This window comes from Gracilinanus agilis, chromosome 2 (genome assembly GCF_016433145.1).
Source record: "Gracilinanus agilis isolate LMUSP501 chromosome 2, AgileGrace, whole genome shotgun sequence".
In the NCBI taxonomy this organism is placed as follows: Eukaryota; Metazoa; Chordata; class Mammalia; order Didelphimorphia; family Didelphidae; genus Gracilinanus; species Gracilinanus agilis.
In genome coordinates, this window is record NC_058131.1 from 232,020,403 (window position 1) to 232,150,050 (window position 129,648).

At 43.7% G+C, this 129,648-nt stretch overlaps 6 protein-coding genes, 1 non-coding gene and 1 pseudogene across 9 annotated transcripts; 4 read left to right on the plus strand and 4 right to left on the minus strand.

Annotated features, from left to right (window-relative positions):
- Positions 1–7,254: 7,254 nt before the first annotated feature.
- On the minus strand, positions 7,255–8,458 carry LOC123233515 (annotated as a pseudogene).
- Positions 8,459–8,463: 5 nt separating this feature from the next.
- Positions 8,464–8,571, minus strand: LOC123238332. Its single transcript, XR_006505533.1, has one exon. It is a non-coding gene; the product is annotated as a U6 spliceosomal RNA (small nuclear RNA).
- Positions 8,572–24,833: 16,262 nt separating this feature from the next.
- Positions 24,834–36,286, plus strand: GTF3C2 (general transcription factor IIIC subunit 2). Its single transcript, XM_044660995.1, has 19 exons — positions 24,834–24,913; positions 25,626–25,909; positions 26,118–26,475; positions 27,027–27,315; positions 27,784–27,878; positions 28,078–28,155; positions 28,280–28,378; positions 29,504–29,731; positions 29,931–30,042; positions 30,297–30,405; positions 31,155–31,180; positions 31,358–31,487; positions 32,283–32,427; positions 32,530–32,691; positions 32,865–32,952; positions 33,316–33,444; positions 33,877–34,029; positions 34,152–34,259; positions 34,583–36,286. The coding sequence occupies exons 2-19, from the start codon at positions 25,645–25,647 to the stop codon at positions 34,799–34,801; spliced, it is 2,793 nt and encodes a 930-aa protein (XP_044516930.1). The 5' UTR covers positions 24,834–24,913; positions 25,626–25,644; the 3' UTR covers positions 34,802–36,286.
- A 2,413-nt stretch (positions 36,287–38,699) lies between these two features.
- On the plus strand, positions 38,700–49,810 carry MPV17 (mitochondrial inner membrane protein MPV17). The gene is made up of 8 exons (XM_044660996.1): positions 38,700–38,769; positions 39,606–39,680; positions 46,750–46,865; positions 47,104–47,196; positions 47,337–47,432; positions 47,840–47,872; positions 48,100–48,152; positions 49,527–49,810. The coding sequence occupies exons 2-8, from the start codon at positions 39,611–39,613 to the stop codon at positions 49,594–49,596; spliced, it is 531 nt and encodes a 176-aa protein (XP_044516931.1). The 5' UTR covers positions 38,700–38,769; positions 39,606–39,610; the 3' UTR covers positions 49,597–49,810.
- A 679-nt stretch (positions 49,811–50,489) lies between these two features.
- On the minus strand, positions 50,490–86,356 carry TRIM54 (tripartite motif containing 54). Of its 3 annotated transcripts, none has more exons than XM_044663722.1 (9): positions 85,872–86,356; positions 61,713–61,885; positions 55,641–55,812; positions 55,212–55,307; positions 54,270–54,503; positions 54,103–54,125; positions 53,761–53,885; positions 53,128–53,223; positions 52,614–52,725 (listed from the first exon to the last, which is right to left on the minus strand). In XM_044663722.1, the coding sequence occupies exons 1-8, from the start codon at positions 86,037–86,039 to the stop codon at positions 53,132–53,134; spliced, it is 1,083 nt and encodes a 360-aa protein (XP_044519657.1). In that variant the 5' UTR covers positions 86,040–86,356; the 3' UTR covers positions 52,614–52,725; positions 53,128–53,131. The 3 variants fall into 3 exon arrangements, with proteins under 3 accessions (XP_044519659.1, XP_044519657.1, XP_044519658.1); XM_044663723.1 differs by having other exon boundaries at positions 52,614–52,872; XM_044663724.1 differs by lacking the exons at positions 52,614–52,725; positions 53,128–53,223 and adding an exon at positions 50,490–50,512.
- Positions 51,537–51,929, plus strand: UCN (urocortin). The gene has a single exon (XM_044663725.1). The coding sequence runs from the start codon at positions 51,537–51,539 to the stop codon at positions 51,927–51,929; it is 393 nt and encodes a 130-aa protein (XP_044519660.1).
- A 2,527-nt stretch (positions 86,357–88,883) lies between the features above and the next one.
- DNAJC5G (DnaJ heat shock protein family (Hsp40) member C5 gamma) lies at positions 88,884–91,036 on the minus strand. The gene is made up of 4 exons (XM_044659599.1): positions 90,930–91,036; positions 90,375–90,588; positions 90,063–90,207; positions 88,884–89,011 (listed from the first exon to the last, which is right to left on the minus strand). The coding sequence occupies exons 1-4, from the start codon at positions 91,034–91,036 to the stop codon at positions 88,884–88,886; spliced, it is 594 nt and encodes a 197-aa protein (XP_044515534.1).
- A 30,606-nt stretch (positions 91,037–121,642) lies between these two features.
- SLC30A3 (solute carrier family 30 member 3) lies at positions 121,643–129,099 on the plus strand. The gene is made up of 8 exons (XM_044660998.1): positions 121,643–121,737; positions 124,798–124,982; positions 125,502–125,648; positions 126,048–126,201; positions 126,625–126,823; positions 127,083–127,188; positions 128,311–128,445; positions 128,905–129,099. The coding sequence occupies exons 1-8, from the start codon at positions 121,643–121,645 to the stop codon at positions 129,051–129,053; spliced, it is 1,170 nt and encodes a 389-aa protein (XP_044516933.1). The 3' UTR covers positions 129,054–129,099.
- The last annotated feature ends 549 nt before the right edge of the window (positions 129,100–129,648 follow it).

The following is a 129,648-nucleotide window of genomic DNA, read 5'->3' on the forward strand; positions in this document are numbered from 1 at the left end:
GAATAAAGGAAATTATTAGAAGCTATTTTGTATGATCCCAATAAAACTGACAATTAATGAAAGAACCAATTTAATAGAACCAAAAATATAAAGTATAAATAACTGAATCTCAGAAAAATAAATAAAATTAACCAGAAATAAATTCCTGAGGAAGAATTAAATCTCTTTATTTTGTCCTGTAAATAGTTTAACTTTTTCTTTGAGTATTTAGAGATTATCTCCTAGGGTCAAAGCTCTGCAATTGCAAAATCATCTGTGAGTCTTAGGGATGTATTTGAGAGGTATTTTCTTTTTAAGCATCCTAGGTGTAGCAATGGTAGACAGAGATATAAAGCTGTTGGTTAGCAGAACTCCAGGACTGAGAGTGGGGCTTGCACACTATGTGTATAGCGCTACCATTCTTTTAATGGTTTTCCCCCCTTGACTGATGTTATTGAAAAATTGAAATGTTAATATTTACAAAGCCCCATCAATGATACTGGTACTGAAGAACAGGAATACAATTTTAACTCTTTGCAAAAAAATATATGGAGTGTATATATTAAGTACTGATATTAACTCCTTGTCTGTAGTGCCTAGCATAATACAGTTTCTCTATTGGTTTCTTTTAATCATCTATTTTTACCATTGAGTTTTCTGAGAACATGATCACTCTGCTTACTTTCTTGAGTTCATTTGAAACAGATTTTCCTCCAACTCCTTATTTTAACTACATGTGAATCTTTGTTTCAGGTGTATTTCTTGTGAACTATGTTTTTGGATTCTGTTTTCCAATCCATTGTGCTATCTTTTTCCATTCTTCAAGTGAGTACATCTTCTTCATACTTGCTGTTATGATTATTTGTGTAATCTCTATCCTATCCTCATACTTTCTCTCCTTGCCTCCTTCCTCCTTTTTTCTAAGAGGAATATGCTCAGCAAGTGATCTGTCTTTGATGCAATATGCTTCTGCTTCTTGCTCTCCTTTTTTCTACACTGACAGAGACCACAGTTTCTTACCCTTCCTTTCCTTTTTTTAAAATTTTTTTAAATTTTAAATTTTTATTTTTTTTTAGGCAACGGGGGTTAAGTGACTTGCCCAGGGTCACAAAGCTAGGAAGTGTCTGAGGCCACATTTGAACCTAGGACCTCCTATGTCTAGGCCTGGCTCTCCATCCACTGAGCCACCCACCTGCCCCCACTTCCTTTCCTTTTAATCCTCCTCTGCACTTCATTATTTACCCGAGGACCTTGAAGCTCATTTTATTTGTGATTAATTTCTTCCAGAACTATCTTCTTTGTTCCCTCTCCTCTTCCAGTTGTCTACTGTTTCTCCATTGAACTAATGTATTTCTACACATTTTACTCTCCTTTATATAATTTAGATGAAACATGAGATTCAAGTGATGACTACTGCCTCACCCTCCCAACCTCATCTCTTCCTCATATTTTTAGTCTTCTTACATATCCTGGTTATATAAGATAGCAAGTTCCACTCCCTTCTTCCTTCTTTTCTTCCCTAGTGTATTCCTATTTTCCTCCCTTATTATCTTAAGATTTTCTTAAGACCATACCAAAACTATTCAAGCTCTTTGACTTAACTCCTTTTATAACCCCTTGATGATAGTAGAATTCTGGGGGGACATTGGTTTTTTTCTCCCCCTATTAGAATATAGACTCTTCATCCTTGTATAGTCCCTTCTAGTTGGTCAAATGTATTTAACTTTTAAGTTTCTCTTGAATATTGTGTTTGCATTACAAAATTTCTATTCAGCTCTGGGCTTTTTAGCAAGGGTTTAGAAGTCATCTGTTTCATTAGAGTCCTCTTTACTTCCGTAGGACCACATCCACCTTTTTCTGGATGTTATTTTTGGTTACAAGCCTTTTGTTAAATATATCTTGAAACTCAGTATCTTTTCATCTCTGCTTTGTTGTTGGTAAGGGTCAGCTGTCTTTCAGTTGAAATTGTTATGAGCTGAGAAGAGTAGTTGAGCTTGGGCTTAGGCCTGTGTAATAGGATTGGGTCAAGTAAAACTGACTGACACTAACAAGTCTTGGAGACAGATATAAACTAAAACTCTATTTAATAAACTTTAAATTTTAAAAGGTATAAGGATAGGTAAAAGATTTAGCAAGAAAAGCCCCTAATGCTAAAGAGGTACTAACAATCCACTCCCAACTCAAGACTTCTCACAAAGTCACTTCTGCCTGGTTCCCAGGCCTGCACTCTCTCCTTAACTATTCTAAACCTCAAAGATTGATTCTACATATGCTATTTCTAATATCCTTATCAATACATATATAATTCTTAAAGTACTGTCTCCAAGTATCTTTCTAGTTCACCACTCCAATGCCAGCCTAGTCAGGGTTGGGCCTGGTTAGCCAGAGATGGTTTCCCGGTCTAGGTAGCCCAAAAGCCTTGTCTTCCTTCTGTAGGCTCACAGAAATAAAAGAAAAGGTCCTTTTTCTTCTTTCTGTTAATCTTCTCCTCCAGTCACTGCTAAACTGTCACTTTCTCTTTTTCCAAACTGTCAATCTGGTATTCCTAAGGTTTCAAAGGAAATTCCCAGAAAGCCAGAAAACCAACAGCCTCCAGAGTTCAGCTCCCAGAGACCTTGATAGTTGGTGAGTCCAACCCTTATAAGTACCTCAGAATTCCAGCAGGAACTCTGGCTCCAAGTTTTAAGCTGGGCCTAAGACCCTGAGACAGTATCCCTCATTCTATCCTTAGGCACTAATCTCTTTTAATTAACCCCAAATCTATAATATTCCCAACACTTTACTTTTAGTCTTTTGGGAATATCATATTCCAAACTCTCCTTTCCTGTTAATGGAAACTGCTAAATCTTCCATGATTTTGACTATAACTTTTTAGTTCTTGAACTCTTTCTTTTTTTGGGGGGTGGGGGGTGTCTTTTTTTTTTAAAACCCTTAACTTCTGTGTGGAAGAGTGGTAAGGGTGGGCAGTGGGGGAAGGGGGGTCAAGTGACTTGCCCAGGGTCACACAGCTGGGAAGTGTCTGAGGCTGGATTTGAACCTAGGACCTCCTGTCTCTAGGCCTGACTCTCAATCCACTGAGCTACCCAGCTGCCCTTGAACTCTTTCTTTACAAATGTTAAGAATATTTTTTCTTTGATCTGGAAACTCTAGATTTTGGTATATCCTTCCTGGGTTTTTCTTTGATGAGTTGGTTATTTGTTTCTTTATCATCTTGATCTATGGCTCAAATAGATCTGGGCAGTTTTTATTCATGGTTCCTTAAAATATGGTATCCCCGCTTCCTTCTTTGTTGTGCCTTTTCGGTAGTCCAGTGATTCTTAGATTTTCTCTCTGTCATCTAGTTTCTGGGTCAGTTACTTTTTTTTTTTTAAACCCTTAACTTCTGTGCATTGACTCATAGGTGGAAGAGTGGTAGGGGTAGGCAATGGGGGTCAAGTGACTTGCCCAGGGTCACACAGCTGGGACGTGTCTGAGGCCGGATTTGAACCTAGGACCTCCCGTCTTTAGGCCTGGCTCTCAATCCACTGAGCTACCCAGCTGCCCCCCTCAGTTACTTTTTATAACAAATACCTTACATTTTCTTCTTTTTATAAAAGTCTTTTGAATTTGGTGCAGTATTTCTTGTTCTCTCATGCTGTCACTGGTTTTTGTTTGGTTCGTTTTCATCTTCTTGAAGTCTATGTGTTGTAAGGTTTTTCTCCTCCTATATTAGTTTTTATTTACCTTCTTAGTCTTTCCTTTAGTGTTCTCATTTGCTCCTGTTCTGTTTGTATTATTATCTTTAAACTCTTGCTTTATTTTTTTTTCCAGGAACTCTAGCTGACCTTGTGGCGAAGCCATTTTTGTTTGACATTTTGTTTGTAGAAGCTGTGGTGTTCTTTACTTCAGGATTTGTGTCTCGGGGAATCCCTGGACTCATTATGATTTATCATTGTGTGAAGAGTGAATCAAACTTTGTCTTATCAATTAGCAATTTTTAAATTAATCAGTTAAAAACTTGAACACCCCTACTTACACTAAGTAAGAGAGTTAGAAAAGTCACTTACTAAAGTAGGTGACAACTCCAGAGGCCACTGCCCTGCCCCTGGGCAGTGCTAGGCAAATTGAAAGACTATGATTGGTTCCCGTAAAGTGGAGGAAGATACAGGAAGTGACATGGAAAAAGGACTATAAAAAGCCCTGAACTTCCTATCGAGGGAGCTTAGACTTTTGGACTTTGGTTTTTGAACGGCTTTTTGGAGTACTGCCCCTGGATTCTGCTTGGGATTTTGGTGTTGGAGGACTTTGCTCTTTTGCCTTGGAACTGATACTTAGTATTGATTCTAAAACAAAAGAGGTTTTTAAAAAAAATCTATGGCACCTATCTCTCAGAGTGTTATGAATAAAAATTAATCTTGGAGATTTTTATACTAAATTTATTAGTATCTATTAGTAAAGAGAAAGAAAGAGAAAAATAAGGTTTCTAGCCTTTTTAACTTGAAGTAAGATCTGGGTAGGATTCTAGCCCTGTGCTATCTCGGAGAATGACCAAGGGAGTGAGACCAGGGAGCTAAGAGCCAGAAGAGAGGCAAGCTTTCCTTGATGGCTTTTCAAACTTAGTCTAAGCCCTCCCCCAGATCTTTCTATTGGCCCCAGGCTTCCATATGGCAGATCTCCTGGCCTCTTGCCCACCCCCTCCACCCCTCCCACCCCCGCCCTGTGCCTAAGCATCACACTGCCAGCTGGCAGACCCAGACACATGACTCCTCTTCTATCCCTCCACTGGAGAGAGTCTTTCCAGGATTGGATTGGGTTAGAGGTCCCCCAGATATTTAATTCACCCAAGAGTTGTTGTGAGGCTAAAATGAGATATTTGTAAAGTGCTTTGCAAAACTTAAAGCACTATATAACCACTAGTTATTATTATTATTAGTAGTAGTAGTAGTATAACACTAAGAACCAATAGCTGCCCAATGGATATCTTGGACCTATAGAATGATGTATTGTCCCACTCTGCTGCTTTTACTCAAAGTCCATTAGTCTACATAATTCAGTTTTCCTATTTTTCTTCCATACCACAACAACAGATGAAACATACAGGCTGCTGGACTCTGATGATGGTCTTGAGCAGCAGGTCTTTGAAATTATCTCTGAGTTGTAATAGGTTGGGTTTGATTAAAGTCAGTTCCCTGGTAGTTTAAACTTGATATAAGAATGAGACATTTGTAGGTCATTCAAATGGTTAACAAAGAGAGAATTACTTAGCCATAGAATAAAATGATACTCAACAAGCATATATCACTTAGTTCTGGTAGGCTTGGCTCCTCTCAACTCCATAGAAATGCAGGAGGACAAATTGGGGTGACTTAGTAGAGCTTTGAAACAATTGTCAGGTTTAAAAGACCCCAGTTTCACATGATAGATCTTTTTTTATGGTATAATATAATAAAGAATATAAATACACATAACCTGAGGCTCTCATCAAGCTTTTTAACTTCAATATGGCTTTATCCTTGAAGTCCTGGAAACATCATCCTTGACTTTAAGAGACAGAACCAGCTTAACTTACATTGGGGGCAAGTTGGAAGAGGATTTCAGTAGATATTGTTCCTATCTCAGAGGTCATTCATCATAGATAAAGGAATCTTTCCAGATTATTTCTGAAATGGCCAGGAATCAAGGAGTTGAATCTTATGGGTTGCTCTGCTTCTTAGGCACTTTCCACAAACCAGTTATGTAATGAGAACACATTTGTCCTATTGTCGAACTCCTAATTCAACTGATCTCTTATACTGGAGAATAACGGAGTCAAATTTCTTGTAATCCACAATGAAAAAGTAAGCAGTTTTGTGATATTCTGTGTCAACACTGGACCCTATTCTCCTGTAGGTTTCTGCACAAACTCTATGGAGGGTCAAAGTACTCAGGAACTGAATTCTAGCTTATTATTTGCAGTATCTTGCTAATATCTTGAACTGATTGGAATTTGATCTAATCAGTGATTCTACTCCATTGTTAGGATGCCAGGGCATCCATTGTCTTATTAACACAACTTCCTTGGAAAATTTCAAACTCACTTTCCTATATGCCAGATTTGGGCAGTTTTTGTAGCTCAGTTCTCAAAATCCAAGCCCTTCCAAAGTCTGTAATAGTCATTCTTATCAAGTGTTTTTTGTTTTTAATAGAGTGAATGGAGTATAATGGTCACTTGCATTTCATTATTGAGGACAGTAGTGCATTTCAGAACCTCTGTCTTTCCTATCACTTCTCTTGGAAATGGAGGTGCTTGTTGTCCTTTGAGTTCAGGAGTAATAGACTCATAAAGAATAAATAATGGCAGGCTTACTACTTCTGGAGCAACCTCTTTCCTTGGCACAATTTCCTTTTCCCAGTACTGATCATGCAGATCTCAACACCCACACTATCAAAGCTGCATTCTCCTAATGGGTTTATCCAACTTGCATATGGCCATCTTCTATTCAGTTGTGGCAAGATAGTTCTGCCTTTTTAGTAGTCTCTTGATGGACAATATCTGAATATCATATTATCACGATATCTATTCCTTTGTCCCAATATCTTTACAAATAGAATGATTTTGTTCAATGTTCTATTTGTCACTGGATTGCTTTCTTTTCCCCCCAAGTTTTTGAAAGGAAGATTTATTTAACGAATTTTACTTAGCACAATACACTCAAAAGAAAATCACAACACAATGAAATATTTAAATTAAATTAAATTTCAGAATTTACTATAGACAGCAAGACCAAAATCCTAAAGTATTTGCATTGCATCTCAAAATTATCCCTGTTAACTTAAAAGCTTAAGTGGATCTGCCTTACAGGATAGTAAACAAAAGTAAACAAAAAAGTAAAAAAAAAGAACAAAGGAGCCAAATATTTCATTTTGGAGTCTCAAAAACAGCTCCAATATTTGTGTCACAGAAAAAGTATGTCTCCCAAACATGCATGTCAAACAGTGTTCCATGTAATGTGGTTATAAGAGCAACATTTAGCATAACTGAAATTTTTTTTCACTTAAATACACCTACTCTTTAAGTAAACTTCTACAACATAAATACCTTATGAAAAACTGGAATTAAGTTATTACATCCTAGATGAATGCTTTTCTGTGTTCAAAAATATTGAAATTGAAATTTAATAAACAATCCTGATTTCACTTACAGTAAGCATAAACCATAACGTCGTATTGCAAAACTATGAAATTTTGTTTTTGTTTTTTCCTTTTAAAAATGTCAATCAAGAGTCAGTGATCAAGATTATATTCTATATCCACCCCTTATACTGGACATGTTAGACATCCTACCCATTCCCTTCTCTCCCATAGCTGCACAGCTCCCACTACTGTAGAAATTGATGTTCGTTGCTCCTTGGTTCCCAATGCAATATTTGGTTGAAAATCATTGGAATTTTCCTGTAAAACTTAGTCATACCTGCTCACAACCTTTGACCACTGTAGCTTCCTCTATAACCCCCCAACTCAAGTGCTGGCTAGCTGGACTAGTGTAACTGGAGTGGTTTGATAAACCCATGCCTCCTAGTATTTGGTTACCATAAGTACCACCACTTACTCTAGCTAAAGATTTCAATAAGAGTTCTACCTACCTGTGCTGCATATTTGCTTTATTTTTATTGACATAGCTTCCATAGCATCTTTATGAATATTATATTCAACATCTGCTTTTCCAATCATTCTGCTAGAAGGTTCTATTTCAATGTACATTTAAACAGGGTTCTATAAGATAATCCTCTCATGTGCACACAATGACTTGCCAGTACTCTGGAAAGTAGATCCACCATCTTTGTATCAATGATTGGACATTCCTGAAAAGCAGGAATTCAGTTGACTCAAAGCCATCGCCATCATTATATCCACTGTTGTCATCATAATCTCTATACCCTCCACTAAAGGTACCACACCTCATTCTTTCAAACCTAGCTCCTCTACAAATGTAATCATAGCTTCTGCCAGCAGCAAAACCATTAGCTTTCGAGGAGGATCATAACCAATAAAAACTTCTACCTAGTTGCTCTTGAAGATTTCAATGGACCTATGCCTTGTTCTTTCCTTGTGTTTTTTTTTAGAGCCATTTCCTATTAAGCAAACTGCATGAAGACCTCCCTCATATTCTTTTCCTGGAAGTACACTGACAACATTATCAAACTTGGTATGATTACTGAAAAAAAAAAAAAACAAAACAAAACCCCAAACTAAACAATTTCTTCCTTGCTACAGCCAAATAGGAGTCCTCTAAGGAAAGAAAATCTTCATTGGCAGTGTCAGGACTATTTGGATCAATGTGTTTCAACATATAATTCATTTCAATGTTCCTTGACATGAATACTTCAACATATCTGAATTGCAAAATTTTTCTATCTTTTTTCAGTGCCAATTTGACTTCATCTTCTGATTGAAGTTCAACAAATGCTTCTCCACTTGGTATGCCTGATGTACCATTTTGAATTTTGCATTCAAGAAGCATTAGACAAAAAAATGAAATGCCTCATGAATTTGAATTTCATCCTTTGTATAGGGGCCATGCTAATCTTCTCTATATTGTTCTAATTTTGGTATATATACTGCTGAAGTGAGTACTGTCATTAGATTTCTCATAAGCACTTGATGTTGAATTTATAGTATAATACTCTTGCCTTACTTCTGTGTCCTATCTACAAAAAGATGGTCCTGAGCAAGGCTGTATTTCCAAGGCAAATGTCATTAACTTTATGCTTATGTTGTATTTTTAGTTTTAAAAAATCTTAATTGGTCTGTTGCTCAAGAAAATCTAACTAGCCATGGACTCCCTCTAGTCCAAAACAGACTCCATAGAACTGGCAGCTTGATGAGAAGCCCACAAGGCTAACAGAAAGCTGGGCTGAACTTGAGCACTTGAATCTATGCTTCCAGGAGAGAAAGAGCCTTCCTGTTACATATGCCAATACATACCCCTTCTGACTTCATCATATATGTAGTCTCTTTTCAGACATCCTAAGAAGTTTCTCATTGGAACTCAAGAGATTTCCTCCCAGGAAGTATTAGTTCTTGGGGATGTCAAAACAACTCTCTTCCTTCCTACCATGTGGCTGCACAGCATATACTTCCCCTCAACACTGCAGGTACCTAGTTGATCTTAACATCTAATCAAGTCTTAGTGTATAGATAAATAGGGAGCAAGCCTCCACTCTCCAGTTTTTACATCTAGACAAAAGAAGGACCCAATCCAGTTTTATAGCTTGGGACAGAGATGGTCTTGTAGTTTTTTTAAAATTAGACTGTTCTTGGGGGCCAAAAAGGAAAAAATTTCTCAAAAATATTATGATTCTATATTAATTTTTCACAGTACTTTATTATTGTTACTATGTACAACATTCTCCTAATTCTGGTCACTTCACTTTGCATCACTTCATATAAGTCTTTTCAGGTTTTTTTGTGATCATCTTACTTGTCAGTTCTTATGGCACAATAGTATTCCATTACAATAAGTCAGATCATAATTGCCACCCCTGATTTTTTAAATTTTGGCTGAAGCATAACAGATTCTGTTCCAGCCCTTTGCCTTTACTCTGTGTGTGTCTCCATACTTTAAATGTGTTTCTTGTAGACAACATATTGTGAGTTTCTGGTTTTTTAATCCACTCTGCTATCCTCTTCCATTTTATGGGTGAGTTCATCCCATTTATATTCAGTTATGATTGCTATATGTTTCCCTCTAAGATATTCTCCTCCCTCCCCCCCCCCACTTATCTTTCTCTTCCTCTCTTTTCAGTCTTTTTTTGACTCTGAAAAATTTTTTTTCTTTCTGACTACCACCTCCCAGAGTTTACCCTGTTGAAATTGCACATATACATTCTCATCAGAATGTATGCTTGATGCAAACAATTAGCAACACTGAAACAGGTACTTTTAATTTATAAGTAGTTTATAAACATATTTGATTGCTTACTGGAAGACCACCAAATGATGTACTTAAAAGAAAAAACTATAGCAAAACTAAACTTAAAATGGCAAAACCAAAATTAAAAATAGAAACTAATTTCTTTGAAAAAATTCAGAACCAAAAAAAATTCAATGCATAAACATTTTGATGCTGAAAAATAAGAGCATCAGAGAAAAAGTTTGCCAAGTGAAGTATATTCAGTGTCACCATTACAAACTCCTCCATAAAATTAAACAAACCCATTAAAAAAAAAAAAAAACAAAAAAACAGGTTCTCAATCATAGCTCCAAAGACTAACCACCAGATGGCACTGGCGAACAAGGCAAGGGACCTATCTTTGCACATTAAAGGCATCCCTTTGCATGGGCAGGGCTGCCCAACCAATTTACTCCCCAACTTTTAAACTGACAAATTGTTTTGTTTTTTTTTTTAAACCCTTACTTTCCATCTTGGAATCAATACTGTGTATTGGTTCCAAGGCAGAAGAGTAGTAAGGGCTAGTGACTTGCCCAGGGTCACACAGCTAGGAAGTACCTAAGGCCAGATTTGAACCCTGGACCTTCCATCTCTAGGCCTGGCTCTCAATCCACTGAGTCACCTAGCTGCCCCCAGACAAATTGCTTTAAGAAATCCTCAAATTTATCTTTGTCTCTTGGGAACTTGCCTTCAAGGAACTCTCAGACAGTCCCTTATTCTAAACTGAACAATAAACCTTCAAAATTTAGCAGATATTGTTAGGGTCCTTTTTGGGTGAGCCAAAGGAAACAAGACAGATGATGCAAAATACACAGAGAGTAGAGCTTTCTTAAGCTACACAAGTACATACGCGGGGGAAGAGACCGAAAGGAGTGGTCTCCCCCCGAGTAGATTCGCAACACCCTTTATATAGTTCATAACACAGCTAGAGCAAAAGTGTTTATCTATCGGCTCGCACAGGGGCCCACTGGGTGGGTTGTATACAAGGTCTTATCTAGGATACACACTTCAGCTTGCAAGGGGTCTTATCTAACATACACACACAGCCTGTAGGTTTGGGCAAGGGTCAGTTTGGCCATCCACTACATTCCACACTTTTTTTTTTTTTTTGGTCTAGGGGTCAGGGGGAATCGCCTGGTGCTGGCGCTGAAGAACTAGTACCTGTATGGTATTTAGGCGGTTCTTCACAAATCTAACTAGGGCATTTAGGATGCAGGGTCCAAAGGCTAGAAGGAGGATTATAATAGCTAAGGGTCCTAGCAAAGACGCAATCAGGCTGGTTAGCCAGGGGGAGGAATGGAATAATTGGGCATACCAAGGGCTGGCCTTTTCTCTCTCCCTCTTCTGGGCTTCCAGGCCCTCTCAAAGCTTGCTTAGAGAGTCCCTGATAAATCCAGAATGATTAGCATAGAAGCCGCACTCTTCACCCAGGGCCACACAGGGGCCTCCCTTCCTTAAGGAAGAGGACATCCAGGCCTCATCGGTTTTGAAGGGCTACCTCGGAGAGGGAGGCGAGGGACTTGTCGAGAAGGGCAATAGAGGATTCCAGCCTGGCTAGGTCCCCGTTAACTGCCTGGCGGAGCTGGTGGAACCCGTGAGCCTGTGCTATGAGGGAGGCAATGCCTGCCCCTGAAAGCCCTAGGAGGGTGGCTAGGGTGAGGGTAAGGGTCTGGCAGTCAGTCAGAGGGGGCATCAGGGACAGGGAATCAGGAAGTATCTGACAGCCATCCATCAAGGGGGAAAGAGGAGGGTGTTAGGGTCAGGGGTCAGAAAGCCTCTGGTATTTTAGGCCTGTCAGGGGAAGATAAGAAAGACTGTACTGGGTTAAGAATAGGGGAAAGGTACATAGTGGAAGCAAAGGGATTTTCCTGAAACTTTTTCACTATGGGGGTACAATGTTCTATGCTGTCTCTGGGGTACAATGTCCCACAAGGTCCCATGCCATCTCCCCTCCCCTCCTCCAAATGTCTAAGGGAAGAGGGCCGATGGTTTCAATCTTCTGTAGCTTCTTCAAGCTGAGAAGGGGCGTAGAATCTCTGAGAGGGGGAGCAGGAGGAGGAGCTGTGGGCACAGGGTCTTCAGGGGCACCTCTGCAGCGAATGCCAGGGTCCTGAAGGCTTGGAGACCAGAGACTGTTTCCCCAGACTGACAGACAGGTCACAAGAGGAGAGCATCCATCCCTAAGGCAGAAGGATAGAACCTAGGACTGGGGCAAAAACTAGAACACCAGATACAAAAGGAGAAAATTAGCACAATAGAAACTGATATTAACATTAACATTTGGATATGTTAGCCAACAAATTTCATTCCCAGAAGTCATCCTCTGACAGGAATTGAACCTTTTAGGAAATTCGATCCCTAAGTTGTTTGCAGAGTTGGCGTGTGATGTTTCTGTTAAAAAATATCCTTTTGCAAAGCCCACATTAATATGGCATCTATAAGTACTTGAATAACAACACTTTACAGATAATTTCTTTATCCCAAATCCTGGAGGAAATCCAGAAATCCCTGAGTTATTTCCAGGGTCAAGATCCAAACTTCAGTTGTGGTAAATTAAGGCTGCAAGCTATAAGTCATCTATCACTAAACTTCACCTACTCCTCAAGGTGTGTTCCCTAACAATTTGATAATTTTCAATTATTAACCTAATAGGTTGTTTGGGGAGATGGAAATATTAATTTACAACTTGCATTAAGTGCTGATTATGGGAACTTTCTCCAAAAAAAGAAAGAAGGCAGAAGGGAAAAGCATTTCCTCATGTCCCAAGGGACACATAGTGAGGGGCTCCATGTACAAGCCAAAGCTGACACTGGTTCATGCCATCCTTGTGTCACTCAAGCATTAGTAGCTTAGATGGTCAGAAGAGGTCCAGTCCAGGTTGAGCCCTAGAATTGCCTCTCTAACCATCACAGAACATTCTCTGTCTTTTGCAATATATCATCATTGGATCTCAGAAGCCTTCTCCTTCCTTAAAGACAAGTCTTTTCCATTACAGCTCAGAGAAATTCTGCTAAGCAGCAGACTTGAAACAGTTTCCATACCCTCAAACAAGCCTTTCACATCCCTACCAGGCTGATCACTTAGTTATTCTTCCATATTTTGGCAATAACTAACATATCACACTCCAGTCACAAAACCTGAATTAAGGAACAGGAGTGCTGGATTGAGTAGCTCCACAGTAAATATAAATCAGGGCTGTTATCGTCTCCTGTACCTGGGCCATCTGAAAGACTAAGACAAGCCAGACAGGAATCTCTTCAGTATAACTTTTCAAGAGAGTTCCAGAATCATTTGTGTTTTCCCCAACACCATATACATTATCTTTAGAAATTATCCCCAAGGTCAAGGATCCAATTATAAGAGTCGAACATCTATCTATTCTCTTTCACCTCACTATCTGTTCTCTTTCATCTCTCCTCTCTCCTTCTTCCTCTCTCTTTTTCCCTCAAACCCTCTGCTTAAAAAGCAGAACACAATTTCCATTTACCCATCAGGAATGAATCTGCATACTCAGGACATTCAAGTCTCTCTTTCTTCTGTATTCAAACACAACACACCTTACCTCTTCACCTTCTCTGACTCTCTATTACCATCACAAAAATAAACATACCATTTGGTATCCCTTCAAATGCTAATCAATAACTCCCAAGAATTGAGACACTGTACCTTTAGCATAGTGCTCATTATAAGATTCAGTTCATAGTACAAATTGGTAAACTGTGGTAACCACTAAATATTGAACAAAACCGATGGTACAGTCAGGTTTACAATAAGCTTTTGCTTACATTCAAACAATACTTAAAGCACATGTTTTAGCAACAATTTACATAAAAGTCACATTTAGAGAAATATAATAAAGCATGTAGTATTTCCAATTACAAGATTTGAAACCTTTTAAGCACTACAAACCTTAAAGCAAGCCTTTTGGCAAGCAGGCTGCTTATAATACAACCCCAAAAAACATTTTCGATCAATTTAAACACTTAACCCTATTATATATATTTTTAACCCACTTATGACGGAAAGATAAACAAGGAGGAAAACAGTCTTCTTGAGACTAACCTGGGTATTGTGCACAATTAAAATATACTCATCTTTAAACTCTTTAAGATCTTATTTATGTACTGTGCTGCTATATCAGTTCCTAAATATCAAAGTGGAACAATTAAAAGTATTTCTTCCTTTCCCTTCCTGTTTGCAAGGAAGAGTTAAAATAACTTGATTTAGGTTTTTATGACTTAACAACCTTGTCTCTTATCTCTCTTTACCAAGTGAGATCACTTGCAATTTAAAATTTAGCAAGTACCAAAATCTTCATAATAAATTATTCTCTATAAATTTTAGTTTGAACTCCACAACTTCTAAATAACTTCAAGTCCTTTAGTAATATTTCAGTATATAAACAACTGAATTGCAAAGTATTTGCTCTTATTCCTTTTAAACCTCTATTTAAAACAGGATAGAACCTCCAGTTTAGTTTCTTTTACCTCAAAGTATCGCTTACATAACTGATTGAATTCCATCAATATTATTCTGATTTACCATTTGTTCTAGAATTCACACCTATTATTTCTTTACCAATTACTCTTATTTCCTCTGGCTTCTCCTCCTTTACCATTATTGTAAAAAGAGAAAAAGGTACTATATTTAATTGCATGTAATCCTTATATCAAACCCTATTAAATCCTGGGCTGGTCAAATTTCCCTTGTTAATTTCATACAGTTTGCACATCATATATCCTTAACCTATTCAGGTGGAAAACTTAATTCTCTTTATAGTCTAAATGCATACATATTTTGTATTCATTCATCTTACTTTCTAGCAATTTGAGTCTAAATACATATTAATCTCTAGATCACAATTTCCTAAAAACAGTTCATACAACCCTAGTCAAATATAACACTGTTTAGAAATTCCACCTTTTCCAAATTTTAGTACTTTTATTATTAGATCCCATGTACAGATTAGCCACTTTAAAAACTTCTTGTGTGTCATATGATTACTTGTTGTTAGTTCTGACAGCACATACATTAAAAGAACATCTCATTTTGAAAAATCCCAAGTTTAAATTCTAGAACGAGTTCTCAATAATAACATTCAACTTTTTTTCTGAATGACTTTTACATTTACAAAGTAACCAGCACAATTTCTGACCTTATAGAAAAAACATTCCCTCTCTGTGTCAGACTGGTTATTAACCATTTAGACAATTCTCAATTCACTGGAACCAAGGCTTAACAAACGTCTAACCATGAGTTTTTATGTTCAATAAATATTTCACATTTGACTGACAACAGTTACCACAAAAATAAAATTACATTGTACCATATCAACATTATTAGCCATCCCCAACCATTAAAGTCAAATCTTAAGTGAAAATGCTTCCAATTGTGGAGTAAAATCTTCCTTTTCTGCTCTGAATCCTTCTCTTTTTCACTCCTTTGGGGGCCCATCCAAAGGGAGAAAGAGGAAAAATCATTGAACAGATATTTGCTCTTGTCCTCTACTGAGGATCTCTGACTGTGGGAAGTTCAATCTTTCAACTCCCCCTCTTTTTTGTAATGTCCAATTTAAGAATACATAGAGATGAGACTGTGACAAAGACAATAAACAAAAACATACAACCTTATGACAAGCATGCTTTGAAAGGAAAAAAAAAATCAGTTCTTTAGGATCCATGGTTAAAAAAGAAATGTTTGCTGTGAGAAAGCTCATTAAAACAGTTGCGGCACACTGTCCCCTTCAACTGAGGGTACTCAGGTACAGCAATCAGCCATCTGATTGGCTGAACTGACTTCCTTGTCCCCTAACTCTCCTGAGAAGGGGGGATTTTGATGTTTCCAATTATATAAATCAGAGGAGGTGAACGGCCAGTATTGATGAACCATTAGCCCACCAGGGACCATGGGTCCCACGGTCCGGACAGAGAGGGCCACAGTGGAGGAAGGTAACTGGCTCATTTCGGGAGCAAGAGGGCTGCGGCCCCTTGTCCAATGGGGCAGGGGAGGTGAAGGTAAAACAGGGGGAACTGCCTGGGCAGGATAGAGAAGAATAACAGAGGAAAGAAAGATCAAGAAGAAGAGACCGTGTAGTGTCAAAAAAATTCTGTGGGGAGCAACCTCTGGTTGAGCCTTCTGAAGGGAACGGGGAACCCCAAAAGGCCAGGGCCAGCCAGGCCAGAGGTCCCTCATCCACCCAGGACTGAGTAAGGTGTCCCTCAGTCAGCCCTCAGTGTCTAATCTTACAAACCCACAATTTCTCCACAGGACTCAAACCTCTTTCTACTTCAGTGGTTTCAGCGCTTTTCCGCCCACAGGACTCGAACCTGCGCACCACAGGACTTGAACCTGTAGTCTCACGAGGCTTCCACCCGCAGAAAAACTCCTGCGCACTCCAGGCCGGCAGGTGGGGCCAACTCAAAGGACTTGAACCTCTTTACCCCTAAGACCCTTCGGCCAGGGAGCAAAGGAAGCAACTTGTGACTCACGGGACTCGAACCCGTGACACAGTTAAATTTGGCCAGAACAGAACCTGAGCAGGAAGGGGGGAAGGGGAGGAGGGGAGAAGGAGGAGGGGTAGGGAAAAGATATAGGCACTCGCTTCCCCGATTTCTCAGCCGTTTTCCTCTTGGAGAAATGGAGACATGATAATTTTGGGTCCGGACTCAGAAACAGGTCAAGGAAAACAGCCAGCATCAACCACCCCCTCTCGGGTTAGGTATTCACCTCTTGCCAGAGATGGACCACGGTGCGTAGGCATAGGCGGGCCGTATAATCCCTGGCCAGGCGGACACCCTGCTACCCATATGCACAACGTGGGCTGTTTTTCCTTGCCATCAAGGCACCCAGTCACTCAGCAGACACACATCCAGTCACACAGGTAATCCTCACCTCCAGATACCGGTTCCGGGATTTCAGCCAATCGAGTTCCCAGGCTCACTCAGGGTGGCTTCCACTCTCCGTCTGCTGTTCCTAGGGCGTATTCCCAAGAGGATGAGCCCCCATATGTTAGGGTCCTTTTTGGGTGAGCCAAAGGAAACAAGACAGACGATGCAAAATACACAGAGAGTAGAGCTTTATTAAGCTACACAGGTACATACGCGGGGGAAGAGACCGAAAGGAGTGGTCTCCCCCCCTGAGTAGATTCGCAACACCCCCCACAGGGGCCTATTGGGTGGATTGTATACAAGGTCTTATCTAGGATACACACTTTAGCTTGCAAGGGGTCTTATCTAACATACACACACAGCCTGTAGGTTTGGGCAAGGGTCAGTTTGGCCATCCACTACAATATAATCTAATCTTAAATACCCTTTGGTCTTAGAAGTTTTTCCCATTGTATAGAGGCCTCTCCCATGGAGTCCTCTCCCTGCTTGGAATCCTCCTCTCCCCTCCATGCAATCCAATTAGTGGTCCATCCTTTCCTTTATTCCCGTCAATGTGGAATCTAGAGAACCCAAACTTGTGGCCTGGTAGGATCCTGTTTCTGAGTCCGGACCCAAGTTCTAGGAATAGCTTGTAAATTGGAGACTCCAAAGCTTATGCTGGTTCCCTGTTCCCATGAGAATCCACCCTGAAGGGAATCTCAGGCTAGCAGTTGCAGACTGAATAATGGACTCTAGGGTAAATGCTAAATATTCTTTTGTCTTAGGTGGTCTTCTCCATTGTATCAGAGACCCTTTCCCAGGAAGACACACCTGGACAGGGATCATCCTTAAGTATCCATTGTAAGTAGCCCCTTCCGTTACACCCTAGCCTCTGGCTATTTTTTCCTTTCCCCAAGATTAATGTATCCTGTCCCTATGATAAAGCCAATCATATTTCCCAGCCCCTGGATCTTCCCAAATGGTATATAGGTTTCCTAATTTCTTTTGTTCCTAGGAGTCATCATCTAGCACAGTGGCACTCCCAGAGGGTCAGGGACCAGAGCAAGCACAGTCCTCAGACTCGGCATAGAGTGTGTGGCGCACAGCTTTGAGTGGAGGCCTAATCAGCCCTGTCCCCCTTTTCCTTAATTAAAGAGTGGCTTTTCTGACTATTTAATAGTTCTGTGTTTTTTCAAAGTTAACACCCCAAAGGATATATAAAACCCCCAAGTACCTGGAAAATCCCCAGAGACATTGTTCCCAGAGTCCCAGAGTTTGGCTCAATGTGCTATTGTACTTGATTCTGTGTGGTGGCCATTGGAACTCTGTCTCCCTTGTCTGTTGTGTGCAGATGCAAAGCATGGAATCCCTGCAAAGGTACAGGGAGAGCCTCACCCAGAATTCCAGGGGATCCCCCTGGAGAACTTTGGGTGAGGGGCAGTTGAGAAGGGTTGGAGATAGACAGTTAATTTGTGGGAATGGATGTGAGCAGACTCTCTGCTTGATTCTCCGGACTTGGGGTTTCTCCTGAGAAACCATTGTAGCTTAAGCTAGTGATTTCTACTCATAGGGTTAGCCTATTTGTTATTACTATTCTTCATTAATATAATTATGTAATTACTTAGTAAATAGAGAGTAAGATATTTATCTATAGCAAGAGAGCCAGTTTTAGTTAAGTGCTTCCTCTCCTCCAGTGAGGAGGGGGAAGGGGGCATCAATTTAACAGTTCAGGGTCACCTTTCCTTTATCCTAAACCCTTCATTAATTTCTCTAATTTTCCTTGTTAATTCCTAATATAACTTTTTACCTTCAAAGCTGTGCCTGATAATTATTTGGAAGATACTTACAATTCAGTCTGTATAATTAGTTTGAATCCTGTTGGCTCCCAGTTTAAGATCTCCTCTGTCCTCAACAGTTAGATAACTAGCTGTTATATCTCCTCTAACTGACCTGAGAGGAATATAATTAATGAAAAGGAACATTATTGGGGTTTCAGCCATAAGAGAAACTTACCAGAAGAATCCTATTCCTGTCTTCATTATCAACTGAAGGAGAAACAGTTAGAGGGGGAGGGGTTTGAGAGCCAGGAGTATTTTACCCCCTCCTTTCCTCACTGTAGCCTGTCAATCTCTGGCTCTTAACTTAAAGTGCTATTTGGCCCTGAAAACATTTATCTGCTTCTCCAAACTATCTGTTATTATAATCATAATAGTTTTGGCCAGCCAGCCTAGGATTTGTACTATAGGACCTAGTGGAGAAGAGATAAGATGGCTAACATGTTAAACAGAGCAATTGTTATCTTGGGGTGCTCTGCTGTTTTAATTTATGGGATTTGGCAAACCTGTGCTACAATTTGGTTTGTCACTGTTCCCCAATTTTTTAGATCAATAATAGAATTTTATGACACTTATCTATGGCTAACAATTACAGTTGGAGAGGCATTGGCTTATGTACCAACAAACATAGCCATGACTGCCACTGGATATGGAGCCCTAATGATTTTAAGAAAGATACTGGCTTTTACTTTCGGAAACAATAAGGATACTGACCCGGCTATGGAAAAAATGTTAGAATATATGAAAACACTAATAGAAATCAACAAACAAATAAGGGAGGGAAATAACTTGATGCTAGGACAATTATGCAGCTGGAAATTATAGAAAGCACGGTCACAACTAAGAAAGGGGGTGAAAAACAACAAGAGATTAAAAAGGACAACCCAGAAAAGCAAGAAGTTGCAGGGGCAGAGGCAGCTCCTGTAACAATACTTCCTATTACAGACAGAACAATAATAGTACAACCGGATGCTGGGATTATACATGTTAAAGGATATAAACCATTTACTGGAGGGGATCTAGAGATTTTAAAAAGGAGGTTCCCCCAGTTCTTCGAAAATCCACATAAGGCGATAAAAGAATTCAAACGGGCAGTCAGGCTGTATAATCCTAATTTTGAAGACGTGGAACTCTTATTAACAGAACTATTTACCCCAAGTGAAAAAGCTAAATTTCTTGCAGAGACAAGGAACAACCCCAACCTAGCATCATGGCCTGAGCAACATCAAGATCTAGAGCTGTCATCTCATGCAAACATGACATATCTTAGGAGATGCAGGGAGGACTTGGCAGAGGCGATGAGACTCCATGCCAAACGATCAAATGCATGGGGCTCATTTGAAAAGTTAAAGCAGGGGGAGGAGGAACATCCAAGCTTATACCTAGACAGACTGCTGGAAGCTGGAGAAACTATTCTAGGGTTCAGGGACATGACTGCTGAAGACAACATTCAGCATATCAGGAGGCAATTTGTAAAAGGGAGTCAAAATTACATTCAAACCTATTTTAGACTGCATTGCCCACAATGGGAGACCATGCCCATTGAAGAATTGAGAAAGACAGAAGCTTATGTCCATGACTCAAAGGATAGTGACTCTAAAACATCTAGAAACTCTGAAAAAGATCGAGAGATTGCTGAGCTTAAAAAGCAATTGAGGGAAGCTCAGAAGGCCAGGGAGGTGGAAGAAATAAAAAATATGGCTCTGATGTCCACCAATCAGAGGAGCCAAAGCAGGCCTAGACAATCTAGTGGCAGTGCTAACAACAAAATTAAGAGATGTTTCCTTTGTTCAAAAATTGGCCACGTGGTACGGGATTGTAGATATAAGTCTCAGATTAACTTTGGAAACAGGAATAATAACAATAACAACAGGAGGAATACATACTACAATTCCGGATACAATAGTAACACCAACAATAATAACAACAAGAACAATAGTAGATACAGTGATAAGGTTAAGGCTAGATGTTGTGACCATGACTGTACAAAGTTTAGCAGGTCCCCAAGCTTGTCAAAAATGGAAGAATACCTGTCCCAAGGTGCTAGACCTCGTACATTATGAACCAAGGAAGCAGCCTTAGAGAAAGCAGTTGTTGCAAGAAAAGAGAAAGGCAGTGATAATGATGTAGCAAAGGAATGTGAGAAGAATAAAATAGGTGCAGAAGATATTATGAATTATGGGTTGGAGGAGGTAACACAAAGTTACAAAGATATGACTGAGGAGGAATTGCAAATGGAGGAGGATATAATAGCAATTAAGGAGAGAATTTATGGGAAAGGAAACAGTGATATGGGGTACACTGACAGAAAACCAGGCACATCTGCACAAGTTCTTGATAAAAGCTTGAAGAAGGTAGCATTCCTTGATTCTCACTATTATTCTCACTGTTATTATAATCATAACGTGTCCTGATTAAAGACTCTTTAGTGATTCTGTGTTTTGCCAGATTGACAAAACCCTCCAGTTTTTGTGGGGAAAGTGATAGGCCTGGGAAGCCAATTGAGCCCCAAATAATAAGAGCTGACACAAACAAGCAGCATCTGCAGAATAACAGGAAAACCCAAAAACAGCAACACCTACTGAATGGTAGGAAAACCCCCAACCGGTAACATCTGTTAAATGATGGGAAGACCCCAACCAGTAACATTTGTTGAATAAGCATCCAACTCCCCTCCCCCTGCCCAGTTCCTGGTACTCAAACTATATATAAGCTGGCTATTGCCTTGGAGGCTGTGGGACCCAAGCTCGAGCTTGCAATAAAACAGTACCTCTTGCTTTTACATTATCTGGTGTGCCTCCTAATTTGGGAAATCAGAACCAGGCCGAAACAAAAGCAAATGGCTCTCCACCATACTCTCTTGCTTCTTGTTTCTGTCTACCTGGGGTATTTTCCTAGAGATGGTTCCCTCTAATTCTGGGGGAGCAAGACTCATTCAAATAACTAATAAATGCTTATCTCTTAAATATGTAGCATTAAACTCCCAGTTTGTATTTGCAAACTCTTAAACTGACTTTACAAAACCATAGTAATTTTAGCTCACCCTCCCTTCCAAGTTATGCTTAATTAAGCAGCTTAGAATTTGAGGACAGTGCACTGTCTGAGGTATTTTGTCTAAAAATTTTAAATCAGACATAATAAGAAGGGACAAACCAAGTTTGTAAGGCTACTTTTCACTGGTGTCAGGAAAGAAGACAGGTGGTTAAGGGATTATAGACTCAAGACAACTTGAAATCTGGAGGCCCCAATTCTGTCCTTGTCCCCAGAGATTTCACCCCTAGGGGAAGACCCAGACTTACCCATTTCAGACTGAATGATGGTCCTAACTGGGTGGAACTAGTAGATCTAAATAAAATGCTAAATACCCTTTAGTCCTGGCAGTCATTGGCTGAATCTTTCCCTTTTAGTATCTATTGTAAGTAGACCACTCCCTGATACCCCAGCCTCTAGGGTTTCTTTCCCAAGTCTGTTTGTATCCTGTCAGTGTTGTTTAGACCTCTCTTTTCCTTGTAGCCATGCTAATGTCAATCAATCATACTTCCCTGTTTTTAGTTCCCCAAATGGTATAAAAGTTCCCCAAATTCTGTTGTTCTTTGGGGAATCATCTATCCTGGTGATCCTCTCAGAGATACCGTTGCCATTGTGCCAGAGCCTTTGGCTCTGTGTGGTTTTTAGGCCTTTTGACTCTGTGTGGTGGGGAATATTGAACACTATCTCTTTCCTGATTAAAGACTTGTTTTTTCTAATTACTTTAGTAATTCTCTGTTTTTCCCAAGTTAACAACTCCCAGGAGAGAGGCTGGAGAAGGAACCAGATACTATTAACGCATGGGAATGTTTTTCTCATTACCCCAAGACTGTTGACCCTGGGTGCTCCCCTTTTCGCTGGCCCCGCCCTCACATGCAGCCAAGGCTGGACCGTCTGGTCCTCAGCATGGGCATAGGCGTTCTGGAGATCTGCTTCTCCTCCTCCTCCTTCTCCTCCTCCTCCTCCCTGCCTGCTCCGAGTCCTGCTGGCCAGACCCTTCAGCAGGCAGGGAGGTCCTCAAAACTTATCTTCTACCAGCTGCTCCTGCTTACAAAGGCTTTCTCTGGCTTCCCTCCAAATCTGACCTGGAGCCCTCTTCTGTGCAACCTTCTTCTTCTTCCTGCACCAGCTCTGGCAGCAACAACCGCCACTCACTAGACCCCACAGTCCGAACAGAAGATACATTATTGTCACTTTCACTTATGAGAGATTTGCTCTAGCTAAGTAAAGGGGAAACACAGCATGCACTCAGTACTGAAGAACGCAGGAAGGCTGAGGACAGTGCGCATGTGCAATGTTCTCCGTCCACACAGCCCCGTAGTTCCCAGATGAACTTTCCAAACTACAGTTCCCAGACGACCTTTCCAAAGAAAGTTAAGATGTAGTCAATGGACGTAACCATAAAAGCTTAGCTGCAATGGAATAGGTAGAAGTCCAGGATACAAGTCACGCCCCTAACAGCCAATCAGATATCGGTGCGCCGGGAGTTTACGGCGTACCCCGAGGAGTCCCAAGGTATTTGTAGTAACGAGACGTGGCCGCATTTTTCTACGTCATCCGTCCGCGACCGAGGTGGTCCAGGCCGCGCCATCTTCGAACTTGGACTTCCGGTCGGGCTTCGGTGGTTGGTGAGTGTACGGCATCACCCTCCGCGCGGCCCGAGGACAGCACCTCATGCTCCCTGCCTCCCCACTATAGCGGGGAAATGACGGCTCCCCCACTCCGCCTTGCTCCGCTTGGCAGGAATAACCCCTCTCCCCGCCTCCGCGGCTGCCGCCAATCCCGCCCCCTGGTCCTTCCGCGGTTACGACGCCGCGGGGAGCCTCGGCGCGCGCATCCCCACCCTTGGCCCTGGGCGGCGCGCGCCCGGTCTTCGGGAGCCGCCCAGTGCGGCCCCTGACCCCTGACCCCTGACGTGCCTCCCTTCCTGTACCCCACGGAGCCTGGTCGCATCCGAGCGGTGGCTGGCAGGCCTCGCTCCTCCCTCGGAGCCTGCCAGAACTAACGGGGCTCTAGGATCTATGCCTTCTAACCAGCCCTTTTGACAAATGGGGTGTCCGAGGCCCAGGGAAGGGCAAAACGGCACAGGATCCTAGATTGAGCCCTTCAAGGGCCCTAAAAGGTCATCTGGCCAACTATTTCGTTTTATAGAGGAGGAAACTAAGGCACAGAAAGGGGAAGTGACGTCGTTGGGTATCCACAGCAGGTTTGCTGTTGGCCTGGCCTTTAACTTAACTTTCCTCACTCCTCAGGATGGGGTACTTGAGAGTCTATTCCTGCCCATCATCTTATTGAACAAATCCATCAGTAGGAATTTTTCAAGTGCCTATGATGTAATAATAATAGCTAGAATGTATGTAGCACTGAAATGGATTTTACAGATACCTTCTATTATCCTCACAACAACTTTGCCAAGTAGGTGCCTCCATTTTACGGATGAATAAACTGAGGTAGCTGGTGATATCCAGTCCAGTGCACAACCTAGCTGCATGGTGCTGGATACAAAGACAAAAATAATAATACTAACAGGTAACATTCATATAATGTTTACTATATGCTAGCAGCTTTACAGATACTGAATTTGATTCTCAAAGCAACTCTTGAGAGGTAGGTGCTATTCCCATTTTACTATGAGGAAACTGAGGCAAATGGGTTAGGTGTCTTGGCCAAGGTCATACAACTAGTAAGCTGCTAAAGCCAAATTTGAACTCAAGATCCAGCATTTTTGGTCAACTGAGCTACCTAGCTGCTTTAATGAAACAGTCCCTGCCCTCAAGGAGCTTACAATCTACTGGGAGATACAGGATGTACTTACAAATATAGAATAGGTATCAAATAAAGACAATAATTGAGAGAGGAGTCAGGAAAGTTTTTCTGAAGAAAGTGACAGCTGAAATTTAAAGGAAGCTAAGGTTCCAAGAAGTAGAAGGTGGAGGGAGAGGAATCCAAGTATGAAAGATAGCCTTTTTACAGGTTTGAAGATGGTACATGAATTGGCATATTTGGGGAACAGCAGGTAGCCCAGTTTGGCTAAAATGTACAGCTTATAAGGAGAAGTAATATATAATCAGCCTTAAATGATAAGCTGGAACCAGGTTGTGAGTATCTTTAAATGCCAACAAAAGAATTTGTGTTTATCCCAGAAGCAATAGGGAGCCACTGAAGCTTCTTGAAGAGGGAAGTAATGTGATGTGGTCAGATTTGTGCTTTATGAATATCAGTTTGGTGACTGGAAGATGGATTCAAGTGGAGAAAGGCTGGATGCAGGGAGACCATTTAGGTTATCCATAGTCCAGGTGAGGTAATGAGGGCCAGAATTAGGGTGATTGTGATATGAGTGGAGAGGAGTTGGCTGTGAGGGAGATAACTATTTTGTATATATTTGGGGTTTGCTTATCTATGTAATAATCTCCCCCCAAAGTGCATATTTCTTGAGGACAGAGACTGTCTCCTTTTTAAGTCTTTGTATCCCCAGACCTTAACCCAATGCTTGGCACATAGTAGGTGCTATATTTTCTGGTCTGGGCTCCCTGAATACCTACCTAGTGGACAAGTACATTCTGAGTATATGCTCAGAAAGGGCTTATGGGGTTCTCTAACACAACTGCTGAACAGCCATGAATTGATAGCACCTTCACTCAAGACCCTTAAATTCCCATATTGCAGGTGGTGGGGTATTAGACCTGACATAAATGCCTTCTAAATTCAGTGTCTAGGTAGGTAATAGACATAGGTAGAAATGCCAACTATATCTTACTGCATTCATTCCGGAGTAAAATGTTATCTCACAAGGGTTTTCATAATCAGATTCTAGCTATTTGGTATTAGTCCCTGGAAGAATGAACATGACCATTTCAGTCTCCTGAAAATGGTGATAAATGAAGAAGCTTGGCTGGGGGTAGGAAATGAATGAGGTGCAGAAGCAGAGTTAGGGTATCAAAGCCAATAGCAGAGCAAACAAGGAGTTGTCTCCTTTAGTTGACTTATTAGACACATCTATATATGCAGGTGTAACCACTGAAGAGTAATGCTGATGGATGCCCTAGGAGTTGGCTGTGTTACACGAGGAGGGGCCAGCCCGATGGGGGAAACTACTGTGACGGAGTCTCCTAGAAAAGAAGTAACAGACCAAGTTGTCTCTGAGACCCCAACATTTGGGCCTAAGACAACATGTGATGATAATTCCATAATGATGCCTTCAATCTCTCTTGGACTTGAGGATCCCTCTGATAAACAAAGCCTCTTAGATTCTCATCCAGAGCAGGAAAACATCTCCAAACCAGAATGGCAAGGTATGGAGCCTGTCCCTCCATTTTCTCAACCCAGGGTAAAAAAGATAACTAAATCTAAGACCTGGGATATGTTTTTTGTTGTTGTTGTTTTGTTTTTTTTATCCCCTCTTTATATCTCAGGGAAAGTCTATCAGATTGAGGCCTAGGCATGGGTGGAGTGGCTTTGAGGACTGGCACCTTGCCCATAGCCTCTCCTCTTTTTCTGTAGACGTTCCTTCAGAGACTCCAGAGATCTCAAAGGCAAAGACCCCAAAGACTGGCCGGAAAAAGGGTGTTCGAATTCGAAGAGGCCCAAAGAAGGGTGGAGTGGGGGCTAAGGGTGGCTGCCCATCTACTTTACCGCAACCCAACCCTCCATCAGGGACCCTGGGACATGGTCCCCTAGATCAATCTGGCCCTCCACCTACTACTATCCCTAAGAAGCGGGGTCGAAAGTCAAAAGCTGAGCTGCTGTTGATGAAATTGTCGAAGGGGCTAGAGCAGCCTGAACCCCCACCTCCACAAAGCCCTCCTGAAGATCCTGAGGCCCAACCAGGAGCACGACCCCGACGTCGAGCTGCTAGAGTGTGAGAATTGTGGGGCTGAATTGGGGGGGAATGATGGTTATAGTAGCAGTAATTTGCCTGATGTGGGAAGGAATAATAGCTAAAATTTACATAGCATTTACTATGTGCCAGGCACTCTGCTAAGCACTTTACAATTATTATCTCATTTGAAATAGGCTGTTTCTGAGTAATACCAGAAGACCAAAAAAAGAATTGGGTAAGCTTCTGAGTTAGAGAGAAGGTCTTAGTCTCTATGAGGATTAAAGGTGGGGGTTTCAGATTAAGATTCCCTTTGTTCAAGTATATGGTTACCCCCTTATTGGTTTCTTGTTCTTTAACTGTAGGCTAGGTAGTTCCTTTTCTATAATTTCCACCCTACCTACATTCCACTAATGTTCTCCCATGTCTTGGTCTGGGTGGGAACACAGTATAGATTCAAGAGATTTTCCCTTGCCCATACCTTTTTTTTAGCTCTTATCCCCATCCCTACTTTTCTCCCTTCTTGTGGCTTCTTTGTTCCCTTGTGACTTCTCATTCCCTTCTGTGGCCCCTGACCTGATCTTATTCCACAGGGCACTTCTGTACCTTCAGGAACTGGCTGAAGAACTCTCATCAGCATTGCCTGCCCCAGTCTCTTGTCCTGAGAACCCTGAAATGGGTGGCCAACCTAAAAGAAGCCAAGGCCGTCGGCGGACAGCCTGGCATGGAGAAGAAGAAGGAGATGATTCAGCAAGGGATGCTGACTTTGTACTTCAGGCTGAGATTGAAGAAGGGGAAGAAAGTGAAGTACCTAGTGAGAGCTCCTCTGACTTGGATCTTACAGCACTTCGAGGGACTGGTCTTCGTGGGTCTGCCTCAGGGGTAACCTAAAAGGGCAATGGGGGATTAGGGCAGCTGTCAGGATGACCAGGGGGCAGCAGGGTGCCAGAAGGATTAATTTCACAAAAAAAGAGGGGATTGGGAGCAGCTAGATAGTTCAGTGAATTGAGAGCCAGGCATGGAGATGGGAGGTCCTGGGTTCAAATTTGGCCACAGATACTTGTAGCTGTATGACTCTAAGCAAGACACTTAATCCCCATTGCCTAGCCCTTACCTCTCTTCTGCCTTGGAACCAATACACACTATTGATCCTAAGGCAGGAGGTAAGGGTTGTTTTTTTTTTTTGTTGTTGTTGTTTTTAATCAAGTTAAGCAAACAAAGAAGAAGTAACAGGACAGATAAATAGGTACCTGTGTGGTTGACAGGCAGGAAGCTGAGTGGACCTAATGGGAAAAGAGGCAACTAGGAAATTGAGGCATATAAAATTTTCTCCTTTCTTTTATCTTTCAGAAACAGAAACAACAGTGTCGGGGAATGGCTCCCAATGGGCTTCCGAATTCTATCATGGCTCCTGTCTGGAAAAGCCTCAACCTCACCAAGAGCCTGTGAGACCCTGGGGATGATGGGGAAACAGCAGGTGGTAAAGGGAGTATTTTAGAGTGGAAAGTTAAGAGGTTTAAAATAGAAAATGGATTTTGAGGAAATAAAGAAGAGCTAACACTTCAGTGAGGCTATAATGATAGTAATGACTGAAGGGGACAACTCTGGACCTTGGTTCTACCCTTTCTTCTCTTGTCCCTTTAGCCGAGAACAGAACCATTCACATTGGGAATTTCCTGAATGGATCCCTTCAGCCTTGAAGTGGCACTTACTGTCTGAAAGGTAAGCTTGAGTGGTGTCCTTTAAATTAACCAATTCACAGAGAGAAAATTATAGGAGGGAAATGGGAGTTTGAATCAGTGAGGATATAAGGAGGACTCATTGTTCCCCCTTTGCCCTCCTCTAGTGAAGCAGCATCCTACTTGCCCCAGGAGCTGAGGTCTCCTCTTTTCTCTGTACAACGGGAAGGCCTTCCTGAGGACAGCACTCTCTATAGAATAAATAGGTAAGATGGATTAGCTTTAGTGTCATCTGTTTCTTCTACATGCCTGTGGGATAAAGGCAGAAAAAGTAGCAAATAGAAATATGATGATAATTTGCTATCCTCTTCTTCCCTAGGAAAGGACTAGTTATTCTAGTTCTAATGGTGTGAGTTCTAGGACCACAGTGGTCATAGGTCAGTGATAGCAAACCTTTTAGAAATGGAGTGCCAGCCCCCCCAATAGGATGGCATGCCCCTCCCCCCCATCAATGTTGGGTGTGCCCCATCCTTACCCCACACAGGGGAAGGAGGAAGTGTTCCCATTGGGCTGCTGGGCAGAGGAGTGGGTGAAGCAAGGAATGTTCTCAGTCCTGTAAAGATGGGGAAGAGAATGGCCTGAGAGCTCTGCTCCCCTCCAGCTCTGCTCCCACTCCAGCTCTGCTGCCTGTGAGCCACCCACCTTACCCCTTGTATGTTTCCATTGGGCTGCTAAGCAAAGGGTCAGGGATGTGAAAAAATGTCATCAGGCAAGGTGGAGAAGGGGAGGGGTTCAGCTCTGCCCAAGTTCATCTGCTTTTCTATGACTCTTGGGGAGGGAGGGTGGGAGGAGGAGGTCCACTGAGTGCTGATAGTGAGTGCTCTGTGTGCCATCTTTGGCACCTATGCCATAGGTTCACCATCACTGTCATAGTTGCTCCCAAGGTTATGATAAGAGTGGTGGCTTTCAGGCCAACACAGCAGTTAAGTTTTGTTCTGTGATATGCTTGGAACAAACAAATACTGAGTGCATAAGGCACAAGTTGGTTCAGAAATCTAGGAATCAGGCCATATCATCTAAGTCTAGTCTAGGCTTAAGATTCATTATTGATGATAGATTAGAACATGTAAGAACAAGTAAGGTGTTGGATCAATGAATTTATTTGCTTTAAGTTTTTATTCTTATGCTTTAAATTATTAGTTTTTATTTAAGTTAATATACATTAAATATAATTTATGAGGAAAGTGTTAGATTTTCCTCATTTCATAACTAATAATCCCAGTTCAGGGATCTCATTTTGAATCAAAACTAACATATATCCATCCCTTCCTTAACCCTTTCAATCCAGTTATATCCTACCTAAAGTCTCAATATTATGTTTTTTTCTGTAGGTTTAGCTCACTGGCACCACATCCAGAGCGATGGGATGTGTCCTTCTTCACAGGGGGACCACTATGGGCACTAGAATGGTGCCCAGTACCCGAAGGTGCAGTCGTTTCCCAATATGTGGCACTATTCTGCAGCCCCAGCATGAATGAAACCCATTCCCTGAGCCGGCCTTATGAAGGCCCTGGGCTTCTACAGCTCTGGAACCTTGGGACATTGCAGCAAGAAAGCTGGTGAGGTGGGGTTGGGAATCCTGCAAGGGGAGAGCAGACTGGAGAGGGGATGGAGAATAGTGGGGCTGGGAAAGCTACAAAAAACTGTTATAGGAATGGGGGAAGACACCTTCCTTACAAATCAAGTTTCTGCTTCATTGAATGTGATATATTGGCAAGAATACTTTCCATACATTCTCCCTATTTCATCTTCTTCCAGCCCAAGCAGTAAGGCTTACCTTGCCTATGGCATCGCTTGTGATCATGGGTGCATCTGGGACCTCAAATTCTGCCCTAGTGGAGGCTGGGAGCTGCCCAGCACTTCTCGAAAGGTGCTTTCTGTATTGTGGAGAAAATGAGGATAGAATTTAGACTAGAGGGGAGTTTAGACTCAAGAAGATCCCTGAGAGCTCCTGGAGTTGGGTAGTAGTGGGTGGTAAAAGTGAAAGAAAGATAGTTTGAGAGAATTGGGATATCTGGATTCTATGGGAGGCAAACTAAGAAATTTTCTAAGAGGAAAATAAAATCAGGGATGATTAAAGTAGGAGTCTGAAGATTTGGCTCTTGCCCTAACCTTATCCAATAGGCTCCTTTCCTGCCACGGCTGGGTCTCCTGGCTCTGGCCTGTTCAGATGGAAAAGTACTACTGCTTAGTCTGCCCCACCCTGAGGAACTTCTGGCCCTACAGCCTCAAGGTAAGGGGGACAATAAGGATTCCAAGCCCCTTGGGGGAGGTATCAGTCAAAGCACAGGGAAACCATGGATCTTGGTAAGGGTTCACTTACCTGCAGTATTCTTTATACAATTCTGTCTAGCCACATACACTAATTCTCTTCTACTCTTTTAGAAACTGGCTGCACAGTATAATTGTAATACACTATCTTACTTTCACATTTTTTTCTCCTCTCACTTTTGTGGTTAATCAATTGTGTAAATTGTGTACTGGGGTTAGATGGCCTCAGTCAGGAAGACCTGGATTCATGTCCTGCCTCTATCATACACTGGCTATGTGACCCTGGTCAAATCACTTTTGACCACTAGCCCCTCTAGTGCTGTTCCACTATCACTGGTCCACTAGCTCAAACTAAAATAGCAGAACAGTTGTCAGTCTGGTGGAAAGAGCCCTCAATTAAGGGAAATCATGAGTTTGGACAAAAAAAAATCTTCTAGGCTTGCTACTGACAAATGGGGAGAATCGGGCTTCTGTCCCACATTTCCTGTAATTTTCCCCCCTTCCTCTCAAATCCTGTGTCCCTTCTTCCCATTGTTTTCCTCCTGCTTTGCCATTTTACCTTCCCATCAGAGGAGAGGAAGGTAGAGGGAAGAAGAGCTAAAGCAGCTGTAAAGAAATAAGAAATTAAAAATAGGAAACCATAGGCTATAGAGGACTCCAAGAAGGCCTGTGTCTCCCATTCCTTACCATGTCATCTCTCTTTCCTCACAGATGCTCTCAAACCAGCCATCTATAAGGTGAGTATAGGAATCTGTTTCTCTTTAGTTGAGACTCTACCTAACCTCTAACTTTCCTTCAAGTTGCCTTCATGCCAGCTGCTGCCAATTTTTTGGATATTACCTCCTGACTAAAGTATGCCCTGAGTCTTTTCCAAAATAGATGTTACTAAGTTTCACTTTTCTTTAACCATACAGGTTCAGTGCATAGCCTCTCTTCAGGTGGGCTCAGTACAAGCAGGAGAACCCTCTGAGTGTGGCCAGTGTTTCAGCCTTGCCTGGATGCCAACTCGTCCCCATCAGCATCTGGCAGCTGGGTTCTATGATGGTGAGTGGACATAGAAACAACTTGTAAAAAATTTTTATTTTCATATCTGCATTTTCTTACTTGCACTCCCTTCCTCCCCACCCCCCAAAAAGGAAAAAAAAGTATTCCAAAAACTGTTTCATCTGTACACTAAGTCCATCACCTCTTCTAGGGGGTGGGAAGAATGTTTCATCTTGAGTCCTTTGGTTGTTGGGTTGATCAAAGTTGTCTTTACAATAATGGTGTTATGGTATAAATTGTTCTCTTGCTTCTACTCCCTTCATCTGTGTCTTCCCAGATTTATTTGAAAGCATCCCCTTTATAATTTCTTATCACACAATAGTTTCCAATTCACTGACATTACAAAAAAGTTGCTATGACCATTTTTGTACATATGGGTCCTTTTCCTCTTTCTTTGATCTCTTTGGGTCATAAACTTAATAATAATATCACTGGGTCAAAGGATATATGCAGTTTAATAGTTTTGGGGTCATTTCAAAACTTTTTTTCCAGAATAGCTAGACCATTTCATAGCTCCATCAGCAGTGCATTAATGTACCTATTTTCCCAGTCTTTAGCATTTGTCAATTTCCTTTTTTGCCAACTTTGCCCATCTAGTGGGTAAGGTGAAACCTTAGAGTAGAACGTTGTTTTTTTGAGGATGGAGGTGGAGAGGCTGAATTGATTGTAGCTGTAGTGGGTGGCTCAAGTGTGGCTACTCAGGATGTCTCACTTATTCCCACAGGATGGGAGGCAATAGTGAGAGATGGGGCCCTGGCCTGTTGGGTTCATAACTAGTACCTGTCTCTACTTTAGGCACGATAGCAATCTGGAACCTACCCACTACATCACTGTTGCAGCGTGTTCGACTTCCAGATGGCTCTTTGAAACTCTATCCCTTTCACTGCCTCTCAGCCCATGACCAGGCCGTGCGCTGCCTTCAGTGGTGCAAAGCTAATAGGTACAGAACAGAGGGATCAGAGGAAATGGAAGATGAAGGATGGGACTGGTCAACATTTAGAGGATCTGTTGAGTAATGTGCTGTTCTTCCATCTTTTCCTAGTAACTTTATAGTCTCTGCTGGAAGTGACCGGAAAATCAAATTCTGGGATTTAAGGCGACCTTACGAGCCTATCAACTGTATCAAACGCTTCTTAAGCACAGAGCTGGCGTGGCTGCTCCCTTACAGTGGAGTTACTGTGGCTCAGGACAACTGTTATGCCTCGTATGTAGGGCAGGGAAAAAGGAAGGAGTTGGGAATAGAGGGGCAGGTTCAGTGGGTGTGGGTGGTTGAGGTTGCTAAGGGTGTTGGGTGTTTTTGCCTGATGTGAGTGGGATTCTGAGGGCTGAATTTGGTCTCAAGCTATGTAAGGATTGACACCCTTCTCTCTCTCAAAGCTATGGGCTTTGTGGGATTCACTACATCGATGCTGGTTTCCTTGGTTTCAAGGCTTATTTCACTGCCCCTAGAAAAGGCACTGTCTGGGTGAGTCTTTCCTTACCCTTTAATCCTCTTAGGTGGGGGTTCTTAACCTGGTGTCCATGACCCTGCTTTTTAGGATATTTTTATTGTATTTTAATTGATTTTCTTTATAATATTGTGTATTTTATACATTTTAAAACATTATTCTGAATAGATTTTACTAAACTGAAAAAAGGGATCTATCTAAAAAAAAAGGTTAAGAACTCTTGCTTTCAAAGAACTCATTTTATTGCTATACAGAGCAAGGAAAGGGACAAGCAGCTATCTGCGAAAGGGAGAAAGGAGTATGTTGTGTATAGAACACTCATAGCACTGTCAAACAGGAAGATGGTTAGGACTCTGACAAATACCCCTGTCTGATTGTAGAGTCTGTCAGGGTCAGACTGGCTTGGGGCAGTGGCTGCTGGGGACATGTCAGGGGAACTCATCGCTGCTGTGCTACCCGACATGGCCCTCAACCCGATGAATGTCAAACGTCCAGCTGAGCGCCGATTTGTGAGTATCTTAGTTAGCATCTGATGGAAACACCATCCACTGGTTCCCCCTAGCCCAATCTGCCCTTCTAGTCTGGCTGAATAGAAATTAATGTAGGCGTTCTTCCAGCTAGAGTTGTTCAGTGGAAAGAGCATTGGATTGTTGGTTGAGAGCCCTAGATGAATACCTCTCTGTCTTTGGGCAAATCATTTACCTGCAGCATGATGCAGTAGGAATGAACTGAATTGGGAGGTTTGAATCCCAGCTCTTACTACCAACTGTTTGGTGTGGCTTTGGGCAAATTACATGATTATGACCTAAATTTATTTCTTTCTCCCATAACTTGCCTTTCCTGCCCTAACCTCAAAGGGCCATGAATCTTATTAGAGCTATAGTTTCTCTCATCCTATCTCTAATGTTTTGGGACTCCAATCCTATGACCTCTCCCTATAGCCCATATACAAGGCAGATTTACTGCCTTATTGGGAAGGATCTGAAGACCAAGATCATCATGCTGCCTCACCTTTGGTTCCTGGTCCTCCTAAGGCCAGAACTTATGCTGAAACAGTCGAACATCACTACCTACTCTTCAGAGACACAGACCTGGTAAGCTGGGTCCAGAGGGTAGCCAAAGAATTGGGTAGAAGAGGGAGTAATAGTTTCTGTGGTATAGGTCCTTAGTACACAGGCAGTATAATATACTAAGTCTTAACACTGCTTAATTACAGCGTGGATTCCAAGATTTGCTTCAGAGGGGACCAGTACTTCGAATGCAAGAAGGAGAGGGACGCTCTCAACTCTGTCTTGACAGGCTACAGCTAGAGGCCGTACACAAGGTATGCTCATAGGATCAACAGTTTAGAGATAGAAGGGAATTTAGAGATCATTTAGTCCAAACTCATTTTATGGATGAGAAAACAAACAGGCTCAGAGGGGATTCACCTTCCCCCACATCACACACTTATTTTCTCTGTCTCTTTCACTCACTCACATGTATACTCTTCTATACAACTTTGGGGGTCAGTATCAGGAACAGGTTAAGTGTTTAAATAAGTTATTCTTTCCAGATTCTTTTGCCCATAATGGTCTGTTCTCTACTAATTCACTTCTGAGTATCTCTAGAGCATGAATCCTTTGTATGTCTCTCTCTCACACACAGGTTCGTTTCAGCCCAAACTTGGACTCTTATGGTTGGTTGGTTTCTGGGGGCCAATCAGGACTGGTGAGAGTACATTGTGTTCGTGGCCTTACCTCCCCCTTGGGCCACCGGATTCAGCTTGAAAGCAGAGCCCACTTCAGCGCCATGTTCCAGCCACCTTCCCCACCTCAGGGGCCCAGTTTTCCTCCAACCAACTTCCGCCTGCTGTCTGACCCATAGTTTATTGAACACGCAGCCCTGGGGATTCAGGTTTCCTTGGTCCTGATGCTACATAGTAGCCATATGACATTTCCACCTCTGAATCAAGCAAAATGGAAACTTCCCAAAATTGAAAACCTGCCCAAGTCTTACAACTTCAGAATGATACAGTAGAATTTGTCGTCCGAGGACCTAGGGATGAATCCTGGTTCAGCCAGTTATGATGTATTTGACCTTGAGCAAGGACCTCAGTTTTTTTATCCATAAAATGAAGAAGTTGGACTAGACCTCGGAGGTTCCTTCCAGCTATAAATCTACCATCCTGTTAAGCTATAAGGACTACATTCCCAGGACTCTGGACTGAACCTGTTCTCTTGTAATCACTTCCCCCTGCTGGCAGGGGGCGTCCAGACATGAACTCTATAGTCTCCTCAGCAAATAAGACAGAAGCAACCCTGTGCCAGACATAGGGTTGGAGGTCAAGCTGCTCATATTGAGCCTGTTGTACTTGTAGGCAGAACTTAGTAAAGGTGCTGAGTGTTTTTGACACACGTGTACTTGTGGTTTGGGAAGAAAGGGGTAGAGCAGCTATAGTAAGACTTTGCCAAGGGTCCTTCACATCTGGACCTGCACCCAGAGCTATGAGGAATGCAGTTCCAACATTTTATTGGAATGAAGCTTCTATGATGGCAAATCAACAGGATAACCACATTGATGTTTCAGACTCACAGAGACCAAAACATCGCCACACATACTTCAGCTATACAGTGTGGACTGTGGGATCCCCCAGATTACAGAGGGTTATGTAGAGATGAGGATGTCCACCTTTGGAAGTACCAACACCCATGATCACAATTGTAGTCATAGCACAGAAACAAATGACCCAAGTGACAACAAAATGACTACAGTTTCCTTAGGGAGAAGGAGTAATATTGATTGATCTGGGTCTGTTCTTTTCAACCATATGTCGGCATCTTTGGCTGGTTTTTCCTCTGCTCCCTTGCCACCACTTTAGTGGTGCTGAAAAAGAATTAAGAGAGTGGCAGGAGAAGAGAGTTTAAGGTTCTCATGCCATAAGAAAGTGCCATCACTTAAATGGGGACTAATGTCTTGTGAAAACATCCATGGGGGCTTCTCTTTGCATGGGTTTTCTAATCAGTCCTTTCCAATACCCAGATTCCCAGAAAATTAACCTCTACCTTAATGTTCCTCTCAGATGGATTTAGAACCTGAGGACCATTGTCCCTTCTCTCTCCCTTTGCTGAAGGAAAGATAAAATTTTCATTATCAATAATCTACTTTCTCTGAAAGACTTAAGAACTCTATAATCAAGTTATTGACTAATCATGACTTCAGAAAAAATGATTTCATGCTTTCCACTTCTTGGCAGAGGTGCATAACGAAAAATACATTTTCAGATAGGGCTTATGTATGAAGTTTTTGGTTCACAATATTTATTTGTTAAAAAGGAAGGCTACTACTGTGGGTGATAGGTTGGTAGGTATAGTAGTGATGGGGAAAAAAAAACAGTACAAAAAGAAATCTGCTATGGCTTCCCAAAGTCATCCTCCTTGCTCAAGAAATTTAGTATCTGACTCACCATTTTTCTCTACTCCATCTTCTACACTAATACTAGAAGATATCAACATCTATATTGCATATTGCCCTCCCCATCCAACACCATAATCACGAAAATCCCATTACCTCCTTCACCTCAGCCACATATAGTAATGATCAATCACACCCTGAACCTTGCCATCCCACAAGTGTTCAACTAAAAGCAAAAATGAGCATTTCTTTGACCATTACCTATCATTCCTTGTATGCCTGCCTATACCTTCTAATTGTTCATCCTTATGATCTCCAATCCTTCCCTCTCTCCCTATCTTCTCAGGCTGTTATCCCTATTTTGACCTCTCCTTTTCTAATCTTGACCCAATATAACCATTTCAGTTCCATACTGTTCTCTACTTTCTTAGTTCCTTGCTCCCCTGGTCCTATTTTTTCATGTTTTGTCAAATCCAAATCTTGGATTGGTTCCATTATTGTCTCTGCTGCCCCTAATTTATTATCCCACTTCCCAGAGTTCCCCTTTTTTCTCTCCTCAAACTTCTCACACTTTTCTCATCTGCTGCTCTTTAGTTAAAGGCTTCAATTTTTTTAAAGAAAAAAAATTCCATTTGCTGTGAACTCTTCTCTTCCCTTCATCTCAAAATTTCATCCATCAACCCCCAACAATTTTCTTTAGTCTGATAATGAAGTGGTTCTTCTCAGTGCCAGCCCTTCTGTATGTACTTGATCCCAGAATTTCATTTAATCCATCAAACTGCCCCTTCAATCATCCCCTCTGTTTAATCTTTCCTTATCCACTGGATTCTTCCTCCCACCAACAAAATACCCATGTCTCATCTTAAAAAAACCTTTATTAGACTAATCTCAGATTGTCATGTTAAATATCTCTCTTGCCTTTTCAGCCAAACTATTCTCAGTTGCTTCCATCTCTCAAGTCTCATGCAACCTGATTTTTGACATCATTTATTTAAAACTACTCTTTTCAAAGACACTAAAGCTGCCTTAAATGCCAATTTTAATGGCCTTTTCTCAATCCTCATCCTGTATCTATCTCTAGATGTTTGACACTGTTAACTCTTCTCCGAGGTACTCACTTCTTTGGGTTTTTGATACTACTTTCTCCTTGTCCTGTCTGACTACTCAGACTCCTTCAATGATTCATTGTTGATAATGTCCTGGATTGTGGTGTTTGATGGCAGCTTACCCACAGGAATAGAAAAGAAAATTTGGGGGGAGGGGTCTTCACTTTCACTTATCATCTGAGCACCTCTGATTCTTGAGAGATTGGTATGTAACCAGTTCTAGGGATCTATTGTATTGGCTACAATAATAAGGCATCTGGGAAACTTGTTGCAGAGACCAGGGTAGCAGTAACAATGTTACCTCCCACAAAAACCATTCCTCTTCAGTCTTCCTCATGATCTCTTATAAATCTTTTGAAAGGGAAGCTTTTTATTGTTCAGTTGTAGCTGACTCTTCATGAACCTGTTTGAAGTTTTTTTGGCAAAGCAACTGAAGTAGTTTGCCATTTCCTTCTCCAGCTCATTTTACAGATGAGGAAACTGAGACAAACGGGGTTTAAATGATTTGCCCAGGGTCACACAGCTACTAAGTGTCTGAGGCCAGATTTGAATTCAGGAAGATGAGTCTTCCTGATGGCCAGGCCAGCCACTCAATCCTAGGGGGGCCTTACCTAGGGTAAGAAAAGGGGACAGCTTCTTAGGGCAAAATGAGGGGGTACTTTCCACTTTCTCCTTTCCAAGACTATTGCATTGCAGCTTCCCCTCAGAAAATCCTAGCTTTAAGAAACCCCAAAATTTGCAGTGGTCCAGAGGGAGAGGCACAAGAGCTTAGTTTTTAGGTGACCAGTAGAGTCCTTCAAGGTCATTAACAGGAAAGGTCATTGAATCTGAAGTCTAAAAGGTGTGCAAAGGTTCCAATTGAGTAGCAGTGTGACCTAGGGCAGGTCTCTTCTTTCTGGACCCTGGTTCTTCTACAAAATAGGGCCAAGATTAAGTCCCTAGTGACCTAGGACAGATTCATTCCTCACCCTGGCATGTTATGTCTAAAAATGGGTCCTCTAATTTGCTCAGTACTTAGGGCAAATCCAGTCCCCTCTCCGGTCTCAGTTTCCTCTTCTACAAAATAGGGCCAGGGTTGGACCAGGAGGCTTCTGACCTGATCCACTTCAGGTAGGGTCAAAGTCCATTGGGAAAGGATGCGCCTTAAGAGCAAGGGGTGTGGCTTCGTGGGGCTCAGGGCCGGACGGCTGCCCCCGACCCATCCCACTCCCCAGGGCGGGAAAAGGTATGTGGCTCTAGGGCGGAGCTTTCCCCAGGCGGATGGGGCGGGCCTTGCGTCGGAAGTCACTTGTGACTGAGCAGCTAAGGGTCTACCGGAGAGGGGATTTAGCTCAGGTGAGTCGTTTCGGACTGCATTCATCCGCTTCTCGGTGACGCATCCCGTGCGCACGCGCAGCGCACCCTCCCAGGCGCATGACGTCACCCCCATGATCCACGAGGACGTGGAATTCCGCCCCTCTTAATCCGCTGCACCTCCCTTTCTCCCCCCACCCCTACCCCGAGAGCTTGTTTAAGGGTGGAAACCCCTAGACAGCGAGCATTCGGTCCAGGCACCCGCAGTGTCGACGTAAAGAACTAGGGACCAAATCTCACCTCTGCTCGTTGTGTGACCTCGTGCAAATCCCTTAACCTCCCTGGGCCCCAGTTTCCCCGTATGTAAAATGAAGATCAACTCCATGAATCATGAGGGTCTATCAGCCCTAAAGCTTAGCCCATTAAGGACCCTTCCAGGACAGCCTCATCCCATCCATCACTTAGTGGGAGGTGAGCTCCTTGAAGGCAGGGGCTCTTCCTTTCCCATCACTCAGAGCCTAGCTTGGGCCTGGTACTAGCAGGTGCATGCATGCTTGCTGACGGACCCCTAACCGACCCCCAGACCCAGCAGGCACTGGGAGGCACAGCCGTACTCCCTACTTTGGGGCATCCACTAGGAGCCTCTTTTAGCTCAAGTGAGAGTGCTGGGAGAGGAGGCCTGGGTTTTATGTGGTTGGTCACAGGAAAGGCAACATGTTTCCATAGAAAGAATGTTGGATTTGGAGTCAATGGACCCAGCCCTCCGGCTTACTAGCTGGACAAGTCACTCTCTGGGACTTAGTTTTCTCACCTATAAAATGAAAGGGAGATTCATCCCAACGCTAAAACTGTGCTCCCTGGACCCCCTGTTCCCATAGGAGGCATGATTCTCTGGCGGGCATACCAGCAAGCACTGGCTGCTCACCCATGGAAGGTACAGGTTATCACAGCTGGTGAGTATTTTCCTGGAACTGGGAGGGACTACAGCAGGCTGTGCCTTTGGGGCGAAACTGGATTCCCTTCTCACCTCCCTCAATCCTGTTTACCAACTAGCAGAGGGGCATCAACAGCAGAGATTCTCCTTAGTCCTACCCACCAGGATGAGGTGGTTCAATAAGTATAATCTAAACAAGATTTTCCCTGAGGTCCTTTTAGGGTTTATTCTCCCCATAATCAATCTACCTTGGTGCTGAGGTCATCCTTAATGGATTGAAAGGCAGTCCCTGTTGGTCCCCAAGCACCTGCTCCTTCCTTCCCCAAGGTTCTCTTTCTCTTTATGCTTTTCTTATCACAATCTTCATTCCTCACGACCAGAAGTCCAGGTTGTGGCTCTTTTTAAAAGAGGTGATGGTACAAGGAAAAGCCATTCATGAGATGTGATTTGAGGACTTAAAGTTTAGCTCACCCAAGAAAACCTCCTCTGGAGACCTACTGTGGGGACCCACGATTTCCTATAGAGTCAGTCCTTTGTGTGAAGAGACTGGGGAAAGTAACCCACTAGAGACTATGAATACTTTCCTTTAACAGATGAGCTATCCTTGGAGATTGGGGCATAGGGCCCTGAAGGGATGATAGATACATAAGTAAGTTTTGTTAGATGAAAGGGTCTTGACCATAGCCCAGACCATGGGGGTTTGCCTTGGGATAGGATTCTGGGACATTTAAGATAAGGAGCTTAGAAAGGGTCCAGGTGTTGTTGAAAGAGGAGAGTAGGAGTTGGTGCTAAAGACCTTTTCCTATTTACTGCCACATCAACCCCAGAGTCTAAAATAAGTGGCTGTGAGTATCTGAGTTCTTCCCATTTTTCTCCCCTGCTTCAGACTCCCCTGGGTCCTTACCCAGCCCACTGTGTCTGACCACCCCATGTCTTGTCCTCGGTGTGCCCGCCAGGGCAGTGACTCACCTGGGCTGCGTGTGTGTGGTGACTCATGCTGCACTATGTGGCCATGATGGGAACTGACACGCTGGGCTCTGTGCCCGGCCAGCTTCTACATTTGTCCAGAGTTGGCAGCTGCCAGGAGGAAGATCTGAGGGTGGACTTGAGGAGAAAAGAGGGATGACCCCTTTGCCTTTTCTTTTCACATCCTGGTAGTGAACCTGGAAAGTGTCTTCTGGCCATGCAAAAGAAGCTTGAGATTTTGTGGATTGTTTTTGAGAATCCTACCATGAGGAGAGTGTAGTGGAATGAGTAGCCCATACTTGGGGGTCCCCGGTTCCTGGACATCTGACCAGGATAGGATTGAGAACCAAAGCTTTCTCCAAGTCATTTCCTTTGCAGAAGCCAGTTAAGTTCCAGGTTCTGTCTTGAAGGTTTTGTTCTGGGCCAGGCTACAAACTGAACCAAAGGTATACCTAGACTCTCTAGATCTCCAAAATACCCTGTTTCCCAGAAAGTCTCTCATATTTCCACATTCTGCGAACACTGCTCGAAATGGACCAAACTGCAGACATGGGAGACCAAACTGCAGTCCTCTATACCCTTTTCTGGACATTAATGACCCATTATTCGTATTGTTATTAATAATAGATTAAATCTACATAGTGTTTGTGTGGCTTACAAATTATTTTAAATATATTCTCTCATTTCATCCTTATAACAAAACTCTGTAAGGTTGGATGCCACAACATTATTACTCTTATTTGTAAATGAGAAAACTGAGATGGAGAGATTTGATGGTTTGATCAAAGTTATACAGCTACTAAATGTCAGAAGTGGAATTTGAACCGTAATCTCCCTCACCCATTGTGCTGCCCCACAGAACATACCAGGAGTGAATTCTACCCCTGGGTAGTGTCTGGTCCAATCTCACAAGCTCTTTGTATGGCATTGGGTTTGACTTTTGCCATGTCTGAGAATGATCTTGTTCTGATCAGACCTCAGGGGAGTTTCAGGGTAGACCAGGAGAGCCTGGGGAGGGGGAATGGAATCTCCTTCTGGCTCAGCAGTTATTATATCACCCCTGTGGATCCTGGAGAAACTGAGTCAGCCTTGTTCTTCCCTTTTGTGGAGGCTGTATCTGGCACCGTTCCAGGCATTCTGGGCTTGCCAGAAATAGGAATTAAATTCCCCTGGGAATACTGGAACTAACTCACATTCCCTGGGAAGTGAAGCAAAGTAATGGGAAGAGCCTTTGCCTTGGACTCTACAGAACCAGATTCTAGTCTCAGTTCTTTCATTGACTGGTTGTATAAAAGCCTTCACTTGTCTGAAAGTCAGTTTCTTCATGTGTAAACTGAGAGGCCCCACTGATCTAATCTATTGTTCCTTCCACCTTTCCATTCTGTGATTCTTAGGGATAGGTTCTTTCTGATAGTAGAAAGTGTACAGGATGTAGACTCAAGGAGAACCTGGGTTCTCAAAATCTCCAGTCTCAAAGTTGAAAGGTTCTTGAAAGACCTTTTCAATATCTGAATATTAATCTCCTCTACAATGTCCCTAGCAAATGGTCATTCAAGTCAGATCCTAGTGGTTGCTGCCTATTGCCTGTGTATCCTTGGGCAAGTCACTTCTGTAAATGAAGGGGCTGTAAATTTTTAAAATCTCTTTCATTTCTTAATCCTAAGATTCTTAAGAATCCTCCCAACCTCCCAAGACTGTTTCAGAACCCAAATCCTAGGATTTAGCTTCTGCTGGTCTAGACTGGACACCACAACTTACAAAACTATGTTTTCCACTGCCCTAGAGACCCTTCTTTCCTTTTCAGAAGGGCAATAGGTGGCTGTGTGTAGGCAAAATGTGACTCAATAGCCAGGGCAGGAAGCTGTAGACCCCAGGGCTCTCAGGGTACCCTTCTTCCTGAAGCATGAAAAATAAGCCCCATCTTATTCCTTTCCTCCCCTCCCTGGTCATTTTTGTCCTGTGCTTCCAGCTCATCCTGGGCTTCTTGCCAGACTGAGCCCCTACCTTGACACTGTTTAATCTCCTGAGAGGCCCCTGGGGAGAAGAAGGGGGAGCTGGTGAGTTGGCAGCACTGGTGGCTCTGTCCCACCCAGGGCTCCTGCTTTTCAAGGACACGTTTCCTATTTTCAGTCCTCGGAGGAGATTTGTACCCTTCTTTCTTTTTCTCATTTACCTCTATCTTTGCTCCTCTCCCAACCCACTATTAAGATTTCCCTTTTCTGCCTCTAGAATCCCTTTTGACCTCTGAATTGTGGTCAGTCCTAGAGAGGCAGAGAGGGCTCCCCCTGATTACAAGATCCCCTGACTTGATCTTCTAGAGGGGGGACATAGGACTGCTGCTGGGGGTCCTGAATGGACCAGCCCCCTAGGATTGGTTCTCCTTTTTTCCCTTTCTCTTCTTCCTCCCCACTCCCATACTGGCTCCTCTGGGGAGTGACAGCATCAGAACCTGGCCCCAGCCCAGAAAGATGACGTCATTGCCTGCACCAGCTATCTGCCCAGTGGGCTCTGTGCCCAGCGGTGCTTAGGGGCTTCACAGCCTAGCTGCCCTGTTGCTTTATGAAGAGTCATCAGGTTAGATGCTCAGATTAGTGGTGTCACCCTCCACCTCTCCATTCCCTAGACCTCTAGAAAGAATGAGACTGGATCCGGATATCAGAATGGTCCTAGGTCCTGCACCCAAACACATCCTGAAGGATCTCCAAGAAGCTGGGGCAGTTTGGGAGTTTGTATCTTCAGTTCAAGTCAGCTCACATTTTTTGAGCACCCATTAAATAGTTCTACTTTCAAGGAGTTTCCCAGGGTAAAAGAATGTGTGCACAGATCACTAAATACATATTGGAGTAAGGACTGGATCTGTGTCTTCATTGGCATGTGTGGAGATTAGCACTTTCTCCCACAACTTATAGGTTCAGAGAATTGCCTAGAACAGAGAGGCCGAATGACTCGTTACCCAGGCAGTCTACAGATGGGTCTTGATCCCACGTCTTCCCAGATTTAAGACCTGTTCTCTGTTCATTACAATATGCTGCCTCTAGTACAAAAGCAAAATACATGCGAAAGAAATAGGAAATAGTTTCCAGAAAGGTCCTGCCCTAGGAAGTGACACCTGAGCTGTGCTTTGGAGAAAGTGAGGGGGGGTGTTAAGAGGTGGAAGAGAAGAAGGGAAGCGTTATAGGCCTGGGGACAAAGCTTGGAGGTCAGAAATGGGCGATTGTGTGTCCAGAGAAGAATCTATCAGCCATTTGGGCTGAAATAGTGGGAAAGGGAGAACAATATGTGATCAAGCTGGAAAGACATTTTGGAGCTAGATTATAGAGGGCTTTAAACATCACATGAAGTTTGTATTTTATAATAGGAAATTGCTGCAGGGGAATATTGCTAGAGGATATAGTTGGCTGGGAGGGGAGCTAGTGGGGTACCAGACCCTGGACTGAATGAATGCTGAGGCTATGGCATAGAGAAATTCCCGAGTCTCCCTCTTCTCTCAGCCTAAGGCAAGGCTTGGACCTCTTCACCAGGGCCCTCAGGACAACTGGCCCAAGGTAAAGTCCTTGCTTACCTCATCCTCTGCACATCCCTGCCTTTCAGTTATCATAAAACTAATCCAAATTGGGAGTTAGATCCAGAGTGGTGGTAGCTTCAGAAACCCATCCCACACCCCAACATGAAAAGGAAGTCTGGGACCCACTTCAGTCTGGAGTGAAACAAAATTATTAGCTCTGTGAGGACAAAGAATGTGACTTGCCCAAGCTTTATGTCTCCTTGTTACCAGTGTCTCACAGGTTTTCTATATTCAATACTTAATAAATATTTGTTAAAATTGTCCCAGCTGGGCATACTAGACAAAGCACCATCTTCCACCTCTGCAACTTGCTGGCCCATCATTTACCAAGAACACAGGGCTGGAGGAGCAGCTAGGTAGCACAGTGGAGAGCACCAGGCCTGGAGTCTAGAGGACTAGGTTTCAAATTTGACCTCAAACACTTTCTGAAATTGGTATGGGCTTACCTCTTCTTCCCTTCCCAATCATTTGCCTCCTGGTAGGTGCTGCTTTATTTTTTCTTCTGTTCCTTTTTTATAAAATTATTTTGTTTCCAATTAACAAAAATTTATTTTAATCCTAATTCTCCTCATTAAAAGAAAAACAAAACTCTTGTAACAAATAGGTGTAGCTAAAAACAAATTCCTTCATGGGCTATATCCAGAAAAATATGTCTTATTCTGCACCCTGAGGCCATCACCTCTCTCAGCTGGGTAATGGGTTCTCTTCTTTCTTTCCTGTATATTCATAGCTCCAACCACTCTGAGTGGATTCAGGAAGGAACAGGCAGGTGATAGGATGGAGGACTAGAGGGTCAGGATAACAAATAAACAAGCTTCTAGGGCCCCTCTTCTTCCTGTACCATGGCCCACTGTTAGAATCTTCCGCTTCCATTCTTAGGTCTGATTGAGTCCCAGTTTGAATGTGTAAATGGGGAGGATGTTGTTGGGGGGGGGGGGGAAGAAAGCTCCTGTAAGAAGAAATGTTAATTTAATTCTCTTTGCCCTTGCTATGGGGAGAATAACTCCACCCTTTTGGAACTTATACGAATAAGATAATAGCCAGGCTGCCTGTGCAGGGCTCCCCTGGAAGAAGTCCTGGGGCTGCTTCATGGGTAAGAGTGCCAGCAGGGCTGACTAACCTCTTCCAGCTCCTAGCCTCACCCAATTGGCTATTGGCTATGGCTTGTCCACTTCTTAGGGCACGGCGTGGGAGTTGGGAAAAGAGCTGAGTGCACCGGGTATGTGAGCCAGAATGGTGATCATGCAGCCAGCCTGGACGTCAGAGCCAGCCAGGATACACGTTGGGGTGGAGGGATGTGTTTGCCCAGTTCTAATTGAGGGCACAGGGACACTAGTTGTTGAGGGGCTCCAGGCGGGTGCTTTCATTACTCAGCAAGACACATAAGAAAGCTGGAGATTATGCTTTACACAGAGGCCTCTCTGTTTGTGCATGCACACACATACACATTCGAATTAGAGCCCCTCATAGCCCACACACTCACTAGGCATTCAGTCAGTGTTAATGATGTCTGTCTCAGGACCTGTGTGGGGGCATCTGACTGCAGGAGCCTATGGATTCCTGGGCATCACAGGGACCCTTTTCCACTGGCTTCTGTCACTGCTTCTGGATTCTCTCTTCAAAGCCTCTGAGGAAATGTTTCTTTCCAAACCCAGTTGGGGCTGCGAGGTGAGGAGGCATCCATAGTATGTGGCTATCTGAAAGCCAGAGGGAGGCAAGGTCTGTTTCATCTAACTCCCTTAGGGCTGCTCTTTTTGCAGTAGCCCTAGAGTGTTTCTGGAAATGACCCATTTGTTCTGTTCCCTATAGATCATAGGTCATAGATCTAGGACTGATGGGATCTTAAAAGTCCATCAAGTTCAATCTCCCAATTTTTAAAGCTGGGAAAAATGAGCCCAAGGAAATTGAGTGACTTGTCAGAGGTCATACAGATAGCAAGTGAAAGAGATAGAATTTGAACCAGGTCCCTTTATTCTACAGCTAGGGTTTTTTACACTGTACCCTGCTACCTTCATGTAGACTATGAAACCTAGAGAAAGGACAGATTCTGATTGGAGCCAAATTGGGATTTGTGTCAGAGCCAGGAATCAAACTCGGGCTTCATGGTCCTACTTGTGCCCTATCTACAGCACTTTGCCTCAAATCCCAACTGCATTTGAAGTTCTCTCTCAGATATATCTGTAGCTGGTGAGTCCTTTACATACTTTCAGGATCACCTCAGAGCTCTTCAAGTAGAAAGGATTTCCTCCTTCAAGTAGAAAGAATGACCTCAAGGAACCCTACTTACAGTCTCCTCATCCCAATGGTTAACTGGCAAAGACATAGCTACCCTTGGTGACAATCCTTTGAGGTAGGGAACCAAGAAACCAAGGAGGGACCCTCAGTCTAGAACAGTGCCTAAAAAATAGGATGTCTTCCCCAAGACCCTTGGAAGAAGGAAGTGAAGGCAGTAATTGCCAGAACCTTATGCTCAATAGGTTTCACACCATCTTTTAGAAAACTCAGCTTTCCCTTGGATTCCCCATGAAATAGCCTGACAGTATCTTCTAACCCCCAGGGTCCCTGATGGGTGTAGGTGACATCATCTCTCAGCAGCTAATAGAGAAACGTGGTTTAGAGAAGCACCAGGCCCACAGGACCCTGACCATGGCTTTTATAGGCTGCAGCTTTGTGGTGAGTCACACCTGTGGTGGACAGGTTGGTCATTTGGACAGTGGACCCAGATCTCCATCTTCCCTTGTACTCTCCAGGCTCTTGACCTCCATCTCTTCGTGCCTATAAACCCCGTCTCTCCTTTTCCTCAGCTGTTTCCCCTGTGGTGTGATTGCATTTTTTTTTTTGAGGAAAACAATATTACTATTTACTAACTAAAGTTTCCCTTTTTTGTTTGTTTTCCTGAGTTTGCTTTCAGGGCCCTGTGGTAGGTGGCTGGTATCGGGTTTTGGATCGACTCATCCGTGGCAATACCAAGATGGATGCACTGAAGAAGATGGTAATAGATCAGGTGAGCAGAGGGATAGAAGTGGGGTGATTCAGAAGGGGCAGTGACTATATGGATCTGTGTAGAAGGAATGTAATTACTCTTTGGCAGATGACCATCAGAGCTTTCACATGTTCTCTTCTTCCTATTCTCTTTTCTTTCAGGGGGGCTTTGCCCCATGTTTTTTGGCATGCTTGCTCCCAATAATTGGTACATTTGATGGACTGTCAGTCAAGGACAACTGGGTCCGACTGAAGCGGGTAAGCATGGAACCTGAACTAGATTGATAGGGGATTTTGTTGAGCATCTGGCTAGATCTGTGATATCCCCACTGGAATATAGGAGAATTAAAACAATTTAGGAATATTAGAAGTTCAGAGAGTTAACAGGTAAGTTTTAAACCAGTGATAGGGGGGAAAGGCAGTTGTGGTATAAGACTGTTCATGGCCACTGAATACCAAGAGGTCTCATTCATTGAAAACCACTCAGTTATTAAGTGAAGTAGGAAATAAAGTGTAATAGAACACTGTGGTTGGTCCTGGGGGAGGGTCACAGATAATTAAGACTGATCCCTGCTCTCATGGGGTTCATAGAAGAGAATGTAATAGGGCATGGTGCCAAGTGGAGGGAGTGAAAGACTTAACCTTTTCTTTACTTGCTTCTTCAGGATTACCCTGATGCCCTCATCACCAATTACTATGTAAGAGACAATTATTCTCCTTAAGGCTATGGAAAGACCTGGGCTTGGGCCTTCTCTGGATTGAATTTTAGCTGGGGATGACTTGATAGGCCTGAGCAGGTTACCTCTTGGACTGGGTTTACATGCCCAGGGGTTGGGATGAGTCTGGCAAAGGCTCCTTCACCAGAATGGGGGCTAAAAAATACCATTCACAGAGAAATAACTTCTTCTTTATGTTTCTTTTACAGATCTGGCCTACTGTGCAGTTGGCCAATTTCTACCTTATTCCCCTTGCCTACAGGTAGGGAAAAATTCCATCTCTACACCACCCTTCAAGACAACTCCAACTTCCAGCTCCCCAAATCTTCCATGATATTTCAGGGGCAGAAATAAAAGTCTGAAAGTTACTTCATTCTCATTCTATCCTTAACCTCCCCCCCAATCCCAAACTGAAATCTTCTGCCCACCAGTCAGGGCTCTTCATATTCCTTTGTGTTTTAGTCAGAACCTCTTACTCCTCCCAGAACTCTCTACAGTCTGCCCTCTGAATTTCATACAGAACACTAAAAAATATTCTCCTTCCACAGTCCTTTTTCCTGGCCCATCTGAGTCCCTCACCTCTGATGCCATTGCTGGAAGGACAGAGTACAGGCTGTTGCATCCTAGGTTAGGCAGATAGGTAGGGCAGGAGGCCAGGTAGGCTATGCCAGTCTCATCAGTGAGAGAAAATATTTTATCACTCTTAAGTAAAACTGGTGGGTAGCATACAATTTGGTTGCCAACCCTCAAGAAGACAACTGGAGAAATGCAAAAAAAATAATAATAATTGGAGGGGAGGTGATCTTGTGATTGGATCTCTAGTCTGGAAAGGGGGAAGTTAAGAGGAAAAAACTTAAATGCATAAAAACCATGTGCACCAGGGATACAGTGAACATGGACCCCCAAATCCTGAAATGTTGGGATGAAGGGAAGCCTATTGAAATGCCAATTTGGGAAACTTATAGCAAATAAAAGGAAATACCATCACATGAAGCAGGTCGTAAACTTATGAAAGTCACTACCCCAAGAGTCGGTATGGGGAGGAAATAGAAATACTCAAAAAGCATTTGGATAAGTGCATGAACTATAAGCCATAAAATGGTTATTAAAAGGAGCAAATTTCTACTCTATCTTTAAAAAGTAATGTTGGGCAGGGGCAACTAGGCTCAGCCAGGCTTAGAGGCAAAAGGTCCTGGGTTCAAATCTGGTATCAGACACTTCTTAGCTGTTTGACCCTGGGTAAGACACTTGTCCCTAACTGCCTAGCCCTTGCCATTCCCCTGTCTTAGAATTGATACTAAGATAGAAGGTAAGGGTTAAAAAAAGTAATATTAGGGAGGCAGGTGTGCTTTCCCATGGTACAGCCCTTGGTGCCTCTGTTGGCTCCAGAACACTGTCTTGGATAAACCATGGTTCTGAGCTGGTACTATTTTAAGGGGGTAAAGAGTAGGGGAGGACTCGGGTAATAAGATGAGGTTCTAAGTTCTGCCAGTTTTCCATGAGAGAAAATCTATCCCTTTGCTTTTTTCTCTCTCTTTTCTCTTTCTTTCCCCCCATTGCCCTTCTCCTTTGTCTTTCTCATCCCTGTCCCTGCCCCCTTTATTATGTTTTCAGAAATGCTTTTCCTGTTCTTCAGGTTGGCTTTTGTCCAGTGTGTTGCTGTTATCTGGAACACCTACCTATCCTGGAAGTCACATCAGTCCTGAGTCTACCTGTCCTCATGCCCCCTCCTTGAAACTATACCTCTTGACCCTGGGATGGGTTCAGATGACTTCAGCGCAGTCCCAACAGTTTTCAGGATTCCAGGCCACTGGACAGAAAGGAATTCTGGGATGGAACACTGAAATGAATCCCCACCCCCACCCCCATGTAAATAGTACAACCTTGCAGGTAGTTTGAGAAAATAAAAACTTATGAGTATCTCTTGCTTCTTTTGCTTCCGTTATGTGGTCTTTGCCCAGTTCTCTGCTCATCTCTTCCTAACCCATTCCCCTGCAAGTTGAGCCAGACCCTTAATTCCCCCTAGATCTTCACAGACACCTCTTCCTTAACTAAATGGTAGCAATAATTGCTGTGGTTTGTGGCTCTAGACAGAACACAGTCCCAAACGAAAGTTAATCAAGGTCCGGTGATGTTTCTTGTTGGTATCCTACCCTAACCTTTCCTCTTCCCTGAGTCAGGGAGAAATTCAGTCAGGCTGAAGCAGAACTTGGCACTTATCCCTCTTCCCCCACCCCTGCTTCCCTGACTTAAGAATAAAGGAATCAACTAGACCACTGGGTGTTTCTTCTTTGGATAAAGCAAAACTCTCATCTGCTCAGGATATTGGAGATCCCCTTTTGGTACGGGAATCTCCTAGGGACCGGAGACTATCTGCTTGGAAATCCTCAATTAAAAGGCCCTGGCCATTTAAATTTGAGATCTAGAGAGAAGTGCAAGATGGTGGGGATTCTTTAGGAAGAGAGGCTCTAGCTCAGTGGATTCATTTAGTCCCTAGCCACCAGGAGGACTTTGGACCCAGGCTCTGGTCACAGACCTGGAAGAGCAGGCTATGAAGGCTCAGTGCCAACTGTATAAAGAACCCCCTTTCCTCCTCGATCTAGAATTCAGATTCCTCTTCTGCTGAAACAGTTTGAACAGTTGTGATCAGAACCACGGACAGCTCCACTCTTCTGCTATTGGTCTGTTTGACTTTTCCTTCTAGGCTAGAAACATTTTCGCCCAGAAGAGTTGAGGTTTTCCCTCAAGGAGGAGGGCTCAGGAAAGGGAAGACGCTGTGGACCCAATTGAAAACGGTGTGAGGTCCTCCTGAGTTCTTGGGACCAAGCCTGATCTTCCCAAGTCGAAGCCTATCTGGAACTAATGCTGTCCATAACGACTCCTGAGCCCCATCCTCGGAGTTTGCCCCTAGAGGTAGCAGGCGGTATTCCATTGGGGTGGTCTCGTCCCTAGGGAAGTCCAGCTCCTGGGCCGGCAGGTCTCAGAGCTGCGGTCCTGTCAGTTCATCTACAATCACTGCATGTCCTTCGCTGACGTCAATTGGAGCTGCCCCGTCCCTATATAAATCTGGCAGCAGCCCCGGGACACTCCCCGCGTTCCCCAGGCACTGGCAACCGGCCCCGTGCTCCCAGACTCCGGTTCGATTGGGACAGTTACCGAAGCTCTGATACCGCCCCCCGCGGCAACGCGCTCGGAGAAACCCGTGAGTGGCTCGTTCTGAGCGCACCCGCGCCCCTAGCTCTGCGCCCTCCCGGACCAGCCCTTTATCGCTTGTTCCCGCAGCTGCTTTGCTGGGTAGCCTACTCCCCATCCCCTCAGGTCCGTCAGTACAGGCCCGGGTGGGCTGGGAGGAGGGACGGCTCTGCCACGAGACGTGTCCCAGACCTCTGGGCTCTGGGCGAGGAAAAAAGGGTGGCTGGGGAGTGCGCCTGGACTCAGTGCCTGTTGGGGCACGTGGTGGATGTGATCTCTGAGAAGCACATGGTATCCGGGGTTAGAGTGGGAGGGAATACACTGGGGGAGAAGTGGCCCACGGCTCGGGGCAGCTCTGAACATCCCCCCCCCGCCCCGCCCCCAGCCCGTCTTCCCTGCGCCCTACCCATTGTGTGTATGCATCTCAGGAAGCGGCAGCGGAGATACCAATACCATGAGGCGGCCAGGGCGCACGGCATTGTTGGCGGCACTGCTGCTCATCTTGGTCCAACTGTGCCCGGGCAGCTGCGGCTGGGGAACTCTGGAGGCTGTACCCCCCCTGGACAAGGGTCTGGATCGGAGTTTGCGGGGGAGCCCCAGGAACCGGGCCGGGGGAGCCAGTGCCCTGCTCCTCCTCCTGACCGAGCGTTTCCCTCGTCTGGCAGCTGGGACTGGTACCCTGACTGCGCCCCTGGGCGATCGGCCCAAGCCCAAACGGGACGAACCTTCTCTCTCCATTGACTTGACCTTCCACCTGCTGCGGACCCTGCTGGAGCTGGCACGGACGCAGAGTCAGCGGGAGCGCGCGGAGCAGAACCGGCTCATCTTCGATTCGGTGGGCAAATGAGTCCGGGCTGGCCAGCTCCGCTCCGCCGTCTGGGACCGGAGAGGCGGCGTCTGGGGGCTAGTCCTAAAAGCCCCCGGAACTGTGCGGAGGCGCGGCCGGCTTCAGCTTCCTACCGCGGACCGTGTTTTTGTTTTCTAATAAAAGTGATGAAGAGTTGCTGTCTCCCGCTTCAGTGCGGGTGCGGGCGCTGGTGCGGGGCCGGGAACGGGGGTGGAGGGGAACACAGTGGTGGGACCCTGGACCCGGCCATTCTGCTGGGTCGGACCCAACCCCTTTCTGGGGAACCCCAGCGGACTACATAGAGGAAGGAGAGAGAGGGGGATAGATCTTGCCCAGCGCGCTCAGAAAACACCTATGAAACCTCTGCCCACTCCTAGATCTTTCCGAAAGCCGAACGCTCAAGGATGTTCCACAAACTCCTCCGCGACGCTCTAATTGCTACCCAAGCCCAACCTGAGTAGACAAGAACCCCAACTCGCATCTCCTGCTAAGGTCTGGGCTCTGTAGAGCTTTCTTCTTCCTTGAGTGAAGGACCCTAACTTGAGCAGGGACAGTGAGGGGATGGGACCACGGGTAACCGCTGGGGATGGGGAGAAGAGGAAGCAACAGGGACTCGGATTGGGGGGGTGGTGTCCCAGGGCCATGGGGTCACGGGGGCAGAAGGAGAGAATTCGGAGCACAGAGGGTAGTCGCATCCTTTATTGAACCGCAGGGCAGTAGAGACTCGTTCTCTCTCGGTGTCTTCTGAAGTTATTCTTCTCTTCCTGCAGGAACCTCATCCAGGGTCAGTGCAGGCCTGTTCCCAGGAAAAGCCTTAGTGGGTGGGCAAATTAAAAGGGTACGGAGAGGCCCCCACAGGGTGCTGCTTGCAGCTCCACTTAGACCAGGAACTACTGAGCCTCCCTCTGGCTCAGGCCTTGAACAGCATCTCCCATAACCAGCCCTTTGGAAAAGGCAGAGACAGGGAAATGATAGGGCCCAAGGCTCTGGAGGAAACCCAAGAGCTCAAGAGAGGTGCTTGAGCTGGGTACCTGGGTAGTACCTTAGCTCCCCTGGTTACCTTGGCTTTGGGGCTGCTGGGAATCAGGAGAGAGGGATCAACCCCCCCCCCCCCATCTGCTCTAGACCTCACCCTCTGCTATTTTCACCACCTCAACCTTCTGAAAGGCCTCCTCATACCCTGTCAGGGCTCACTTACCCTCCTAAGCCTCCAGTCTCTCTTCCTCAGCCCCAGCAGCACTGCCATCTTCCCCTTCCAACACCAATTCATCTTCTTCTTCCTCCCCAGAACCCCCTGGGGCAAATATAAAAACTTGATTACACAGGCCTGGACCCTTACACATCCTGAACCCTTAGCTCCTTCATGTCCTTTAAATAGGTCCAAACCCAAGACACCATATGATTGATACAGAAGGTGCAGGACCACCTCTAGCTATAAGGCAATATGATGCATTGGTCACAGAACCTGGGTTCCAATCCTATATCTGAAGCTTACTTCTTGGGCAACTCACTTCCCCTTCCTGGGACTCAGTTTCCTTACCTGTAAAATGAGGGAAGGGGTCGAACTAGATGACCTTTAAGGTCCCTTCTAGTTCTAGAGTTTTGATCCTATGATCCTGGTTCTGCCACCTGTGGGACTTTGGATGACTCACAATCTCTCTGGGCTTCAATTTCCTGAACTGAAAATAAGGGAGTGGGAGTAGATGACCCAGAAAGTCCTTTCTCTCTCTAAATCTATGATCATATTGCAGTAAATTGCTTCCAATTCGCCCCCCCCCATTTCCTTTAATTCAAGCATTTCAGTCTACCCATCTTTCCCCACATCTCTTACCAGTCTGGAAGTCAATCGTCCGAAGCATCTCAGCCACGTGCTCCACATTCACTGAGAACTGTTCCATGCTTTCATAGCCTGGCTCTGGCCGCCCAGCCAACTCCACCTTTGCCATGTCCCCAACCCTACAACATGGGCTCAACTCAACCCTGAAAAGCCCTTCAAGAGGTCCCCTTCATTGAGACGCCTAAATCTTCTCTGATTCTCAAGCTCCTTCCTGCTCAATGAGCACAGTCCTCTCAGACATGGGTCACCACATACACATTTATCCTCTCCTCCCTCTTCCCCTTTTAACAGCCTCCCCAGCCCCAGCCTAAGGGAAGCCCAGCACACCAGACTCACTTTTTAATCAGCTCCTTGGCCTGCTACAGGGGGGAAAGAGAGGGTAAAAGTGAGGCCAGGATAGCCAGCTACAACCCAGCCTTCCCTACACATACCTCTGAGGAGTATCCCCAGCCCACTCCCTCTCCAACAGTCCTGAAAGCCCATTAGCCCTGTAGTTGCCCCACCTGGAGGTAAAGGGCCATCTGTGGCTCCTCCATAGACTGAATGGCAGACTCCACAAGCTTGGATGAAGCCTCCAAGTGGTCTCCGTATTGACGAATGAGTCCTCGAACCCGCTGAAGCTTTTCTTCCTGCTCCCGAGCCAGGGCTTGAAGCAGCTCAGCCTTCCTCTCCTCCAACACTGCACACAATGTCTCAAACCTCTGTCCCAGGAGTTGCTTCTGCCTGCGGCTGTTGTCCTGAGGTTGGGATAGAGATGTTAGGAGGAGAGTTCTTCAGAGGACCAGTGGTCTCAAGCACCCAGAAAAAGCCCAGAGAGCACCTGAAACCTGTGCTGTCAGGGTTCTGCCATGTTACCACAGATGGACACAGAGCTGAGAGATGTCACTGTCATACTCACAGGCACTCAAATGCAAGCACACTCACACAGGATTTGTATGGTCCCGTTCAATGTCCTACCTCCAAAGGAGAGAGGAAGGAAGGGTTGGGAAGACCAGAAGATATTCTGATCTGATAGGGGCCAAGGAAAGGCACAACTATATGATTCATCAATACACACTGGAACAGGATAGCATGGCACAGTGGAAAGAGTACCAGGCCTGGAGATGGGAGTTCCTTGGTTGAAATCTGGTCTCAGACACTTCCTAGTTGTGTGACCCTGGGCAAGTCAATTACCCCTCATTGCCTAGCCTAGCACACTATTGACTTAGAATTATCACTAGGACAGGAAATAAGTTTTTTTTTAATTAAAAAAAATACACACAGGAATTCCTAGTCCTAACTCTGTATCTTGGATAGAGCTCCAAATAAATGCTTTGCTTTGCCCCTCTCCACATCAGGTTCTACACTTCATTTTCCTTGAGTTTTAGCAGTTTCCCACCCCTCCTAGTCCCACCTCTCCAGGAGGCTCCTGCCCATCACTTCCCCAGAAGATGCCCCAAACTTACTTCAATAGTCTGGCACACCTCTTCCATCTGAGTAATGACTGCCTGGACCCGATCGTTTCCAGCCACCAGCATGGCAATGCCATCGCTCAGCTCACTCTGCCATATATGTCAGGCACAAAATCATTCTCTGTCTAGGTATCTTCTCACTTCTAGATATTCCCCCTCCCTTCAAACACAGAGCCAGGATGGACCACAACAGGAGGAACTAAGGAATTCTTGCCCAAGGAAGGTATCCTTAAGAACCTATTTCAAAATATCTAATCCCAGGGAAGCTAAGTCTTCAACGGCTAGAGAGGAGGGATGTGGATTTCAGGGAATCCTGAAACAAATGTGTGGGCATTATGGGAAGTGGGGTAGAGGATGGATCCCAAAGGACCTCACAGTTTGGACAGGAGAGACTTCAAGACCCCCTACACTTGAGTGTGTTACCTTCTGGCGTTTGTAGATGTTGGGCAGTGGTGCCACTTCACAGTCCTTATGAGCTCCAAATACCTTGCAGAGGGAACAGGTGGGCACTTCACAACTCAGGCAATAGATGTTAATCTTCTCTTCCTCATGCTCCTCACACATTAGGTGCTGCTCTGCCTTAGAATGCAAGGGCCTGGGCAGTAGTAGCACAGGGATCATCAGGAGAACAACCAGAGTTAGTGAAGTCAGTTTTATTGATCCACAATTAGGTATGGGAAGAAGTAAGGGCAGAGATTGAAACACAAATTTATTCTCTTCATGAACTAGTTGTATCTACTTAGTTTTAAGGTCCAAGATCACCTCCTAAATCCAGTTAGCTTTCTAACCAATATACACCTTTGGACACAAAACTAACCTTCTAGGTGCACAATATTTTAAAAAACCCTTACCTTCAGTCTTAGGATCAAGAATTGCATTGCTACCGACGAAATGTGAGGAGCATCTTTTCTTATCCTTTTCTCTCATCACATCAAGTCTGCTTTCTTTTCTATCCTTTCATCTCTCTAATAATATCCACCATACCCTTCTCTTGTTTAGTTCTGGGGTGGTAATGTGTTATATCTATCAGTGCTCCTCTCCATGGCATCCTTTGAGTAACCCTCAATTCTGTGACTTATAGCTGTGAAGATTACCCAAAGGAATATTGGAATTGAGGCAGCTAGGTAGCACAGTGGACAGAGTGCCAGGCCTGGATTTAGGAGGATCTGGGTTCAAATCTGACCTCAGACATTTCCTAATTGTATGACCTTGGGCAGGTCACCTAACCCCAACTGCCAAGCTCCTGTCATTTTTCTGTCTAAGAATAGATGCTTAATATCAATTCTAAGACAGAAGGTAAGGGCTTTCTTCTTATTTAATTTTATTTTTTCTCCAATTACATGTAAAAATAGTTTCCAACATTTTTCAAAGAATTTCAAGTTTCAAATTTTCTCCCTCCCTCTCTCCCTCCCCTCCTACTCCCATTGAAGTAGCAAGCAATTTCATACAGATTTTACATGTGCAATCATGTAAAACATTTTTCCATATTAATCCTTTTGTGAAAGAAAACTCAAAACAAAAAAATTAAGAAAGCGAAAAAAATTGTTTTGGTCTGGATTCAGACTCCATTAGTTCTTTCTCTGGAAGCAAATGGCATTTTAGTATGGAGTCCAAATTTCTATTAATTTCTGCCGTTTCAGGAAGAACAATGATTCTCAAATTGTCTCTTCTAGACCTGTTATCTTGATCTGTCAGTTTTTCATTGAGATATTTCATGATTCCTTCTATTTTATCAACCTTTTGACTTTGTTTTATTTGTTCTTGCTGTCTTGAGAGATCCTTGGCTTCTACTTGCCCAATTCTTGTCTTTAGAGACTGGTTTTCTGCTATAATCTTCTGATTTTCCTTTTCAATTTGGTCTATCCTGTTTTCCAGCTGTTTGATTTTGGTCTCCAATTTGCTTATCAATTCTTTTGATTTGGGGGCATCTTTTTCGAATTGCCCAATCCTAGCCTTTAGAGACTGGTTTTCCTTTTCAATCTGGTCATTTCTGGTCTTCAATTTACTTGCCTCACTTTCCAATTGCGAAATTCTGCCTTTTAAACTGTTATTTTCTTGCCAGATCTCTTCCGTCTTTCTCATAATCTCAGATTTGAACTCTTCAAGACCTTGTGACCAGTTTTCATTTTTGGGGGGAAGGTTTGGATATGGTTACTTGTTTGTTCTCCTCTGCTGTTTGCTCTGTTGTCTAAAGGTTTCTTCTTGATCTTTCTCTTCTGGGGTTCCTGTGGATGGCTTGCCATTGTGAGCTGCGTGCCCTCTCAGCTTTATCCTCATACCCAGGGTCTGTCTGAGCTCTTTAGGCTCCTGAGGTCTCAGGTCTAGTTGTTCTCAGGGTCAAGCCTCCTGGTGGTCCCCTTGCTTGTTCTTCTGCCTGAAGCTCCTTTAACAGTCTCAGGGCACTGCTTCCACAGTCATGCATCCCTCTGCACTGGGTCCCCACTCAAGGTCCACACCTGCGCTCAGGGTCTGTGTTCAAAGTCCGTGTGTTCTTTAGCCTCTTGGGGTCTTAAGTCTTGCTGCTTTCAGGAGCAGGCCCTGGTGATGCCAGGTAGCTGCCAATGACTTAATGGGTGCCCCCCCCCAAAAAAAAACATGCTCTAACTCTTTTTTGCTGGCTTTGGCACTATGGGTGGTATGGGGGGGAGGGGGTTGCTCAGCTCTCTTTTTAGTGAAAGCTGTTTCACTCCTTTATAGCATGGAAATGTCCCAATCCCATTTACCTTCAATGCTGCGCCCTGTTGTGGGGTCCCTTCGTTCATCTGGATTTGTTTTTATGTTTTCTTGAGGAGTCCTACATGAGTGAGTTAGGAGAGGTCAAGCAGCTGCTTTTTACTTTGCCACCATCTTAACCCAGAAGTCCCTCAGCAAATGGGATTTTAAAAAAATCATGAGTCCTTTAGGATTGTTTTGGATCATTGTGTTGCTAAGAATAACCAAGTTATTCACAGTTATTCCTATCACTGTGAACAATATTCTTCTGGTTCAGCTTATTCTGCTTCAGTTCATGTAAGTTTTCCCAGGGTTTTCTAAGCTCCTTCTCCTCATCATTTCTTAGAGCACAATAGTCCTCCATTCGAATCATATACTATAACTTACTCGACTGTTCCACAATTGATGGGTATCCCTCCACTTTTTTTTAACTCCACCAAAAAACAAACAAACAACCTGCTTAAATATTTTTGTACATAGAGGTCCTTCTCCTTTTTTTTTTTTTTATCTCTTTGTGATACAAACCTAGTAATGGTATTGCTGGATGAAAGGATATGTACTGTTTTATAGCCTTTGGGGCATAGGTCCAAATTATTGAATCAGTTCACATCTCCCTCAACAGTGCAACAGAGCATCTGGATTTTCCTACATTGTCTTCAAGTTTTGTCATTTTTCCTTTTCTGTCATAATAGCCAAATTGATAGGTATGGGGTAGTGTTTAGTGTGCATTTCTCTAATTAATAGTGATTTGGAGCATTTTTTTGCATGACTATTGAAAGCTTTAATTACTTTGCCAATTTATCAATTTTAACCTTTGACCATTTATCAATTGGGGAATGACTTGTATTCTTATACATTTGACTCATTTCTCTATGTATTTGAGAAAGGAGGCTTTTATTAAAGACATAAAAAATTATGGATCATTATGATTACTGTGTATTACTTTCCATCCCATTTCTCCCTGTCTAGTTTCTGACCATCAACCTCTCTCAATTTGTTCCCTTTTTTATCAGCCCCACTTCATTTTATTTTTCCCTTCCCTTCCTACTTTCCTGTAAGGTAAAACAGATTTCTGTACCCAATTGATTGTGTATATTCTTCCCTCATTGAGCTGATTCCAAGGAGAGTAAAATTCACATGATCCCCACCCCACCCCATCTCCTCCATTTCACCCTCCACTATAAAAGCTTTTTCATGCCTCTTTTATGTATGATAATTTGCCCCGTTCTATTTTTCCCTCTCCCCTCTTCCTAATGCATTCTTCTTTCTCATGCCTTAATTTTTTTTTATATCATCCCATCATATTCAACTCATGTTCTTGCTTTCTATGTATACTCCTTCTAACTGCCCTAAAATGATCAAGTTCTTAGGAGTTTTAAGAATCATCTTCCCATGTAGAAATATAAATAGTTTAACTTTATTGAATGTCTTTTGATTTCTCTTTTCTGTTTACCCTTTTACGATTCTCTTGAGTCTTGTACTTCAGCTCTGGTCTTTTCTATTCAGCTCTGGTCTTTTCATAAGGAATGTTTGAAGATCCTCTATTTTATTGAATACCCATTTTCCCCCTGAAGGATTATGCTCAGTTTTGCTGGGCAAAGTGATTCTTGGTTGAAATCTTAATTCCTTTGTCCTCTGGAATATTATATTCCACACCCTCTAATCCTTTAATGTAGAAATTGCTAAGTCTTGTGTTATTCTGACTGTGGTTCCACAATATTGGGATTGTTTCTTTCTGGCTACTTGCAATATTTTCTCCTTGACCTGGGAGTTCTGGAAATTGGTTATAATATTCCTGGGAGTTATCCTTTTGGGATCTCTTTCAAGAGGTGATCAGTGGATTCTTTCAATTTCTGTTTTACCCTCTGGTTCTAGAATATCAAGGCACTTTCCCTTGATAATTTCTTGAAAAATTATGCCTGAGCTCTTTTTTTTTTTTATCATGGCTTTCAGGTAGTCCAATAATTCTTAGATCATCTCTCCTGGACTTATTTTCCAGGTCAATTGTTTTTCCCATGAGGTATTTCACATTTTCTCCTATTTTTTTATTCTTTTGACTTTAATTGTTTCTTGATGTCTCATGGAGTCATTAGCTTCCACTTGCTCAGCTCTAATTTTTAAGATATGATTTTCTGGAGTCCATCCAACTGCCCATCATAGTATAATATTCTTCATCAATTTGGATGTTTGGAAAATTACATACCTTCTAACTTTAGGTGTCCCTCAAGGTCCAGTTCTGGGCCTTCATTTCTTTTCCCTGACTACTATCTTACTCTGATCTCATCGGTTCTGATGGATTTCATTTCCATCTCTATGATGATGATTCTCAAATATGCCTATTTTACTCCTGTCTCTCCACTGACCTCCAAACTCAAATCTTCAACTGTCTTTCAGACATTTTGAACTAGATATCCAAAAAACATCTTAAACTCAATATATCTGAAACCAAACTCTTTATCTTTCCCTCAAAACCCTCTCTCCCTTCTTCCTCCCTGTTTACTGTAGAAGACAATATCATCCCCCCACCCCCACCCCGGGGTCCATTAGTCTTGAAACCTAGGAGTCATCCTGGATGCCACACTATCCCTCACCACCCCCATATCTAAAACATTACAAATTTCACCTTTGCAACATTTCTTAAATATTCCCCCTTTTCTCCTCTGGCACAGAGGCACCCTGGTACAAGTCCTCATCATCTCATAACTGGATTATTACAATAGCTTGCTTCAAGTGTCTCCTCCCCCTAATCCATTCAGCCACTAAAATGATTTTCCTAAAACTCAGGTCCGTTCATGGCACTCTACCCGAAACCCCAATTCGATAAACTCCAGTGGCTTCAGATTACCTCTCAGATCAAATATAAAGTGCTTTGTTTAGTATCTAAAGCCCTTCCTAACCTAGACCCCTCCCTTCCAATCTTCTTACCCATTATTCTCTGACACTCTTCAACCCAGTGACACTGGTCTCCTGGCTATTCCTTAAATAAGACACCCCTATATCTTGGCTCCAGACATTTTCTCTGGCTGTCCCTCATGGCTGGAACTCTCTCCCTCCTCCACTATGATTACTGACCTCCCTGGCTTCTTTGAAGTCTCAACTACAATCTCACCTTCTACCCTTTTAATTCCAGAGCTTTCTCTCTGTTGATTATTTCCTATTTATTGTATATCTGCTTGTTTTATAAATGTATTTATAAATACATTTATACAAACACATAAATAAATTATTTATGTATTTGTTTACATATTCTCTCCCTTATTGGATTGTATATTCCTTGAAGGCAGGGACTGTCTTTTGTCTTTTTTTGATTCTTTTACAGTTCCTGACACATAATAGGTGCTTGTGGTAGTTCAGTTGTTTCAGTCATGTCTGAATCCATTTGAGATTCTCTTGGCAAAGACACTTGGCTGATTTGCCATTTCCTTCTCCAGGATTTGGCAGATGAGGAAACTGAGGCAAATGGGGATAAGTGACTTTCCTAGGGTCACTCAGGTAGGTAAGTAGGTCAGATTTGAGCTCAAGAGGATGAATCTTTCTGACTTCAGGCCAAGGGCTCTATCCATTGCACCACCAGTAGGTGTTTAATAAATGTTTATTGAGTGAATAAATGATATCTATGTTTGTGGCTAACCTCCCATTAGACTAGGTTCTATGAAGTCTCTACCAGGACTTATAGAAACATTGTATTTTCTCCAAGACCTAGTATATATGTTAGCATACAGTAGGTGCTTTATAGATGCTAAATGTGAATCTATAGAAGAGGAAGAGAGAATTTGGTCTCACCTTGAAGATTCTTGTTTGTAAATGTCAATGATATTTTCCACCAGCAGGTTGCGCTGCAGTCCATAGACACCATGTCTGTCGAGAACCACCTCATGCCTACAGGATGGGCAGCGGAACCGTCCCCCTGAGGACACTGTGGTGGAACCCCGGGATTGCCACAGAGGATTTGAGGCCTGAAGAGGGAGGAAGGGAATTGGGAGCAGTGAGGACCAAGCGTAAACACACATCAGCCCACAGTGAAACACGGAAGGGTCTAAGGGAGCAGAGATGATTGTAGGACCCTAAAAAGTCAGGGCTAGAAATGATAATAATTTAGGAAGGTGGTATTCCTTTATTCCTTCAGCAATCATGTATTAAGCGCCTACTGTGTGCCAAGCACTGTCCTAGGTGCTAGAAGAGATTTAGAGATAAGTCAAGAGCCTTGTCCTCGTGGAATTACCAACCAATCCATGAGCAATTGAACACTTGTGAAATATGGGAATTATAGACATCAACTCTGTTACACAGGAATGAAATCATGAATCCATATTCCTCAAATAAAGATTAGAATATCCTCTTCTATAATGGCCAATGTCCTGAAGAAAAAACCGGGCCAGGTAGATCACAGAATATTCCTACTCTTTTCCCCTGATCAAAAACAAACAGGGAGGGGCAGCTGAGTAGTTCAGTGGATTGAGAGTCAGGCCTAGAGACAGGAGGTCCTGGGTTCAGATCTGGCTTCAGACACTTCCTAGCTGTGTGATCCTGGGCAAGTCTCTTAACCCCCATTGCCTAGCCCTTATTGCTCTTCTGCCTCAGAACCAATACACAGTATTGATTCCAAGACGGAAGGTAAGGGTTTAAAAAAAAATTTTTTTAAACAACAACAAACAAACAAGTACTATATTCTTTCTGTGGTGTGGGCATGCTCTTCCTTACTCTAAGGAAAGGATCAAGAAAGAGTAATTTCCCTTTTGCTGTCCCCTGCTAGCCAACCCAGGCCTAGCCAGGGGGAGTGAGGAGTCATTGAGCCAATAATAGGAGGAAGGAGAGAGCTGGGTCTGGCATCTCTCCCGGAATGGCCCGGTTGATCAGAGCTATACAGACCAGGCCCCCTAGGGTGGTTGGATAAGAGTTCCTGCCCGCTCTGCACAAAGGCCTTAAGAACTACAACAATTTTTTTTAAACCCTTAACTTCTGTGTGTTGGTTCCTCGGTGGAAGAGTGGTAAGGGTGGGCAATGGGGGTCAAGTGACTTGCCCAGGGTCACACAGCTGAGAAGTGTCTGAGGCTGGATTTGAACCCAGGACCTCCCATCTCTAGGACTGACTCTCAGTCCATTGAGCTACCCAGCTACCCCCAAGAACTACAACTATTAAGATGGCACCTTAAGGTTTGTCACTTGCCTTACATAAGAAAGAGAAGTTGAAGAGGGGAGCCCCATAACAATTGAGTTTCCCAATCAATTTGATGAAATTTTAGGGTTTGGCTAGTACAGGCAGTCCTTATCCCATGTTTGGGATTTTTCAAAGGACACTTCCCAAGGAGATTGGCTTGCCCACTGGCACCATGCTGAGAGGACACAGGGAAAGAAGCTGCCTTCAATGTGACTGGCAACTGAGAGTGGATGGATTTAGACTCTTGTTGGAAGAGCTGCTCCCTTCTCTATGGTGGGAACTGCTCACAGTTTCTCCATCTCTCCCTCCTCTCTTGCTCTCTCCACCTAGCTAGTATCATCCTTCAGATTTTCATAGATTGAAAGATTTTTGTTGTTGTTCAGTCATTTCAGTCATGTCCAGCTTTTTGTGATCTTATTTGGAGTTTTCTTTTGACAAAGATACTGGAGTGGTTTGCCATTCCCTTCTCCAGCTCATTTTCCAAATGAGGAAACTAAGCCAAACAGAGTTAAGTGCTTTGCCCAATATCACACAGCTAGTGTCTGAATCTAGATTTGAACTCAGGTCTTCTGGACTCCAAGTCTGGTACTCTATCCATTATACCACCTAGCTGCCTATATAAATAGATCTATATTCCAAATCTCCCTTCTCTAGAAATAAAGGAAATACACAAATTCTCTCCCTCTCCATCTCTGTATCTGTCTCTGTCTCTCATATATCTGTGTACGTATTCTTGGTCAATGTATTTAACTCTAGGAGGGAGTGCGTTTCAATATCTGTTCATGGACACCCACGAGTCTTTTGTATTTTATTTATTGGGGATGGGAGTGGAATGAGGTAATGGGATCTCTCTCTCTCTCTCTCTCTCTCTCTCTCTCTCTCTCTCTCTCTCTCTCTCTCTCTCTCTCTCTGTCTGTCTCTCGGTCTGGTACCATGTTGTTGGGGGGAGAGGAGAAGGAGATCTTGCCAAGCCTCCTTGCTATTATTTGTAATGATATGCTCCATCATGGCACATCTCAGGTGAAGGCCAGTTTCTGTTCAGTGTATTTGCCTTCTAGGAGGGAGTATATTTCACTATCTGTTCATGGACACCTGTGAATCCTTTGTATCTTATTTACTGAGGTGGCAGTAGTGGTGGTGCTGGTGGTGGTGGTGGAGGAGGAATAAGGTGGTGGACAATAAAGGCTGTCATATGCCCAACGCTCATTTTGTACATTGAGTATTTTTTGCAGGAAACCCTTTTAGCCATATTTGGGGAAACTAAGAAATGAGCTTTATTTTTATTATTTCCCTAGAGCAGGGGTCGGCAACATTTTTGGCCGTGAGAGCCATAAACGCCACATTTTTTAAAATGTAATTTTGTGAGAGCCGTACAGTGCTCACAGTGTGCGCTCCTGTAACAGCGCCTGAAAAAAAATTGACTTTTATGGCTCCTGCAGAAAGAGCCATACCTGGCCCTCAAAAGAGCCAGATATGGCTCGAGAGCCATACGTTGCCGACCCCTGCCCTAGAGCAAAACTTTGGGATAAGAGTGACAAGCCAGAGAGATTCTGAACTTTTGAGGGTCAACCTCCAGGATTGGACCTTTTCTTTGTAAGCCCTGAGTTTGGGGTAACCCTGAGTCACATCATAAATACACATTACCTAATTTGAGGCTCTCAACTGAGTAAAGTTAAATAGTATAGTGTATTATTATCGCTATTTTACACGTATTAAAAAAAAAAAAAGACTTAAGCTAAATTAAATGACTTGCCCAAGGTCACATAAATAGTAAATTGCAGAAGCAAGGTTCAACACAAGCCTCTCTGACTCCCAATCCAGAACTCAAGGCTCTCTTTCATGCTGCTTATAGTATGAAGAGCCAGACCTATGAAAAGGAAGTGTATCAGTGAACTGAGCAGTTCTGAGAAATAAATTCTTGTTTCAGGAAACAAAAACGGCAGAAGAAATTCTGAGAATTGGTAAAGTGGAGGAATAGGAAGGAAAATGACCGCAGAAACCAGGGAAGAAGATAAAGAAGTATATTCACCTTATCTGTTAAAGGGTATATGCCTTTATTTGTGGCTACCACACAAATAACATGTTAGACCTGTTTCAAAGTAAACCTATTGATTTTTCAAAGTTTCTTTTATTCCTAGCTTTAGTTTGAGGCATGATGCTAAACTAGGTAAGAGTAGTAGTATTCCCAAAGAAAAAAGGGTCACTCATGGAATGTTTGCCTGATATTCAACACTTTGAAAGAAGAGAGAAAATTGATTCCAGAGACCTGCTCCAGAGGGAAGCTATTAGAGAAGAGATTTACTTTGGAAATGTAGAACCACACATTGTTGTTGTTCAGTCATTTCAGTCATGTCTTATTCTTTGTGACCCCATTTGGCATTTTCTTGGCAAAGATACTAGAGTGGTTTGCCATTTCTTTCTCCAGTTCATTTTACAGATGAGGAACTGAGGCCAACAGGGTTAAATGACTTGCTCAGGGTCACCCAGCTAGTAAATGTCTGAGATAAGATTTGAAATCAGAAAGGTGAGTCTTCCAGACTTCAGGCCCAGCACTCTATTCACTGTGCCACCCAGAAGCTGGCATTTGTTTCAAATCATTTTAAGCTTCACTGGACCACAGAATCTCAGTTATGAGGAGCTTCAGATACCTTATAGTCTAACCTATGCCATTTATCCTTTCAGATCATGATGACTGGTCATCTGGTCTCTGCATAAAGACTTTTAAGGAAGAGAACCCATTACCTTAAGAGCTAAACTATCCCGCTTTTTGGAAAGCTTTCATCAACAAGAAGTTTTTTTGTTATACTCGCCCTAAAACTGCCTCTCTGAAACCTCTACCCTGGGGCCCTGGACCTGTCCTCAGAGGCCAAACAAGCAGGACAAGGCTCTGCAAGAGACTTCAAGCTTAGTGTGAGTCATCAATGATATGGCAGCCAGAAAAATAGATGCCATCTTGGGCTGCAGTAAGAGAGGTGCAGCTTCTAGAACTAGGGAGGTAAAAGTTCTCTCTATTCTGCCCTACTCCAGGCCACACCTGGAGCAATGTGTCCAGTTCTAGGCCCCATAGTCTAGAAAGGACATCAACAAACTAGAGATTATTCAGAGAAGGGCAATCAGAATAGTAAAAGGCCTCAAGTTCAAGTCATATGAGAATTAATTGAAGAAACTAAGGATATTTAGCCTGAAGAAGAGGTCACAAGGAATAGAGATTTAAATTGTTTCTGTTTGGACCCAGAGAGCAGTAGGTAGAAGCATTGACTTCTATTCAAAGTTATTTCCTAGGAAGTAAGATCCTGATTATTCTTAAAAAAAAAAAAAAAAAAAAAAAAAAAATCCTTAGCTTCTGTCTTAGAATCTATTCTAAGATAGAAGATCAATAAAGGGTAGGTAATTAGGGTTAAGTGACTTGCCCAAGGTCACACAGCTAGGAAGTATCTGAGGTCAGATTTGAACCCAGGACCTCCCACCTCTAGGCCCAGTACTCTATCTGCTGTGCTACTTCTCAGTTTATCTTGTGAGGCAAATCTCAAGATAGATACGCTCAAGGTAGATTCATTCCAAGAAATTTCCCTTATCTTCTGGGTTAGATTCTGGAATGATATCTCTAGGAAACTCCTTCCTCCTCTAACTAGGAGACAGGGATTCAGAAACATTGTCCATGAACTCTCCTCTTAACCCACAAAAACAAATAAGTCTACCTTTGCCATATATCTGTTTCTTTAAGAAATTTCATACTGTCCCCGCTGCTACAATTTCTGGGGACTGGGAAAGTCTACTCTAAGGCAACTGACCTCTGTTAGGAAAGTTGTAAACAAGCACGCATAACTCCCATGAACTTGTGCCTAAGAAGCCACTCCAGTTCCTGAAGGGAGCAAGGAAACCTTTACCAACTGATATGTGTCCATACAGGGATAGTGAGGTAAGGACTAAGAGCTAGTAAATGAATCTACCCTTTTGAGGGACCTTGAAAGCTGTCAGCTCGGAGCTTAGGGGACACCTCTTACTTCTCCAATTCCAACTACATCTTAGAGACTGTACTAGTGGCTCTCCTCCTCCACTCGCCTTCTGGGGGCAGAGTATTTCTGGTTAGGGTGTTTCGGTGTTGAATAGGAGTGATCTGACTTCTCACCTCTTATGTCCTCATTTTGAGCAGGCCTTTCCATGCTTCTAATATGGTAGAGGCATCGGTGATACTATCACAGCTAAAGCTCTTAGCACAGATTTCCACTCACATCCTCATCTTTACCCAAGTCCTCAGCAATTTCTGGAGAGAGCAAGAAGATAAATAGAGGACAAGAGTCATTGACTCTACATCCCTCCATGTAGCATATAGGGAAGTATATGAGTGTCGTTGTATTCTATATTCTGAAGAACAAATTGGGCAAAAGCTGAATCCTAAAGGCAGGAAGAGTGCTGGGAGAACATGGAAGAAAATCATTTTCTGTATGTACTTTAATTGCAAGAGGACTGGGCAGCATTAAGAATAATAAAGGAATTCCATGTTTTATCAAGCCAAGTAAACAGAAATGAATTTTCTCTGACATGAATTCCTATACTGGTGTCTCAGGGAAGATCACTTGTGAAAAATGAGTCAACGATGGAAAAAGACCAGCAGCATTGTTGACTGATACTTGGAATGACTAACATATTTTCCTTCCTGTTCAATATGTTTATATTAAATACTCTATATCTTGAGCCTGCCTTTATTATAATGTTACTTAGTGCCAATTCTATATCTCATCCATTGCTCTAAGTCTTCATTCCTTTGAGATATCATACAATCTCAGATTGAGATCTGGAAGTGACTTCAAAGGTCATCGAATCAACATCCTCATTTTACCGGATGAGGAAAATGGGGCCAAGAGAAGGGATGTGTCTTGCCCAAAGTCATATAGGCAGTAAGTAATAGAAACAGGATTTGAACTTGGGTCCCGTGAGTCCAAGTTCAATGTTTATTCCACTGGGGCCTCCCATTAGTCTCTGTGTTCTTTGTTATTAGGGCAGAGACTATCTTCATTAAGTTTCAAATAATAGTAGAATTCTATTTGGCTAAGCAAGGTATTTTCCAAAGCTTAGGATCCAATAAAAATAAGGGAGTAGAAGATGGTAGAGGAACATTAAGTCTGTAACACCTCAACATAGTCTATTCAAAATCTTTTCTCTGGAAAGTGAGACTAGCTGGAGTAACACAAAATCCCTGGGAGAGAGAAACTGAAAAGAAAAATAGGAGAACTGAATTGGCTTACTTTACTATATTTTCCTGGAACAGCCCATTGAGACTCAGGCAGGAAGAGGCACAGGACTTGGAATGAGATCAGAGTAAAAAATCTCGGCTCTGTCAATATTTACCTTTTTGGAGCTTTATTTTCTCATCTATAAACTGTATGGGTTTAGACTAAATGATCTTTATAATTCTCTTCTAGCTCTGTTTATGATCTCATCATCCCAACTTTTCTATCCTTATGAAAAGCTCTCTCTTCCTTCACCCTCCATCCTAGGACAGGCCTCAGAAATCTCACATCCAGTTATCCTGTCACTGACTTTCCCCCAGCAAATAGTTTGTGGAACCTCAAATAAATAACACGACTATCCCTCTCCACCTCCACTCTCAATTTTTTCTTCATTTTGCTCCCCTTTCCAGTGAATAGATGGGTATACCCTGGATCCTTAGACTATTCTTAGATCAAGGTAAAGTGTAGTGTGCCATAGTGGATAGAGTGGAACTTCCTGTCCAAGAGACTTTTCCTTTGGTCTTCTCTTTTGAACTTCTTCTTTGGAGTTTGTCTTTAGACACTCTGCATTGGTGAGCTGGCATGAAGGAGGAGACTCTTTCCCTGGATCCTGCATCATCTTGCTGGGTAAGTAGCTGGTCTTCTTTTCGTGGCTGCATTGTAGAGCCTTGCTGAAGACACCACTGAGTCCTCTGGCTGAAGAGACTACCATGACTCCCCGTGGAGATCGGGACTTAAGAGCCCTTGCTGGGTGGTGAGCTAGAAGTCTGCAGACAGAAATTATAGGGTATCTAGCTAGACAATACTTTCTACTTCCTTCCTACATTTCTCTCTTTTACTAGATCTCTATTAAACTAAATTAAACTAACTAGGGGCAGCTGGGTAGCTCAGTGGATTGAGAGCCAGGTCTAGAGACGGGAGGTCCTAGGTTCAAATCCAGCCTCAGACACTTCCCAGCTGTGTGACCCTGGGCAAGTCACTTGACCCCCATTGCCCACCCTTACCACTCTTCCACCTCTAAGCCAATACACAGAAGTTAAGGGTTTAAAAATAAATAAATAAATAAAGAGTGGCTAATTGACTCATGACTTAAGAGTTATTTTTTTTTAATTAGCAACCACAATATTACTTTAGATCTTTCATATTAGCATAAAACTTAAATTTAAATTCTTACAGAACCATGTTAACAGAGACATAGCTTCAAAAAATAAGAAGACAATAATCCCTCTGAAGTCTGTCCTACTTCAGATCACATTTGGAGTATTATGTGTAGTTCTAAGGATGACATTAATAAATTAGAGAATTTTCAGAAGAGGTCAACTAGAATATTGAAAGACTTCAAGCCCAGACATAGCCAAGATGGAAGTATAGCCCACTTCTATACTACAATATCTCCAAACTATCCAGAAAACACACTAGACTGAGTCTTGCTCAGGAGCCCACAGTTGTCATTGAATTAACTAGGGGTTTTCTGTTGGCTGATAGTAGTTGAGGTTCAACAGCAATCTACTGAAATTAAAACTGAGGCAAGTCCACAGGTGAGTTGCTCAGACCCAAACTCAGATCAGGAACTTGCAGAGCTCAGCCCAGGAAAGGCAGAGATCAGATCTGTCTTGAATGAGATGAAATTGGGACCACTGAAAGTTTACAGGGCCCTAGCTTGTACTTACATTGAGATCCTGAAATACTATTACATTCAATACCCCCAAGAAAGCAATAGCAAGAACCTAGAAGACACAAGGTCAGCTCAAACATTCCCTCTTTAGAAGAGTACAGAATCTAACCCTAACATAAAGTTTGAAGTCAGGAAGTAAACTGGAAGCATGAGAAGACAAAAGAAAATAATCTCATCTTTAAAAAACTATTATGATGAAGGGCAGCTGGGTAGCTCAGTGGATTGAGAGCCAGGCCTAGAGACAGGAGGTCCTAGGTTCAAATCCGGCCTCAGACACTTCCCAGCTGTGTGACCCTGGGCAAGTCACTTGACCCCCATTGCCCACCCTTACCAATCTTCCACCTATGAGACAATACACCGAAGTACAAGGGTTTAAAAAAAAAAAAAACTATTATGATGACAAAGACACTCAAGACAAAAGCCCAGAAAAAAAGAATGACTTCAAAATATCTACAAACAAAAACTCAATGTAAAACACAGCTTGAGCATAAATTCAATTAAAATTAGAAGAGATAAAGCAAGAGTTTTTCTTTAAAAAATAATTTAAAGTATTGTTATAACTGAAATGAGAATGCTTAAGGAAAAAATTGGAAGAGAAATGAGTCATGGAAGTAAGAATTGGAAAAGTAAATAACAGCTTGGAATAGGAGTTACAAAACCTTGCCTAAGCAGTAAAATTCTTAAAAATTAGATTGGATCAAACAGAAAACAATAATTTTATGATCTGACAATAAATGTTAAAATGAAAAGTAAAAAAATTGAAAACATAAGAAGCTAACTAAATCTCATAACAAAACAACTCACCTGGAAAACAGCTCAAGGAGAAATAATTAAAGAACTTTTTAGCCACCCAGAAGGCCATGAGCAAAAGACCTAAGATATAATATTTCAAGAAATCATAAGAGAAAACATCCTAGACCTCTTAGAACCAGGTTCAAAGTGGACATTTAGGTCATTTTCTGAAAGAATCCTCAAAATGATAACTCCTAAGAACATAATAGCCTAAATCCAGAGTTTCCAACTCAAAGGAAAAAAAAATACTAAAAGCAATCAAAAAGAAACAATTCAAGTACCAAAGGGCTACAGTGGTTATTACAAAAAATTTAGCAGCCGCCATTATAAAGGAGCAGAGAGCTTGGAATAAATTATTCTAGAAGACAGAAGATAAAGACATGATCAAAAAAAACTTACTCAGCAAAACCGAGTATAATCCTAAAGGGGAAAATAATGGATCTTTAATGAGATAGAGGGTTTTTTAACATTCCTCATGAAAAGATAAGAACTCTATAGAAATTTGAAATGCAAATACAGGAGTTAAGGGAAACACAAAAAAATAAATAGGAGCAAGCAATCATAAAGGACTTTAAACAATAATACATTATTTACATTATAATATGAGATGATACAAATATTCTCTCTGAATCTATTCATCATCAGGGATCAGAAGAGTAATTAGACAGAGGGCCTGGGAGTAGTTGTTATGTAGTAATTATGTAAATAATCTCACATAATCAGAGTACATAAATAGAAATGTACATAAATAAGGAAGATATGGAAAGGGAGAGTGAGCCACTCTTGAACCTCACTCTCTTCTTAACTTATCAAAGGAAGGAAGAATATATATACACATAGTTCAGTAAAGAAATACATTTCACTCAGGAGACATCTGAGTGGCTCAGTGGATGGAGAGCCAGGTCTGGAGACAGGAGTTTCTTGGTTCAAATCTGACCTCAGACCTATCCTAGCTGTGTGACTCTGGGCAAATTGCTTAGCGCTGCTTGCTTAGCCCTTATTATTCTTCTGTGGGAAGATGAGATTAACTGTCCCCTGCCCATTTTTAAATTTAATCACCAGAAGAGTATACACCACATTTATCTTTAAGTATGGGGAGGTCTGTGACCCACATGTGCAATAGTGGGTGACAAATCAGAATCAACTGACTGCCCCCTGGGCAGTCCTAAGCAAAACTTTAGCTGTAATTGGTCCATGTAAAGTGGAGGGAAGGTATAGGAAATGACAAAAGGAATGGTCTTTAAAAGTGGCAAGAACTTTCTGTGACCAGTCTTTCACCTTCAACTTGACCCTGGAGGAGCTCCAGCTGAGGATCTCAGACTGCTTTTCTATTTTCCCTTAGAACTACCATGTGGGTGAGTGAAAAAGGCTGACTCCTTCCCTGGCTTGTTCTGGAGGTACTAGTCTCCTGAGAGGCCCCTCGTCTTGGAGGAGGCCTTATGACTAAAACCCTTGTATAATTTGCCTCTGGGCCCCCTTTGCTGGGGCCTCTTAAGCCCTGCCTGGTTTGAACCAGGCTGGAGTAAATCTCTACCCTCTCTGATTTTCTTACTTTCACTCTTTCTCTTTTTGTAAATAAACTACCATAAAAAGTCATTTGGAATTGAGTAATAATTCCTACTAACCACACTCTTATAAATTCAGTCCAACTCTTTAATATTTTTACCCCTTATATTCTGACCCTTACCTCTGTCTTGGAACTCATGCATTGTATTGGTACTAAGATGAAAGGCAATGATTAAAAAAAATTTTTTTAATTAAAAAAAAAAAAGACTTGGGTGCAAATGTGTGACTCAGTGGGTTGAGAGTCAGGCCCAGAGACGGGAGGTCCTGGGTTCAAATTTGGCCTCAGTTACTTCTTAGCTGTGTGACCCTGAGCAAGTTACTTAACCCCCATTGCCTAGCCCTTATACTCACTCTTCTGCCTTGGAACCGATACACAGTACTGATTCTAAGATGGAAGGTAAGGGTTTAAAAAAAAAAAAAAAAAGACTCCTTTCATCAAACCTTTTGTATAACTGCCTACTCTACTAGTCTTAAAACTGGCCCAGTATCTAATCAGCCCACTCCCATTTTTGTGCTTTCTTCCATTCTGTCTTGCCTTTCTACAAATCTTCTATAAAGCATTCACAGGGTAATTAGAATAAGGAACCAATTATCTCCTAAGCTGCCCTGCCTAAAAATGCAACTCCCATTCTTCTCCCTCATTTAACGCCCCCACCCCATCTGCTATAAGGCCTTTATTTTCTCTGTTGTTAAGATTATTTCCTTTACTTCTCTAAAATGTTAACATTATTTATTGCCTTTGTATTAGATTAACTTTTCAAGTTAATTCTTTATGTCTGTCTATACCAGCACTGTTTATCTCGGACAGTAAGGTTCTTGAAGACAAGTACTTCAGCTCTACCCATGGTAGGCAGCTTGCTACCAGAGATGGGGCTTTCAGCTAACGAGGTGGCACAGTGGCTAAAGGGTCAGCCCTGGAGTCAGGAGGACCTGAGTTCAAATATAGCCCCAGACACTTATTAGCTGTGTGACTCTGGGCAAGTCACTTAACCCTGTTTACCTCCGTTTTCTCATCTGAAAAAGAAAATGGCAAATCACTCCAGTATCTTTGCCAAGAAAGCCCCACATGCAGTTATGAAGAATCTGACACAACTAATTGCCAAACCAACAACAAATGAGTCCTATGCATCATTAGCATTTTCTGTGGGGTAAAATAAAGGCTATTTTCTACTTGATATGAATTTTTTATCTTCAGTACTTATATAGAATCTGAGGACTCTATTTACCCACCTTTGTGGAAATCTGTATCAGGATCTATATTCCTAGCTTGCCACAGAGTAAACCAAGAGTAGAGAGAGCTAGTCAAAAAGAAAGTGCACTTTTGGAGCTAATATCTGAGATTGGATCCAATGCATGTGAACCCTGAGTTTAGGGGAAGGGAAGGATTAGGGATGCTACAGGTCTTTGTTGGCAAACCTATGGCATGCGTGCCGAAATGGGCTGTTCCCCTCCCCCTCTCCACACATGCCTGAGGACATTTCTCCCATCACCCACCCCTCTGCCCAGCAGCCCAATAAGAGTGTTTTCTCCCTCTCCTGTCTGGGGTAAGGCAGGGTGCTCACATGTGGCATGAGGATGCAGTTTGGGCACTTGATCTCCAAAAGGTTTGCCATCACTGCTTATAGGTTATAATCATTATAGTAATACTCCACACAGATTTAACACCTTTATTTCACTGAACCATTTCTTAAATGGTTAATTATGTTTGTTGTTTTGCTAATAACAAACCAACCTTGTATTTCTGGTATTCGTTCAACTTGATGATAGTTTATAATCTTTGTGATATATTATAACTTTCTTACAAATTTTATTTGAAATTTTTGCATCAATATTCATTAGAGATATTGTTCTATAGTTTTCTTTCTCTATTTTTATTCTCCTTTATTTAGGTATCAAGACGATATTGCTATCATAGAAGGAATTTGATAGGACTCCTTTTCCTATTTTTTAAACTACTTTTAAAGTATTGGAATTAATTATTCTTTTAATGTTTGATAGGATGCACTTGTAAACACATCTGTTCCCATTTGCAGATTTGGGGGGATGGTGGAGGAAAGCTCATTTATGGCTTAGAACAAACCATTTCATATTAAAAATATTTTCTATCCTCATTAAAGATCCTAGGTAAGCTCTGTCAGAATGTAACACAGAATTGTAACATAGCATTTATTAACTGCCTGCAATATTCCAGGCAATAGGGATACAAATACAGAAGTATTATTTTTATTGCCCTCAGTGAACTTACAAAATGATAGTTTAAGTTAGGTGCTGGTGAAGTTTGCTTCTCAAAAACCTGACTTAGCTCAGAAAATAAAGTGGGGCAGATAGGTGGCATGGTGTATAGAGAGCCCTAAACCTGGAATCAGGAAGATCTGAATTCAACTCCAGTCTCAGACATTAGCTGTGTGAACTTAGATAAGCCACTTAACCCTGTTGCCTCAGTTTCCTTATCTGTGAAACTATCAGGAGAAGGAGACAAAGCACTCCAGTATCTTTGCCAAGAAAATTCCAAATGAGGTCACAGAGTCGAGCACAGCTGAAATAAGTGAACAACAACAAATTCATGCAGTACTTGTCTGTACACAGTAAGGTTAAAAGCTACCAACTGATGATGCTATTGACATGCTGAATTTATAATCCATCAAAATTCAGTTTGTTTGGGGGTTTTTTTGGAGGAGAGTCGAATGTTCTTTCATAATTAAACATACAATTAGCAAAGCAGTTCTAGACCTAATCACATGATAAATAATCTCAATATTAATCACATCATTAAAAACAAAGCCCCCTCCATTAGCATGAAGAACCCAAGAAGGAAGGTCAATGTTTCTCTTCCCAAACTTCCCTTTTGGTAACAAAAATAGCATTAAGTATTCCCCTCTGCTACCCCTCACAATGAAATTTCCACCTCTATAAACCCTTAGCCATAGAGGCAAGCCCCTTGCCCCTAGCCCCAAATAGGATATACCCTTCCTAGAAACACAGTCTCTTAGGTTCTGTTCTTATACAGATTACTGGTCTGTTGAATTGTAGCAGGTTTCAGAAGCTAAATAACCAAATGGCTCCCGTGAACAGAATCATATGCATAAAAAGACTGAAATCCTGTTCCTTAGCACCCTAGGATCTAAAAGAGACCATTTATAAATACAGAAACATAGACAGTTGTTGGAGTCAAATATACACATGCACAAACAGCTTTCCTCGCCAAGCTCCAAATTCTTGGCAGTTAAGTGGGTGGAAGTGTGGGGAAAGCGAAGGAGGGAGGACAAGCTTAGGGAGAGCTGGATAAAAGCTGTTGGATTTGAGGTCCTGTTCTGTTTTGACTCAGGCAGAAGGATATTTCCTGTTCTCTCTTGTTAATTTGATCCCTTAGGACTCAGCTTGAGAAAGGCCTACAGACAAAATCTCAGAGTTGGAAGGGATCTCCAGACCATGTGGTCTAACTCATGCTGGGTCAAGAATACTGTCTAGAATATCCTCAAATAATAATCCTGCCTTAGCCTGAAGACCTGTAGTAAGGGGAAACCCAGTCCCTCCCAAGGCAGCCATTCTGGTTTTAGACAGCTCTAATTATTCAAAGTTATTCCTGTCATTTGGTCTAAATCTATGTCTTTGAAGCTTCCACTTTTTGTTCCTCTCCCAGCTATAAATCTGCCTCTCCAGACTTCTATACTATGACTCCCTTGACTTCCAATCCTGGAATATACTTGAGTCATATCAGACCCCTTCTCCCATGGCTAAATTTCATCTGAGGTAGGTGCCTCCATTTTACAGATGGGCCCAGGCTAGCCATGCTTCATTCCTTTCTTGGCTGCACTTCTGTCACCTTGCCTTCAAGCAAGTACCATTACTCCCAACCCTTTCTAACTTCCCTTTTATGTGCCGTCTTCCCCTAATAGAATCGAAGTTTCTTAGGAAGTTTTCAAAGGAAAAAAATCCAAGCTATTGACAGCCATATTTTTAAAAGCTCTAAATCACTAATTATCAAAGGAATGAAAATGAAAACAACTCTTAGATGCCACCTCACATCTATCAGATTGCCCATGTTGACAAAAATAAATAAATAAATAAATAAAGGAAAATGATAAATGCTGGAGGGCTGTGAGAAAACAGGTATGTTTTTGCACTGTTGGTGGAGCTGTAAACTGGTCCAACAGCAGTTTGGAACCAACCCCCCAAAGCTATAAAATTGTGTATACCCTTTGATTCAGCAATACCACTACTAGGTATAAACACTCCAAAGAGATCAAAGAAAGAGTAAAAGGACCCACATGAACAAAAATATTTATTCTAACACCTTTTTGTGATAGCGGAGAATTGGAAACTGAAGGGCTGCCCAACAATTAGAGAATGGCTGAACAAGTTATGGTATGTGAATGTGATAGAATACTCTTGTGCCATATGAAACACCTGGGAAGAATTGTGCGAATTGATTCGTTAAAGTGAGCAGAATCAGAACAAGTTACACAACATTGTAAAGATGCTCTGATCACCACAATGACCAGCCAACAATTCCAAAGAATTTATGATGAAACGTGCTAATCACCTCCAGATAAAAAGCCAATGAAGTCAGAATGTAGACTGAAGCATATCCTCCCCCCCACCCCAAATCAAGCAAACTGAGCTTCAAATTGTATAGGATACAGGTACGGCTGTGAAATGGCCAATTTTTTGCTCACTACCTAATTCCAGATCACAGAAGCAAGGTTGATTGTGAAGGGGACCCGTGCAAGGAATGGAATTCCACAATGAGAAATGGTTACAGGCATGAGGCTAGGTACTGCAAGAAGTATGTTAAAAAACAAGGAATTCCTGTGTGGCAGAGAAGGATCTCAGTTCCAGCCTCCTGCCCAGTTTGCAGTCTGCAAAGGAACCATCTGGGAAGGAGTTCTGGACCAGAGGGGAGCTTGAATTTCTGCACCCTATGTGCAAGAAACACTTCCCAGTTGGCTGATAGTAGTTGAGTTGTCTAACAGCAGTTCTCTGAAATTAAAATTGGGGCAAGTTCACAGACTTGTTGCTCAGACCTAAACCCAGATCAGGAATTTACAGAGCTCAAACCAGGAAGGCAGAGTTCAGATTTACCCTATGAAGTACCAGATGAATTTAGGACCACTGAAAGCTTGCAGATCCCTAGCCTGAGCTGACTGAGATTTTGCAATAACATAACCCTCAATACCCCTAAGAAAGCAGCAGTAAGAACCTAGAGGACACAAGATCAGCTCCAGCATCCCTCCAGAAAAGGGCAGAACCTAATCCTAACAAATTCTGAAGTTAGGAAGTAGGCTGAAAGCATGAGATGAACAAAGATAATTATAATCTCATCATAAAAACTTATTATGGTGACAGACACTCAAGCCAAAAGCCTTGGAGATAAGATAACTTTAAAATGGGGGAGGTAGGGCCAGGTTAAGTGGTTCAGGGGATAAAGAGCCAGGCCTAGAGATGGGATGTCCTGGGTTCAAATCTGACCTCAGATACTTCCTAGTTGTATGACCCTGGACAAGTCACTTAACCCACATTGCTTAGTTAGCCCTTACCATTCTTCTAAGGCAGAAGGTAAGGGTTTAAAAAAAAAAAAAAAAAAAAGCAGGGCAGCTGGGTAGCTCAGTGGAGTGAGAGTCAGGCCTAGAGACAGGAGGTCCTAGGTTCAAACCCGGCCTCAGCCACTTCCCAGCTGTGTGACCCTGGGCAAGTCACTTGACCCCCCATTGCCCACCCTTACCAATCTTCCACCTATGAGACAATACACCGAAGTACAAGGGTAAAAAAAAAAAAAAAAAAAAAAAAAAAAAAGGGGGGGTGGGGAATGGGTTCGTAAGGAAACAAAAGACTTCCAGGCATTCCTGATAAAAAGACAAGAGCTACATAAAACCTGAAGTGCAAATACATGTGTCTAAAGAAATATAAAAAGGTAAATATGAGCAAGCAATCATAAGGAATTATACAAGGATTATTTTTTTACATTATGAGATGATACAAATATGCCCTCTGTCCTCTACCATCATTAGTGGTCCAAGAAAGCATCTAATTAGACTGAGGACTGGGGAGTAGTTCTATTACGTTTTAATTGTCTTAAAAGAACAAAAAGGAGGGCGGAGGGACCCCAGTAAGATGGGAAGGGAGAGAAAGGAGAGAGCAAATTTCACAACATCAGGGTGCAAAAGAAGATATCTATACAAACAAGGAGGGTAGAGTGGGAGGAGCAAGTGACACTTAAACCTTATTCTCTTCTGAACCAATCAAAGGAGGGGAAAACATATATATATACAATTAGGTACAGATATGCATTTCACTTATCAGTGAAACAAGAAGAACATGGGAGAATGGAGAAGGAGGAATAAAAGGGAGGATAAATTAATGGAAGGAACAGTCCTAAGCAAAACACACATTAACCAAGGATGCACAGAAATAGATGGTTTCAGGAAAAAGAAGAACCAGAAGAATAACTGATGTGGAAGCAAATAACTCTGAAAGACTTAGGAATTCTGATAAACACAATAGCCAATCAGGATTTCAGAATGAGCTCCATAATGAAACTTGCTACCTATTCAGAATACAGGTTGAGATATTATTTATTTTTTGGACATGGCTACTATACATGTTTATTTTTATTTTTATTTTTTAAAACCCTTATCTTCCACCTTAGAATCAATACAATATATTAGTTCCAAGGCAGAAGAGTGGTAAAGACTAGGCAATGGGGATTAAGTGACTTGCCCAGGGTCACACAGCTGTGAAGAGGCCAGATTTGAACCTAGGACCTCCTATCTCTAGGCCTGGCTCTCAATCCACTGAACTACTCAGTATCCATGTTTATTAAAGTAGTTCTGTTGTTGTACTTTTTTACAGTTGGGGGTGGGAGAGGTGGGAAAATGAGAAAGTAGATTTTTGTTGATTGATAATAAAATTTAATTCAGATTTTAAAAGAATTTAAACTCCTTGAGAACAAGAAATGTCTTTCCTTTTGTTTGTATTTCTAATCCCAGTGATTATCAGCACATTAGACTCTTAATAAATGTTTTCCCTTCCCTGTCTTTTGTCATTGCTTCTAGTTTTGCTCTCCGGAGCCAAGCAGAAGAAGCCCAATCTGTCATCAGTACAGCAGACTTTCAGCTATTTGAAGATCGCTATCACATCTTTCCTCCTAACAAGTCTTCTTCAGATAGAAGTCCCCATCTAACAACTATTAAGTCTTCCCTTCACCAAACAGAATAGCTCTTCAAACCAGACACCCAAATTGGCTTTTAATTTAAAGGAGTCAAACTTCCTGCTCTTGTCCCAAAACTTAGAAAATGGAACAATTGGATATTGGAGCAAACTGGAAAAATAAAACTCTGTAATTCCTGAAAAGCAAATTTTTCCAGCTCTTGGAATCCTTAATTTCCTTCAAAACTCAACTCTAGCACACCTTCTTGCCTCACTGGAGCTATATGTGAAATCCTTTCAGCTTGATAGAACTAGCTAGACCTTGAGCTCTGCTGGCATGGAGTCTTTTAGAACCCAGAAATCCCTTCCATATCACAATTAAGCATCAGAGTAGTATAAGAATCAGGTTAGCCTCCCACTGTGCTATTAAGAATAGTACAGCAAAAAGATTTGGTTGTCTTGTGCCTTAGGCTTTGGAGGACTCTTAGTCCCTGGCTGATCCAGCCATGCCCCCCTTAAATCATCCCTGTTCAAAATGAGCATACCTAGAGGTTGGCCAGAATCAAAAGCAGGTTTCAGGAGTGGGAAGAGAGAAGGAAGGACTGGATACATTCTAAGAGGCCCTAGTTTATAGATCCTGGGCTTCACCTGCCGCCTTCTCTCCCCACAACTTTGACAGAATGTTCTGGCTTTTTGTACTGTGTCTGCCTCACTAAGTGCTCGGTATGCAGTATCAATTCTTAACATACTGTCCTTTTTTTAAAAGGCATTACCCTTTGCCATCAGGAAGGTAGCATTTTACTCTATTCTCATACCTTAGGGATCTAATGAGATGTTCTAATCTGGATTCCCTTGCTATCTTCCCCTAGTTTCAGTAGAAAAGACTCAGTTTCTCTACCTGTAAAATGAGGATACTATTCCCTTAAAGGGTTGTAAAAATTAAATTAAATGATATATGTAAAGTACTCATCTGGATTCCCTTACTATCTTCCCCTAGTTTCAGTAGGAAAGACTCAGTTTCTCTATCTGTAAAATGAGGATACTATTCCCTTATAGAGCTGTAAGAATTAAATTAAATGATATATGTAAAGTACTTCTTTAATTATAAAGTGCTACACAAATTTTAGCTGATATTATTGCATTATTTGGTACAGTTGAATCAGCAAGAGTCTTCTATGGTCTACGCCTTATATTCTCTCCAAAGCAAGGACCATAAGAATTGGGAAATGGTAGTCTTGAGTGATGTTGGGGGAGGAGAGGAATGTGGGAAAAAACACACACAATAGTAATATCTAGGTAAAAATACCAGAATGTGCTATGTAGTTAGCTAGCACTCAGTAGTGCTAGATAGCAGGTTCTAAGGTCAGCCTCCTGAGTGGATGGAATGCCTTGGAGGACCCATGGAGTTGCTCTGGCCTGCTTTATACCTTCACTGATTGTCCCAAGCTTCATCGTTTATAGTTTACTTTGTCCATCCTCCTGCCCCAGGACCGAACTGCCTAGTTAGCCAACATAACCAGGAAGTTCCTGCCAACCTAAATTGCTCCCGTTCCATCTATTTCACATTGGCCTTTTTCAGTGGAGTTGGAGGAAAACTGATTTTATTATCTAAACCACAGAATTTATAGATTCTCAGTTCTGTATTATGTCTGAAATGGAACCAATGATCTTTCCCCACCCACTCATTCTTCTTCCATATTTGCCTCTCTCTATTGAGGGCACCACCATTCTGCCAGTCTCTCAGTTTTCTCCCTTTTCCTTATCACACATATCCAATCAGTTACTAAATCTTGCTATTTCTATCTTCACAATCTCTCTCTCTCTCTCTCTTATTCCATCCTTTTTATCTACCCACATAACTACCATTTCATTTCATGCCCTCATCACATTTCATCTAGATTATTGCAACAATCTCAAAATTGGCCTCCCTATCTTAAATCGCTCCTCACTGCGCTCTATCATTCACAATGTTTCCAGTGATTTTCCTGAGGTAAAGGACTGATCATAGCACTTTCCTACTCAGTAAACTTAGTAGCTTCCAACATACCTTTCCAGCCTCATTTTACAGTGCTCCTCTCTATTCTGTTATCCAGCCACACTGGGCTTTTTTCTGGTCTCCACAAACATTGCCCTGGTTATCCCCAAAGCTTAGAATGCATTCCCTCATCCACACCTCAGAGAGTTCCTTTCTTCCCTCAAGACATAGCTCAAGTATTACCTTCTATATGAAACCTTTCCAATACCTTCAGGTAATAGGGCCCTTCCTTTCAAATCACCTTACAGTTAACTATTTTGTGTTTATTCCTTGTATATTTATATATGTAGTTGTCGCCTCTCTGGTAAGAATAGTGGGGATTGTTCCATTCACTATATTTGAATTCTCAGCTCCTAGCACAGTGCAGCACATAATAGGTACTTACACACAGTAGGTGTTTAATTTAATTACCTTGATTACTGAAGGCTTTTATATTTGGGTTATCTCAGTTCTCTTTTCATCCTTTCTCCTCTGCCCTTTTATGAGTTCACTGCCTATTAGAATCTTAGAGAATTTCAAAGCTGGAAGGAACCCCAAAGCCAGCTAGCATAAATCCATATCTCTAAAGGAATACTCTCTATATGCTTGACAAGTGACCATCCATGATTTTCTTGAAGGTTCTCAGTAAAAGGGAACCTACCAACTCCTAAAAGCCCATTTTCACTTTTGGATAGCTCTTGTTAATTTTTTCCTTATATTGGACCTCAACTGGCCTCTTCGTACATTCTGGGTCTACAATAACACCTTCAACACAATAGGCCTTCAAATCAAAATCTGAAACATGAAGTTATTGTGTACTCTCTGAGTCTTTTCTTATCTTCAAGCTAAGCACCCCCACTTCCTTCAATGAATCCTTATTTGGTAGGAACTCTAAACCTAAATTCTGGCTGCTCTCTCCTGGAGACTCTTTAGCATACTAATGCCCTTCCTAAAATATGGAATCCAGAACTGAATACAATATTCCAGAGATGTTCTGTCTAGGAAAGATGTCTCCTTTTCAGGATCTTCATCCAGATCATACTAATAATAGACGTCCCTCAAAAGCCTGGTTTGGGCCTTCTTGGCTCACTCAGCTGCCTCTGCTGGTGATCTCATCACTTCCCATGGGTCTGTCATCCTTTATGTAGATGATTTCCAGATCTCTCTCTTGACCTCCCATCTTGCCTTTTTAACATCTCAAACTAGATGTCCCATAAGCATTCCAAATTCTATATATCTAATACAGAACTCAGGATTTTCTCCTTCTAAACCCTCCCTTCTTCCCAACTTTAGTATTACTGTTTTGGGGCCACCATTCTTTATTGCCCAAACTTACAACCTTGGTGTCCCCCTTGATTCCTTACTCTCATTCACTACACCCTATCCAATCTATTTCCAAGTCTTGTTTCTTCTACCTTCTTTGAATTTTCTTATCTCCACTCAGAGCCACATTCTTGGTAAAGGCCATCATTGCTTTATGTTTGGACTATTGCAAGTGGGTGGTCTCCCTACCTCTAGTTTTGTCCCACTCTAATCCATCCTTCACTCTACCAAAAGTCCATATCTAATCACATCCCTCTTTTACTTGGTAAACTCCAGGATCGCATATGAAATCCCTTGTTTGGTTTTCAAAGTCTTTCACTACCTGGCCCCCTCTTACCTTCCCAGACTTCTTATGTTTTACTCCCTTCCATAGATTCTATGACTCCACACACTCCAATGACACTGGCCTTTTTGACATTCTTTGCACATATCATTTCCCAAATGCATACCATTTTCCCTGGCTATCTCTCATGCTTGGAATGCTCTCCCTCCCTCCCTACAAATTCTGGCTTCCCTAGCATCCTTTAAAACTGCTCAGAGGGGCAGCTGGGTAGCTCAGTGGATTGAGAGCCAGGCCTAGAGACGGGAGGTCCTAGGTTCAAATCCGGCCTCAGACACTTCCCAGCTGTGTGACCCTGGGCAAGTCACTTGACCCCCATTGCCTACCCTTACCACTCTTCCACCTATCAGTCAATACACAGAAGTTAAGGGTTTAAAATACAAAAAAAAAAAAACAAACCAAAAAAAAAAAAAAAACTGCTCAGATCACTCATCCCCAGTCTTTTTCACTGCTAGTGCCTTCCCTCTGAACTCTCTTCCATTTCCACCATACATAAGTTTATATATATATATATATATATATCTTGTACAAAGTATTGTCATCAACATATTATCATTTCCCTGCCCCCCTACCCCAATTAAAATGTGAACTCTAGGGCAAAGGATATATTTTTGCCTTTCTTATGCCACCAGCACTTAACACAATGTCTGGAACATAGTAAACTCTTAATGTTTTTGAGTAAAGCATGATGATTACCTCCTTATTCCTGGAAGCTGTGTCTCTCAGTTCAGCCCAAGATCACATGTTGACTTGAGCTTTACAATACCCCAAAGCCCCCAGAACTTTATTGATTACTGTCTGTTTCTCTCTCTTATATTTTTGAAGTTATTTTTTTTAACCCAAGTGTAAAATCGCTTTACTAGATTCAACTCAACAGTATAACCAATCCAGATCTTTCTTAATCTTGACTCTAGCATCCGGGGCGTTGGCCATCCAATCAGGAAATCTGGTGAGGTTTTTATCCAAGTCAATGATAAGTATGTTAAATAGCACAAATTCAAACATAGGTCCCTGGAGTACTTCACTAACAATATCCTTTTATGTTCTGTTTGTTTTTTTTAAACTTTTACCTTCTGTACTAAGCATTGGTTCCAAGGCAGAAGAGCAGTAAGGGCTAGGCAATGGGGTGACTTGCTGAAAGCAGGTAGGTGGCTCAGTGGATTGATAGCCAGGTCCAGAGACTGGAGGTTCTGGGTTCAAATCTCACCTCAGATACTTCCTAGCTGTATGACACTGGACAAGTCACTTAACCTCCATTGCCTAACCATTACCACTCTTCTGCCTTGAAATCAGTACACAGGGGCTTAAAAAAGTGGCTTGCCCAGGGCCACATAGCTAGGAAGTGTCTGAGGCCATATTTGAGCCCACAACTTTCCTTTTCTAGGCCTAGCTCTCAATTCAGTGAGCCACTTAGATGCCCCAATATCCTTTTATGTTGATGGTACATCATTAATGACTATTTGTAGGGTCCAGCCCTTCAGTTCTATATCTACCTAGCTTATATTTCTCCATCTTGTCCACAAGGATTGCACAAGAGATTTTGTCAAATGACTTCCAAAAGTTAAATGTCTATAGCACACCTCTACTCTACCAGTCTAGTAACCCTACCAGAATAGTGATCCTGAGTCACATAGATTTGGGGCTTTTGTGGGAAGAGGGGGCAAACCTGAGCCAGAAAGAGAGAAGAATCTCTCACATTCCATTTCTAGAAGGGCTCCCACTGGTTCTTGTTCAGCCATGCTCTCACTTAGACCTTATCCTAGACCTAGAAACTAAATCCACAAACAATCCCAGCAAAGGCATCTAGGCATGGCCCAGCAGCAGGAAGGACCTGAGAGAGCTGGATGAGGTTTCCCTAGTATGGCCTGTTCTCAATGCTGCTTCCTTTTCTATATACATACTAACCATCCCTTTGATAATATCCTCCAAAAATTTTCAAGGCTTCAATCAAGTTACAGTTTGCAGGATCTATTCTCTTGGCCCTTCTCCAATCCTTTGTCTGTAATCTTCCATTCTCTCTGATCTTCCAGACGTCAAAGATAAACAGTAGTTTGCACATATGTGCTTTCTAGGCTTAAATACTCATATAGGCATTTTTTTATGGCAGCAATAACATGGAAACAAAGTGGAGTCCCATCAATGACATAGCAAAATTGTGGCATGCAAACACGATGGAATAATATTGTGCCATAAATAACAATGCATATAAATAGTTCAGAGAAACATGGGAAAATATGCAAACAGATCCAGTGAAATAAGCAGAACTAGAAAAACAATATACACAATGACTACAATGTGAATGGAAAGAACAATAAAACGAAAGGGATTGTGATGCATTTATAAAGACCTGGCAGAGAAGAGAAGATGAGTGAGAAATTGTACTTCCTTTAATTGGAGAGGTGAGAGACTATTGTATGAAATGCCCTTTAACGAAATGCCTTTAACATCACAGGCTATCAAAGGCCTATTGTTTCATGTTTTCATTTTTTTTTTTTTTTTTGCTAAAGTGTTTAAAAAATTTTTTGTGGGGAGGGTACAATAGGTGGCTTACTGGGCCAGGAAAAGGATTACATTTGGAAATAAATATGGTTTAAAAACAAAAGCCATCAACAAAAACTTTTCCACAAAAAAAACCAATATTTCTTTCCCCAACCCATATTTTAATCAGTAATTCCTTTCACCACACCCTGAGCCCACCTGGAAGACGTCATTGGCACACTTGCGGCACAGGTTGTGTTGGCAGGGCAGGATCACCACTGGCTTGGAGAACATCTCCAGGCAGATAGGGCAGATGAGTTGCTTCTCCAGGTTATCCATGCTGTGTGCATCTCCCAGCAGCGGCTTGAAACCCACTGCGAAGTTCATCCCTTCGGTGGTCGTGCCCACCCCCCTTGGCCTTTTTTTTCCCCCAACCCTGCCTTATTCTCTCAGCTGTGTGAATCTGCCTCCAGATTTTGGTCTCTTTTTGGTTATGGCCTACCTAGATTTTTCTTAGTCGTTTTTTCTTCCCCTATTCTGTCCTTTAGCCAGTCCACCTGTGATTCCCTCTGTAACTGATTTTCTCTCTGGAGAGCTCTGAGAGCCGAGGTAGATGAAAGCTTTGCCTCCCCTTAGGATAGTCTTAACTCCTTCTCCCCAAATGGCCAACTGTTGCTCACAGTTTAGGCACTATTTGCTCCTTAATCCTCAGGCAGGAGACTAATTTTAACTTGGGGATGGAGGAGACTAGGGGCATTTCAGTGACGCAATCCCTCACATTCCAGCTCCCAATTTAGCCTGTGTAAGGAGAGCCACAGCTGTCACAGAACAAGTGACCCTGAGTCACATAGACTGGGGGGCTGGGGAGGGGCTAGAACCTTTATCAGAATAGGGGGCAAAGCTGAGCCAGAAAAAGAAATAGGAATACTTCGATCTCTCACACTGTGGCTTTAGAAGGGCTCCCACTGGTTCCTGCTCAGTCATGCTCTGGCTTGAGCCTTATCTTAGATCCAGAGACTGTGAATCTACAGACAGTCCTACAAAGGCATCCAGCCATAGCTCAGCAGCAGGGAAGGCCCGAGAGCCAGGAAGTCTTGACAGAAGACTCAAAACAAGGATGATGGGAACTTACATATGTCTTGGACCCACCACAATAACCCTGAACCACCTTTCTCTATCCACAATATGACAGATTTATTGCCTCAGAGAATAGAGGCTGAAGGGATGGCTTTCAACCCATAGCCCTTGCCCTCTTCCCTCTCTCCCAAAGAGGCTAAATAAGCCTGAAATATGATACCTGATGGACTAGATGTGCCTAGATTTAAGGGTAAGTTATTTCATCAATGTGGAACCCACAAGTGCAGATCACAACCCCTCTGACTTAACAAATCAAGACAAAAAAAAAAAAAAAAGCAAATCACCTAGTCTCTCAAGCCTTAGTCTTCAGAGAGACATACAATATATATGACCAGCCTATATCCAAAGCCTTTCCATTTCTAGCTTTGTAGGACCTGGAAGAGCTTGGATTCTACAGGGATAGCCATAAAGCACCCAACTTTTGCTATATTTGACTATATTAATCAGACTTAAGTGAAAGCCAGGTACCTGAAATGCCAACACTTAAAAAAAAGGGTCAATCAAGGATTGAAATTTGTCAGAATTCATTTTTGAGACTGTGGATAGATCCATGGACCAGGCTCCTCTTCTCTTCTAGGTAGTCTTTGAAAGGATTCATCTCATTGTGGAAAGATAAATTTGCTCTCTTCTATCCCTATTTGGGGCTCTGCATTGGCACTATAGGAGAGTATATAGTCAAGGAAGGTAAATGGAGGTAGGGAGTAGTGAAAGTATAGTTCCCATGAACAAATTGTCAGTTATTGCCAAGTTTCCAGATCTAGGTAGGAAGGGTTGGGGGGGTATAAAGGAGATTTAGGTATCTGCAACCCATTTTGGATATAGCGGTCTAAGGTCTTGGGGAAAATAGCTTTAACCCAATAGGAAAAGGTATAACTTCAAGGCTCTGAAACAGATAATCAACCCTGATAGTAGAACTCGGCTCAGCCTCTTCTCCACAGACTATTTCCAGGCTATCTTCTCTGACCTCACACCAACAATGGAGACTGCACAAAGGTCCTTTATTCACCAATGTATTCCCAATGGATCAGGCTTTCCTACTCCAAAATAGTACCTGATTCCTTCACTGAGTTAAGGGGAGGTTATATGGGCTGGCCCTTGGTAGAATGGTTGAGGAAAGCAGCTGACATAGGCCTATACTTTGGCAAAGACATAGTATTTGTGAGAAGCACTTTTTCCCTCCAGGATGCAATAACGCCTCTGTCTTCAGAATGAGAATCTTGGGGAGAAGACAGACTACGTCCCAAGAACATCATGTGTCTAAGGCTGGTAGGCACCTGTGCTGGTAGAATTTCTAGAATATTTGAGTAAGTATGATAACCTCTTCTGCTCCCTACCCCCTCAGTCCTAAGAGTTGAATCAGTGGAATAGCCTGCTTCAGACATACTGTGGGTACTAGGAAGCAGGGGTGGGTGGGAATTATCCCAGGAAGGAAAGCTTAGGGCTCAGCCTAGGCACTGGATTCCTGATCCAAAGAAATGGAGGGAAAGGTCAGCTGATGTAGCAAGTCCAGGTGCATTATCTACCCTGCAGGAGCACTTGTGAAGGAGAATAAGCAGTTATATGGTACTCACTAGGTATGTACTAGGCATTGTGCTTTGCCAAGTATATATATAATTTAATCCACACAACAACCCTTCAAAGTAGATACATAATTATCCCTATTTTACAGTTGAGGAAACTAAGCTAAACATTAGTTATGTGATTTGCCCCAAGTTACACAGCTAGTAAATGCCTGAGGCAGATCCGAGTTTAGATATTCATGATTCCAGACCAGGTGCTTTTTCGGAGGCCTCTGAGGGAGAAGTTATCCCTCATAGCTTGAGGACACAGCCACCACTGACACAGAGACACTAGGGAACAGGGAACAAATCTTCTGGGAAGAGGGTAGCAGAGATCTTGCCAGCCCAAGATTTTGCAAGGCTGGGATGGCATGAAATAGTGCTGCTATCAGCTGTATATGAGTTTCAGACAAGGTGAGGGAAGATACATGGGGTTGGAGTTTTAAAAGAGCGTTGGACTTATAGTATGCTAGCCAGATTTGGTGATACCATGAAGGTTAGGGAAAGAATTTTCACAGGGAAAAAGCCATAGGATTCAGCATAGCTCATGGCATTCATGGTGCTTACAGGAGCAGGGTGAAGATCGGGACTGGGGCCAAGGGTCCCTTTCTTCAGTGTGTACAGTAGCCTGGACAGCAGGAGACACATTCACAAGGTCAGCACCTGGAGACAAGAAGCAGGTACCATCTTAAGATGAAACCCCTAAAAAAAGTATACAGAAAAAACTCTTTATTACTTTCTTGTAATCAAGATATAATAAGGTTATATACTTTTTTCACTAATCATTTGTCTCAGTCTCTTTTCTTCTTTTTGAATACTATTGCCTTCTAGTTTTTGCAAATCATGCATCTTCTTTCTCATCCTCTTTTGCATCCATACTGGAGAAATGAAATCTATTTCCTGTCACGAAAGCTGAAATACAAACATTTCTTAAAATGAGCAACAATTCCTGTCTTAATCTAATACAAAATCATCATACTGAAGATATCCCCAGTCACCACTAGATGGTGATGAGGCAGACATTTAAGGCCATTTTTAGATTAAACTCAATATTCAATTTGAAAAATAAAACCTAATTCTCTTTTGAACAAAAAAAGTATATCCTTTAACCTACCTTTGTGACTTTTTAAAGGACCATTTCCCAACTCACCTACACCCCAGACAGGATAAGTGTCATACTACAATTTGATTTACCAATGAATAACTAGGCAGCCCCAGACCAGACCTGTGCCTCATCCCATTCAGCTCCCTCCCCAGAGAAACTGCCAATATTCCTTCCCCACAATCTATTTTCAGTATATCAGTAATCAAATCAATACCACCTTACTTTTAGAAAAGGTATGTCAAAGGATTGTCCTATATATTAATCAGTTCAACATCTCTTTGACCCCCCCCCCCAAACCAAATTCCTTTCCCAGGCCACTACTACCCTATATGTGTCTCCCTGTTAGTATGGAAGCTCCTTGAAGGCAGACACTGTCTATTTGTGTTGTATCTCCAGGGTTTAGCACAGTGCTTGGTTTACAGTAAGCACTTAGTGTTTTTTTTTTCATTCATTCAAAGGCTCTGCACCCTGAGAAGGCAGATTCTATTCCCTGATCGCCCATCAAACTGATCCAGTCTCAGACCTAAGTCTCCCTAGTTCCAGGGGACTCCAGGCTCAGAGATCTTTCATCCTATATCTTCCTACTTTTACTCCTGACCCAGATCTCACCTTGGCCAAATTTCCTACGGATTCCCATTGGAGGTTGTGTCTCTATATCCCATGAATCACGGTCAAACTTGGTACTCTCACAGCAAAAGCAGCAGCAGCAACAGCAGCAGCAACAAGTAAGAAGTGTGCACAAGAAGGCCAGGCTCTGGGAGGTCAGGGAGAATGGCTTAAATGCAACAGCTTCTTCTCTGAAGTGTTGCCTATGATTCCCCCACCCCCAAATTTCCTAGCACTGACAGCAATAAGGCAATAGCCCAGTGTATGGACATGTCTGTTGCCCAAGTACTGAAGAGGCTTCTAAGGAAAGCATACCTTGAACCACCATGAAGACACAATGAAATAGATTTTGACAGTTTCTGTGCCATATCGGTTAGCCAAAAAGAGGCCCAAGGAACCATAGTCATTGTAGATCTGGCGCTGACAGGGATCACGGAGTATCGAATGGGCTGCATTGATCTCTTTGAACCGCTCTGCTGCTACAGGGTTTCCTGGATTCTTGTCTGGGTGGTACCTCAGGGCCAATTTCCTACCAGGCATTGCCCATAAGAGAGGGCATAGAGAAGAGCAACAGAACAAGCCCAAATTGAAGAAGAAAAAGAGGGATGGATTATGTGGAATTAGAAATAGCATGGAAGAAATACAGACATTCTGAAATGCAATAACGAGAATATAGAAAGTAAGAAAAAACTCTTTTCCTTCTTCCACATTGGCAAGGGGATGCTGCCTTCACTTGGTCTCAGTGGGAGGGTCAGGAAATTTGAAAATGGGTTCTGAAACTAATGGGTGATGGTAGAGAATGGGGTTTGTGATCTAAGGTTTGGAGAGATACAAAAGTCAAGGGTTTAATTACGGTGCTTAAGTTCGGACCTATAGGCTTTCTTGATCTCTTCATGTGTTGCTTCCGTAGGCAACTCCAGCACTTCATATGGGGATCCTCCAAAGAAGGACAGTCGATAATCATCTGCTTGTGCCATTCTCTGGGTCCAGAGAGCAAGGAAGCAGATATAAGAATTTTACACAGATCATGGGGGAAACAAAGCTTGCTTGCTGATCCAGCAGGCAACATGTACTATGCCTTCCAGTGTGTACAATAGACTGTACCTTTCCCAAGGAGCTGAAACTGCATATGGTAGATCTCTTGACACTAGGAAACCCAGGAAAGTGCAAAAAGGGGCAAAGTTAAATTGTTATGAAATGAATATGGCCTGGATCATGAGGCAGGATCTACATTGTTTGGTGATAAATAGGACTTATTCAAATATTCTGTCTGTCTGGAATTCCTAGTAAAACAGGATAAAGCCTCTAGGATTTCACCTTTACCACCACCACCACCACCCCCTCCCCACACCCCCCCACTAATGGCCTTGAAGGGTGGAGCCAGCCAGATTTGGCTGAATAAGAATAGGTTGGGGGTGGGGAGGAGCATTCTGATGACCCTGGAAACACAATTCAAACTCCAAGTCTAAGCTGCCCCAGCCCAATAATACCTCTGAGTAATAAAATCAAAGGACACTGTTCACCCCTATTCACCCCTGGTGGTCCTGGGGAGCCCCTCCATAGGATGCTGTGGCAGCTCCGTTATAGGAGGACCAAGGGGAACTTACTGAAGTTAGAGAGGATAAAAGCAAGATTTGTCAAAGGTGGGAGAAGAGTTGTAGGGGCAAGAGAGAACCATAGGCTCTGGAGAGAACAGGCTGAGAAAGGGAGGAGGCAGGATGCCTTGAATGAGCACTAGGGAAAAAAGCCAAAATAGAAGTTGTGAGGTTGCCTTGGATTAGAACTGGAGAAAGCATAAATTGGGACTAGGAGGATATGGAACTGGAAATACCTTTAGTTTTAGGAGAAATTCTGGAGACAGGGGTTGGGACCCATTAAGGAGAGGTTAGAAGAGCTAGTACAGAACTCAGAGGCAGGAGGAATGGAGACTAGTCTCTTAAATCAGTGGGACAGAAAGGAATGGAGATGGGAGCTGAGGGCAGGGGGGGAGGAGGGAGCAAGGCACCTCAAGATGGGCATAAAAGGGATGGAAGATATGGGAAACTGACTTGGAGGAAATCATGGAGATAGCTGCTGCCAGAGCCAAGCAGAAGTATAAAGGCGGGAGGCTCCCTTTGTTTGCTTTGAAAGGAGTGGAGTGGCCTGTGCATGACATTGCATCAGTGGTAGAGGTTTAAGATAGGAGAGAGGTTTTAAAGGGAATGGGAGGGTGAAGTGATTGGATGGCTTTGGATAGAGAGAAAGGAAAGTAGGAATAAGAACTGGGAGGCAAGGGAACTTGGGTCATAGAAGGAACAGAAGGCTAGCAGACAAGGATACCAGAGGCTGACTTGGGAATTGGGCTACTCAGGCCAGGCAGAGGGCCAAAGGTCAGGATGTCAGATGCAGGGCTATCTGGATGGGGGTGGAGGGGATGGAGAGAGTCAGGGATGCCCAAACCAGCAAGAAGTGAGTGAATCATGGCATCACGAGCTAGGCAGGATGGAATGTTTCCCAGGGCCAGGAAGTGAGGTGGAGCCCAGGACTGTTCAAGGCAATCAAGGGGCCTGAGAAGGGAGACAGTGCTGTCTAGGCCTGGCAGAGGGCCTTAGGGTGGTAGGAATGCCCAGGCCAGGTGGGAGACTTGAGGTGGGGGAAGAATCAGTGCTGTCCTGGCCAGTCAGAGGGCCTGGAGAGGCTGACTGCCTAGGATGAATAGAGATGGGATCTGCGGTCAGTGGGAACCCGAGGGCCAGGTTTAGGGCAGGTAAGAGCTCTGGCAGCAGGATCCAGGACAACCAGGGGATATAGTCACCAGGAGCAGGGCCCATGGGGTAAACAGAGGCTCTGAGGACAACCACTGAGACCGGGACCTGGAGTGGGTAGGGGACTCTCAGGGCAGATGCAGAGGTAGGTAGAGCTTCTGGGAACAGGCCAAAGATGATAGGGGCTCTAGCATTAGGCCCTTGGGCAGGCAAGGTCTCTGGGATGGGTAAAGGGCACTAGGGGCAGGCCCTTGCATGGGCAGAGCCTCTAGAGCAAACAGGTTTTGGAGGTTGTTTTTGGGACCAGGTTCTGAGGTAAAAATGGGGCATTGGGCAGGCAGGGGTTCTGGGGAAGGCAGAGGGTCTGGGAAGTAGGCATAGGAGTAGATCTTTGGGCAGGAAGGGGCATTAGGAGTGGGCAAGAGCTCTGGGGGTGAGATGTGGTGTAGGCAGAGATACTAGGGGTGGGTTCTGGGGCATGCAGGGATACTGGGACCCAGGTCTGGGATGGGTAAGAACCTTGAGGGTGATCATTCTGGAAATGAGCACTATGGGTAGGCCTAAGGACAGGAAAGACATTAGGGATCTGTCTCTAGTATGGGGGGTCACTGGGAGCAGGCCTCTGGGGGATGGGCATTAGGAGCAGGCTATGAGAGGGGCAGGGGCTATAGGAGTGGGTTTGGGGAGCACAATCTGGGATAGGCAGGTTCTCGGGGGATGAGTAGTGGGGGGACAGGTAGGAGGAAAGGGAAGACATGAGCTTGGGGATTGGGCACTAGAGGATGACCCTTAGGAAGGCAGAGGCATGGGGCTATGAGGAGAGCAGGGACTCGGCACTAGAGCTAGACTCAGTGGGGACCTTGGCTTTGGGGGTAAGTTTTGAGGGCAAACTCTGGCGCAGGCAAGGCCTATGGGTGAGGTAGGGCTACTGGAGGCAGGTTCTGGAGTAGGCAGAGGAATTAGAAAAGGCAGGTAGGGGTTCTAGGAGGTGGTCACTGGGACAAAGCTTTGAGATAGGCAGAGATGGGCACTGGGGCAAGTAGAGCCTTTGGGACAGTTGGGGCACTGACATGCCCTGGGGCAGACTGGAGCATTAGCTTTGACTTTGGGGGACACAAGGACACTGAGATCAGAACTGGGGAGTGTAGGAACTCTGGAGTAGGCAAGGGTCTTGATAGTAGGCACTGACTAGACTTTTGGCTAGGCAGGAGCTGTGAAAGTGGGCACAGGAGGTAACTGGTCCTAGGGGAGGTAGAGGATCTGGAGTGAGCATTGGTGTGGGGATAGGAACTCTAGAGTGGGCAGGATTTTTGGGAGTGGGCCCTGCGGATGAATCCTGAGGCCTTCTACACAGGCAGGGTGATGAGGCATGGCCTCTGAGGCTGGGCACTAGAAGATAGCCCTTGAGCATGCAGGGTCACTCGAGAGGTTCTGAGAAAAGCAGGAGTTCTGTGGGGCAGGAAAAGGAGATAGGCCCTGGAACAGACAGGGACTCTGGGGCAGGCAGGATCACTAGGGAGTTCAGAGTCCTCTGGGTGGGCACTGAGACCTAGGTGAGGTCTGAGGTAGAAGAGGTTCTGAGGTGGAAGAGTTTCTGGGAAGGGTGCCAGAGATGGACTCTGAAGAAGGCACTGGTATTGGGGAAAGCAAAAGTCTAGGGGATAGACAGTGGGCCCAGCCTTTGGGGTTAATAGGGATTTAGGGCTTCTGAAGGTGAGTGCTGAGGGCAGGTCCTAATGCATGCTGACACACTTGGGGTGGGCCCTGGGACAGGCAAGATCTCTCACTAGAGGTGGGTTCTAGGGTAGGCAGGGGCACTGGGGAAAGAGCCTATGCGGGTAGGGAGTGATCACTGAGACTAGGCTTTGAGGTAGGTAGGGGATGGACTGTGGTTGACTCTGAGGTGATGGGAGCTGGGGTGGGTATTATGAATGGTCTCTAAAGCAGGCAGGGATCGTGGGTGGGTCCTAGGGCAGGCAGAAGCATTAGGTCTCAACTCTAGAGCAAGCAGGTATTTGGAGAGTGGCCCATTGGGATAAGGTTCTGGGACAGGGAGAGACTTTGAGAGTAGGAACCAGGTGGACACTGGGGAGGGCAAGGACATTGCAGCAAACAAGGGCTCTACAAGTAAGCACTGAGACCAAACTGGGCAGGGAAAAGTCTCTGAGGGTGGGCCCTAGAATCAGGCTTGGGAGTGGGCAGGAGCTCTGGGTGTGGGCACTGGGGTCAGACCCTGGCATATGCAGGGGCACTGGGGTCAGACCCTGGCATATGCAGGGGCACTGGAGGCCTCTGAGATGGGCAGTCTTTGGGTTGGGAACTGAGGGTGGGCTCTGGAGTGGATAGGAGAGCTGGGGGTGGTTACTCAGAAAAGTTTTAGGGGTAAAAGGAGATATGAATGGGTACTGTGGATGGCCTCTACAGCAGGCAGGGTCACTGTGGGTAAGCCTAAGGCAAGCGGGGGCACTAAATCACAGCTGTGGTGCTGGCAAGCATTTGGATATGGTCACTGGGATCAGGATATGGGACAGATAAGGGAGTCTGGCATTGGGGCCCTGGGAAAGGCTCGAGATGACATGGGGGTGGGCTCTGGGACCTGTATGGTCACTAGGGGCAGGCTAGAGCACTGAGGATGGGTACTGGGGAATGTAGGGGCTCTGGAGCAAGCCAGGGCCCTCGTAGTGGACACTGAGATGAGATTCTGGAGATAAGCTCTGGGTGGGCATTAGGATAGGCAGGAGCACTGGAGAGGGCAAGAACACTAGAATGGACAAGGGCACTAGAGTGCTAGGGTAGGCACTGGGTTCTGGGGTAGTCAAGGTTCTGGGGGTGGGCACTAGAGTCAGAACCTAGTACAGGCAGGGACAATGAGGTCATTCTCTAGAACAGGCGGAAGCTCTGGGATGAAGCACTGAGGTTGGGTGCTGAGGAAAGTCCCTAGAGATGGGTTCTGGGGTGAGCAGAAGCCCTAGAGGGTATTCACTGGGACCTCATTATGGGGTAAGCAGTGGTTTTTGGAGTGGACAATAGGGGTAGGCTCTGAGATAAAGAGAGGGATTTGAGGGTGGCACTAGGGTGGTCTCTGCAGCAGGCAAGGGCACCATGAGTAGACTGAGCAGGCAGAGATTTCAGGAGTAGTCAGTGGGATCAGGCAGGTAATGTTACTGGATTTGGGCTTAGGGCAAAGTTCCTGGAACCAGACTATGAGTTAAGGAGTCCTACAGATAGGTAATAGAGGCAAGCTCTGGCAGACCTGGGTTCTGTGGTAAGCAGGTTCTCAGTGGGAAGTCACTGAGATCAGGCTCTGGAGTAAGCAGGTCCACTGGTGATGGGCACTGGGTCCAGACTCTGTGGTGGACAGGGATTCTATGAGTGGGCTTTGGAGGTGGTTTTCTGAACAAGCAGACACACTGGGAAATGCTGAGGTTCTGGGGTAAGCAAGGGCACTGGGTAGTGGTACTAGTAGTGGGCGCTGGGACCAAGCTCTGGGTTGGTCATGGGGTCCAAGGGTGAGCACTAGAGGTAGGTAGGGGATCTGAGTTTGGCCACTGGGAAGGGCAGGAGCTCTGGGGCAGGCAGTGCTGGGAATGAGCAGTGGGACTGGGCTCTTGAGTGGGCAGTGGATCTGGGTGGTGGGCAATGGGAGAAGGATTTTGAACAAGCAGTATTTGGGAGCAAGTTCTTGGAAAAGTGGGGGTTCTGGGTGCATACTGGGGCATCCCCTGGGGCAAACAAGGATACTAGGGAGAAGAGGGGCTTGGGAGCCCCAGGAGCAATAGGGTTGGGTACTTGGACCAATCTCTGTGGTGGGCAGGGAACTTGGTAGTATGCTCTGGGATGCTGGGACTAAGCTCTGGGGTGGGAAGGGGGCCTAAGGGTGGGCATTGCTACTTGGCTCTGAGATGAGAGGTTATGGGGAGGTGGATATTGGGAGAGAGCCCTGGAACGGGCAGGACTTCTGGGATTGGACATTGGGGAGGGAAGAGATATGAGAAGTGGGCACTGGGGATCACCTCTGGGGCAAGCAATGATTCTGAGGAGGGACGCTTGTGGTAGCCCCTGGGGTAAGCAGAGATCTTGGATGTGGGGCTATCTCTTAGACAGGCAGGGGCACTGGGACCTGCCATAAAAGCAAGGACTCTGAGGTTGAGAACTAAGGAGAGTAATGCCTCTGAGATGGGCAAGGGCACTGGGACAAGTGCTGGGACCATGCTCCATGGTTGGCAGGGGCCCTGGGGAATGCATGGGTTTTGGGATGAACACTAAGAAGTGGAAGGCACAGGGACACTAGGGGTGGGAATCGTAATAAGGCTCTGGGGGTGGATACTGGGTAGGGCAGGAGCTCAAAGTAGGCAGGGGTTTGGGGACTGGGCACTGTGGGTAGTGGTCTGAGCATGGGTCCTTGGAGCTGGCTCTAGGCAAGCAGGGTCTCTGGGGCAGGCAGGGGTAGGCAATGCTATCAGACTGGATTGGGCAGCAATTTTCAGGGTGGGCACTGGGAAGAGTAGGGGCTTAAGGTGAGCAGAGGCATTGAGTGGGACACTGTGAGTGGACTTGGAGGCAGGCAGTGTCTCTGAGAATAGGCACTTGAATCCAACCTTGGAATAGGTGGGGTCTCTGGAGCAGATGGGAGTACTGTAGGAGGATGATACTGCCAAGCTCTGAGGTAGACAGGGGTTCTGAGTCCTGATTGAGGTGGGTTTCTTAGGCAGGCATGGGCTTTGGAGATGAGCAACGAAGACAGGCTAGGAAGGGCTTCTAAGGCAAACAAGAATAATTGGAAGGGCCTGGATTTTTAGGGTTGAGCACTAGGTGAGAACTCTGAGTTGCCTCTAGGACAGGCAGTGGTTCTGAGGATGGACACTTGTGGACTATAGGCAGGGGCTTTGAGGCAGAGGCACTGGGGAGAACAAGGCTTCTGGGGGCAGGTTCTTGGGAGTATGTTCTTGGAGTTAAAGGCTCTGCAGGATAGGCACTGAAACCAGGCTCTGATGTGGGCAAGGGCTTCTAGGGTGGGCTCTGGAAGCTTGCCTTGGGACAATAAAGGGCATTTGAGGCCAGGCTCTGAGACAGGCAAAGCCTCTGAAGGTGTGCACTGGGGGTCAGTCTGTGAAGTATGAAGAGGCACTGGGAATGGGCTCTGGGCAGACTATACCTCAGTAGCAAGCAGAGGCACCGTAGGTAGATCTCACAGCAGGCAAGGGCACTGGGCCCCAGCTCTGGGGCAGGCAAGCATTTGGTAGAGAGGAGGTGGTCACTGAGATCAGGCTCTGGAGCAAGCAGAGTCAATAGGGGCAGGCAGGGGCTTTGAGGGGCACTTGGGAGGACATCAGCCTTAAGGTGGGCAGGAACACTGTGGGTAGTTACTGCTGGGACAGAACTATGGGATAGACAAAGGTTTTTGAGGTGGGCAACTGGGGAGGGATTTGGAGCAGGCAAGAAGGGATCTAGTGGTTAAATTCTGGGGCAGGCAGGGACTCTGAAGGTGGACACTGCGGGGGAGGGAGATGGGGTAGATAAGATTTCTGGGGCAGGCAGGATCACTGGAGGTGGGCTCTGGGGCAGGTAGGGGAACTGAGGAAGGCAGGAACTCTGAAGGGTGGTCAATGGAACAAGATGTTGGAGTGGACTGAGGTTCTATGGATGAGCTCGAGGAGAGGACATAATTTGTGGGAGAGAGGCTGAGACGAGGCTCTGGTGTGAACTGAAATTTTGGGAATGGAACTGGCAGAGCTATAGGATGAGGCAGGGTTCTGGAGCAGGCAGAAACCCAGAGAGAGCAGGGTCTTTGAGGAGTAGCTAGTAGAGGCAGCCCTTGGGCAGGGAGCAGGACTAGGGCCTGGCTCTGAGTGGGGCAAGGGGTCTGGGTTTAGGATTATGAGAGAGCAGGGGAATGGGGGTAGGCACTAGGACCAGGCTCTGGGGTGGGAGGGGCAGTAAAAGTGGGCTTTGGCACGGTCAAGAGCTCCAAGGTGAACCCTGAGGAGGTCAGGGGTGCTGTAGGGCACTGCTACCAGTCTCTGGGGCAGGCAGGGACTCTGAGGATGAGCATTTGTGACATAGCCTGGGAAAGACAGGGCTTCTGAGGCACACAAGGATTCTGGGGATAGGTACTGGGGGTAGCTCTTAAGCCAGGCTCTGAAGTAGGAAAGAGGTCTGGGAGTGATCACTGGAACCAGAATCTAGGATGCTCAATTCTGGTAGTGAGAACTGGGATCAGGCCCTGGGGCATGCAGGGGCTTTGGGGAGCAGACTAGGACATACTAGACCTCTATGGGGATGGTCACTAGCACCAGGGACTCTAGGGTTGATCAACGGAAGTGGGCCCTGGGGCAGGCAGGAATCACCAGTCAGCCTCTGGAGTAGTCAGGGTTTCTAGGATCAAGGCTTAAGGCAGGTAGGTGCCAAAGGGTAGAGGTGTGATCACAGGGATCAGGTTTTGGGTCAGGTAGGGGCTCTGAGAAGGAACTGGGATGAGAGCTGGGAGAGTCAGGAACAATGGAGACAGACTAAGGCAGCTAGGTGCTCTAGGGGTAGGCAATGGGAAGGACATGGGATCTAAGGGTGTTAGGAGTAGGAACTAGGGTAGGTAAGAGTCTTGGAGCTAAGTTCTGGGACAGGTACAGGGACTGAGGACAGAGGCTCTGGGATGGGCCCTGAGGAGGGGCAGAGTTTGGAGTGGGCAGTGAACACTATAAACAGGCTATGAAATGGATAGAAATTCTGAGAGTGGTCCCTGAGGTAGGCAGGGTCTCTGAGACAGAGACAGGAATTAGGAAGAACAGGACATAGACTCTGAGGGTTTAGGGTACTGGGCTTGGGTTCTGGGGCAGATGGTTTCTGCAGCAGATAGGGCCACTGAGGATGGAATCTAGGGCAGGAAAGGGCACCATGGCCCAGCTCTGGGGAAAGGATGGGTGCCAGAAAGGGCAACAGTTCTGGGAGTGAGCACTGGGGAGGGCAAGGGCTCTGGAGTACACATGGGCACTGGGAATCACCACTGGGACTCTCAGATGGGCAGGTATTCTCGAAGCTGGCATTGAAGTTGGACCTGAAAGGCAGGGCTACCTCTAGGGTAGGAAAATCTCTAGGGCTGGGCACTGGAACAGGCAGAGGTTCTAGGGCAGACAGGGATGCTGGAGAAGGCAAGTGTTCTGGGGCAGAGCCAAGCTACGACCCTGGGGGTGGGCTCTCCAAAAGTCAGGGACCCTATTCTGGCAAGGTGGGGACCGGGAGTTCTGGGAGAGCCAGGGATGATGGGATGGAGCTCTAGGATAGCCAGGCACTTGGGATTAGCACTATGGAGGGCATAGGATCTGAAAGTGAATATTGGGGGTGGCTCCTGGGTCAGGCAGGGACACGGGAGGTAGGCTCAGTGGAGGTAATGTCACTGGAGATGGTCCCTGGGGTGTGTGTGGGGGAACTGCAGAAAGCAGGGGTACTGAGGATGGGCACTGGGACCAGGCTCTAGGCTGGGTAGAGGCTCTGAGGCAGACAGGGGAGCTACAGAAGGCAGGATTACAAGGGGTGGGTCAAAATAAAGTTAAAGGCCCCAAGACCCAGCTCTGGGTCAGCATGAGAACCTAGAGGTGAGCACCAGGGGCAGGGTCTGGGGTAGACACAGCCCCTGGGACAGACAAGGCCTGGGGGGGGGGGGCAGGCCCTGGTGCAGGGTCTATGGGCTGCTATGGACAAGCCCTGGGACAAAGCTCTAAGATGGGCAAGCTCTCACAGGGTGGGCATTTGTAGGGGCACCTCGTGGCAAACAGGACCACTGGGGCTTTGGGACAATAAGGGCCACTGGGATGTGTAGGGGTAATGGCAGTGGGCATGAAGGACACCTTGAACAAGAGAAGGCCTTTGAGACAGGAAGGGCCTCTCAGGTTTCAGCATGAGGCAGGGCCACTAGGGTGCGGCTGTGGGGAGGGCCTGGGGCAGGCGGGGGCACGTAGGTGCTTGGTGGCAGTTGGGCACCGAGGAGTGTGGCTCTTTGCCCTGGGCACTAGGCCGGGAGCAGCTTGAGAGCAGGGGCCCTAGGACCCAACAGATATGCGGGGAGTCCGGGAACTAGGAGGAGAGGCCGCGCTCTCCCGCCGCCTAAGCTCAGGGGCAGGGGCGGCTCCTCGGGCGGGGCCGGGCCGGGCGGGGCCGGGCAGGGACCTCACCGCCGGCCAGGCTGAGTCTCAGATCTTGCGGCGCAGCCACACACACCCACTTTCTCTAAATCACAGTACTCCTGCGAGAGAAGTAGCTCTGCGTCTGCGTCTGCGTCTGCGCACTTAATTCTCTCGACTCGCTCTTGTCACCGTTGGTTTGGCAGCTGCGCAGGAGACAGCAAAGCTAGAGCGGCCCTCCGGACTTTTTAATCTCACTCCCAACGCCTACTCTAGCGCGGAGGAATCCACCCGAGCTCGTTGGAATCTCGGAAGCTGAGCGTGATCGGGACTATTTGAGGGTCTGATCGATTTGAGGGGCGGTCTGGGATTGGAGCTGCACTTTTATGCTGGATAGAGGGAGGCTCGAGGGTCCTGGTCTGTGGTGTGGCATAGAAACTCCTTGAGAGCAGTGACTGTTTCTATTTTTTGTTTTGTTTTGTCTGTACCCAGTGGCTGGCATATAATTAGATGCTGAATAAAATTATTACTCTTTTATGTGGGTTATACATGTGCTATCATGTAATGTATATTTCCAAATTCATTATGTTGTGGAAGAAGGCTTGTCATTTAAAATAACACTCTTGAAGAAAATAGAATGAAAAAGGAAATGCTCCCATCAGCATTGAGACTCCATCAGTTCTTTTTCTGGCGAAAGACGGCATTTTTCATCCCAAATCCTTTGGAGTTGTCTTAGATCACTGAATTGTTGAGAATACCTAACATACTCAGAGTTCATCATCTTGCAATATTGCTGTAACTGTGTACAGTGTTCTCCTGGTTCTGCTCACTTCACTTCGTGCCAGTTCATATGTCTTTCCAGGTTTTTCTGAAATCATCCTGTTTATCATTTCTTATAACATAATAATATTCTGTCACCATCATATACCACAACTTGGTCAGTCATTCCCCAATTGATGGACATCCACTCAGTTTCCAGTTCTTTGACATAACAGAGAGCTGCTATTAATATTTGTGTACAGCAAGCCCTTCAGAGTTATTTTAATTTGTATTTCCTTTACCAATAATGAGTTGAAGTATTTTTTCATATGACTATAGGTAACCTTGATTTCTTTAACTGAGAAAAGCCTGTTCACAGTCTTAACCATTTCATTTGGGGAATGACATAATCTTATCTTATACATCCTACTCTGTTCTCTATATATTTGCACTATAAAGCCTTTGTCAGAGATACTTCCTGTAACAAATAATTTTAAATATATTTATTGATCCCTAAGTTCACTTCTATATCTATTATCCCATTTCTTTCCTGCTATCATTTCACTGAGACAGGGACTAGATCTATCCCAATGACCTTTGTGTTTTTATTGGTATAATTGCCTGATGTCAAACAGCCAATGTATGTCAGTAGTAGGATCTGAACCCAAGTCTTCCTGCATCCAAAAACATCTCTTTGCCTATTTCATGTTATTTTTATCTTATATTATGGATAAATGAGTGGCATGGCAAAAGGGACAAACAGCCTAAAGAGAAATATCTGAGTTTAAGTCTTCCTCTGAAACAACATTGCCAGTGTAACCCTAAACAAGTCACTCTTTTCCTTTCTTTTTCTTCCTTTCTTTTCTCCCTTACATTCCATCTTAGAATTAATACTGTGTATTGGTTTGGTAAACTGGAAAAAAACACAGAAAAACCACTTTTTAATTAGGGGAAAAGGGGTGCGTGCATTATTAGGCCTCCTCTCGGAGCTGTGCACTACAAACCTTCACAGAATCCCCAGACTCTGGCTGCTCTGGTCACGGGACCGCTGGGAGTTTAACCATTCTAGATGAAAACTCCAAAAAGCCATTAAAGTTGGGAAGCTTAAAAACCTTTTTAGGGGAACTAGGGACTGAGGATGAGAGAGGATAGTTGATTGGCTTTACAATGGTAACAAAGAAAATGAGGAGCCCCAGGCAGGAATAATAGTGAGAGGTTGATGCTTTATAATGGACACAAAAGGGAAAGATCCAACCAGAGAACTGGGCTACCGGGGTAAAGGACTTTGGCCTAAGGGGAGAAACCATTCCACTTAAACTTCTTTAAGATCTATTGTTAGTCTGAGACTCCTGAAATTGAGGTCCAGGCTTTCAATCCACTGAGCTACCCAATTGCCTCCAACTGTAAATTTTAGAACACATGCCGCTCTGCTTAGGTAAATGATATTTCTTCACTAAGAACTCCCTATGCCAATTAAATCACTAGTCCAGGTTTTTTTTTTTTTTGTTTTGTTTTTGGTTTTTTTTAAGCTTCCAGAAAGGAGAAGGTAAAAAAGGGGAGGTAAGAAAAAGGAAAAGGGGAAGAGGACAGAAGGAAAGTGTGGTAAAACTACTTCCCAATTCAATAGAATTGGAGTGGTAACATCATGGCACGGGGTGGTAGTGGGGTGGCAGGCTGTTCCTTTCAGAAGAGAGCTATACCACCATACTCATAATAAAACTGTTGATAAAGGTTTGAAAAGTACATTGCAACAATGTTGTTAAGATAAATAGTTTAAGTGGCATTAGCCCCATTTTCCAGACAAGGAAACTAAGGCCTGTGACTTGAATTGGCAGAATTAGGATTCCTACACTACCTGTGATCAGTTCCTACACAATCTATGTTTGCTTGTCAAGGTAACTTTCCTGGGAACATCTATCTGTTCTTGACAGAGGCAGAAGTGAGAAGATCAGAGAATGGGGCGAAAAAGAGGGGAATAGCACTATCTATCTAGTTCAGGATGGATGAGTTCATATCAAATCAAGTGAGACTCTGTTGGCCCTGAAGAAAATGGTCTCCAGATTTAGGGAGAGGAAAATCCTACTAAGAATCAAAGACTTCAATACTTCATGAATCTTGTGATTTTGCAAGATGTGTGTAGACTTTGTTCTCCACCAATAAGATCTCAATCTCTCTGCTACTTAGGGAAAATTCATCCCCTAGTTGAGCAATGTTCCTATGACGAGTCTTTCTGAATTTAACTTCATCCTGTGGTCATAGTTTTAGAGCTGGAAAGTGCCTTAGAGATCATCTAGTCCAATGCCCTTAATTTACAAACGAAGAAAGTGAGGCTAAAGAGGTTAAGAGATTAAGTAGGTTCCAGAGAGAGAGAGGGAGAGAGAGAGAGAGAGAGAGAGAGAGAGAGAAACAGAGAGAGAGACAGAGAGACAGAGAGACAGAGAGAGAGAGTAGAATTAGTAGAGATCAACTCAGTTTATTTCTGCAGCAAGTGCAAAAAAAGACCCAGTAACCCTTTGCTCATGGAGTTCTGGACATGCAACCCAAAGTGCCAATATATACACCTGTTAACAGCTGTCCCCAGACCTATCCCCTTGAAAACTAGAGTCTCAGTGGGCAAAGGGTTCTAGTCCCAAGGCTGAGCCCACCTGAGACAGTAAGAGGCTATTCTAAAAAGAAAGAATCTGGGTGAATCTCTGGAATCAACATTCTACGGCCTTACAACCAAGGGGGGGTGGGGGAAGAGAGAGAAAGGTGAAGTGGTGATGAAAAGAGAAAGAACTGGCTAACGGGCTGTGTTGGGCAAACAATTTCCTTTTCTTACAAAGCTTCCCTTCCCCCACCATGAACTCCTTACCTTCCACCCTCAGGCTGCTATTTCATTGTTATTTCCTCTCATCAATGTCCTTTGAAATGCTAATTAGCCAACCCACCCCAGTTTGGGGTTCCTTGTAGGTCTTTATCCCTCATTTCAACCATCATCATTTCCCCAGCAGAGATTGCAAAAGTCCTAGGAGGTGGGAAAGATAAAGTTTAGATGAGATATGACTTTCTCTGTGATTTTAATGCCCAATAATACCCAGTAATAATAATAGTTAACACTCATATAGAGCTTATTATGTGCAAAGCACAGTTGTGCTAAGTATTTTGCAATTATTATCTTATTCTATTTTCACAACCACCCTGGGAGAAAGGTACTACCATTTATCCCGATTTTACAGAGGAGTAATTGAGGCAAACTGAGGTTAAGTGACTTGTCCAGGGTCTAAGTTTATGTCTAAAGCCAAATTTGAATTTAGGTCTTCTTGACTCCATATCTAGGGTGGATTGTACCACCTGGTCAGTCAATAAACTAAATAAGGTTAATTTCCTTCTATGTATGACACACTGTGCTAAGTGTTGTAGATTAAAAAAAAAAAAAAAAAAGTGAAAGACAATCTCTGCCTCAGAGGAGCTCTTTAGACTGTGAGCTCCTTGAAGGCAAAGACAGTTTGGGGGATTTTGGAGTGGGGTCGTTTTTTTGGGGGGGGGGGAGTAAGCAGGCTTTCTTGAACCCTTAGAGCTTAGGACAGTGCCTCACACATAAATAATAAATGCTTTTCTTGTTTACTTTGTTGACTTATTCACTCAGCTGCAAAATCTATTATCCTTCAGATCTTTCTGTAGTTTTTAACACCGTTGACTTGTCCCTTGTTCAGGATATTCTCTCCTTCCTTGGTTCTGTGATGATGCTTTCTTGGATCCCTTTCTGCCTTGCTTGTCTGACTGCCTTCTTTGGGTTCTTTGCTGGATCAATATCCATGTCTTTCTTTCCCTTTTCTTATCATTCTTTTTTCCCCTTTCAGTTCCAAGTTTCCTCTCCCCCTTCTCCCAACCAATGAGAAGGCAAGAAAAGCAAAACCTATTACAAATATGTATAATTATGCAATGCAAATTTTCACATTAACAATGTCATGTCCCCCCCTCCAAAAAAAAGCAAGAAAAATCAAGAAAGCAAAAGAAAATATGCTTCAATTTGCATGCAGAGTTCATTAGTTCTCTCTCTGGAGGTGAATAACATTCTTCATCATGGGTCCTTTGAAATTGTCATGGATTATTGCATTGATCAGAATAGCCAAATCTTTCACAGTTGATCATCTTTACAAGACTGTTGTTACTGTGTACAATGTACTTCTGGTTCTCCTCATAGCACTTTTCATCAGTTCATTTAAGTCTTGTAAGGAATAAAAATTTAGGTATTTATAGGTATATATTAAAATATGTGGCCGCCAGGAATCAACAATTTAGGTTGATTCCGTAATTAAATCAGACCCAAGTCAGCATCGGGTTGAAGAGTTTATTTACAATCGGTAGGTAAAAGTAGGAATAAAAAGAAAAGTAGAGGCTAGTCCAGCCTGGACTGAGAGAGAAGAAAGTTATAAAGCTTAATAATGAAGCTGTAAGCCACAGGGCCCAACAGCCAGATAGGCAGAGTTTAGAATTGGCCCAGCTAGGCCAAGGAAGCCAGCCTAACTTACCCATGTGAGCACTTAGAGTGTAAGCTGTCTGTGGTCTCAGGAGATGCTTCTCCTTCCAGTTCGAGAGGGCAACTGCCCCCACAGGAAGTTCACTAACTTACTTAAAGAGATCGTGTCTTTCATCACTTCCTGTGGTCCACCTCTAATTCAAATGGACAAATGGCAGTTTCTACATTGATTTGGACTGCCCAAAGGGCAGTCCCTTATTCTTGATTTGTTACTTATTGTCACGTGGGTAACTCGTCTCCCCTCCCCACTAAGGGAGGTGGGAGTGACATCATTAGCACGCCTGGGTTGAGTAGATTTTTGACTATTAATGGGATCGAGCTAATTCTATTTACACAGTCTTCCCAGGTTTTTCTGAAACTATCCTGTTTGTCATTTCTTATAGCACAATAGTATTCCATCACAGTCATATATATCACAACTTGTTTAGCTATTCCCAACTGATGGGCATTTCTTGTTTCCTTTTTTTTTCCCCATCACTAAAAGAACTGTTCTGAATATTTTTTAATATATGAGTCCTTTTCCTCTCGGATGTTTTTGGGGTAAAACCCCAGTAGCTGTATCTATGTATAATTTAATAGGCTTCTGGATATGGTTCCAAATTGCTTTCCAGAATGTTTGGATTAGTTCACAGCTCTACCAAGGGTGCATTAAGGTACTTATTTCCACCTATTCCTTCCAGTATTTGTCATTTTCCCTTTTTATCATTTTAACTAATCTGATGAGTGTGAAGTAGTACCTCAGGGTGGTTTTAATTTATATTCCTCTAATTATTAGTGATTTAGAACATTCTTTCATATGGCTATTGATAGCTTGGATTCTTCTTCTGAAAACTATCTGTTAATATCCTTTGACCTTTTTACAATTGACAAATTACTTTTATTCTTGTAAAGTTGATTCAGTTCCCTATAGATTTTAGAAATGAGACTTTTATCAGGAAAACTTGGAGCAAAAAACCAACCCCTCCCCCATTCGTACTTTTGTTCTAATTTTAATTACATTAGTTTCATTTGTACAAAAATTTAAATTTTGTATAATTAAATCTATATTTGTTTAATTAGTTTTTGTATTAAATTTGTATAAATAAATGTATATTTTTCTATAATTAAATCTAATCTATTTTACTTCCTATGAACTTCTCTATCTCTTGTTTAGCTATACATTCTTCCCCTACCCTATTTTGTTTGTGCTAGCCTAACTAGTACAATGCCTAACACAAAATAATTAATAAATCTTCTGTGGAGGTAATACCTGATAGGTAATTTCTTCCCAACTGGGATAATTTGCTTATAAACTTTTTGTCTATTTTCACCTATTTTGAGCATATCTTGGTAAATGGTATGAGATGTATATCTAGTTTCTGCCAAATTATTTTCCATTTTCCAGTAGTTTTTTGCCAAATAGTGACTTCTTGTCTCAATAGATGGGATCTTTGTGTTTATAAAACAGTAGGTTATTGTGTTTATTTGTTTCTGTATGTTATGTATCTAATCTGTCTCTATGATTAGCCTGTTTGTTTTGATGATTATAACCTTGTGGTATTAAAGACTTAGTACTACTAGGTCTCTTTCTTTTTACTTCTTTTTTCCATGGATTTCCTTAATTTTCTTGACTTTTTTTTCCTCAGGTGAATTGGTTTTTTTCTATCTCTATAAAGTAATTCTTTGGTAGTTTTATTAGAATGGTGCCAAATGGGTAAATTTATGTTGTATTGCTATTTTTGTTATATTGTCTCAACCTTCCCATGAGAAATTAACATATATCTGATAAATGTCTTTATTGTGATTTGTGTAAAGAACTCCATTGAGTCATCTCCAACTTTCTCCACTGAACCTCTCCACCTAGATGCCCCCATAAGCACCTCGAATTCAACCTGCCCACAACAGAACTCATTGCCTTTCCTCCCCTAAGTTCCACTCCTCTTCTACTTTCTCTATTTCTGTAAAGAGAATCACCATAATTCCAATAACTAAGTTTATAACCTGTGTCATCTTTGACCCTTTTGTCTTCCATATCCAATCCATTTGCCAAGTTTTGTCAATTCAATTCTATCTCCACAACATCTGCAGTGAGTCCATCCCCTTTTTTCCCATCATGGTCACCACTCTGCCTCAGGACTTTCATCTCACTTCATTCTTGGACAATATATTACAACATCCCTTAACTGGTTTTCTTACTTCTAATCTCTCTCCTGTACAAATCCATCCTCCATATAATAGTCAAAAGAATCTAAGGAACAGATTTGATCATATTACTCTCTTGCTCAAAGACCCTTGATGACTCTCTATTTCTTATAAAATACAAATTCTTGGCCTGGCATTAAAAACCTACCTTACCTTCAAATTTAACTCCAACTAATCTAGCTCTCTAGCCTAATTTCACACTAGACTTATTCACAAAATCCATTTCAGTTAAACTGGACTACTGGTTTTCCTAAAGTACAACGTCCCATTTTTCTCTGAGTTTTCACATCCATTTCCTCTTACTTTGTTGCCCCTCAGCATCCTTCAAACAACAGTTATAGGAATCATCTCCTCTATGAAGCCTTCCCTCATCCCTTCCTTAATTAGGTCTCTCTTAAGTTTCACAGAACAATGAAACAGAAGTCTGGGTTCACAGCCTTTATCTAACACTTGCTTGTCCATATGAACTTGAATTCACTTAATCTCCTTAGGTCTCTGTGTCTTGATCTATAAAATGAGAGAAACTAACTAGAAGATCTCTGAGGTTTCATCTACAATCCTTCTTTGTACATGCTTACCTATGAACATGTTGCATCCCTCCAGTAGAAGTTCCTTGAGGGCTGGAACTAGTTTCATTTTTATCTTTGTCTCCCCACCTTCTAGCACACACAGTGTTTTCTTTTTAGTTAAAAGATGTAAGAAATAAAATGAATATAACATTAATTAATATTAATAATTAATATTATAAGGATGTATCAAAGATCCAAGGGGAAAAGGTCATTATTGCTTCACAGTAGATGGGTGGAATGGGAGCAGATCCAGGAAAGCTTCAGGAATAGGGTGACATGAGTTGGACTTTAAAAGACAAGAGGAAATTTGACAGGTGGAGAGGTGAGGGAGGACATTTGGGGTATGGAAATAACATGAGCAAAAGGGAATGGGAAAGACATACTTTGGGGGCATGCCCTTGCTTAGTAGAATATGTTTCTTGAGGCAGAGACTTTTTGGTATGTTTCTTTGTTCTAGTCTAGCTAGCCCAATACCTTGTACATATTAATAAATCTTCTTTGGAGTGTATTGGACATAATCATTTAGTTTGATAGGAGTACATTCCCAGGGCCTCGTGCAATGGTTACTTGACAAATTCTTAGTGGATTAGATAGACTGTAGTATAGAGATCATGTTGGAAAATACCAAAAGGCTCTGCTTTGAATGAAATAGCTATTGTTTATCAGAGGGTTTGGGGCTGAAATTACCATAGAAATATTAGCCCAGGAAATGGATAAAATTAAGCTTCAGGTCACACACACACACACACACACACACAGAGAGAGAGAGAGAGAGAGAGAGAGAGAGAGAGAGAGAGAGAGAAAGAGAGAGAGAGAGAGAGAGAGAGAGAGAGAGAGAGAGAGAGAGAGAGAGAGGTCCACCACCATTCTGTTTTCCTCTCTTTTCTCAGAAGCCTGGTAGAGTACCAGAGCATTGGACTAGGGAATAAGGAATGATGTGCATTCCAGGGTCAATTCTGCCACTCCCTAGCCTGCTTTCTACTTAAGATGGTGCCTAATACATGCTTTTTGACTGATCCTGAGTAAATGACTTAAGTTGAATCTGTTTCCTTATCTGTAAAAACTGCCAATCATACCTGCTCTATCACACAAGGACCAAATGAGATAAATAATGTATGCATAAAGGCTTGAAAAATAAATTATTGCTGAACTAAAACCTGTTTCTCTTCCTGTTTCCTGCCTCCAAGCCTGAATTTTTTTTTTAAATCTATTTTCTACTTTCATAGACATTTGGTCTAGAAAAGAGAGAAGAGATAGTCCTAATTTTACACACAAGGCTTTAGTCAAGTGGGTGGTGGGTCAGACCATCAGCCTAGAGACCCAAGAATCTCAGGCCTGGGCACCTACACACATATGCTAACAGGAGATAGGAAGAACAGATATGGATTAGCACCGCCGCCCCCCCCCCCCAGGAGCATATGGCCTATGGCATTGTTACTTGTTCTTCTCTGTTCCTCCAATTGCCTACTCAAGTCCTTCAGTTGGAGACTATGACTGTGAAGGTCTTTTAGAACATAGATTTACAGGTAGAAGAGACCTTTGAGGGTTCCTAGCCCAAGTCTCTCTTTGTATAGAGGACTGAAGCCCAGAGTTATTTAAATGGCTTGCCAAATTTACATGGGTGTTAAGGGAGCCTCCTTTGACTCAAAATCCAGAGTTCTTTTCACCACACCATGCTTTGGAGGCATCTTTATTTTTATTATATTTTTATTTTGAATATTTTCTCCTAGTTACATATTTCATGTTCTTTCCCTCTCCCCAAGCCCCTCTAGCCGCACCCCCCCCCTTAGCCGATGCCCAATTCCACTGGATTTTACATGTTTCATTGATTAAGACCTAATTTATGGAGGCATCTTTAAACTCACTCTTTGCCCTGGCCAGAAACCTTGACTTTTTTTTCAAAGGTAGCCCCAGGCATCTATAAGGACTATGTCTCTCAGAAGAGGCAGCATGATTCTAGGCAGATGCCACAAATTCATGCATTCACCAAATACTTATTAAATCTTTGGCTATATGTGTAGAGATAGCAATGTATGCTTTGCCTGGAAAAATCCATTCCTGGAAAACAGACCTGGATAAAGACCACACAAGTGACTCATATATTCTCCAGTCCTCAAAGGGTGGACCCAGATGACGTCAGGTAATGATTCTCCTCACCAGCTCCCTATCCACCCACCCAGGTTCTGAGCATGCCTCTGACCAAAAATTCCTCTGTGCAGAGCTCATTTACCACTGTCCAATCCCTTAGAAGCTCTGGATTCTCTGTGGGAGAAAAGCTTATAAAGCTTATGTTCTTTTTTTTTTTTTTTTTAACCCTTACCTTCCATCTTGGAATCAAGATGTATACTGTGTATTGGTTCCAAGGCAGAAGAATGGTAAGGGCTAGGCAATGGGGAATAAGTGACTTGCCCAGGGTCACACAGCTAGGAAGTGCCTTGAGGCCACATTCGAATCCAGGACCTCCCATCTCTGGGTCTGACTCTCAATCCACTGAGCTACCCAGCTGCCCTCTTATGTTCTTGATATATCCCTTTTTTTGATACCCTCTTCATGATGTCCTTTTTTCTACCTCCCACCCCTCACCTATCTAGGGCAGGACAATAGAATGGAGCTTCCCTCTCATGGGTCTGGTTTTCTTAGAGAAGAAGGGTTTCTCTTCTGCAATCTGGGAAGAGGGGAGGATCAGGACCAATCCACCTTTATATCTTTTCTTCTTCAAAACTCCTGGCAGCCCTACTCTCCTGATTCCTAGGTTCTTAGTGCTTTGCACTACCCTCCTCTGGTTTGCCTGAAGCCCCTATTATAGCATTTCCCTATGACCTGTCCTTTTTCCCCATTATCTCATGCATTAAAATTACCTTCTGCAACTCCTCTCCTTATTCCTCTGCTACACACGAATTCCTATTTTCCCCAGCAGGATTTATCTGGCCTAAACGTTAGAATAAAATGATCAAGCTACATACATTCCTACCAAGGCATGAATGACCCCTTCTCCTTTACACTTCTCAGATCTTAAGAGTTAGAAGGGAAGCCATATAAATCTAACCCATATTTCCCCTCCTCCTTGGGATAATTCTGTTAGCTGAATTTTAAGAAAAGACACTTGCATACACTGCCCTTCTCTCCTCTTGGTATCAAGGAGGTGGATTGCAGGCACAGAATACCCCATTTGCTTTCAGATACAGTAAAATTTCACTGAAATGTTTTTCTTTCTGAGAGGATTCTAGCATGGGATTATTGGAAAGTGAGTGTATAAAAAAACAAAAAGCATCAGTCCAGCATTAAAAAAAAAAAGTCACGAACTGATGCAGAGCGAAAGGAGCAGAGCCAGAAGAACTCTATACACAGAGACTGATATACTGTGGTAAAATTGAATGTAATGGACCTCTGTACCAGCAGCAATACAATGACCCAGGACAATTCTGAGGGATTTAGGGTAAAGAAAGCTACCCACATTCAGAGGAAGGACTGCAGGAGAGGAAACATATAAGAAAAACAACTGCTTGAACGCATGGGTCGGGGTGGACATGATTGAGGGTGTGGACTCGAAACTACCCCACCAATGCAACTACCAACAATTTGGAAATTGGTCTTGATCAAGGACACATGACAAAACTAGTGGAAATGCGCATCGGCCATGGGTGGGTGGGGTGCGGGGGGGGGGGTTGAAGGGGAAAGGTGGAGCATGAATCATGTAACCATGTTAAAAATGAATATTAATAAATGTTAAAAAAAAGAATGTTAAAAATCAACAAACAATAAAGAAAATGGAATTTAAAAAAAGAAAAAAGTCACTTCTCAAAACAAATGAATTTTTTTAAATTGGTAGAATATCAGCTAATACAATGAAATTAATCCAAAAATTTGAAGCAGGTTAAAGGAACTACCAAAGTTTTTTAAATTAGTGCTTGCTTATAGGTCACTTTACAGGGTCTTCCTGGGTTGTTTAGGGGGAGTCTTTGTGGCCCTTTAGTACCCCTCTTCTCATCTGGCCGAACCAATGTGACACTTCCTTTCTTGAATTATGTGACACTAAATTCGTAGCTCTCCTCCCACCTCTCTGACTACTCCTTTTCCATATCCTTCCCTAATTATTTTTCTCTAAAAAATATTAAGCAAAAAAAAAAAATGTCCGAACATACAATGTATATAACCTTCTGTCCTAGTACTGTAATTCTCAGCCTCCCTGCCCTGAGGAAGACTGAATCTGTCTGTTTCATTATTATCTGTTTTCTCTGGGGACTTTCACTGCTTTTCCAAATAATCAGCATTTGTTTCCTTTTAGTGATCTTTTGCGTTGTGATTGTTATGCATATTATTCTCTGGGCTGTGCTTGTTTCAAGCTGCATTAATTCATACAAGACTTCCCACATTTCTCTGAATTCCACTCTTTATTCTCACTGCACAATAACATTCCTCTACATTCAGATGACATGGTGTTGGTTTTTTTCAGCTGTTCACCATTTGATGAGCACCAACTTTATTTCCAGTTCTTTGCTTACCATAAAAGAGTGCTGTTATGAGTATATTTCAACATATGTTGAACCTTCGTTCCTCAGTACTTGGCTCTTCTTCTTCCATCTCCTAAATGATGGGATTCCCAAAGGTTCAATCTCCAAACTTCGTTCCTTCTCTTTCAACTCACTCCCCTCAGAAATCTCATCTTCTACTATTATGATTCCAAGTGTGCTCTCTATACTGATAGAAAGAAAATAAACACATTAACATGTTTAAATGATTTTAACAAAAGAGAAATGTGGGGGTTTTCCTTTAAAAAAAAAAAAGAAAAATTAATATGTGTGACCTACGTGAGAGGCATTACGGGGTAGCAGGGAAAGCACTGGGCTAAGGAGTTGAGAGACCAGGATCTATCTATTCATACCTCTGCCACTACTTGGACAAGTCATTTTACCTCTTTTTCCTCCTTTCATTCCTTATGTAGAAGCAACACTTGGCCTGACTCCATCTGGAAAATGAGGGCCTTGGATTTTTTTTTTTTTAATTTTTTTAAACTCTCACCTTCCATCTTGGAGTCAGTACTGTATATTGGCTCCAAGGCAGAAGAGTGGTAAGGGTAGGCAAAGGGGCTGAAGTGACTTGCCCAGGGTCACCCAGCTGGGAAAAGTGTCTGAGGCCAGATTTGAACCTAGGACCTCCCTAGGCTCCAAAGCAAAATAGTGGTAAGGGTAGGCAAAGGGGGTGAAGTGACTTGCCCAGGGTCACCCAGCTGGGAAGTGTCTGGGGCTAGATTTGAACCTAGGACCTCCCATCTCTAGGCCTGGCTCTCAATCCACTGAGTTACCCAGCTGCCCTGGGCTTTGGATTTTTAACATCTCTTCCAGCTCAGGCATTGTGTTTCTAATACTTCTAACAAAGTTCAACTTTGCCCTCTCTTCCTCAGCTTCCTTTCCAAATTGGCTTTCCTTCTTAACTTTCTAACTAGCATCCCCCCAATCTCAGACTCAAAACAATCTTTGATTTATTCCTACTGTACCTCAAATCATAAACAATGTCATTTACATATAGTGCTTTCCCATAAATTCTATCATTCTGTCCTCTCCACTAGCCTGTAAAATCAAAAGGGAACACATGCTTTTCTTTCTATTACACCGATTCTCAGGAGTTCTGCTCATTCCTCCTTCATGGAGCATGGGTTTGTGTGGCCTTTCCCCCCATTTTCTCCATTCCCACTGACACCATCCTCTGTCAACCTACTCGATCTAACTGATTTTCCTTTCTCCAGTCTTTCCTCTGCCTCTTATCCATAACAGACACTGCTGCTAAATTAATCTACAAAAGACACTATTCTCATCAAAGTCATTTCCCTTACTCAAACACCCTACAGGTTATTGTTCAGGCATTTCTGTCATGTCAGACTCTTTGTGACTTAAAATCCAAATTCCTTAGTTCAGCATTCAAGGCTGCCCAGAGTCTGGCACAAGTTTAACATTCCAGCAATTTTAAGGGAAGCCTTTTTTCTTTAATTAATTAATTAAGAATATTTTTCCATGGTTACATGATTCATGTTCTTTCCCTCCCCTTTTCCCTCCCTGCTCTGGGAGCTGACAAGCAATTCCACTGGGTTATACATGTATCATTGTTCAAAACCTATTTCCATATTATTTGCAATAGTGATCATTTAAAGCCAAAATTCCCAATTATGTACCCATCAAACTATGTGATCAATCATACATTTTTTTCTGCATCTCTGTTTCCACAGTTCTTTCTCATAAGTCCCTCAGGATTGCCCTGGATCATTGCATTGCAACTAGTAAAGAAGTCCATTACAATCGATTGTGCCACAGTGTATCAGTCTCTGTGTACAATGTTCTCCTGGTTCTGCTCTTTTCATTCTGCATCAATTCCTGAAGGTCGGTCCAGTTCACATGGAATTCCTCCAGTTTATTGTTCCTTTGAGCACAATAGTATTCCATCACCAGCATATACCACAATTTGTTCAGCCATTCCCCAATCGAAGGGCATCCCCTTCATTTTCCAAATTTTTACCATTACAAAGAGTGAGGCTATAAATATTTTTGTACAAATCTTTTCCCTTATTATCTCTTTGGGGTACAAATCCAGCAGCGGAATGGCTGGCTCAACGGGTAAGCAACCTTTTAAAGCTCTTTGGGCATAGTTAAAGGAAGTCTTTTGTACTCCATAAAACTCCGTGTGACTTCGGGTTATTGTCATTGCAAGAACCTTTCACTCTAGTCAAACTGGTCTGCCGATTCAGACGACCGTATTAAAGGAAGATTATATAAAGATGCTGGATGACAGACAAGTGTCAGCAGGGACCAAAACTAAGTAATCTAGAGACAGCTTGTGAGAAGCAGGGGAGCCTGGGAGAGAAGAAAAGAAATATCAAGTTCCTACCCAGCGCCACGGGCTTCCTTGGGTAAACTCTGAACCGGGATAGCAGGGGTGTCGGGGGCGGAGGGATCACAAATCCTCGTTGGAGGAGAAAGACTGCAGGCAACCTTGGGCAAAGGGAGAAAGCTGCTGCGTGTTACCTGTGCAAGCCTTCTCTTACGCTCTCTGCCAAGCTCCCTAACCCACTTCCGCTCCTGACAGCCGGCTGAGGATGTGAGTGGCTACCCCGGGCCAGAACCCACGGGATAGTGGGGAGCCAGAGAGGCGGCCCTGAAACCGTTCTCCTAAGCGTCCAGGATTCCACTCAAGCCCCGGGGCCCTTTGTGAATCTCTCAGCCTCAGTTTCCATTCATCTTAAGAACAGCTCACACGCCCATGGCGTTTAGCTGTTTACTAAGCCCATTCGTCCCACCACTCACTGTGAAGCAGGCAGTGCAAGTTGTCTTCTCGTGTTTGCCTGCTGTGGTAAGTCTGCTTCCTCAGTGATAGAGAGTTTTCTCCATCATCACTGGCGTTCTGTGCCAGAAGGTATCCAGGAGAAAGTCAGCCAGTCAACACGCATTTAATTAAGTGGGTGTATATGTGTATGTGTATACACACATGCATATACACATATATCACACGTGTGTTGTGCGTATGTGTGTGGATGTAGACATATTACATACAGCATCTTCACAGTATATATACAAATCTACTGTATGTATGTGTATCTGTATCCATATCCATACAACTGGAATTCAATGGATTGACAGTCACAGGGCATAACGTTGGAATTTTGCTCTGTTACTTACTCTTCTGGATCTGTTTCCTCATCTGTGAATAAGGAGGTTGGGATGGAGTAGATGGTCTGTAAGGGACCTTCCAGCTCTAAAATTCTTTGATCCTATGGACCAGGGCAGAGAATTTATCTCAAAGGTTTCTTGATCTCATACCCGCCTTCCCTCCACCCTCCTCCCAGAACAGAGAGGGCTTCCCTCTTTTACTGTATCACCACTCCGGACACATTGTCCTTCACTCCAACCAAGAGCTCCTATCCAGTAGCAGTTTAATGTCAAGGACTCAACTTGAAAGAGTCCTGGGCTTGGGAGGAGAGCTAGATACTTCTGGTTCTGGTTGCAGTGCTAATGAGCTGTGTAAGACCTCCATAAACTCCTTGCCCTCTCCTGGGCTCTGCTTCCTCACCTGTAAGATAAGGGAGGTGAACTAGATACTTTTGATCTTTTCCAAGTCTAAATCTCTGTCCTATTTTCAATCAGGGACTGAACTTGCCACTGGCAAGTCAAACTCTGATCATTGATGCTTTAGAAAGCAGGAGGCAGTCACTGGACCTGGAATCCTACCTCCTACTAACTCGGTCACTAAACTGTGACCCCCCCAAGGAAGATGATACCTCGACCTCACCTCTCTGAGCCTCAGCTTTCCTTGTCTGTAAAATGGTAATAACACTACTCCAGTTTATGGGGTTGTAAGTATCAAAGCATATAATAAGGCTTAATACTTTAAATCCTACCTAAGTTGCCAGCTAAGTATCAATAGCTAGCTATTAACAAACTGAAACTAATTAAACAAATGAACAATACATAGATTTTAAAGAATCAACAAACTTACACATCCCTCTGCACGGCTTAGGTAGATTGAAAGCACTATGTCAGAATTTTAACCTTAGACACACATACTAGTGACCCAAGATCTGGGCGGTTGGCACCAAAGATCTATCATCATTATCAACGCTTGATCCAAGCTTCCCTTTCATTATTTCCCTTGGAACAAGGATTGGACCTTTTAGTTCATTTCATTTTTGATTGCTTACCTAGACCCTGCTCTCTCAAGCTTAAATCTTTGAAATCACAGATGTTTCAAAGGAGGAGAGAAAAAGACTTCATGAAATGTGGTAAGGATCCTCCCAGGGAGGAAGGGGTAGTCAGGAAATAATATTAAGAACTGAAATTCACATAACATTTCATAAACTACCACATGCTTTACATAAATCCACGTGGAGACTTTTCTTGCCGACACCATCCCCAGCCAGCTTCTTATGCCCTTGTTCTCAAATTGCTTCATTTAATATGTAGGTATGTACACACACACACATAATGTATTATCTTTTTAGCCCCATAGAATGCAAGTTATTTGAGGACAGAGGTTTTTTAAAAATTTGTTTTTAATCCACAGTGGCTGGAGCTTAATAAAGTGAATATTGGTTGATTGATTTAATTTGATCCCCAAAATAATCCTGAACAATAATAGCACTTACCTAAGTATTGTCCTTCCCCATTTTATAGATGGGAGAACTGAGGTGAAGTGATTTCCCTAAGGTCAGGTGGCAGATAGGAAGCCAGATCCTAGCTTTTTACACAGTGCCAAGCTGCCTGTGGCCTCATGAAGGAGGTTGACCTTGAAAGATGGGAAAGACTATTGGAAGACAGGGTGGGAGTCACATCAGCAAAGATGAAGAGAGGGCAGTGTGGAAAATCATGGGAAAGGGAGGATGTGGTGAGAGAGGGTTTGGCAAATAACACCTTCACTTCTTGTTGCTTACTCCCAGTTTCTTTGAAAATGAATTGTCCATTTCCCACTTCTAAACCTGAGTACATTCCATTCTCTAGGGCTCAAAATGTCTGATCATCCACCTTACCCCTTTCACAGTTCTAAGCCAGTTCTAAAGCCCTTTGAATATACCTCTACATTTTTCTTCCTTAATTCCAATCATCTAATTATCTGGAATGCCCTTTTAGCCCATACACAGTGACATGCACTAAGGTCCTCACATTCACTTGTTCACCGGTTTTGAAAGACTGTGTGTGTATGTGGATTGTGTTCCAGTCCTTGGCTAAACTGTTAGACCCCTCCGGGATAGAGGCTGTGTTAACTCGGTGTTAAATTAGTCGTATGACTCTACTGGCCTAGTCAATTAACCTTCCTGAATCTCAGGTTTCCTCTCTATTTAGCCTCCACAGAATGATTGTGAGAATCAATGGAGAGACTGGACATAAAAGTGTTTTGTAAAATGAAAAGAGTTATGCAAAAAAAGTAAGGTATTTTTTTTAGGAGTCTGGTCCTACAGTTTCATTTGCTGAAAGGGGGAAGGGGATTCCCGATGATGAAACTATCTCCACTGAGGCAGATTTATGTGTCTGTAACTTAAGAAGACAGAAATAGGGGAGGGCTATATTGGGAAATGTAGATGATACCAATCAGATTCACAAAAATGACAAAAAATGGAAAATGACAATTGCTGGAGGAGCTAGGAAAAACTAGCATACTGATGTTCTGTTCATGGAGCTATAAATTGAAATCTAGCCATTCTGGAAAGCAGTTTAGAAGTCACTAAATTGTGCCTCTACTTCGATCCATCATACCGCTTTTAGACTTGTACCCCTGTATCCCAAAGAGATAAAGTACAAAAATATTTACAACAGATGTTAATTAGCAAATTAAATCATGGAAATTTAAATAGCAAAGAGCCAGAAACTAAAGTGTGTCTATCAGTTGAGGAACAAACTATGACATATGAATGTAATGGAATAGTATTACCCCCATAATAAATAAGAAAAGGGATGGCTTCAGAGAAACTAGGGAAGACTTATTTGAACTGAATCAGAGTGAAGTGATCAGAACGAAAACAAATTAGACAATTACATCATAAAGCTTTTTTTTTCCCCTAGTGGGGAGAGAAAGGAAGTCCTATAAATGGAAAGAAAAAGAAAAGAGGGCCATTAAAACAAAATTTTAAGAGTGTTCAGTACCAGGACAACTAGGTAAGCACAATGGGAGAAAGCCCCAGGCCTAGAGTTGGGAGGATTTGGGTTCAAACTTGACCTGATACTTCCTAAGCTGTGACCTTGGGCAAGTCACTTAACCTTGATTGTCTAGTCCTTACCTGTCTTCTGGTCACTATTGATTCTGAGGTTTTTTTTTTGTTTTTTGTTTTTTTTTTAATGCACAGAACAAAAGGTCAAAAACAATAAAAAACAATCAACAGCTTTGAAAGTTGAATTTGTATTAATTCTAAAAGAAAGCATGCTGTACATGAGTCACAACTTTCTTTTTCTGTTGTTATTATTATTATTATCATCATCACCTGTTCTTAGGGTTGAAAAAACTTCCCTGGCCCAATCTTCCAGAATATAAAATTTTAAAAAATAACTGTAGATTCCTACATCCTATCCCTTTCAGGTTCCTTTTCTGTGCTGCCTTCCCCATTAGACTTTAAGCTGCTTGACTGATGTCAGGAACTGCCTTTCTTTTTCATATTTGTATTCCCAGTGTTTAGCACAGTGCCTGGCACATAGTAGGCACTTAATAAATGTTTATTAACTACTGATTATTGAAGGTGATGTAAAAATAAAAGACAAATAAAACATTTTTTTTAAGTCTAAAAGTGTCACTGGGAGGTGCTAAAAGGTTAACGTTTGCTCATGCTAATACAATCAATCGAGAAATATCTATTAAGTCCTGCCTCTATATAAGATGTTCACTCTTTATTAAAAATAATCAAAGAGGGGGCAGCTTTGTCCTAGTGACTAGAGAGCCAGATTGGGGGGGGGGCGCTAGTGCTGCCTCCGACAACTAATAACTGTGTGACCCCTGGGCAGATGACTTAACGGCTTAGTGCCCTAGCCAATTCTAAGACCCTAAATTGCGAAGAAGGTGCTTATTTGCCCAGGTAGAAAGTTTCCCTAGGAATTCCCTACACCCGGGAATCACAGATCCTTCCAATCCCCAAATAACTTATGAATATTTAACATATCCCATAGTGCTTCAGTTAGATGACTGCTTTATTGTTTTCTCTCCCCTAGCCTAGCCCAAAACTCGATTCCCTCCCTATTCTATTCACCTTTGCTTCCTAGTACTCACATCTCCCTCTAACTCTTCTACACGTGCAGCCCGATACTCAACTAAAGTCTTGGCTCCAGGCAACCTCTCCATTCTATTTTGCCCTCAGGCTCCACTTGCCCACTCCCGGTCCCCTCAAAGTCTGCCCGTTTGACAGAAATCTGAGGCTCTCCTCATCTCTCCCCTCCCTCCCACGCCCTACAATCTTCCCTGGCTACAGTTCGTAATAATAATGGTTCTTATTTCTATAACGCTTTCAGGTTTACAACGTGCTTTCAGTTCCTGGGAGGGAGGTAGTAAGAAAATATTTTCCCCATTTCCCAAAACGAAGATATTGAGACAAACAAACTAAGTAACTTACCCCGCGAAGTGTCGAGATCAGCTTCGTCTAGACCTGTTTCCACCACCCTACACTGACTGTCTCGGACGATCCTGGTGTGCCCAGTACGGTGCAAAGCTCGGGGACTCTAGTCCTCTCTTCATTGGTCTTCATCCAGGATGGATTGTGATCTCAGCGTCCTTGGCTCTCAGGACCGCTGCCCCCTCTTGCTTTATAGGGGTTAAAGAGTTCGGAAGGTTGGGGGTTGGAGGCTGGGAATCCCACTCATTATCCAATATTATTGAGCCTGCTCTTGTTCCAAAGCCACTGTCTCCAGGTAGCGAGCTGGGGGCGGGGCTTGGAGTGTGTGTGGGGGGGTGGGACCTAAAGCTGGGGGCGGGGCTCGAACTGAGAGGCTGGGCCCTAGTGGGGAGAGGTAAAACCCCCAAGATGCGGGGTGGGGCGACGCTCCCGTGGCTGGGGGCGCTGCAGTCCGGTTCCCCGTCACCACTGTCGCCGCCGCAGTTCTTCTAGTGTCTGCTGTCCCTGCTACCCTAAGGAGCCCCTCTGGGAGTTCAGTACCCTGATCCCAACTGAGCAGTCCCAGGATACCCCCAGCCTTTGCCTCTCCAAGAGACCCAGGCTGACAGTCAGTGTGGACCCAGGATGGAGCCTCTTTCGGCAGCGGCGGGAGACTCAGAAACAACTCACTTGGTGAACCCCCGGACTCCCCGCAACGCCGGCAGCCTCCGTCTCAAGAGGTTAGACCCCAATTCCTTCCTATTGGTCTCCGGTTCCCTAATGCTCCATCCAGCTTCCCTCTGTCGGTCTTGCTTTCCCCTCTTTCGTTGTCTCCTTTTTTCCCTCTTCCTATCCCGTTCTCCCCACAGGCTCTCCGCTGTCTGTATTCTCACCTTCTGTGCCTCGACCTTCCAATTCATCTGTTCGCCTGTCCCATGGCCCCTTCAGTTTATCCCCAAGAGGACTTCCTCTGCCTCCCCGTTCGTCTCTTCGCGTTCCTTGGCCTTCCTCTGCTCCCCTGTACCCCTGTCACCTCAGATCCTGTTATCTCAGTGCCCCTTCCCTGTCCCCCTTTTTCCTGTTGCTCCCTTTTTTCTCTGCCACCGGGTTGCAGCTGCCGCAGGGACAGCTTCAGACTCTGCTCTTGCAGGCTGCCCTCCCCTCTGTCCGCATTACCCTCTCCATTTCATCATCCCCCCCCCCCCCTCCTTATCCCCTCACCCTGTGCCTCCCACCACGAGTCCCCATTCAGGGCTAACCTCCTGAATACTCAGTGACTGGAGGAGAAGCAGATCCCATTAGGCCAGCAAGGTGGGATCCCACTTCTCCGCAAATTTGCCCGCCGGAGGAAGAGAGGGGCACATTTCTGGCAGGCGGCACTTCATCCCAACCAATCTGGGTGCCCCAGATTCCCGGACCCTCAATTCCAACATCCTCAGCCCCCCAGTCTCCTCTTCTTCCTGATCCCATTTTCCCGGGTACCCAGTCCTTATTCTTCTCTGCTGCGAGGCGGAGGCAGGGGGTTTCACTCCAGCCGAGTCCAGAGGGGCAGTGGGGATTCAGGCCTTGGCACCTGACAGTCTGTGGGGAAGGCGAGCTCTGAGGTCCGAGACAGTGGAGATGGGTCTTCCCCTGAGGGACAAGGGATTGAAGCTGGTGTCAGGAAAGGGGGGTGGGAGTAGAGGGTAAGAGGAAAGGAGCAGGTGCGGTTTGGGCGGTGGGGGGTATTCCCGGCTCAGCACAGACGTGGTTCCGGGGGCGGCGAGGTGTGAAATGAGCCGCGAAGCCGCCAGGGACAGAGTGGTTGGGGGCGGGAGGACCGCCCCCACAGCCTCGGTTGGCTTTCCTATTTAATACCCCCCCTGCCCATCCTGCTACACCCTTCCCACCCACCCCCTCAATTCTGCCTTCCCTCTCTCCGCACGGTGGCCAGACTGTGCGTGCGTGCCTTGTCTCTCTACTCATCTGTCTGCTGCTTGCGGTCCTCTGACCGTCTGTCTTTCTCTGGATTTGCTACTTAGGCTCTGTCTTTCTGGCTAAGCCTCTCAGGCTTTCTGTATCTCCCTTGTCGTTTGTCCCTTTTTCTTTTCTATACTTCTCCACTCTTCTTCTCATAGGCGGCAGGAAATTGTGTGTAGAAAGGCCTAAAAAGATGGATTAGAAGGACCCTAGATGAGAGGGGCCTAAGGGGAGAAGAAAAGACTTACAAAAGAACACTCACATAGATAATTTAGAGCCTGTGGTCCCTGAAGTTCTGGGTGGAAATTTTTTTTTTTTTACTCTGATTCCTCTGTCTTCTCTGTCCAAATCAATCACCTTACATCCCTCCCCTCCCCCTTCAAATTCCTCTTTCTAGGGAAGGGGGCTGGGGGTTAAGGGAAGCCTGGAAAAGTGTTTCCTTCTCCAGAGCAGAATGGAACCATCCCAATCCTGCCTCTGAAAAATGAACACAAACCTACTCCTCCTGTCTGAGAGAACAAAAGGGAAAGGCCTGTTGCCTCCCTAGGAAGATAGATTCTCGATATCAGTGTGTGCATGTTGAATGGCTTTTCATTTGAGTGTGCACTTCTGCACAGAACGCACTTGAATGCGGTCTGAAGATACTATCTTCATTTGGTGCAATTGCTACGTAGGTCTCTGAATGTGTGGGAGACCCTGTTGGAGTTCAGTTCCTGCAGCCTCCCTTTAGAATGAGAATTGGGCTGAAAAATTCAACGAAACCTCAAACATTTGGATCTGTAATTTGTCCCCCTCACCTCTGAGGGGAGGGGGCCCAAGCCTAGCTCCTTTCCCCAACCCACCCTTCTCTGGAACCCTTACCTCTTATTTTCTTCCCCAAATCACTAGTTCTTCAGACTTTAAGAAAACATTCAATTTCTCTCTTAAATTAGTCATCCTTTAACCTTTTTTTTAAAACTCTTATCCCCAGTCCTAGAATCAATACTATGTATGGGGGGGGGGGGGCAGCTGGGTGGTTCAGTGGATTGAGAGCCAGGCCTAGAGACAGTACACAGTATTGACTCCAAGATGGAAGGTAAGGGTTTAAAAAAAAATGCTACTTATTGGTTTTATAGTATTAGTGGCAAGAGCTAAGCAAAGGGTATTAAGTAACTTGCCCAGGGTCACACAGCTAGGAAGTATTTGAGGCCAGGTTTGAACCTAGGACTTCCTGTCTGTGGACTTGGCTCTATCTCTAACCACTAGGCCACCTAGCTGCCCCATCCTTTAACCTTTTTTTTTTAAAACTCTTACCTTCCGTCTTAGACTCAACACAGAAGAGTGGTAAGGGATAGGTAATGGGGGCTATGTGACTTGCCCAGGGCCACACAGCTAGGAAGTATCTGAGGCCAGATTTGAGCCCAGGACCTCCTGTCTCTGGGCCTGGCTCTCAATCTACCGAGCCACCCAGCAGCTCCCTCCTTTAACCTTCTGCCAAAAGCAAAGAACCCTACTACCAAAAGGGACTGGTAAGTTTAACGACTGATTGGTTCTCAGATCTTGGTAGGAGTGAGGAGTGGAAAGGCCCAGGGGCCAGAGTGATAGGCTGGTCTAGGGGCCATGATTGGTGCTAAAAGCTGAGGTATGGGAGAGAACAGAGTCCTGGTGTGTGTATGGGAGGGGGACTCAAAGGAGTCTGGGGCTGGGTTCCTAGTGACAAATACTCAGCCCTAATGTTTGAGGGGCTTGCCCTACGTGGCCTGAACTCCCAGTGACAACCAAAGCTAAGTGGTGTCCTCAGCCCCAAAAGCTAAGGGGTTGACTGATGGACACTGCTTGACTCAGGACTTCTCTGGCATCAGCCTCTTCACAGAGCATTCAAAGTCACCCTCGGAAGAACAAGGTCCACCGGAGCAGCCTCAGTTCCGCCACTGCCACATAGACCCCATCCCTCGGGCTGGCCTTAGCCCTGAGCAGCTACAGGCCCAGAAGCAACTGTGTGCTGCCTGTGCTGTCTGTTTCCTCTTCATGGCAGGGGAAATTGTGGGTATGTAAGGCAAACTCTCACCCCATCCCCTACTTGAGGGTCCTTCCATAGACCTAAGCCTCTTCCCTAGGCAACTCTCAGCAGCTGACTTTTCCAATCTTGCCTTCCCAGGAAGGAGTCAAGGATGTAGAGGAAAAGGTTAAGGATAGATAACTTGGGGATGATGAGGGGGTGCCGTGAAGGCTTGAGGACTCTGGGGAGGGGAAAGTAATGAGGGCATTATTGTCAACAGGTGTGCATTTATAAATTTACTGTGTACCAAGCTCTGTGCGAAGGGCTGGGAGCAATAGAAGCTTACACCCTAACAGGAGTATATAGGTGTGTGGCCATATGTAAGTTATTCAAGAAACTTAGAAAGTGGGGTTGAAAGTCAATATTGCTTTATGGGAGGAGGGTTCAGGAAAAGCTTCCTGTCAGAAGTGGCATTTGAACCAATTCTTGAAGGAAACCAGGAGATAAAATTCAAACTTTGGGACAGGGTGGTATCAAGGTATCAAGCCCTAGTTTTGGGTATTACAGGTGGATATTTAGCACACAGCCTAGCCATCATGACTGATGCCGTCCACCTGCTGGCAGACGTGGGTAGCATGGCAGGCAGTCTCTTTTCCCTGTGGCTCTCCACTCGCCCAGCCACTCGAACCATGACCTTTGGCTGGCACCGCTCAGGTAAGGGCTTCTACATGCTCCTATGTGTCCCCTACAGAATCCTTGGGAGCCTTAGGATGACCCTTCAAACCTTGCTCTCCTTTCCCCTCCAGCCTTTGGACTTCTTATTGTTTCCCTGATTCCCTCTTCAGATTTTCCTTTGTCGTAGAGGACCTGACTGCCACGTAATCTCCTAATATCTTTTTTTTTTTTTTTAAACCTCTACCTTCTGTCTTAATACTGATTCTAAGATAGAAGAGTGGCAAGGGCTAGGCCATCGGGGTTAAGTGACTTGCCCAGGGTCACAGGGCTAGAAAGTGTCTGAGGTCAAATTTGAACCCAGGTCCTCCCAGCTCCAGGCCTGGCTCTATCTACCATTTGGCTGCCCAGATCCCCTAATATCTTGCTTCCCCCTCACAGAAACCCTAGGGGCTTTAGCCTCTGTGCTGTCCCTCTGGATTGTCACTGCTGTCTTGCTCTATCTGGCCTTCGTGCGCCTCCTGAACAGTGACTACCACATTGAGGGAGATGCCATGTTAATCACCGCAGGCATTGCCGTCTGTGCCAATCTTTTGTACGTATGTCCTGCAGTAGGGTCATCTGGAATGCTTTGTATCTAAAAGGGGACTTAGAAAGGCAGAGCTCAGAGATAGGTGTGACTCACTCATTCATAGACCCGAGAAAGAGAGATGCAAATGAATACATACACACACTTCCCTATGGCTCTGGGGAGAAGATAGTCTGCTTGGAAAGGATGGAAACCCCCAAAACTCTGCAGAGTTTACCCTGGAGAGTTGAGGGTTTCTCTGACCTCCCTCTTCTACTCCTTTCTTCTCCCCCCTCCCCTTTGGGGTTTGAGCTTGGATGTAGCAGGGCTAGTTAGTAAAGCTACAGAGAAGGGGCCTTTGAATATGAAAATAGATGAGAGCGCAGGGCATGAGGTGGGGCAGATCACAGATGCCCCAGGTCCAGTATCTTCTGGCCTCCCCTTCCCCAGAATGGCTTTTGTGCTGCACCAGGCTTCTCCCGGACATAGCCATGGGTCCAAGGGAACTGAGTATGCTCCGTTGGAGGAGGGGCAAAGGGGTCCTCTGAATATCTACAACACCAGCGTGCGAGCAGCTTTTGTGCACGTTCTGGGGGACTTACTTCAAAGCTTTGGGGTTCTGGCTGCATCTATCCTCATCTACTTCAAGGTATGGACAAGGGGGACCCTTGACCCCCTCTTCATAGCCCCTTCTCACCCAGTCCCAGGCTCTATGGCCCACTACAACTTCTTAAAACCCAAGCCCTTGACCCTGCTCTCAGCCACGTTTTCTTCTCTTCCTTTAGGGTCACTGGTCAGTGTGACCTTTTGAGTTTGGTCCAGGCAGCCCCATCCAAGGGACCTCCACTCCAAAACCTCCAGTGTTCTTACCACCCCCATATCTTGCTTACTGTTTTTTTTCTCTCTAGCCCCAGTATAAAGCTGCTGACCCCATCAGCACCTTTCTGTTCTCCATCTGTGCCCTGGGTTCTACTGCTCCCACCCTCCGGGATGTTCTTCGGATCCTGATGGAAGGTGAACAACAAGCCCTACTCAACCTACTCTGCAGGTTGTTTCTTAAAAAAAAAAAAAAAAAACACTATTATCAGCAACCACCAATATTAAGTATAACAACATTACCTATTTTCCTTCCTTCCTCTCTCCCTCCCTCTCTCTCTATTTATTTTCCTTCCTCCTTCCTTTCCTCCTTCCCTCCGTCTCTCTCCTCTCTCCTTACCTTCTATCTTAGAATCAATGCTAAGTATTGGTTCCAAGGCAGAAAAGCAGTAAGGGCTAGGCAATGGAGGTTAAATGACTTGCCCAGGATCACACAGCTAAGTCTCTGAGACCAAATTTGAACCCAGGACCTCCCAGCTCCAGGCCTGGCTCTCTCTCCACTAAGCTATCTTGCTTCCCCTTCTTTTCCATAAAATCATAAACATTGCAAATAGTAACAAAACGGTTTATTTTGTTTCCTATGTCCAAGGGAAATCTTTCCATATTTCCTCTTCACAGTGTAATGAGGAAATATATTCCATTATATCCATATACCACAATTTGTCAATCCATTTCCCAGTTATTGAATATAGGGTGGGTTTGTGGCTATTATGAAAGTCACTGTTTGGCATGTGGTCTTTGTACCAAAAGGTATTTTTTTACCTTCTCTGAATGATAATATCCTTAAATTATTGTTATACCTATTAGGATCACTAGATCAAAGGGATTTTTGCAGCTCTTACTGTACGATTCCATATTTGTTTTCCAAAATGAATCCCTCAATTCCCACCTTTCCCAGCAATGTCAAAAAAAGCAAGGTTCTTTAATCCTCTTGCCCTGAAGCTGACTGGCCCCATCCCAGACACTTATCTCAAACTCTCCATAGAAGGAGGGAATAAAAAGATGGAATACCCACCTAGCAAGGTCATTGGAATCCAGTTTCCTTTGAGAGGATGACTATTGAAATTGTTAAGGGATTAGAGTATTGTCTAAAGGTAAAGCAAAGGAGCATAGGCTAGCGCCAACTTGGGTGGGTAGTGGGGAGCTGAGGAAACCTAAGCCCAATGACTTGCCCAAGGTCCTATAAATAGTAGAGTAGGATTTGAATCCAGATCCTCTAACTACAGAGCCAATACTTTTCCCCACTGTACTACATCATAGGTTCTCCCCCTGGCATTTACTACGAACCAGTTCGGGACCTGTTACTGTCAGTGCCAGGAGTCAAGGCAATTCATGAGCTGCACTTGTGGGCACTGACCCTCACTTATCATGCTGTTTCTGCCCATCTCGCCATTGGTAAGTGTCAGGGCTGCCTCAGGTCATATGTGTGCAGGAGGATACCCTTGTCCTCAGGATATCTTCTTTTCTTAAACCCCATTCTAAGACGTAGAACCAGAGTGGGGGTCAGGGTAAATAACTGGAACAGAAATGTCTCTTTTTCTGTGATCCCTAAACCCTCACTCCTCGGGTCCCCTGCCCCTGACACATACTGAGGCATCATTGAGGCAGGGAAATAATAGTTGAGGGGAAAAAAAAAGGTTTTCTGGAAAGGATTTCACCCTTGAAAGTATGAAAATGAAATTAGAACCTTTGAACAGCTCCTTGTTTCCAACTCAATTCAAACTGGCTTTAATGAAATACCCTAGGGCCCCTCCCCATAATGTCAAGCCCCATTAGTCTTCATCTCATTCTCTTTTGCCCCTATTCTAATCTCCCCTGGGACTCTGATGCTGCCTTCTTATCATTCTTCCACAGACGCCACTGCAGACCCTGAGGCCACCCGGGCAGAAGCCTCCTCACTGCTCCACACCCGATTTGGATTTAGTAGCATCACTCTCCAAGTGGAGCAGTACCAGCCTGACATGGCGCAGTGCCCAAGCTGCCAGGAACCCCCTCAGGCCTGAGCCTTTCAGGCTTCCCCACTTATCTTTCTTCCTGCTGCCCAGGGACTTCCTTTACCCCAGCCTTCATCATCTCCTCATCAGGCTGCCAGGCCCAGATTCAAAGCTGGACTCTTCATTTGCTTAGGCCCCTTTTGGGGGTAGGTGGGTAACCACTTGCCCAAGTCTGAAAACCTGCTTTTTCTATCCTAGGCAGAATGGACCTTGTATGGGTCAACAAGCCTCCCTTCCCCAACAACTTCAACTCCGAGCCCCACCTTCCTACCTACCCCCAAGCCTTGTAGCCCCAGTGGGCATGACCAAAGTAGGGGGGTACTTTCACCCAAATGGGTATGACCAAATTCAGAGGTGGAGGTCTGGGGTCGAAGGGCAGCTAATATGAGGAGGGGGAGAAGGATGCTGGGGAGTATCATGGTCTTTCCTTCCCTGTTCCTCTGAGGAGCTCCACATAGCTTCTTCATGTTTGTGTACCTCATGCTGTTTGTATGGTTGTGGTCCTTGATGTCTGGCTGCAGTGTCCCCTCTCTCTGTGTAGCCCTCTGTCAATGCTGCTCTCTGGGCATCCATGGGTCCCTCAATCTGCACTGTATGTGTTACA

Bases quoted from the DNA above. Each gene is read 5' to 3' on its own strand.
- GTF3C2 (XM_044660995.1), top strand. From the start codon at position 25,645: ATGCTGATGGATGCCCTAGGAGTTGGCTGTGTTACACGAGGAGGGGCC. The intron at 26,476-27,026 runs GTGAGAATTGTG...CTTATTCCACAG, and splicing joins CGACGTCGAGCTGCTAGAGT to GGCACTTCTGTACCTTCAGG. The intron at 27,316-27,783 runs GTAACCTAAAAG...TTTATCTTTCAG, and splicing joins TTCGTGGGTCTGCCTCAGGG to AAACAGAAACAACAGTGTCG.
- MPV17 (XM_044660996.1), top strand. From the start codon at position 39,611: ATGATTCTCTGGCGGGCATACCAGCAAGCACTGGCTGCTCACCCATGG. The intron at 46,866-47,103 runs GTGAGTCACACC...GTTTGCTTTCAG, and splicing joins TTATAGGCTGCAGCTTTGTG to GGCCCTGTGGTAGGTGGCTG. The intron at 47,197-47,336 runs GTGAGCAGAGGG...CTTTTCTTTCAG, and splicing joins AGAAGATGGTAATAGATCAG to GGGGGCTTTGCCCCATGTTT.
- UCN (XM_044663725.1), top strand. From the start codon at position 51,537: ATGAGGCGGCCAGGGCGCACGGCATTGTTGGCGGCACTGCTGCTCATC.
- TRIM54 (XM_044663722.1), bottom strand. From the start codon at position 86,039: ATGAACTTCGCAGTGGGTTTCAAGCCGCTGCTGGGAGATGCACACAGC. The intron at 53,886-54,102 runs GTGAGTCTGGTG...CCCATGTTGTAG, and splicing joins GCCAAGGAGCTGATTAAAAA to GGTTGGGGACATGGCAAAGG. The intron at 53,224-53,760 runs GTAAGAGATGTG...TATTTGCCCCAG, and splicing joins GACGATTGACTTCCAGACTG to GGGGTTCTGGGGAGGAAGAA.
- DNAJC5G (XM_044659599.1), bottom strand. From the start codon at position 91,036: ATGGCACAAGCAGATGATTATCGACTGTCCTTCTTTGGAGGATCCCCA. The intron at 90,208-90,374 runs GTATGCTTTCCT...CTGACCTCCCAG, and splicing joins TGTCTTCATGGTGGTTCAAG to AGCCTGGCCTTCTTGTGCAC. The intron at 89,012-90,062 runs GTGAGATCTGGG...TCTTGTCTCCAG, and splicing joins CCGTAGGAAATTTGGCCAAG to GTGCTGACCTTGTGAATGTG.
- SLC30A3 (XM_044660998.1), top strand. From the start codon at position 121,643: ATGGAGCCTCTTTCGGCAGCGGCGGGAGACTCAGAAACAACTCACTTG. The intron at 127,189-128,310 runs GTGAACAACAAG...ACTACATCATAG, and splicing joins TCTTCGGATCCTGATGGAAG to GTTCTCCCCCTGGCATTTAC. The intron at 128,446-128,904 runs GTAAGTGTCAGG...ATTCTTCCACAG, and splicing joins TTCTGCCCATCTCGCCATTG to ACGCCACTGCAGACCCTGAG.